Here is a 144,179-nt window from a genome sequence, read left to right as displayed (position 1 = left end):
AAAAGATTAGGAAGAACTTCCTTATAATAAGAAGTTTTCAAAAGTACATTACAAAAAAACTACAAATGCAATACAACATAGATAATTGTTATTGGTGAACTCTTTGTGGCCCCATTTGGAGTCTTCTTGGCAGAGATTTCCATTTCCTTCTCTAGTTCATTTTGCAGATGAGGAAACTGAGGTGAGAAAGTGCCTTGTGAGAAAGTGAGCACTTCATCAATTGAGATATTCAAAGACAGGCTGAATGAATAATTGTCAAGAACTATGTAGAAGCAGGAAATTGGACAAGGACAATTTAGAGCTATGTGACCTTAGGGGCCATGGAATCCAATTAACTTATTTTTTACATGAAAAAAACTGATGTGTAAGGAGGTTCAGTGACTTGCCTAATCATATACCTAATAAATGTCTCAGATGAGATTAGAACTCAGGTCTTCTTGCCAATAAGTCCAATCTATTATGCCAAAATGTTTTTAATGTAGTACTTGAAGCTCTAAGATTGCAAATACCCCATGGAGGATTTATAGAAGAGTCTCACAGAGTGAGAAAGGTTTGGAGGGGTTGCTATATGGACTACTGGAGGAATTGCCCACATCTATGACATCAAGGATGGCCTGAAATGTGAAAGCTTGAACTTTATGATTCCAAAACTTTCTAACTATAGGATGTGATGCATCTGGGCAGACCATTAAAATGTGACCTAGAATTACCTTGAGATGGGTTTCATGGGCAGAGGTAACTCTCAGTTATCCAACAGGTCTTCAGCCAAGTCAAACAAAGGGCCTGAGTAAAGCAGCCAAAACTTGAGGCTGAGTCTCCTCTGTGGACTCTGATTCTTTTCCTATGGATTATCACTGGTCCCTACCATAGCTTGGTCTCCATTTTTGCACCTGAATCTTCCTTCAGGAGTGTCCCCCACCCATTCTCCTGTCTGTGAAGCCCAACAATTGCCTAAGAGAATTGACCTACAGTCCAGCAGAGGGAAAAACCTGTAAGAATGGAAAGGACAGTTTAATCTCCTGCCAGGAGGATCTTTTAAAATATATACTATACTATATATGCTATACTTATGTACTATATTACATTGCTTATTACTATATAATATGTATGTATATAAAATATACTATATATATTATACAATATACTACCATACTTATTAAAATGTTCATTTAAAATTTTTCTTAAAACATTTATCTAAAATATATTTTATTTAAATATTTTTCATTAATAAGACTTTTTTCAAGTAAATAAATTATATTTTATTTTCCAAATACACGCAGATAGTTTTGAACATTCATCTTTGCAAAACCTTGTATTCCGAATTTTTCTCCCTCTTTCCTCCCTTCCTCCTTCCCAGACAGCAAGCAATCCAATATAAGTTAAACATGTGCAATTCTTCTAAACATATTTCCATATTTGTCATGCTGCACAAGAAAAATCAGATCAAAAGAAAGAAATTATAAAGGAAATAAAAAAAAACAACAACAAAATGGGGGGGAGGTTCTATATACTTTGATCTACATTCTATTTCCATAGTTTTCTTTCTCTCTGGATACGGATGGCTCTTTCCATTACAAGTCCATTAGAATTGTAATCAATATAAATATATATCAACCTCATTATTGAAAAGAGTCAAGTTCATCACAGTTGATGATCACATAATCTTGTTGTTGCTCTATACAATGATCTCCTGGTTCTGCTCATTTAACTTAGCATCAGTTTATGTAAGTCTTTCAAGGCTTTTCTGAAACCAGTCTGCTCATCATTTCTTATAGAAAAATAATATTCCCTAACATTCATAAACCATAACTTATTCAACCATTCTCCAACTAATGTGTATCCACTCAGTTCCCAGTTCCTTGCCACTATAAAAAAAAAATGATGCTACAAATACTTTTTGCACATGTGGGTCCCTTTCCCTCCTTTAAGCTCTCTTTGGGATTTAAGCCCAGTAGTAACACTGCTGGATCAAAGGGTATGCACAGTTTGATAATTTTTTGAGCATAAGTTCCAAATCGCTCTCCAGAATGTCTGGATGTATTCACAATTCCACCAACAATGTATCAGTGTCCCAGTTTTCCCACATCCCCTCCAATATTCATCATTATCTTTTCCTGACATCTTAGTCAATCTGACAGGTGAGTAGTGGTACCTCAGAGTTGTCTTAATTTGCATTTCTGTAATCAATAGTGATTTAGAACATTTTTTATATGATTAGAAATGGCTTTAATTTTAATCTTCATTTGAAAATTGTCTATCATTTTCTTTGGTCATTTATCAATTGGGGAATGGCTTGTATTCTTATTAATTTGAGTCATACTTCTCTATATTTTGGAAATAAAGCCTTTATCAAAAACACTGACTAAAACTTCCTTCCCAGTTTTCTGCGTCTCTTCTAATTTTAGCTGCTTTAGTTTTGTCTGTGCAAAAACTTTTAATTTAATGTAATCAAAATTATCCATTTTTTTTCCACAATGTTTTCTAGTTCTTTCACAAAAATGTTCTTCTCCACAGACCTGACAGGTAGACTATCCCTTTTTCTCCTAAATCACTTATAGTATCACCCTTTATGTCTAAATCATGAACTCATTTCAAGCTTTTCTTGGTGTAGGGTGTATGGTGTATGCCTAGTTTCTGCCATACTATTTTCCAGTATTCCCAGCAATTTTTGCCAAATAGTGAGTTCTTAGAAGCTGGAGTCTTTGAGTTTACCAAACACTAAATTACTATAGTGATTGACTATTGTGTCTTGTGAACCTAACCTATTCCACTGATCCACTACTCTATTTCTTAGCCAGTATTAAGTGGTTTTATAATATAATTTTAGGTCAGGTATAGCTAGACTACCTTCCTTTGCATTTTTCCCATTAATTCCCTTGAAATTCTTGACCTTTTGTTCTTCCAGATGAATTTTGTAATTATTTTTTCTAGCTCTATAAAATAATTATTTGACAGTTTGATTGGAACCGCAATGAATAAGTAGATTAATATAGGTGCAATTATCATATTTTTTATATCAGCTCAAGCCTACTTATAAGCACTTGACATTCTTTCAATTGTTTAGATCTATCTTTATATGTATGAATAAAACAATTATTTAAAAAATTTATTGAATTTTAGAAATTTAAATTTATTTTTAAAAAAATTAGCATTTTATTAACTTTTATTTTTAAAAAATTAATGTTTATTAAAATATATTGAAATGCCCAAATAGTTTTACTAGGGGTTTTTTTATGTTGAATGCTTATACCTACATGATATTTTATATATATATATATGTAGAAGGGCATTTCTGCATGAAAACAGAATTTTGTCCCTTTGTCTATCAAGAGTCAAGTCAACAAGCATGTATTATGGTAATCACTGTGCTAAGTACCGGGCATACAAATAGCCCTTGACCTTAAGGAGCTTGTATTCTAACAAGTGAAGACTTATAAAAGGAAGCCCAGAAAGTTGGGAGCAGAAGGTAGCTGAGGACAGAGTCGGAAGACAATTTTGGGGAGGAAGGAAGGACGACTCCTTTCAGCTTTGCTTCAGAGTGAAGGTTTCACTAATGGAGATGGGGCCCAAAGGGTAGGAAGGATTTTCCAGGGTGAGAAAACAGCTGAGATGGGGGGGGGGGGTGAAGTCCATATACTTGCTAGAGTGCTGGGCACATTTCCTGGCACATGGTAGGCGTTATATAAACGTTTGTTCTCCCCAGCTCCCCTTCTGCCTAGTTTCCTCACCCTGAAAGCTCCCCGTCCTCCTGAAGGTTTCAAAGCCCGTGTTTCAGACCACATCGGCCACTTGAGGAGTTGGGGTTAAAGCCCTGGAGGTTTGGAGTGGGGCAGCACTGAGTACCTGCCCTGCCTGGGGCCCTGATGTCCTGGCTGTGGACTTTGCACAAACCGGCTGGGAGACGTGAGAGCTAAACATTCAGGCCTCTCAGGCTCCCTTGCCAGGGCTTTCCCGAGAGGGAGAGGTCAACTGAAAGCAAACTCTTCCTATGTTATGATCCAACTCAAACCCCCCCAAAAAACCTAGTCATCAATTAAGATGTGGAGTGCAATTGCTTTTAAGGTAATTATTTAATATACATCCATAGAATCCTAGAATGTCAGAGCTGGGAGGGCCCTTAGAACCCAGGATGTCAGAGCTGGGAGGGCCTTAGAACGCAGAGTGTCCGAGCCGGGAGGGAACTTAGAACATGGAATATCAGAGCTGGGAGGGAACTTAGAACACAGAATGTCAGGGCTAGAAGGGATCTTAGAATATAAAATATCAGCTCTAGGAACCCCCTTGAACATAGAATGGTGGACAGAAAAGATCCTTAGAACACAATGTCAGAACTAGAAGAGCCCTAGCATGTAAAAACATAAAACCTTAGAAAATAAAATGTTAGAGGTGGAAGGCCTATTACACATAGACTATCTAGCCCAATCTTTTCATTCTAGAAAAAGAGTAAAGAATGGCCCAAAGAAGGAGGCTACTTCATTCAGTGAGTGGTGGAGTTTAGATGGGAGTTCAGGTTTTCTGAGCCCCACTTCTTAGGACCTTATCCTTTTACAGAGCCTTACTGGTAGGGGGTGTTTCTGTGGTGGTTTACTGTTACCAGGCACTTCTCTCTATACAAATCTCATTTGATCTTCACAAGAGTGAGATTGGAAGCATATTATTATCAGTATTTTACTGAGGAGGGAACTGAGACCCAGGGAGAGGAAACAACATGCTTCAGCCACAGACAGGCTGCTGGCAACTTCGGGCCAGCTGGGACTTAATCCTCTCCCAGTGGTATTGAGTTACCTCTTCCACAGTACTGAGTTACTTCTCATCTACTTGGTGCAAAGCCCTTTGGGGCCTTGTTTGGGGAGCACAATTAGTCAGCTTTCCAGAAGCACAGAACTAAAATTCTGCAGGAGGTGGGGCTAGGGGCCCGAGAGGGAAGGGGCCACTCTTTGGGTCAGACTTTGGAACCAGCAGCCTATTCTGCCCAGGCAAGGTCTGGCCCTGGGCTCAAACAGGAATAAGGATGTAAATGACTTTCCGAGAATTCCCTTAAGAACCTAAAACAAAAGCTCAGTGTGAAGACCCAACTGAGGAGGGGCTGAAAAAAAGGCAACTTTCCCTGTTCTGCCCCTGTTTCCCACCCCCAGCTTCTTCAGCAATATTCTAGGAACTTATAACTCTCTCAGGCTGACACAAGATAGGATCTTCCTCAAAAACACCCAGAACAGCTTCATGGGTTTACACACAGTGGTCATAGTTGGGAAGCCTAATAAATTATAGTAAGATGGTGGACATGGAGTCAGTAGTCCTGAATTTGACTCTTGGTTGTTTGATCAGGAGTGCAATATTTGTCTCTGAGCTGCATTTCCCTCACCCAGAAGTGGCTTCATCCAAAAGGGCCCAGAAAGTCCATTTCCAGAAAAGAGACTTTTGCTCTAGTGCCACAGAGAGCTAGACTTATGTGGGGTGGTGGTCTGACTCCAAAGGTGAGAATCAGGTTTTTCTCACATTTATTGGCTCATTATCCTGGACAGGAACTCTAGGGAAATCTCTAAAACAAAACTTTGGTGTAGCTCCTGTTTAAGGTCTCCCTGAAAGGCAATAATAGGTCCCTTCTAAGAGAGGTTTTTAAAGTACAAAATAGATAGCAGGGATAGACTAGCTATTTCTTTCCTCCACCATAAAAGAAATTCTTCAAATACAAAAGACTCAAACACTCCTTTAAAGAATATCTAAAAGCATAAAATCATTAATGTAAATCTCTTCTCAGAATTGTTTTTAAATGTATAAAATAAAATACAAAAAAGGAGCCAACATTATTGGATTAAAAATGTATTTTTGCTCTATCCAGGTTCATGAATCCTTTGACCCTGATGAGGTCCTGAATGGTGTATTGGACAGAGAGAAACTAAAGAAATGATCCCTGAGACAAGCAGGAAGAAGTCACTGATAGAGATCAGGGAGGTCATCCAGTCTGAAATTCAGGTTGTGTGAAATCCCTGAGACCCACCCTCTGTAGGGGTCTTGAGAAGTCTCACTTTGCCATTGATGAAGTTCAGGGTTGTGTCCCCAAATGATGAGGTTCAGCACAGGGCAGGGAGTTGTGGGAACCCCTCTGGTTGGCGCAGAGATCCTTTGTAAAGGAATTTAGGAACCTGAAAAGCTAGACTGATAAAAAGAAGTTTATTATTGGCATTGGGAAGTCAGCTTTTGCTATGCACGAAGAGAAAGACTGAATTCCTTGGTGGCAAGGCCTGACAGAGAAGTAAAGTTTCTAGCAGAGAAATCTCAACAGAGAAATATAAAGTTTTGTTAGGGAAATAGGTGAGAAAGATATTAAAGGAGGGTAATGCTGAAAGAGAATATCATTTCAGCGGGCAGAGGTTGCTGCTATGCCAGGGAGAGAGAGGTTCCTTGGCATGGCATGGCATGGAATTTAGGTTCTCTGTAAGGAGTGAGCCCCAAGTTGGCTCTTTTTATAATTGAAGCCTAGGCTAGAAGCTGGGAGCATCTCTTGATGGAGGCTGGGTGCAGTTTTCAAAACAGAAAATCTTGGAATTGAATGAGTGTTTCTGGGCTAATCTCCAATTCAATGGGGTTGGAATCTCCAGCTCTGGCTAAGTAGGAGTGGTGCTGAACTGGTCCCACCCAGATAACAGAATGAAACCACTTTATCTTGATTCCCTGGGGTGGATCTCTCAGGGGAGAGCTTCTCTAAGGGAGTTCTCAAGCTTTCCCCCCAAAGTCTGAGAGAGAGAGAGTTTCGGGGCTCCCCTCGTCACCGTGTCCTGTCAAAAATCCCAGTCATGTCCCTGAAGTTTCCCTATAAAAGCTACTTATGGGCCATCCCATGGCTGCTGCGTTCCTTTAGGTCAGTCCACCATGGCACTCTGCCCCATCATGTCTTTCCCTTTTCCCTTCCCCTTCCCCTTCCCCTTGCAGCGTGGTATCTCTCCCAACTCCACCATGCTTCCCAAGCCCACTTCTTCTCCTTACATCTGTAACTTTTGCAGGGTGCTGAGCCCTTTCAGGATTTAGCCTGCCAGCTAAGGGCATGTTCCAAGCTTATAGGGTGCTCCTTTCCACTGGGTAATTGTGAGTTTCACTGAGGAACTTGTCTTTCACAAGCTCTCCTGACTCTATTTCATATTTACCATTCCGGGTGTCTATTGCATCCCATCATTTTGTCTATAACCTCTTCCTTAAATAAATCTACCTTTTGCCAAAGAGAATGGCCATTGTGGATTTTTCACATGACCAAACCCCAACTTTTGGTGCCTACCATCATCTGGTGTCTACATCATTTTGGTGATGAACACATCAAAGCTATCCCAAGTAAAGAACCCCCACCTGAGGGAGATTGTGACCATGTGGTTATAGGAGCAGATCTTCCTTCAGAAAAGGCTGTCAGCCCCTCCAGGGAAGTGCTGAGGGAGAGGATATCGTGCATCACACTGTTAGTTCCCAGAACAGAATGGGGCTGCCTTTAAAAAGCTGGAAGGCTGGGACCAGAATGAAGGAACTGGCCAGCATCCTAGCTAGTCTTGCCAATAGTAAAAAGAGATCTGGACAAAGGGTCATAATGTTGATGTTCAAAGGAGACCCCAAAGAGACTGGCGTCCAGACTGGAGTCCCGAGGGGTCTCAAAAGAATATACAAGCTTGAACCCATTTTCAAGTCAAGGGTCAAGTTTATTATAATTGTAACGCCAACTGAAGTGAGCAATATTCCAAGAAAATTTTAGCAAAGGACCAGAAGTAAGGAGATAAATTTATAAGAAAAAGTTAGAGACAGTAGAGCTTCGTGTTACTTATTTGTTAATTTTATGGCTTATGTGAAGATTTGAGGAGTAGTCTATTCATTAATGTCTCAGGAACTTAGTTATCACTAACCAACAGATTATTTATCTGACAGGCAGCATTGTTTGTAGAACATTTTTCTATTTAGAAGTATACATGTCTAATGTAGAGATTTTAGGATTATTGACAGATTGTTAGAAGAATAGCATTCCTAAAATCAAGGGGGGGCTCAGGATCATTGCCACATTTGTCCTAGAAGCTGTGTCCCTCAGTAACACTTGGGTTTGCATCTTAATTTTGCCATTAAGTAGTTATAGGGCCCTGAGCAAGGCAATCTGCTACATATGCACATAGATAAATGTGATATAGAGAGGCAGTGAAAAGACCAAGATCAGGAAGGGGTGAGGATATAGGCAAAGTGTCATAGGGAATGTAGTCATAGGGAGATTGTTCAGCTAGGGAGATTGGGGAAGAATTTATACTCTTGATGGGGTATATCGGGTGCAGCTTCTAGGGGAAATACAACAGTAATTCTGAAGTCTCCTGGCATTAGGAATATAATAATATAGTTAGTTATATGTTTCTTCCCCTAGATTGTAGGGAAAATAGAGCAGTAATCCTGAGATCCCCCTCGATTTTAGGAATGCTATTTTTCTTTTCTTTCTTTCTTTTTTTTTTTTTTTTTTTTTATTATTTAATAGCCTTTTATTTACAGGTTATATGTATGGGTAACTTTACAGCATTAACAATTGCCAAACCTCTTGTTCCAATTTTTCACCTCTTACTCCCCACCCCCTCCCCCAGATGGCAGGATGACCAGTAGATGTTAAATATATTAAAATATAAATTGGATACACAATAAGTATACATGACCAAACCATTATTTTGCTGTACAAAAAGAATCAGACTCTGAAATATTGTACAATTAGCTTGTGAAGGAAATCAAAAATGCAGGTGTGCATAAATATAGGGATTGGGAATTCAATGTAATGGTTTTTAGTCATCTCCCAGAGTTCTTTCTCTGGGTGTAGCTGGTTCAGTTCATTACTGCTCCATTGGAAATGACTTGGTTGATCTCGTTGCTGAGGATGGCCAGGTCCATCAGAATTGATCATCATATAGTATTGTTGTTGAAGTATATAATGATCTCCTGGTCCTGCTCATTTCACTCAGCATCAGTTCGTGTAAGTCTCTCCAGGCCTTTCTGAAATCCTCCTGTTGGTCATTTCTTACAGAACAATAATATTCCATAATATTCATATGCCACAATTTATTCAGCCATTCTCCAACTGATGGGCATCCATTCAGTTTCCAGTTTCTAGCCACTACAAAAAGGGCTGCCACAAACAGGAATGCTATTTTTCTAACAATCTGTGTCAATGATTCTAAAGTCTCCTGGCCTTCGGAATACTTTAGTATAGTCCTACAAATATTGGTGTCTATCAGATAAATAATCTGTTGGTCAGTAATAACCAAGTTCCTGAGACAGTAATGAATAGATCACTTCTCAAACCTACACTGTTAGTCCTAAAATTAGCAACATGTAGTTCAAGTAACATGAAACTCTGGTCTAATTTTTGTTCTGTAAATTTATTTTCTTGCTCCTGGTTCTTTGCTAAATTCTTTTGGAACTTAACTTGCTTCAATTGGCATTAAAATTATAATAAACTTTGGCTCTTGACTTGGAGATGGGTTCAAGCCTGCAAATTCTTTTGAGACACCCCGGTCTGAAACCCCAGCCTTTTGAGACCCTTTCTGCCCTCAACACCCTCAGCAACCTTGCTGCCTGAAGTGGCACTTGAAGAGAAGAATTTTGATCTGTGGAAATGAAGAGGCAATGATTTCTAGGCATTGATCTGTTTTTTGCCCATCTCAAAAACGATCATGACTTCAGGAAGATGATGCCTTGACATGCAAGTGAATTGGATTTAACTGAGGGAGGGCTGTGCAAGGGCACCTGCCTCATTTCTTCCTCCAAAACCATCTGGATCCAGTGGCCAGATATAGATCAGGACAACTGGAGATGGCCCTGGATAGAATGGGAGGCCCTGGACTTTTAAAGCTAATGTCTTTAACAGGTCTCAGTTTGCCTGAGGCTACCACCCATGATTAAGGCTAGGTAAGAAATAAAGCAAAGAATGGCCTTTTTTTTTTTTTAAGCTTAGTAATAACAGTTTCAAAAAAAAAAAAAAAAAAAAAAAAGGAATCAAACTGAGAGGAAAAAAATCTTGGGTTTCTGACCAAAACAGTAACAACTGCTATTTACTTTCACTCCAAAACAAAGACAAAATCGACTGGACCCGAGATTTTTTATTGGCATTCAGTGAGAGCCAGAGTTTTAAGGTATGATCCTTAAGAAAGAATCTAATCTTATTTCTTGTGGTGGAATTCCTTCACAATTTAACAGTTCATTTATCTATCCTAAACATACTTTTATATTCCCAATACAATTCAATAAATATTTATTAAACACCAAAAAAAAAAGAAAGAAAGAAAGAAAGAAATCTAGCCTGTGAACTTCAAAATACTGAGATGTTGATTTGTACAAATGAATGGAAGTGGAAAGAACAAGATAAAATCAGGAAACAGCATAATTGCATGCTGTCTCCCCCATTAGATTTTGAGTTCCTTGATAACAAGGATTGTTTGCTCTTTTAAAATATTCCTAACTTTTTGCATAGTGTTTGGCCCATAGTAGGAAGAAGAAAGAGTCAAAAGTGATTGAAGTTTTGGACTTGAATGACTGAGATGATGGTACAATAAAATTCTATAGAATTAGGGGATTCAGGAGAAAAAAACAGGGAAGTTGAGGGAGCACATTAACTGATGAGATGTGGCCTGGGGACTACTGATGAGTACATCTGATTTGAGGCTGGCAGATCATGCTGTTGGCAACGCCTATCAATCAGGCTGGCTTTGTTTCAGTTTGACCAATTCAGAACCCTCACCTTGACCTTGGATATGAAACTTGTTCCCCACAGCGTGGTACATCAATATTGATCACTGACAGATGTGTTAATAAGTAATTGTTACATCATAGGTGCAGGACCCTGCTCATGTCTGGTTTCAGGATCCAAGCCAAAGGCTATCGTGATAATGGACACCAGAGTTTAGAGAGATTAAGCAATCTTTCTAAAGACACTGAACCTTGGCTGAACACTGAGGAAGAGCTTGGGGTTCCAGCTTCCTAGTCCTATCCCCTAGCTATGATGATTTCTCCATTTGAATCGGTCAACTCCAGTCACATGGGGAAAAGAAGAATACTTGAGGGGAACATTACAGTGGAACAAACTGGGATTGCAAAAGCCTGGCTTCCTATTCATATAATTAAAGGGAAAGAGAGAGATTTAGATTTTAGACCAGGCTTTTGCTCCTATGTTCTATCGTTCCATGCCTCTGTTGTCATTGCTCCCACTAATCCAACTGTTCTTTCTTTCCCTGCCCCTTCTCTTAATTTCTCCACTATCCTTAGTCACCTTGGATTCTTCAGTCTCCCTCATATCCCATATATTCAACTAACTGCCAATTCCTATGCATTCTACTTCTACAATATCTTTCATATCATTTCATTATTTTCCCTCCCACTTGTACCACCCTGAGAGATCTTTTCTCTAAACTTCTGGAATAGTCTCCTAATTGATCTCCCTGCCTATTCTCTCTCCTATACTAAATGCATTTTTTTTCCCCTGAGACAATTGGGGTTAAGTGACTTGCCCAGAGTCAGACAGCTAGGAAGTGTTAAGTGTCTGAGGTCACAATTGAACTCAGGTCCTCCTGACTTCAGGGCTAGTGTTCTATCCACTGTGCCATCTAGCTGTCCCAAATTCATTCCTTTTTAAAAATTATTTTTATTCTAGACATAAATACCAAATAATATGAGCATTCCATATACAAAATGGAGCAGAAATAAATAAAACTACAAATCTCTATCATGAACAGTTTGATTTTTCTTTTAAGCATATATCAAATTCAATATCTAAATTTCAAAACTGCCCTATTTATGTTTCCTTCTAATCTCTTTATATATCTAAAATTCTTCAATGAACCTCTTTTCTTCTGCTTTTTAAAAGGCAACTCTATGCCTACCTCTGTTCTCCCTTCAATTGTCCTGCCTCTCAAAAAATTGAAAAAAAAGAAAAATAAAACCCTTGTAAAATATGGACAGTTAAGCAAAACAAATTTCTGCATTCATCATATCTAAAAATATGTTTTAATGTGTCCTTCTCTGTGTGTGTGTGTGGGGGGGTGTATCTTGCTTAGTCATAGGACCTCAGGAGCTATGGCTATCTTGAATGTTACTACCTTAAGTGTTTCAAAGTTGTTTTTCTTTGCAAATATTGTTGTTATTCTATGAAATTTTTCTCCTGGTTCTGTTCATTTCACTCTGTATCAATACATACAAATCTTCCCAAATTTCTCTGAAATAATCTCTTATAATTCCTTTAGAGAAGAAAATGACAAACCACTCCAGTATCTTTGCCAAGAAAACCCCAAATGGAATCACAGAGTAAGATATGACTGAAAAAACTACACAGCAATTTGTTCAATCAATGAGTACCCTTTAGTTTCCATTTCTTTGTTCTAGAAAGAGTTACTACAAATATTGTTGTACACATGGGTCTCTTTTCTCTCTCTTTGATCTCTGATGGCATACATATCTTATGCCACATGGGCAAAAAATTATTACAGGATATTCTTAAACCTTTGATTCCATTCCTCTCTTTGATCTCCTTGGAAAAATGATATCACTGGGTCCAAAGATATGCACCATTTAGTGACATATTTGAATTTAATTCCAAATTGATTTCCAGAATAGTTTTATGAATTTGCAGTTCACCAACAATGAATTGGTGTGACTCTCCAACAATTGCAATCCCCCATAATGTAATGTAAAGTAATGTTTTAATTTACATTTTTCTAATTATTGGTGATATGGAGGTATTCTGCTATATCAATCCATTCTTCAAAAGCAATTTTCCCAATAAATAGTTCTGACCATGTCATTACCCAGCTCAAAAATGTTGGCTAACTTTATTGCCTTCTTAGCATGGCAGTCAAAACCCTTGCCAATCTAATTCCAACTTATTTTCAATATTAGTTCACTTCATTCTATTTCACATCTATTGACTTGTACAGAAATGTCCTAAGGAAAAGGAAAAGGTTCAAAGACAGATCTCATGATGAGTTTGTAGTCTACTAAGATTTTCAAGTCTTCTTTACATATAATGTTTCCTGGCCATGTTTCTTACATTAGTAAGAATTTATTTTTCTGGACCAATTTATCAGGACATGTGGGAAATAATGCCTAATACTAAATAAATGGCTATAATAATCTAAGCCTAATTGACTAAAATGACAGGAAAAGATAATGATAAATATTGGAGGGGATGTGGGAAAACTGGGACACTAATACATTGTTGGTGAAGTTGTGAACTGATCCAACCATTCTGGAAATCATTTTGGAACTATGTGCAAAGGACTATCAAACTGTGATCCAGCAGGATCTCTTCTTGTTCTGTATCTCAAAGAAATCATAAAAGAGGGGAAAGGAAGCACATGTGTAAAAATGTTTGTGGCAGTCTTTTTTGTAGTGGCAAGGAACTGGAAAGTGAGTGGATGTCCCTCAGCAGTTGGAGAAGGGCTGAATAAGTTGTGGTATATGAATATAATGAAATATTATTCTATAAGAAATGATCAGCAGGATGAGTTCAGAAAAACCTGGAGAGACTTATGTGAACTGGTGCCAAGTGAAATGAGCAGAAACAAGCGAACATTATACACAGCAAAAACAAAATTATGTGATAATCAATTGTGATAGATGTGGCTCTTTTCAACAATAAATTTGTGATGGAGAAAACCTTTTTGTTCTGATTTTTTTTATGCAGCATGATAAATGAAGAAATATGTTTAAAAGAATTTACACATGTTTAATTGATATTGGTACTAATTAGCTGACTTTAAGATTCATGAAACACCTTACATCTATTAATGCATTCGATATATACAAAACTTTGTGAACAAGATGCTAGATACTTTATTCCCATTTTGTAGAAAGGAAAGTGTTTGAAATTGGATAGGTGGCATAACCATAGTTACATTTCTAAGAATTAGAGTCAGAATTTGACTCCAAGATTCAGATTATTCCGAATCAATACACTTCTTATCACTATATGCAGAGGTTCAGCTAATATAGCAGTTTCTTCATAGGAAGCCTAATATCTTCAGTTGGATGTCATCGCTAATCACCTGTCCTCACTTCTGAATGAGCAACCATAAGGTGGTCCCTGGTGAGCTAAGAATGGGCTCTATAGCAATTGGGAGTCATAGTTTATATTTCTATAGCATGTTTAGGCTCAAGAAGTGGAGTTATTATTCTATACAACCTCATCTCCTTCATTTGTATAATAAGGAAACTATTGATTTCAGTGTGGCCCAGGGTCCCAGAGTTGAGTCGTTGGTCTCACAACAAACAAAAAACCTTAAGGCTTCAAAGTCCAAGACATATAGTGGTTAAGTTTTAACAATTCGATTCAGAAATAACAGATTCTGCAAGTGACCAAGAGAAAGATCTTCAATACAGAGAAGACCCAGACTTCTATTGAATAGACTAGTCCATCAAAGACATAAACTAGGTATGAATAAATCCTTGAATGTGAGAAATATTTTGATATTTAATGGAATCAAATGATATCATGTAGGAGTTATGTTGAAATTGGTTTAGAGAATTGGATACATATCTGGAAATGTAATCTGAATAACACAAGACTATTCTGCAGCCACCAAAAATATAGAAAGGAATGGAATAATGTGTACTAAAGAGCAGTGGAGCTCAGGATGCAGCCCAGAGTGACCAACCCTGAAAATGTGAGCTTAAGCATAAGTGGAAAGGGATGTACACTCTTTGAAAGAAAACTAAACCTGAAGAGATTATTTGCTGCTCAAGCATCCCAAAAAAGAGAAATGCAGGCAGGAAAGATGAATGAATGCAGCAGCCAAGGACAGCAAGAGCAACAAAATGATAACAAAGAGACCAATAATAGAGTTCTTTCTAAATGTACACAAAGAGACAGGGGTGGGGAGAAGAATTTAGGTGGAGATAACAGTAGAGATGAAACAACTATGTAGTTCTTTGGACAAAGTTTTGCTTCTGAGTTCAAATTTGGACCATATACACACTAGCTGTGTGATCCTGGGCATGCCAGTTTAACCTTAATCATTCTATTATCTTTGACAAGAAAATCCTACATAGGATCATGAACAGAGTCAATACAACTGAAGGACTGAACAATAACAACAGAAGAGAGGCAGAACTGGGGCATCATGGATAGAAACCTCATAGCACCCTGCCTGTAGGTGAATCAATGTTTGTTTGTTTTTTTTTTTTTTTTTAACGAAATTACATTACAAAATAGGAAGTAGATATAAATGGGGAGGGAAGTAGGAGCATACAGAGGAATATGTAAAGTGCTCTGATTAAATCTAGAGCTTGGCTATGAGGGCAAGGGGATCCCTATTGTCTCTAAGGAAGAAAAAGTCCTGCAGGAGAGTGTGTGAGGAGGGGAGGGAGGAAAAGGGAGGCTTTGTTTTAGTGATGAGAGGGGGCTCCACTAATGAATGCTCTTGCGGGTGAAGAGAGATGGGGACCTTGGGGTGGGTATTGTCTGGGGGATGTGAAGCTTATCTTATCTTGAGAGGAAGAAATTAAAATTTTGAGAAGCAACTGGAACATAGGGGAATATGAAGGCATGGACTCAGGGAGGACATTTTAAGGCAAATGAGAAAAGGTAACCAGGGAGGTTTTTAGATAGACAGACAGACAAGCAGATAGATAGATAGACAGACAGATAATCTTTTTTTCTTCCGTAGTGGCAAAAGTTCCAAAGAAGTTTAACATTTTTAAAATTTTTTACTATCCTTCATCCACGCCCTTTCATGAATTTATAATGCAAAAAAGATCAGGGACCCAGATTTTGGGTAGTGCCTTCTCTTACTAGTGTATTAGATACAAAACTATATGTACATTTGCAACAGACTCTATATACTTAAACTGTACATGTTCAGAAGGGATAAGAGAGGGCATTGTTTCAAAGAATAAAAATAAAATAAAGTAATTCAAAGCCAAGCTGCTCTCGGAGCAACTGAAGCCTTTTTCAGGCAATGATGACAGAGAAGAAAGGGAAAGAGAAAGCCCTAATTGCAGTACTTCTCTGACAGGTACACTCTGATTTTCTAAATTATGGAAGGAGAAAGGAGAGGTCAGTAAATAGGTATATTTGGCAGTTTTAGGGGGAAGGGATCCTACCATGAGAGCATTGTCCTCTCTTTCACCTGAAGGAATTGGCACCATTCTGGGAATGAGGTATAGTGGAAAAGGGAAATTTGTGGGGCACACTTTACAAATTATTGGCTGAAATTGCTTAGAAGGGAGAGCCTAAAATACACACTTCAGTTTTGATTCCATGAGGAATAAAGAGAATGGAAAATGAAACTATATAATAATAGTAGTCATGAATCAGAGAATGAGGGCACAGAGTAGACAGAAAGACAGGATGGATGATGAAGAAAGTGAGAGTAATCCTCTCTAGAAAGAGGTGCAAAAAATAAACTTTTAACAACTAATAAACAGCTTCTTCTTTCATAACATGACTAATATGGAAATATGTTTAATGTCATTAGATATATATGATCTATATCAGATTGCTAACTGTCTTGCAGAAGAGGGAGAAAAATTTGGAACTCAACATCTTACAAAAATGAATGTTGAAAATTATTTTTACATATAATTGGAAAAAATAATTTTTTTAGTTATTTGCTGTTTTTTGCAAATTTTTATTAATTGCAAAATAAAAAAAACAGCTAATGAACACAATTAGTTGAAGGGGAAGAGAAAACAGAAGAAAACTTGATTTAGTCTTTGATGGAAAGGAAAAATAGACAGGGAACTAAATAACCAAAAAGTAAAAAGGAATAAACAAGGTAACAACATTATACAGAAAGGAACCACAGATAAAAAGTTGACATCTATGATTAGTTTTTATACTAATTAAATTAAATCAGTTCTAGAAGCAGAGAACACTCCTATATGTACTTCTTTGCCAATTTGGTAAATCTTATGAACTCCCTCAGTTTCCACAGAATGTTTTTAAACATGTAAAATATAATACATAAGATTACAAAACTATATACTTAAATGCAGCTATTGAAATATGTATTTTTAAGTTTATGGACCCCAGGTTAAGGACTCATAAACTAAACAAAATATTTTTTAATTTTATTTTTCCATCAACAAAAATTTACCTTCTTTCTTTCTCATCTTCTCTCCCACCGCCCCAACTGAGAAAGAAAGGAAAACAAAACACTGTTACAAATATGTATAGTCAAGCAAAACAAATTTCTCAATTGTCCAGTCTAAAAAATAAAATTATGTCTCATTTTGCATTCTGAGATGCTCAGCTGTCATTCAGGCAAGAAAATAATATGTTCCACTATGGAATCAAGATTGGTTGGTTAGCTGTTGTCCTTCACTCACAAAGATGGCCAAAATGACATCATTGTGTTAGAACTGACTCACGGTGTGCTTGACTGTGGTTATGAGATCAATACGAGGTCAGAGTGCTCTGCACTGGCCGGACACAGATAGTCCCGAGGAACATTTGGGGTGGATTCTCTTCACTTTGCGTATCTCACATTTCTTCTGAGCTAATTCACTTCTGCTTTGCTCACAGAGCACAGCACCTTCTCTGATGAGGGCACGCCATGCTGGGCGGTTCCATGTCATACAGTCAATTCCAAAGTTCCTGAGAGACTTTGAGAGATTTGTGTCACTTTTTCTAACCACCTTGTGGGCGCTTGCCTGTGTAAGTTCTCCTTAAAATAGTCCTATAGGCAAGTGTACATTTGACATTCAAACAGTGCGGCCAGCCCAATGGAGTTGTGCTCTCTGCAGCAGAGTCAGAATGCTGGGCAGTTTAGTTCAAGAAAGGACCTCAGTATCCACTACCTCATCCTGCCAAGTGATCTACAGAATCTTCCTAAGACAATTCAAATGGAAGAGATTCAGTTTCCTGGCGCGGCGCTGGTTCACTGCCCCAGGTTTCACAGGCATGCAACAGGGAGTTCTGGGGTAGCTCTTTGACCCTCAGTTTCATAGTCAGTCTAATCCCTCTCCTCTCCCACACTTTCCCTCAGAGCCTCCCAAACACTGAGCCAGCTCTGACAATAAGTGTGTCAACCTCGTTATCAATGTGGACATCCCTGGAAAGTATAATGCCTAAGTAAGAGAACTTCTCCACAGCTTCCATTTGCTGTAATCCATTAGTGAGATGCTGACTGATGGAGCACCAAGCAGCAGAGAATCGATCGATCCATACCTTGCTGCATCCCAGCTTTGGAGGCTTGTTGAGTGCACAATCATCTGCAAACAAAAGCTCCCTCCACTTTAGTTTGGCCTGTAGCCTTTTCAGGTTGAAGAATTTACCATCAGTGCAGCAGCTGACTTTGATGCCATGTTTGTCCTCATTGAAGGCGTTTGACAACATGGCTGAAAACATCAAGCTAAAAAGCACGGGAGCAAGAACAGTTGTTTCACTCCATTGGTGACTGGAAAAGCTCAAGAGCATTGCTCATTGTCCAGAACCCAGGCAAGCGTGCCATCATGAAATTAATGTGCTCTACTGATGAACTTCTCAGCACAACCAAATTTTGACATAATTTTCCATAAGTCTTCATGACTGAGAGTATCAAAGACCTTGGCCAGATCTACAAATGTGGTATACAGATCTTTGTTCTGCTCCTGGCATTTCTCCTGGATTTATTAGTCAGTAAACATCATATTAAATGTTCCTCTTTTTCTTCTGAAGCTACAGGGACTCTCTGGTACATGACCCAGAGGTACTAGTTTTTCCTGAATTCATCCTACACCCCACAGATAAGAGTCTTTCAGAGTTAATTCTTTACATTATTGTTGTTATTGTATAAATTGTTCTGGTTCTGCTTTCATCACTCTATAGTAATTCAAACATGTCTTCCCAGGTTTCTCTGAAACTATTCCCTTTATCTTTTTATAGTACAAAACTATTCCAATTATATTTATTTAACATAAATTGTTTAGCCATTCCTCTATTGATGAACACTTCTGTTTTTACTGAATAAGTTTTTTCCCTTTTTTTAAAAAAATTTTTTATTGAAGCTTTTTGTTTTCAAAACATATGCAAAGATAAATTTTCATATTGACCCTTCCAAAACCTTGTGTTGCAATTTCCCCCTTCCTCCCACCCCCTCTCCTAAATGGAAAGTAATCCAATGTATGTTAAACATGGTAAAAAATATATGTAAGTCTAATATAGGCATACATATTTATATAATTATCTTGCTGCACAAGAAGAATCAGATCAAAAAGGAAAGAAAATGAGAAAGAAAATAAAATGCAAGCAAACAACAAAAAGAGTAAAAATGTTATGTTGTGATCCAACTCAGTTCCCAGTCCTCTCTCTGGGTGTAGATGGCTCTCTCCATTACAAGATCATTGCAACTGGCCTGAATCATCTCATTGTTGGAAAGAGCCATATTCATCAGAATTGATCATCACATAATCTTGTTGCCGTGTACAATGTTTTCTGAGTTCTACTCACTTCATTCAGCTTCAGTTCATGTGAATCTCTCCAGGCCTCTCTGAAATCATGCTGCTGATTGTTTCTTATAGAACAATAATATTCCATAACAAGAATAAGGTTTTTAAATGCATAAAATATGATACATAAGATGAAAAATGTTAAAATGTATTTATTAAAATATATTATTTTTAAAATTTCCAGTCTGCAGGCTCAAGACCTTAGACTAGACACAATGAAGAAAGGAAGCTTCAGGACCATATGAACCTATTGATTCTTGGCATCCAGAAGAAAGAGTGAAACACTTAAGGAGAAATGCATGAAATCTTCAGAGAGATAAAAAGGCTTCTAGTAATCAAGGGCTGTGAATGGGTCCATACAGGAATCTGTATGGATTTATAGGAAAGGGGCCAGGTTCTTGAGAGATTTTATACCAACTGTTTTTATTACACCATCTTAGTAAACATCCCTTTCTAAAAACTAATTTATTCTGGCTGTCTATTCTAGCTCATCATCAATGGGGAACACACTGGATGGGAGCTTGTGAACAACCCCAGAAGTAATCAGTGACCCTTTAGGACACCACACAAAAGATCACAAACATGAGTGGGAATTGGGGGAATTAGCACAAAAAAAACATCCTTATATAAAGGATGCTAGTCCTTTAGCTATAAAGTCAGCTAGAATGTATATTTAAATGGTGGCCTAAAGATCAGAAGAAAGGATTCATAGCCTCAGCTTTGGCAATAACTTATCCTGGGTTTCGGTTTTCTCCTTTTTCAAATGAAGAAATTGTAAGCAGTGGGGAAGATCTGGGTTCAAGGATTGTTTCTGATAAATACTAATTGTATGACCTAAGCCAGTGGGATGTGATAAGAAAGGAAATCTGCACTGGTAGAGAAAGTTCCTCACACAAAGCAGAAGGGCATCAGATAGAAACTTAAAGGTCAATCTCAGGTCTGTCTAGACTAGCACCTGTCTGTGTGGTCACCATTGCTGAGGAGGAGGGGATCAGGCTGAGAAAAAGCCTAAGTGCCTTGCCATACTTGACCAAGAGAGAGAACAATTGGACGTGTTGGCTCTCTAATTGGGGGGAAGGGGAGCTCTTCCTGGTCAGTGGCCAATCTTCTTTGAAATAGTCTCTCCTTTGGGGTCCCAGGGACCAGCCAGCAGTATTCTTCCACGCTCTTCAGCAAGAGGCTGAATACATGCATTTTACATTAAAAGTGGCCTGATGCAGGAGACATCAGTAGGAACCAGAGCTCAGGACTACATATGTAGGGTGAAAGAGTGAGTTGAATATAATACCAATATTATGAATTTAGGAAATCAGAAGAATGATATTGCCTTGAACAGAAATAGGGAAGATAGCCCTACCTTAAATGTTAGGTCTCAATACAGGAAAGATTGTGTGTGTGTTTTTTTTTTAAGGTGAATTAGATACATGGAGAAATATACCATTTATTTATATTAGCTCAGATCTCTTTGTACACACAATTCTTTGGATCCTTGCCTGACCTTAGCCTGTACTTGCCTGTTTTGGCCTTTGGAACCTGAGTCTCTTGCCATATTGGTCATGCATTCTGCTTCTTGCCCCAAGCTGCTCAGTGCCTGCTTATAATTCACCCTCCACTTGCTTGGCTCTGGCCCAGATCAGAATCTTGCTCCATGGAGGGTTCTTGGGGTCAGCCATGGGCTGGACAGTCTGGACTCATACTCAGTACTAGGAGGTACTAAGGAAGGCTCTGCCCAGAACCAACATAATTCTTGGACATCTACAATGACTTGACTCACTGCCTGGTTTGCCAACAAGAAAAAAAGGAATTGTTTGCACTGCACCACAGGAACACACAGGGGCGGGACAAGTCAGGGAAACAAACATGAAAAAAATGGATTTCAGGACTAGGGACTATTGTTTTCAATGTGCCAGTGTGCATGTACCTGGGTGGAGGACCTGGGATAACTTGCTACAAAGCCACAAGACAATCAAAATATTTGCACCAAAGTTTCTGCTTAAGTTTGCCCTCAAATGATTCAAATTAAACCTTAGTAGAGTAACTGATACCATGCAACACTTTCTCATTCAGCAAACATTTACTGATCTCCTATGTGCTCAACACTGAGCTGGGTGGGGTGTGTGTGTGTAGGGTGGACAGTAGAATACAAATACATGTGTAATGGGGATAATCAGCAGAAAGTACCATTATGCTCTGGCTAGGACACTTCCATGGAGTCAGGAGCCCTGGTTCCTTATGGGGTTCCCAACATCAGGCTACTTTTAATGTTACATGGGTCTTAGCCTCTTACTAAAGAGCCTGTAAGAATAGAGTTTGGTCCCTATAATGAAGTGTTCTGCTGAAGAGATTTGATAACAGAGCAAGAACTCCTCATTTAATCATTATTAAGAAAGATAATGTCTGCAATTGTTTTTCTGTCAGGTGTGGCAAGGCACTTCAAACTCTCCCAAACACTCATTTTAGAAGGGAGGAAAGGGAAACTTATTTTCCACTAGGACAGCAATGGTGTCTGCACTGTGTTGGTCTAGACAAGGGCTTAAACTATTTCTACTCATCATCTCTTTATACTTGATAAATTTTTATGCAACCCCAGGTATATAGGTATATAAAACAGGCATACAAATACTAATGATAAATCATAATTTCATGACACCCACATTCAGTTACACAACCCCATATGGGACTGTGACCCACAGTTTAAGAAGCTTTGGTCTATACAAGCCTGATTTGGTGTTCCAGTTTCTAAGTGCCTCTTCTGCTTTGTTTTTCTATCTCTGAACATAAGTGACTGAATAGTGATCCTGAAATGAATGTTTCTAGCCTTGGCAGGAACATTGTTGTTGGGTTTTTCTTTCATTTGTTTTCTCAATTCAACTTTATTTTCAGTTCTGAATTCTTCCCTTCCTTTCTCTCCTTCCCCTATTCACTGAGAAGGAAAATAAAATAAAAACCATTCCAAATATATGTAGTGATGCCCTGTCAGATTGGCTAAGATGACAGGAAAAAATAATGATGATTGTTGGAGGGGATGTGGGAAAACTGGGACATTGATGCATTATTGGTGGAGTTGTGAACGAATCCAACCATTGTGGAGAGTAGTTTGGAACTATGCTCAAAAAGCTATCAAACTGTGCATACCCTTTGATCCAGCAGTGTTACTATTGGGCTTATATCCCAAAGAGATTATAAAGAAGGGAAAGGGACCTGTATGTGCATGAATGTTTGTGGCAGCCCTTTTTGTAGTGGCTAGAAACTGGAAACTGAATGGATGTCCATCAGTTGGAGAATGGCTGAATAAATTGTGGTATATGAATATTATGGAATATTACTGTTCTGTATGACCAACAGGATGATTTCAGAAAGGCCTGGAGAGACTTACACGAACTGATGCTGAGTGAAATGAGCAGGACCAGGAGATCATTATATACTTCAACAACAATATTATATGATGACCAGTTCTGATGGACCTGGCCATCCTCAGCAATGAGATCAACCAAATCATTTCCAGTGGAGCAGTAATGAACTGAACCAGCTATGCCCAGAGAAAGAACTCTGGGAGATGACTAAAACCCATTACATTGAATTCCCAATCCCTATATTTATGCCCACCTGCATTTTTTATTTCCTTCACAAGCTAATCGTACAATATTTCAAAGTCTGATTCTTTTTGTACAGCAAAATAACGTTTTGGTCATGTATACTTATTGTGTATCTAATTTATATTTTAATGTATTTAACATCTACTAGTCATCCTGCCATCTAGGGGAGGGGGGGGGGGTAAGAGGTGAAAAATTGGAACAAGAGGTTTAGCAATTGTTAATGCTGTAAAGTTACCCATGCATATAACCTGTAAATAAAAGGCTATTAAATAAAAAAAATATATATGTAGTGATGCAAACAAATTCTTGTATTAGCTATGTCCCTCTCCCCAAAAAAGAAAGAAAAGAAAATATGCTAAATCTTCTTTGAGTCCATCAGGTCTCTCTGTGGAGGTATGTTTCACCTTGAGTCTTTTGGAATCATGGCTAGTCATTGTGTTGATCAGAGTTATTAAATCTTTTAGAATTGGTGGTCTTTGCAATATTGCTGGTACTGTATAAATTCTTCTGCCTCTGCTTACTTTGCATCAATTCACACAAATCTTCCCAAGTTTTTCTGGGAAAGAAAAAAAATATCTACTTCATGATTTTTTATAGCGTAAAAGTATTCCATCACATTCACATACTATAACTTATTCACATATTTCTCAATTAATCCTTTTGATTTTCTATTCTTTGATATTACAAAAAGAGCTGCTATAAATACTCTGTACATATAAGATCTTTTCTTCTTTGGTCTCTTTGCGTACAGATCTAGTTGCTATATCACTGGAACAGACGGTGTGCAGTTTAACAGTTATGGGGCATAATTCCAAGCTTCTTCCTGGAATAACTGGACTAGTTCACAGATCCAACAACAGTATATTAGAGTACCTGTTTTTCCATAGCCCCTCCAATATTTGTCATTGGCCTTTTTTGTCATCATAGTCAATTTGATGGGTGTGATGTTATACTTTAGAGTTGTTTCAATTTTCATTTTCTCTAGTTATTAGTTATTTAGGACATTTTTTAAATTTTTGGCTATTCATATCTTTGATACCTTCCTTCAAAATTTTTTCTTCATATACTTTGACTATTTATCTATTGGGAATATATTTTATTCTTATAAATTTGACTCAATACCTTATATGAAACCTTAGAAATGAAACCTTTATCAGAGAAATTTGCTGCACATATTTTTCCCTAATTTCCTTTAGCAGTAACTTTGTAGGTTGGAAAGGTTGGGAACAACTAGGTTTAGGTTCACCTCCATTAGGAAGTGATCTTTGCAACAACTTCTTAGAGATAATCCAAGCCAGGAGATTAGCATCCAGGATCTGACTACTCTTTTTATACATCTGACCCTCTTATTTTAAAGATGAAGAAACCAAGATCCAGAGATGTCAAATGATTTGCCCAGAATCATACAGATAGTAAGTAATAAAGCTAGGATCGATCCAAAAGATCTCCAGGGAGAAGAAACTGAGTTCTTCCCCAGGCAGTGCAGCCCAATTTTTTTTTTTAATAGCTCTCATTGCTAGACCTACTCAGTGGGAGCATCTGGTTATCTGCCCTGCTACATTGTCTATGCCCACATACCTCCTTCCCTGCCTCTTTTTTTTTTACTCTGCTAATACTAAACAAATCAATGATATCATTGTTATTAGAGTGTGACAATTTATTGCCCTGTAGTTCTATTTACAATTACTATATAATTGTTCATATCAAAACTTTCTTTCTTGGCCCATTGCCTATAGGTCTTCTATTTCCTTAATAACATTTTAAAACCTTGAAGATAGAAATTGGGCCACTTTTATATTTGTATTTCCAATACCAGGAACATAGTAGGTACTTAATCAATGTTTGTTCACTCATCAATTAAGAAGTTTTTCCTTTATTTTCTATTTGCTTAAAATTGTCTTGTTTTCTTGAATTTGTTGTCTTGTTGTCTTAAATTTGTCTTTACTTAAATGTCTTGTAACTTTGAATTAATTCCTTCCTCTTGGGCTATGCAAAACAAGTCTAATCTTTTTCCCTATAGTTCTCCTTAACACATTAAGAGGTTGTCTACAACAGGGTTTCTTAATTCTTTTCCACTCATTTTTTGCCCAAGAAATTTTTATATGACCCTAGGTACAGATATATAAAATAGATATACAAATCAAACATGTACTCATAATAAATTATAAATTTGTGGCCTCCATTCAGGTATAAGACCTGATTTGAGATTGAGATCCTCAGATTAAGAATCTAGAGTCTATAATATGGTTCTGCATGACTGAACATGTACAGGTAAACTATATTACTTACCATGTCATGAGGAGGGAAGTGGGGGAAGGACAGAAAAAAATTTTTTTAAAGGAATGCTAAAATTTCCTTTACATCTAACTGGAGAAAAAATAAAAAATTATTTTTTTAAAGGCGGTGGTCTAGGTCCAAGAACAAGATCAACAGGGAAAAAGGACTGCAGTGAAATATCTGCTCTCCTAGAGTAATATTTTGTATTATCTAGTAAAGGGAAACCTACTAATTACATCCTGAGAAAGCCCATTTTATTTTTGGATACTTTTGAAATGCTAGATAGTTTTTTCCTAACACCAAGTCTAAACCCTCCTCTCTGATACTTCCCACTCTTAGCTTAGTTCTGCCTCCTGAGGCTGAGCCAAATGAGTCATCCTCAATGATGGTCCTTCAAATACTTGAAGATAGCTATCTTGTTTCCTTTTTAAATCTCTTCTCTAAACTTAGTATCCCTACTTTTTTTCTTTTTTTATCTTAACTTTTTTTGTTTAATTCAATTTTATTTCATTTTCAGTTCTAAATTCCACACACCCACACCCACACATACACAATCCTACTCATTGGGAATCCCTAGTTCTTCCTACTGATCCTCATATAGCATAACTTTAAGGTCTTTAACCTTAACCTGAAATTCTCTTTACCAATAGAGAACCACATTTTATAGCCTTAGATACTACCTGGGGAACTGGGAACCCAGGAGGTATGTTTTAGAGGTGGGTCTTGAACCTAGTTAGTTATTCCTGACTTTGAGGTCAATTCACTATCCACTATCCCATGCTGCCTCTCATCTTTTTACATTTTTAAGTGCCTTTACTGATATCTTATTACATGATTAACATAAGTTCAAGTGGCTTAGAGGGCAAGAAATGGGAAGAGTAAGTCCATCTTTTGACAGAAGTCTGATTATACCCTTAGGGGGAAACTCCCATTTTCATAAGAGGAGAGGAAGGGCTCCGTAGAGGAGGAACTATGAGAAATGCTTTGTTGAGAGGAAACATTTCTGTCCCAGATTTGGCAAGACTTAGAGGAGGTGAGACAAGAAACCAGTTTTATCAAAAACTTACATTCAAAATGGTATTTCTGGAAGAGAGTTTAGGAATTATCTAGTCTAGATGTTCTTAACTTGGGCTTCAGGAGGATTTCAGAGGATCCTTGAACTTGGCTGGGAAAAAAAATCATGTCTTTATTATCATTTATCTATGGTTTTCTTTGAAATTCTACATATTTTACTTGATAAATTTAAAAACAATATTCCAAGGAGTCCATGGCACACAAAAAGGGTAGGAACCCTTGGTCCACTTCAGCTCTTTCTGTTGATAGAGGAAGACAATGATACTCAAAAAGGGACGATGGCCTGCTTTAGGCCACATAATTGTAGGTGATATGGTCAATACTAGCACTTAGGCCTTCCAACAGTAAGATGAATGAATAGTCTTTCCAGTACATCCCAATGCCTCCAAAGGAAGGCTTTCTCCCTTCAAAATATTTCTGTTGGGAGGAAGCTCACTGATTCCTCTGAAGTTGTCATTACTCAAACCAATTTTTTTCTTTTGCCATTCTTCTTTGGGATTTCCAAAATATTCTTCCCATGTGTCCCTGCTTTCCATCTCCAGTCATCGCCCTGGTTTGAATTCCCAGTTAGTTATAACTATGAAAGAAGAAACAGACCAAAAAAAAAAGCACCAAAGAAATAAAGAAAGTGAAAATAATATGCTTCAATCTGTATTTCTCTGAATACAAATAGCATTCTCCATCATGAGTCCTTTTTAATTGCCTTGGATCATTGTATTGCTGAGAAGAACTAGATAAGTTTTATTTGATTATTGTAATGTTCTTCTCTAAAAATATAATTTTCTCTGGGGGCAGGTTTTTTGGGAGGCTTCTGGAAGCAGCCTTTGTTTCAGTTCAGTGAAATCACCTCAAATGCAGCCAGGTATTAAAGTCCAGATCTTTTATTGTTTCCTTCAAAATAGCCCGGTTAGCTTTCTTAGAGGTCTATCTCTTTCCTTGGTTCCCAGAGCTCTTGCCTCTAGTCCTTTGTCTCTTCCAGCTTCTGCCTCTAACTCTGAATGTCTCCAGCCAGCACAAAGGTGGAAGATGGAATGAATCTCTCTCCTCCCCTGAGAGTGGGCTTCTGTGTCTTAGTGGGCTTCCTCCTTATATATGCTCTCTTAAAGGTGTGAATCTTGTGGAACTCTAATAAATACTAAGTACATCTAGAGAACTGTTAAGCACCTTGCTAAACAATCATTGGCTCTATCAATTCCACTGACTTAGCACCTTGTAAGAATTCTAACAGATTATTGTGCAATATTGCTGTTACTGTGTACAATATTCTGTTTCTGCTCATTTTGCTTTGCATCAGTTCATGTAAGCCTTTCTAGGTTTTTCTGAAATCTGCCTGCTCATCATTTCTTACTGCACAATAATACACTCATATACCATAGTTTGCTCAGCTATTCCCCAATTGATGGGCATTAATTTGCAATTTTTCACCACCACAAAAAGGACTGCTATAAACAATTTGTACATGTAGGTCCTTTTCCCTTTCTTATTAGAGTTAATATGTCTTAAAGTTCTATGTAAATGTGAATAATTATCATTGCAATATGTCTCTGCTTAAAAACAGACCCTGAATGACTACCTATAATATATGGTCTAACCAAATGAAATTCAAGTCCCTGAATCCAGATTCAAGGGTCCAGAATAAGATGTCATGTAATATTTCTGGCCTTTTTTCCCTGTTCTCTTAGTTTTCACATAGTCTTTAAAAAATTCTATTGATATCATTCTATAGATATGGTTTTATATAGTCTAGATTTCCCAGATACCCATTCTTCCCATTACCTATAGCCATTATTTATTTATGTATTTATTTAGTTTTTATTAAAGCTTTTTATTTTAAAAACGTATGCATGGATAATTTTTCAACAATGACTTTTGCAAAACATTGTGTTCTCCCTTCTCTCATCCCCTCCCCTAGATGGCAAATGATCCAATATATATTAAACATGTTTTAAAATATATGTTAATTCCAATGTATGTATATATATTTATACAATTATCTTGCTACACAAGAAAAAACTCAGATCAAAAAAATGAGAAAGGAAACAAAATGCAAGCAAATAATAACAAAAAGAATGAAAATGCTATGCTATAATTCACCCTCAGTTCCCACAGTCTTCTCTTTGGGTGCAGATGGCTCTCTTCATCATAAGATCATTGAAACTGGCCTGAATCATCTCATTACTGAAAAGTCAATGTCCATCAGAAATGATCTTTTTATAATCTTGTTGTTGCCATCCATACTCATTATTTATAAAAAATAATTTTTAAAAAGAGAGAAGAGAAAATCAAAACTGGCCAATAGAATCAAACAACAACAACAATAATCTAACCTATGCCATGTTCCATGGTGGCAAATCCTAACTTCTGCAAAGGAGTGGAGCAGGTGTCTTCTTATATCTCTTTTTTGGAGGTAAGCTTGTTTTTTATATTCCTATACTTTTTTAATGTTTCCTATTTTTTAGCCAGATTGGTATCCCTTAAATTTCCTAGCACAGTCCCTGCACATAGAAAGTACTCAATATTTGTTGAGTTAATGATCTTAGAGACTGTAGCACATTCTTGAATGCCCTTTTCTGTGGTGAATCTTTTTCTCTTTTGAAGATCGATTTGATTTTTTTAATATCCCAAAGTAAACTGCAGCCAAATCCAGTTAAAAACTACGGTCATGCTGGTGGCACTTTTTTGAATTTTTTAAAAGAAAAATGTGATCATAAAGCAAGGATATTGGTGTTTCCACATGGATCATGATGTGACATTCTTAAAGAGAAGCTACCAAAATATTTTGAGCAATAATAGTCTCATTGAACTAAGCATATATGTCACCCAAGGCACTGCTTTTGAAAGAACACATTTGTAGGCATGAAACCTGGTTTCCAACATTGTCTTCTCATCATATCTCATATTCCAAATTACACTGGTCACAAAATGTGAGATCTGGCAAAGAACCTAAGGATATAAAATATTAGAGATAAAAGGAATCTTAGAATATATAATATTGGAACTTTGAATGAAAGGAGCTTTAAAGATCATTTAATCATCTATCACTATCATATTATAGATGAGTAAACATTCTTAGAAACATAAAGCAACTTGCCAAAGTTATACAATAATTTACTGGAGAGCCAGGACTAGACATTAGGTCTCTTAACTCCAAATACATTGCTTTAATCATTAGATACATGGGAAGAATGGAAGCTTTCTATGTCAAAACTTAAATAATATTTCTTTCATTCAGGGTTGGCAAAAGTATTTGAAAATGTAGAACAAGAAAGCATCCTTTAAGATAGTGCAGGTGAGAGCTGTGTCCATCAAAAAAGAAAAAAAAAAAGAAAGAAAAGAAAGAAATGACTCAAATTAATATAAACAAGGAATAGGGAAATAAGTTTCTATAATTTCTACAGAAAAAAAAAAGTCTATGCTATAGGTTGACCACTCCTAGATGAGCTCAGCACTACTCATTCTCAAAGCTATAATCTCCAGCTAAGGGAATATTCTTGAAGTCTGCCCTTATCAGTAATCCAGCCAAACTATACCTTAATGGGCGGAGGCTTATGAATTGGACTAAACAATGAAGGACAAGGATAAGGAAGGATTCCAGAAGTGTTGGGCCAGAGTCAGTTATCTTGTATAGAAGAGAAGAAACTTTCATCCAGAAAGTCAAGTGAAAGATCACAAAAGATCACTTTAACATTTAAAAGGCTATTATTCCAAGCAGAACTGTTTGGACCACAAGGACAGAATTAGAAACAATGGATGGACACTGAAAAGAAAAAGCTTTAGAAAGCTTTCATAGGCTTAAAAAAAAAAAAACATTTTAGTAATACCTTTTTATTTTCAAAATATATGCAAAAATAATTTTCAACATTCACCTTTGTAAAACCTTGTGTACCAAATTTTTCTTCCTTCCTTCTTCCACCCTCTCCCCTAGATAGCAAGTAATCCAATATATGTTAAACATGTACAATTCTATATATATTTCCACATATTATGCTACACAAGAAAAATCAGATCAAAAAGGAAAAAAATGAGAAAAAAACAAAATTCAAACAAATAACAACAAAACAGGTGAAAATACTATGCTGTAATCCACCTTCAGACTCCATAGTTCTTTCTCTGAATGCAGATGATTCTCTCCATCACAAGTCTATTGGAACTGGCCTGAACTGGTTGTTGAAAAGAGCCAAGTCCATCAGCTGATCAAAACATAATCTTCTTGTTGTGTACAATGTTCTCTTGATTTTACTCACTTCACTTGTCATCAGTTCATATTAAGTCTTTCCAGGTCTCTCTGAAATCATCCTTCTGATCATTTCTTATAGCACAATAATATTCCATAACATTCATATACCATAACTTATTCATCCATTCCCCACACGATGAGCATCCACCCATTCAGTTTTCAATTCCTTGCCACCACAAAAAGGGCTGCCACAAACATTCTTGTACATGTGGATCTTTTTCCCTCCTTTATGATTTTTCCTCATCTATAGATGAGATATAGAAGTAGAAACACTGTTGGATCAAAGGATATGCACATTTTGATAACCTTTTGGGCACAGTTCCAAATTACTCTCCAGAATGACTGGACCAGCACAACTCTACCAACAATCTATCAGTGTCCCAGTTTTCCCACATTCCCTCCAATATTTATCATTATCTTTTCCTGTCATCTTAGCCAATCTGAGAGGTATGTAGTGGTACCTCAGACTTGTCTTTATTTGCATTTCTCTGATCAGAAGTGATTTAGAGCATTTTTTCATATGACTAGAAATGGAAAAACCAACTTTCTTAATAATTAGTGTCTTCAAGAAAGCAATGGGCTGTCCCTATCCTAAAGTTTCTTAAACTATAGGTCGTGATCCCTATGGAGTCTTGTAACTGAATGTGGGGGTTGTGAAATTACAAATTATTATTAGTAAATGTTTGATTTGTATACCTATTTTACATACCTTTATATCTGGGGTCACATAAAAAATTTCTCAGGCAAACAGTGGAAAGTTTGGGAAGTCTTATGTCCCATACAGCAGTCTTTGAGCAGAGACTAAATTACCATGAATAAGGTATGTGGTAGAAGGGATCCTTGAACTATGAGTTGACCTATTTGGCCTCTGCAAATTCCTGCTAACTGTGATACTCTGTGTTTCTTCTTTTCCTGCTTTTACCTAGCATTAGAGACAGAGTTGAAGAAAGAGGAGCTTTGTTGATTGTTGTGGGAATACCCAATGGCCAGGATCACAAAGATTCCTTGTGTCTGAGCTGGCCAGACCAGTCAGTAAGATTAGCTCATTGATAGGATGCTGGAGTGCTGGGTTTGCATTGTCTGGACTATGAGGGAAGGTTGCCACAGGCAACCTGTTAACAGAAAGCCAGCCTCAACAAAAGAGTCTTTCTCTCTTAACTCCAAGATGCTGTATCTTGGCAGTGACCCACTACCCTGGTTAGGAGGAGGGCGAGACGTTTCCCTATGGGAATAATATAGATCCTATTTCTATCACATTTTAAGGTTTACAAAAATGCTTTCCTCTCAATGGCCCTAGAGGATAAATAATGCAAAAAGAGTTATAATCCTTGTTTTATGCATGAGGAAAGTATGGCTTAGAGAGGATCAATGATTTTTAGGTTACTCCAGACTACAGTTCTTCAAGTATTTCATCAGTGGGCTTGCCTTCTATCAAGTCAAGCTTCCACCCCTGCAATGCAGGCCAATTCAGCAAGCACCCATTAGGCAGCTAGGTGGTGTAGCTGATAGGACAATACTGGACTTCCAAATGGGAATACCTGAATTGAAATCCTACCTCCAACTTTATTTATCTGTGTGACCCAGGACAAATTACTGACTCGTTGTCAGCCTCTATGTCCTTATGTGCAAAATGAGAATAAATAGCACCTATTTCTTAGGGTTGTTGTAAGTCTAAAATGAACTTATACTTGCAAAATACTTTGCAAAACTTAAAGCATCATACAAATGTTGTTATTATATGCTAGATGCTGGATGACAATACACAAACATAAAAATGATCAGTCCCTTGTCTTTAGAAAGCTTACATTTTATTCAGAGATATAGCATATCATCAAATAAGTAAATACAAGATGATTTAGGGAGGATCACATTATTCCTGTTTTTTCATCCTTTGTTTTTGAAGAAGACCAAAGACTTTATGGGGTGATGGCTTGATTTGTGCATGAACTGGACTTAAGTGAAGCAGAGCTGCACAAAGTTGTCAGCCTCACTCTCTCTTCCAGTCATTGAAGTTCAGAGGCAAAATAGAAGTCAAGATGTCTGGTGATGGCATGGGATACAGTGGATGACCTTGGCATCTGCAAAGTTCGACCAAGCTCTAAGCAGTCCACAGCACCTGCTTCAGCCACCTTCATGGCAACTGGAAATAATTGTTCTCATTTGTCCATTCCACTAGGGAAGCTAAGTGGCATAGTAGATAGAATAATAAATCTTTTATACAGTGACTAGCAATTCATTTTGTTGACTGGTTAGGGAACTAAAACAAAAAAAAATTAATTTTCCATCCCTCTGAAAGAGAGCTTGTATAATCCTCTCATTTTCCATATCATACATGTGTAAATATTTTTGTAATGATAGGATTTAGGATTAGAAAGAGACTTTATGGTCTATTTGTTAAACCCTCTCGTTTTATAGATGAGGAAACTGAGGTAGCAAGTAATAAAACCAGGATTTGTGTCCAAATAATAACTAGAAGAGGCTTTAGAGGCTATTAGTCAACTCCTCTCATTTTGCAAATGGGGAAACAGGACCAGAGTAGGCTTGCCCAAGATCACAAGGTAGTTAACTTTGGAGGTCCAATTTGAACCCAGGATCTGCCTCCAGATCCAGGACTCACTCACTGTATTCTACTTCCTGCTAAGAGGTCATCTAGTCTAAGCCCTGCATTTGATAAATAAGAAAACTCAGGGTTGGACTCCAAATCCATCACTTAGTCCTCACTTTTCCTAAGAAACCCCATGGAATCATTTTAAAAGTCTGAAAATGGCACTCAAATTATGGTGGGAGCCATTCAGATCTCAACATTATAAGCAACTAGCCTTTTTTCACCCTGAAGAGGAATTAGTGTGGCTTTCAGTTGGTGATTCAACCTTAGAATGTTTCATTGATGTTTAACAAACTTGGCTGAGATATAATAAGCCCTACTGTTTCTTTCTAGATCCAGTTTTTCTTGTGCAGCAAGATAACTGTATGGATATGTATACATATATTGGATTTAACATATATTTTAACAGGTATTGGAATATCTGCCATCTAAAGGAGGGGGTGGGGAAAGGAGAGGAAAATTTGGAACAGAAGGTTTTGCAAGGGTCAGTGTTGAAAAATTACCCATGCATATGTTTTGTAAATAAAAAGCTATAATAAAAATAAAATGATTATATAACCTATATCGAATTGCTTGCCATCTTCAGGAGAGAGGAGATATGAAGGGAGAAAAATCTGGAACTCAATCTTTTTTTTTTTTTTTTTTTTTTTTTTTTTATAGCAGATATTTTTTTTTTTTTTTTCTTTTTTTTTTTTTTTTTAAATTTTTTTTTTTTAATTTAATAGCCTTTAATTTACAGGATATATACATGGGTAACTTTACAGCATTAACAATTGCCAAACCTCTTGTTCCAATTTTTCACCTCTTACCCCCCCCCCACCCCCTCCCCTAGAATGGCAGGATGACCAGTAGATGTTAAATATATTAAAATATAACTTAGATACACAATAAGTATACATGACCAAAACATTATTTTGCTGTACAAAAAGAATCAGACTCTGAATTATTGTACAATTAGCTTGTGAAGGAAATCAAAGATGCAGGTGTGCATAAATATAGGGACTGGGAATTCAATGTAATAGTTTTTAGTCATCTCCCAGAGTGGAACTCAATATCTTACAAAAATGAATATTGAAAACTATCTTTATATGTAATTGGAAAAATAAAATACTATTGAGAAAAATGCTGACCTGTATTCAAATCCCAGATCTGATAAATGTACTTGCTGTATGACCTTGGACAAAGTCACTTAATCTCAGTTAATTCAGAAGTTTGTTTCCATTTTTGGAAAATCAGAGTAATACTACCACCCCTACCAACCCTATCACCCACTCAGTATAAACTTCAGTATCTCCCTATCTCTCATCTCCAGGATTAAATACAAAAGTCTATTTGGTGGAGATAGCTCTTCATAACCAGGTCCCTCTCCTTTTTTAGTCTGCTTGCCCTTCATTCCCCACCACATACTCCTTCATCCAGTAACACTGGCTTCCAGCTTCCTGTTCCAATAAGACACTCCATCTCTAAAGAATCCTCATTTTCTCCAGCTGTCTCCCATGCCTGGAATGTTCTTCATCTTATTCTCACCTCCACCTCTGGCTTCCCTGAAGTCCCAGATAAAACACTATTTTCTTCAGGAAACCTGACCTGAAAGGACTTACATATGCAAAAATGTTTCTGTCAATCTAGCAAGAAACTGGAAACTGAGTGGATGCCCCTCAGTTGGAGAATGGCTGAATAAGTTATGGTATATGAATGTTATGGAATATTATTGTTCTATAAGAAATGATCAGTGGGATCATTTCAGAGAGGCCTGGAGAGACTTACATGAACTGATACTGAGTGAAGTGAGTATAATCAAGATAACATTGTACAAAGCAACAAGATTATATAATGATTAATGCTGACAGAAGAGGCTCTTTTCAATAGTGATGGAATTCAGGCCTGTTCCAATGGATTTGTGATGGGAAGAGTCATCTGCACCAAGAGAGAGGACTGTGGGGACTGAGTGTGGATCACAGCACAATGTTTTCATTTTTGTTGTTTGCTTGCATTTTGTTTTCTTTCTCATTTTTCCCCTTTTTGATCTGATTTTTCTTGTGCAGCATGATAATTGTGAATGTGTATATAGAAGAATTATATGTTTAACATGTATTGGATTTCTTGCCAGCTGGGAGGAGTGGAGGGAGAGGGAGAAAAGAAAATTTGGAACATGGACTTTTGCAGGGATGGATATGGAGGGCTATTTATCCATATGTTTTGAAAATGGAGGGCTTTGAAAAAAAAATAAATTTCAATTAAAAATAAAGAAAGAGAAAAAAAGAAATTAGTATTTGTGGGTTTTTTTTGTGGTAATTTTGCAATAAAGTTACAAGGCTAACTTATTTATTGCAGAAAAGTTTAGTTATTTACCCATGTTCATATAATGTGACTATAGGATATTAGTCAGTACTGAAAACAGACCCCTAAAGTCATCTATTCAGCCCTCTCATTATCCAGATGAGGACCTAGTCTCCTAATTCTCAATTAAATGCTTTATCTATTATATGATGCTTCCATTATGGTATTACATAAAGAGAAGCAGATAAAACGATGGATATTTATAACATTTAAAGAAAGAACAGTAGATAACAATGGGCTTGATTTCAGGCCCAGCATTCCATCCTCTATGTCATTACTAATTCAGAAGAACATGATGAGGATTAGTAATAGCTTGACATGTGACTTCTCTCAGAAAACATTAATCAACTGTTTGCATGTTCTCCCTCCCATTAGATTGTGAGCTCCTGCCAAGGCAGGGCCTGTCTTTTGTCTTTCTTCCTATTCCCAGCGTTTAGCACAGTGTCTGGCACATGGTAGGTACTAAATAAATGTTAATTGGCGCAATCAATTGAGACCTATACTACAAACGCAAACCCAGGCTCACAGGATCATAGACTTGTAGCGGGATCACAGATTTATGTAACTGCAACTCAAGAGACTGAAATTGCTCTAACTCATACAGGAAATGTTTGACCAAGCTCAAATTCGAACCCAGAATCTCCATCTTCAAATCCAGACAGTTTTCCAGGGCACGGAACTACTTATTGTGACTGCGAACAAGTGCTCATCTCTGTATCATCAGTCTTTCCCTCATCTGTAAATGGGGATAGATAATCTGTGCACTTTACCTCATGTAGCACTTTTGTAAAGACCTGTGCGCTCTGTCTTTGGGAGGCAACAGCTATAGCTGCGATGCTTGGGTTGGAAACAGGGCAGGTCGCCACATCTCTGGGGCCATGGCTAGATAACTTTTAAAAGTTTGAACTCTAAGACGGGTATTTGAGAGGTATGCGCTTTATAAACTTTAAAGAGCAGGGGGAAAGCCAGTAGTTAAAATATCAACATTTAAAAACGTTAAGGAGGGCATAAGACGTAGCGCTGGAAGGAACTTTGGAACCTTTTCTACCAGCTCTTTTTACAGAGGATGACAGGCAGAGGACAGACATTCGTTCAAGGTCACAGAGCCAACCTCGGACGTAAAGCCTCCGGCTTCGGCGGTGCAGATGCCCGGCCCCTGGCCCCGGGCTCCCACATCTTACCTATCCTAGCTAGCCTCAGGAGCAACAGCCAAGGAGCCTTCCTCCGCCTTTACTCTCAGAGGCTCGGGACTCGAAGGGCCGGCCCTCAGAACTGCTTCCTCCTGCAGTCTCCTCCCCTACACTGCACCCCGCCTCACCTGGCCAGGCTGGGCCCCGCCCCTCTCACCTGGCCAGGCTGGGCCCCGCCCCTCTCACCTGGTCCGGCTGGGCTGGGCAGCCGCGGCCGCACCAGCAGCAGCTGGTAGAGCGTGTCCACGCAGTACAGGTGCCAAGCAGTCCGGTCCAGCCCGCGCCCAGTCCGGGGCCTTTCCAGGGAAAAGGAATGAGTCTGATGGCCGAGCCTCGAGCCCCGGGGAAGCCTGTGGTGTTACAGACGGTGAGCTCCGCTAGCGGAACGGGTCTGGGGGCTTTGCCTGGTCTCGCTCCAGCCTGTGCCCTCGTCTCCTCTTGGCCCGGGCTGCGGGACGTTCCCTCACACCTTGGCTTTTGGCCACCGCTCTGCACTCCCCCCGGTCCCCCTCACATGTGCTCCCTGCCAACCCCTCTCTCCCCCGCACCTGCACGCACGTATTCCCACGTTCCTCGCCCGCTCACAACCACAACTACTGGATTGAGCCCACTTACCGCCCTGCGCACTTACTTACACTTACTCTACCCTTCTAGCGCCCGGGCACAAACCCTCCGCGCTCCCCGCCCGTTCCCGAAATCTTTTACCAGCCTGTTCAGAATAGACCCAACCTAAGGAGGGCTGCCCTCTCCGGAAAAAGCAGATCCTGACTTCCCATCCTCTCCCCGCCGGGCTGAGAGAGGCCCGGTCAACCATTCCTTGGCTGTGGCCCTTTGAGTTCCCCAGGCTTTCTGGCTAGTTCGCACCTGAGTAAGGAAATGGCTAAAAGTACTTTAAAGTACTGTAGGAAGTCTCTCAGTGAAATGCCAAAGAGCAAATTTTCACTCTTTTGAAAAGGGGAAATAATGGCATGAGATTTGCACTGTGCATTTTGGATTTTATCACAGTGTTCCTTTATGTTTTGTAGTGAATTTTGCCAGAGTATCTACTACTTAGCAGCGTTCCCTTCTCTTACTTTGGCTAGGAAACGTTTTAAATGATCTTGATAAAATTTTTCTTGTTAATCTTGTGAAAGAGATTGGACTAAATCATAGTATTGTTAGGTATATTTGGCAGTGGTTTAATGGTGGGATCCATAAAAAAGTCATTAGAGATTTATGCCTAATTTGGAAGGTCTCCAGAGGGGTGTTTGAAGAATATGTGCCTGGCTTTATGCTTTCACATTATTTGGATAGTGAGGGGTCCTCAAACTATGGCCTGCTGGCCACATTTGGCAGCTGAGGACGTTTATTCCCCTCACCCAGGGCTATGAAGTTTCTTTATTTAAAGGCCCACAAAACAAAGTTTTTGTTTTTACTATAGTCCACCCCTCCAACAGTCTGAGGGACAGTGAACTGGCCCCCTATTTAAAAAGTTTGAGGACCTCTTTTCACCAACGACCCAAAGCTAGATGGGATGGTTAAAACACTGAATGACAAAGATTTAAAAAAAATCTCAATAGGTGAGAACATTGGGCCCATCCAACAAAATGAAACTCAATAGGGATAAATGGGAATTAAAAAAAAAAAATCAACTCCTCCAATACAAGACTGGGATGGCATGGATTAACAGCAGATTATCTAAAATAAAACAAACCAACAAACAATAACAACAACAACAAAAAAAACACACTAGGATCTATTGTGAAAGCTCATTGTGAGTCAACAGTGTGATCTAACAGAGATGTAGTGCCCAGGAATTGAAGTGATCATCCTACTGTACTCTGCCCTGATCAAGTCACTGTGGAGAATTAATTCTGGGCACCACGTTTTAGAGAGGACATTGCTAAGCTTGAAAGGTGGGTAATCATGAAAATAAAGGATTAATTAAAGGAAAAAGGGATTTTTGTCCTACAGATGAGAAGATCCAGAGAAACATGACTGTTAATTATATTTGGGTAGTTGAAGGACTATCATGTGAAAAATAATAGCTAATAAATATAATGAAAGCTAGCATTTTAAAGTGCCCACTAAGTGCCAGGCACTGGCTAAATGCTTTACAATTGATCCTTTTAACTACCCAGAGAGGTAGGTATTATCCCATTTTACAATTGAGGAAACTGAGGTGAATATGAGGCTTGCCCACATTCATACTGTTGAGTGCCTGAGGTTCTGTTTGAACTCATGTTTCCCAGGCCTCTCTGAACCCACTGCCTGGTCAGACACCAGGATCATTATGACTGTCCATTCTGGCTTTTGTCTTGCTACAGATGACTGGAAGAAAAAATGAGGCTGTATACTTTGTGTAACTGTCTCATTTAAATTTAGTTCACAAATGAGTCTAGACACCACCCTGTGATAGCATTGCTCCTCTTGGAAATGGAGAACAAGTGTGGACTGTTGGACCTGCAGTGAGAAGTACCTGAGTTTGAATCTTGCCTCAGATGCCATAGCTGTGTTTAAACAACTCCTTTAATTTCTCTAGGTCTTAGTTTCATCATCTGCAAAACGAAGGTTTGGACTGCATGATCTAAGTTTCTTTCCAGTTCAGACATTCTATGATTTTAAAATGTGACTTCAATGTGTGTTCGGTTTTCACCTATCTATTTCATATAGGGGATGTAATGAAGAATAACCCCATGACAGTGCTTTGAGCTTTGTAATTGAAGGATGTATATGAGGAGCAATGTTCTGATTCTTTTTCTTATTGCTGTTTATTGTTTAAATGTGTGGCTTGGGAGCCATACTGCCTGATCAAGCACGAAATGGCCATTCAAAGATACTACCCCCCTTTTCCTTCCCTAAGCCCTGTGCTAGTTAGAGTTGCCCATGGCAACACAGTTCTCCTGAGCAGTTGGGTTGCTTCTGATTTTTTTTAATGCTTTAAAGCATTCTTGGCTTGAGCCTGAAGCAGCTTTTCTATACTCTCCATATGTCCCTTTATGCTTTGGTTACTTGCAACTTTGAATCTTTTGGAATGGTGAAGAACATCAATTGGTATAGAGAAAATAACTGATGTTTATATAGTGCTTTAAGAAAGTATATATACACACCACTGAAATCATCTAAGAAGCCAAGTGAAATATCATTTCAGAGGAACAAATCACAGATCAAGAAAATAGGATATGAGAACAAAGCTATTGAGACTGTAGCAGAAATGTATTTCTCTGAATCCTTTCTCTGCTACTTAGCACAAGGATGAACGTACATTCTAAACTATAAGAGCCATTCATAAAACAAATTTGCAGGATTACAGCACAATACATTTTTGGTGTGGTAGTAGATAATTAGCCACATATCAATATTAAGTGGATGAACTTTATGAATGACCTGTTCTTTTGGATATAAATAGCTCTCTATCAGATGTGTGGACAAGTTGTAATTTAATATATATTTTAAGGACCTATAATTTCACTGGGATAGGCCCTCCTGCTTTTGTTACAGACTTCAAATCCTTCAGTTCTTAGGAAACATGAAGATGTATGACCAAAATTAATCCTGAAGTGAAACTTTTGATAAGCCCTTTCTGTACTTAAACCAGTCTTTGGATAATAAGCTCACAGACTAGCAGTGGATCAATTATAATTATTCACATGTATATAATATTGTACAGGATTTACAATGCCATCATCTACAAGAAACTGTTTTCCACCCCCTCTTAATTCCCGAGCTTTCATTCTGTTGATTATTTCCAATTTATCTTGTCTATATCATGTTTATGCCTGGCGCACAGTAGGAGCTTAATGATCGAAAGAAAACATTAAACATTCACTAAGGACTTACAAAGTGTCCAAGACTTCTTGTGGAAAGTGGAATTTTGATTGGAATTTAAAGGAACCATGGGGATCAATAAAGCAGAGGAGGGAGATGATTTCATGCAAAGGCGATAGCTAGAGAATATATTCAAAGCTGAGAGATGCAGGGTCATGTTTTTTGAACATCATGGAGCCAGTGTCATTGAATCAGATTGGAAAGTAAGAGGGGGCTTTGCATGCTGAACAGATTCTTATTTGCTCCTAAAGATAATAGAGAGCCACTGGAGTTTATTGAGTAGAGAGATGACAGAATCAGACCCCAGTGAAGGAAAAGCACTTCAGTGGCTGAAAAGAAGACGGACTAGAGTGAGTTGAGACTTAAGGTGAGCTGCTGTAATAATCAGGTCATAAGATGAGGAACACTGGTCCTTGAGTGATAGCAGAGAAGAGAGAAAGGCAGATAATTGCAAAGATGAAATTCACAGGCCTTGGTATATTTGGGAAGAGGTAGTGAGGATTCCCTGGTGACTCCTGTGTGGTGAGCCTGGGAGGCTGATGTTGGCTTCTACAGCGATGGGGAAGGGAGGAGGGCTTAGTTTAGAAATGACAAGTTTTGTTTGGTCTTGGAACATCTTAAATTCTGGGCTTTTCTTCTGCTTGATCCATTCCGTATGAGTGACATTGCTGGTCACCTCCTTTATGAAACCTCTGTTTTCTCTGATAGAACATTTCCCATTTTTTCTCCTCTTATGTTTTGTGTCTGGGTTTGCTGGCTTATCTCCTTCTGGCCTCAGACTGTGAACATTCCCCAAAGCTTGGTTCTTGACTCTGCACTAAGAGAAATTATTCCAAATAAAGTCCTACAACTACTAAAAGTTCCCTTTTTACTTGATTCCCAGCGACACAGGGGCCCAGTGACCCAGGAATATAAACAGAGGCACCCTCAGGCTGGGATCTGGAGGACTAGATTCTGGTTCTGGTTTCATATTGTCTTGCAATGGAGCCTTAAGTGACTCAGTTTGCCTCCGGGTATCTTTTTCCCATACTAATGATTGGTGCCTGTTCCTACTTAGCACTATCTAGGTTTATGGTTTATGTATGTATAGTGCTTAAAGGGTGGTAAAGGTCCTTTCCTCATCATATCCTTATGAAGTAAGTGATATAATTCTTGGAATCACAGAAGTTAATGGGAAAGGACCATACTTTTTCTGCTTATATTCTACATATACCATGTACTCTCTACACCATACCTCTTCCAATTTTTTATTTTAGGCTTCCAGTAAGGAAGAACCCATAAACTGTGAAGGGTGGAAAAAAGTTCTGCAGTCAAGAGAACCTGAGTTCAAATTCTATTTCTGAAACTAACCTGTGTGATCTTAAACCAATCATTTAACTCCTGCCAACTCCATTTTCCTTATCTGTACAAGAGTATACTAGATGGTCTCTGAGGTCCCTTTTAGCTCTAGATTTATGACCCTATGACCTCCCAGGGCACTTAGTTCATTTGTGATAGCTCTCTTTGTCAGGAAGCTTTTCCTGCTCAATCTGAATTTCTCTCCTTGCTACTTCCAACCATTACTTATAAATCTATTAAGACCAAGCAGAAAAAGTCTATTCCCTCTTTCATATAACAGTCCTTGAAATACTTGAAGATACCTATATAGATTCTCCTTTGAGTCTTTTCTTCTTCAGATTAAATATCCCTAATTCCTTCAACTGCTCCTTGTAAGACATTGTGAACATACTGATTATAGAGGGTTGAAACTGAAAAGGTGTGCTTGAATCAGACAACAGAGCACTTAAGGCTAATAACCTATTTGATGTGAGATAATGGCTCTATATACATATATTTAGATGAGATGATGTGATGGCTCTTCTCACCTTCGGTGCTTGCTGAATGTTTGGTGGTGAGGTAATCGTAGGCAAGGATTGGAAGGCTGAGAGAGAGAAGTCAGGGGTCACTTGGCTGCAGGAAGAGGAGGAGAGGGGCTGGATACATCCAGAATCCAGGATACATCTTTGGCAAGCTTCCTTCACTTCTCTCTCTAAAGACCAAAAACTTTGATTGATTCTGACTCTGACTGATCCTGAGACCCTCCAGGGAGCTAGCCCAGATATTAGCTTGTTGATATGTGATACCCAGAATTAAACACAATATTCCAGGTGTAGTCTGACTTGGGCAGATTTTATACGGAAGAACTACATAACTACCTGGTTTAGGACACTGTGTCTCTCTAAACAGAGCTTCAGATTGCATTAATTTCCTTGCTGCCATAATCACACTGTTGACTTTCATTGAACTTCCAGTTCACTAAAACCCCTAGATTTTTTTCAAACCATTGTCTAGCTAGCTATATCTCCCCATCTTAACATTTGTGAACTTAATTTTTTGGCTATCAAAGTGTAAGATTTTATATCAATCCCTATTATGTTTCATTTCATCCTTCCTAGCTCCTTTTTAAAAAATAAAATCCAACAAATTATGTAATTAAGAATCAGATTAGGTGATTTCCCCAGGATTTCTATACTTTATATATTTCCAGCTAAAACTTTATACTTGGAATCAATGCTTATTCTGCCACACTATAGATTTTATTTTGCAAATAAAAGTGTCATGAAATTTTTGGGTATAATCAAGGTGCTAATAATCCTTTCTGGTTATCTACAGATGTCACTTGTTGTTGAACTGAATGTGGGAGGTGAGCTGTACACTACCACTGTGGGCACCCTGAAAAAATTCCCTGGCTCCAAGCTGGCAGAAATGTTCAGCACAGCTAAGCCTCCTCGGCCTGATTCCCAAGGCAGAATCTTCATTGACCGACCAGGTACCCATTTTCGACCCATCCTAGAATATCTCCGCAGTGGACAACTGCCTACACAGAGCATCCCGGAAGTATACAGAGAAGCCCAGTTCTATGAGATCCAACCCCTGGTCAAGCTTCTAGAGGATACACCCCAGATCTTTGGGGAGCAGGTAGCCAGGAAGCAGTTCTTGCTTCGAGTCCCAGGATACAATGAGAATCTTGAGCTCATGATCCGGATTGCCAGAGCAGAGGCTGTGGCAGCTCGATGTTCTGGTGTAGTGGTGTGTGCAGTGCGGACTGAGGAGGATGCCACTCGCTGTCTGAATGCCTTACAGACTTTGGAGAGAGACAAGAGGTCAGTGGTGAAGTTTGGGCCCTGGAAGGCATCACCGGCCATCACCGACCTATTGGATTGTGTCAAAATGGACATTGAAGCTCAGGGGTACTGTGTGTCTTACCAGCCCTATGCAGCTGAGAAGGGATTTGGAATCAAGTCCTCTGATTATTTTTATAAATTCACTTTCACCTGGTGGTGACCTCCTCAGTGGTCTAAGGATTGATACATTTGGCTAGGGGTGGATGCTTATAGAAAAAGAAATTGTTAAATCATTTAAGTGAAATAAATTAAGAAAGTAAAAATTACAGCATAAACATTTTGAATGTTTTCATATCAAAGGGAAGATAATGTGGTTGGTAATCAGTACTGGACAAATAGGAAAAGTAAGTGACATCTGGACCCCTTTCTGATTTTGTCTGTTAACAATGGGCATATTATTTCAATTCTCTGTACTTTTTCATTACAAAAAATATATGTATACTCATATGTTCATACATATATGTATAAATACACACATAATTATATATATACACACACATATATATACAATATGCATTTTCAAATCATTATCTAGCTATACTTTCCCCATCTTAACATTTGTGAACTTGATTTTTTGGAAGTCAAAGTAAAAGACTTTACATCAATCCTGATTATACACACACACACACACACACACACACACACAATCCAACAGTGTCTATATACATACACACAATATGGTAGGAAAAATGAGGAAGAATTGGATTAGAGCCTCTAAGATCTTTGCCAATTCTGTTGTTTTCTTCTAAGAATATGTAATCTAAGGTGATATACTATGACTAATATTTTTTTTAATACTTTTATTTCTTCAGAGAAAGGGGCTATGTGAATGATAAATATAAAACATTGAAATTCTTATATTGCTAGCCTTTTTTAAGGCTAGTACAGTAAAAAGAGAATTTCTCTCGTTTAGCTTTATTTTTTTTTTCCTCTGTAAAAAGACTGCTGAAAGCTTTTTAATTGTGCCCCTTTTTCCTGGAGCAAAGCATGTCTCACTTTGCCAATAGTGTAGAATCAATACTACCTCTATGAATGGCCAGACAGGTTCCAGCTCAGAAATATTGTCTTTGGTTGTAAAAAATAGAAAGCTGCAAGAATATTAGACCAACACGTAATGAAAATGATGACACATTTTCCAAACCATTTATTGATCTAGGAACCATATCAGAAAAGGATTCCTTGAAAGATCATTGACTTGACTGTGAAGCAAAGCCCAAAAGTAAAGCAATATTTTTCTTATCTTAATGAAAATTCTAAAATTCTGTTTTTAAGTAATGTGTTGGTAATGTTAGTTGTGAGTCTATGATTTTTTTTTAAATTTCTGAATCCTGAAAAGTAAATAATTCTAGTTCAAAAGAACTGATTCCTTACTCATGGTACTATTAACTGTAGACTTTTAAGAAATAAAATTGATAAAGGATAGAGATTTTTCAAATTAGAATCTGCTCACAGTGATTATGCAATAGGGTTGTTTATGGTATTTTACTATTTAGTAATTGTGGCTGGTTTGGGGGGGTCATTCACAAATTTTGCTTTATTGGTTTTCTTTTGATAATTTTAAAATATAATTAAATAGTTGGATTCTTGATGATAATAATGATAACAATGGCTATTTAGTATTTAAGATTTATAAAGTTCTTTCCACAAAACCACAAGAGATAGCACAATTTGATGGATTTAAAAGAAATGGGCTCTAATCCTGGCTCTACTAAGTATTCTGTGTCACCTTAAAACAAATCACATAACCTGTCAAATCTGTTTTTTCATCTATAAAATAAGAATACCTCCCTCAAAAGATTGTTATAATAACAATAGCTCATAACTCTTTAAAGGTTTCAAAGCATTGTTCTAGCAACAATGGAAAAGCAACATGGTGTAATAAAGTGCTGGTCTTGGAATTGGGAAAACCTGAAATCAAAAAATCAAAATGGGTTCTTTTTCTATGCATCTGACTATTCCTCAATCTCTTTTATAGGTTCTTCATTCATGGCAATGTTCACTAACCCTGTGAACCTATGGCTCTTACCTTCTCTTTTTGCTCTATACTATCTCACTGAGAAGTGATATGGTATAGTCTATTCAATTTGGAGTCAAGAAAACCCAAGTTCAGATCCTTCCAGACATTTTTTATCTTTGTGGTCCTGGTCAAACCATTTAACTCTTAATAGCACCCAATTCACCGGATTGTTGTGAGGGTCAAGTAAACCTTACAGCACTATATAATTGCTAGCTTTTATGTAGTTATTTATATGTTATCTTCCCTATTAGAATATACAAACCTTGAAGGTATTGAATTTTTTTTTTGTTTTTCTTTGCATCTTCAGCAAAAATGCTTGTTTACGGATTTGATTCCATCCCTAATTAGCTGTAAATCCATAGGAAAATCACAACATTTCTAAGTCTTAGTATACCTTAAAATGGTGACAATATCTATAGTACCAAACAGGCTTACTGTGAAGTTCCATTCCTTTAAGCTAAGAAACTTTATCTCTCCTCACTTTCTTAGTCAAACTCTAGAAAATCCTACTCCACAAATTGTCTGCAACCCTTTGCGATTTAACTTCTGCCCTCATCATTCAACTAAAATAACTCTTCAAGTTATGAGTGATCTCTTAATTGCCAAATCGATGGTTTACTAACTTTCTTGACCTCTTTGCATCTTGACAATATTGACCCAATCTTCCTCCAGGAGACTCTCTCCTCGGTGTTAACCTTTGCTTTAGGAAAATTCCTCTGGTAGCTCTGTGGAGACTGGATTGGAATGGGGAAACCAATTAGAAAACTGTTGCAATAGTCTAGATGAGAGGTAATTTCTTGAATTAGGGTGGCAGCTGTGTGAAGAGGTTGTGAAAGTAAAAAATGTCAAAATTTGACATAATTGAATATGTGAGGTGAAGGTGAGGAGCTGACACAGTTTGTAGGTCTGGGTAACTGGGATAGTGGTGCCCTCAGCAACAATAAATAAGGAAGTTGAGAAAAGGAGTGGGAAATGGGAAAGATAAGTTGTTTTGGATATGTTTAGTTTTAAGAGATTTATAGGATATCCAGTTTGAAATATTCAGTGCACAGTTAACAATGTGAACCTGGAGCTCAGAATAGGGATTGTGACTGGCTCTATAAATCTGGTAATCAACTGTGTAAATACTTTAATTTATAGATGAGATTATCAAATGAGATAGTATAATGAACAAAGGAAGCCCAGGACAGAGCCTTAGTTTGCAATATACTTACTGGAAATAATTTGGATAAAAGTGTAACAAAAACTAAGAAGCTGTGATACAGATTAAGAGAACCATGGCTTTGTAGAAGTAGTTTCCCATGCCTGGAATGTATATCTTCTTCTTAACCCCTTCTGTATTACCCCTGCTTCCAGAGCAATCTGGAACTATGCTCAAAACGTTATTAAACTGTGCATACCCTTTGACCCAGCAATGCCATTACTGGGTCTGTATCCCAAGGAAATCATAAGGAAAAGGACCCCATGTGCAAAAATGTTTGTAACAACTCTTTTTGTGGTAGCAAAGAATTGGGGAATGGCTGAACAAGCAGAACCAGGAATACATTGTACAAAATAATAACAAGAATGTGCGATGATCAATACAAAAGACTTGGTACTTCTCAGTAGTTCAGTAATCCAAAGCAATTCCAAGTCTTTGGACAGAAAATGTCATTTGCATCCAGAAAAACAACTAAGGAGATCGAATATAAATCAACACATGCTATATTCACTTCTTTTTTCTGTTTTAATTTATCCTGTGGTTTTTCCCTTTTGCTCTGATTTTTCTCTCCCAACATGATTCATAAAGCAATGTGTATTAAAAAATAAACTTACCAAATTAAATTGCCAGTACCCTCTTATCACACACGTGCATACATGTTTATATTTATATATCTTTATATATGTTGTTTTCTCTGGTAGACTAATAAGTTTCTTTAGGCTAGATCCCATCCATTTTTGTGTTGTATGACTTGTGCCTAATAAGAGTGCCTGGTACATTTAAAGTGCTTAATAATCAATTCTTGTTAAATAAAGTGTGTGAAATACCTTTTGGATTGCAAAATGCTATATGTTATATCTTAATCTTTTTTTCTCATCATAGGGAGACAATTTTCAAAAGATCAAAAAAAACTAACTTTCAGGGAATTCAGAAAAGAAACTTCAGTTACCTGAAAAAATTACTTTATATTAATATGATCAAATCCCACAGTCCTGAGCCTTCTAGCAAGAGACTTTGACTAAGTCTCATAAAGAGTTAAAGGCCTGTTTCTTCTAAATTGAAAAGACTGAACTAAATATTTATAAGAATTTGTTCAACACCAACATCTTCTGATGTACATATTTGTTTTGCAGCTCTAACCAGAATCCTATTTTGTACATAAACAATAGAATAGGAAAAAATGTATTACTATATGTTGACCACTGTGTTAAAAGATGAGAATAAAAGCAAAATTAAGCTAAATCTCTCACATTTTAATAGGGTAAGAAAACACACATGGTCTATGTATTTAGTTTCTGGCAGCAAATAAGCAGGGCTGGTCCCTGACTAACAGAATGTGCCCTTTGTGGAGAAGAATTCTAATGGAAATTCTTAGGAGTAATGGTGTCCCTTTTGTAAAGTAGAACCTATGAGTAAATCTAATATCTTATCCTCTCCAACCCCAAAGTTTCCCTCTAAGTGCTAACTCAACTTCCAGTATGAACACAGATCTAGGTCTTTGTTTTATGTATGACCACTGGATGCATAACTGGACTTATGCAATTGTATTGTTTGAGAAGACAGTTTAGGAGAACAAAACTATTACCAGATAATCCTGACTGTCTCCAGTTTGGACAATTGGACTCTTGATTGGATTAAGGGAGATATCATTTATTATGCCTTCCTACTGGACACTAGGAGCTGAAAACTGGAGAGGGCTATTCTCTCCTCTTCCATCCCATCCTCAAGTTGGTTGTTCTTTGCTGTTAGAGAATGTCTGTTTCATTTACAAAACATAAGATCCTTAAAAATAGGGGCTGTTTGTATTTTATTGTTTTATCCACAGTTCTACTGCACACAAAAGCAATTAATAGATGCCTGTTGTTGCACTAAGCATAAGATGCCTTCTACATGCAAAGTAATGTGCTAGGTGAAAGGGCTACAAAGATAGATAGAAAACCAAATTCTGTTTTCAATCAACTTATGACATAATTAGGAGAATACACAAACTATATAGTAAAAGGAATAATCAGCTAAAAGTTAAAGATTCAAGCAATGTAATTATGTATATCTGGAGATATAAACCTTTGTCAATTAAGCAAAACTTTTCTAAGAATATATCTATGACTGAAAACAACCTGCCAGAATTATCTTTATACTGGAAACAGTACTAGGTACCTACAATTTATATGAGTAACTTGCTGAGAATCACATAAGGTGGAGAACTGATATTTACATCTAGGTCTCCTAACTCCAAAATTAGGGTTCTTCTCAAGATAGACATAAATTACTGATATCATATTCCATAAAAAATGTTTCTTAATAACACCAAATTTTTCCTTAAAGAAACATTCAAATGAGCAAACCAGGAACTTTTTTATAGATGGGGACATTTGTAAGGCCTCCTAAAATCTTATTGATCTTTGGGAACTAAAATTGAGAAAATCCTGTCAGGACTCATCAGAGACAAGGTAGGTAGAGAAAGGTGCTATTTTTGGCATGTAATCTATAAACCTCATTTGACTGCTAGAAATCATATAGCAATCGATTTTGCATATGTTTAAAAAGCAGTGTTTAATTATAAGGGCATTGTTTTCTTTTAATTATAAACAATCTCAGCAAATGCAAACAAAAATAATTTAAAACTAAATGAAAGCTATGGAATCAGATTATTTGCATATTGGAATACATTTTAACCAAATAACTCTGGGTCCTTTTCTATCTTAAGTTTTGAGATGATTGTTGTCTTCTCATGGTTATGGCCACCCTGAGTTATTGAGAACTGTGCTAAAAAGTGCAAGTTCTGGAATAACTTTAATATGGGTCTAGGAACTGGCTCATTTTTTAAGGATCAGCCTAGCTAAGTTTGGAAAGATTCATCATTTAGTAGGTTGGTCATGAAGTAATTATTTCTGGTCATAGCAAATCATGAAACTTTGTATTATGGAGGGAATTACAATGACAGGTGTCAATGAAAAGTACATTCACACCAATGAAATCATGAATCCTTATTCAAAACATGCTGTTTTAAATCTTTCTTTACATTCCTCTATTCTGAATATCTTTACATTCTTTATATTTTTCATTTTTAATGGTATCATTATAGATATTCTGGAATGGATTTTTTCCCCCTGAGGCAATTGGGGTTAAGTGACTTGCTCAGGGTCACACAACTAGGAAGTATTAAGTGAGAACACATCTGAACTCAGATCCTCCTGAATTCTGAGATGGTGCTTTATCCACTTTGTCACCTAGCTGCCCCCATTATATTCTGGAAAATTTTCTTCACTAATTTTTTGAAAGTAACCCAATTATGACTCTTAATGTGTTCCAGGATGCTAATAATTCTGAAGTTCCCTTTCCTTAATCAGTCCTCCAAATCGACAACCTTATTCTGCAATTCTTATATATCTTTTCACAGATGAGTTTTTTATTTTAATATTTTTCTTTAAAGTCTTGAGTTCCAAATTCTATTCTTTCTTCTCTTTCACCTTCTCTTACATGATAAACAATCAGACTTTATATATGTGCAATTGTATAAGACTTTTCCCTATTATTCAGTCTGTAGTTAGTCAAAATCATTTCCTTCACAGAAGACAGCAGGTTTCATCACTAATCTTTTGGGATTGTCTTGGATCATTGTATTGCTGAGAATAGCTAAGTCATTAATAGTTCTTTCAACAATATTCCTTTAACTGTGTACAAAGTTCTGTGCACTTGTCTATGCAACAGTTCATGTAAGTCTTTCCAGCTTTTTCTGAAATCATCTTGCTTGTCATTTCTCATAGTATAATAATATTCCATTACAGTCCTATACCACAGTTTGTTTAGCCATACCCCAATTGATGGGCTTCCCTTTAATTTCCAATTCTTAACCAATATGAAAAGAGCTGCTATAAATATTTTTATACAGACAGGTCCTTTCTCCTTTTTTTTCTGGATGTCTTTGCAAGTTTGATGTGTTGTATAGGAGATGGACATAGAGATGATTTAGTGGGTGGAGTGAGAGAGGAGAGGCACTGCTGACCGGATTCCTGTCACAACTGCTCTCACTTCATCTCCACAAAGAATAACGATCAAGGATTTTCCCTTATTCTGACTCCGGCTGATTTTAAACTCGGTCATCACAGTTTTATATCTGGTATAACTAGGCTACCTTCATTTACTTATCTCTTCATTAATTCCTTTGAAATGCTTGACCTTTTGTTCTTCCAGATGAATTTTGTTATTTTTTCTAGGTCAGGAAAATAGTTTCTTGGGAGTTTGATTGGTATAGCACTAAATACATAGATTAGTTTAGGGAATATTGTCATCTTTATTATATTTGCTCAACCTATCCAAGAACACTTGATATTTTTCCAATTGCTTAGATCTGACTTTGTGTGAAAAGTGTTTTGTAGTTTTGCTCATATAGTTCCTGACTTCCCCTTGACAGATGGATTCCCAAATATTTTACACTATCGATAGTTATTTTAAATGGAATTTCTCTTTGAATCTCTTGCTCTTGGATTTTGTTAGTGATATATTAAAATGCTGATGATTTATATGGATTTATTTTGTATCCTGCAACTTTGCTTAAGTTGTGGATTATTTCTAATAGTTTTTTAGTTGATTCTCTAGGGTTCTCTAAGTATACCATCATATCATCTGCAAAGAGGGATAATTGTTTTCCTCATGTAATGTTTTTTCTATGCTTGATTCTCTTAATTCTTTGAGTGAGTCTATGATCCATGTGAGCACATCTCTAAGGATTTTTTGGTATTATTTCAGATGTAGTTTCTGACACTGTTCCAAGGTGCCTTTTTCCTCTTTTTTTTCAAAAATGTCTTTTAAAAATTAGAATTTTCCTTAGTTTGTCTCTTTTGGTCAGTTTTTTTTTTTAATAAAATCTTTCTTTTTGGTGTTTCTATTGCTCTTTCTTAGGACCATGAAGACTCTACTCCTTATAAACTCAGTTCATAAATTTTCCTCTTAAATATATTTTAACAGCTTAATTATGATATAAACTGAACTTTAACTCCAAACTCTTTCACAAGTCGGTTTATACAGAAGTAGTTTATACAGGATCCTATTAGAACAGATTGTCTAAACTTATTGTTTAGATAAGTTAAAATGCAATTTTCATATTTTACACAATTACCTGCTAAAGTACTAATCACAAAATGTGGGAAACTTAGGGGAACTAGTAAAGCTGATGGGAACTCATAGGAATCAGAAAAAGGTCAGGTAGCTTATTCACCATGACATTCCAATGTTACAGGGATTAGCTGATGCCTAATTGCTTTCTTACTGCTTTTCCAGATGTCTCAAGGGAATGAGCATAGAAAAGATTCTCATTGAAATTCTTGGCTTCCATACACCTTTGGCCTATCCTCTCATCCTTTTTTTTGGCATTTCTTGCTCCCTACTTGAATCACTAAGATTCAATCATTACACCTCCACTCTTTTCTCAGTATATTTCTTCAAAGAACACAGGCACACTCTCAACTTTAACTACAGCTTCTACGTAGATGAAGCCCAAGACTTTGTCTTCTCTCTGTTCCAGTCTTCTCATCCTGAGCTCCCAACCTTATTGACCCTCCTGACTTGTCTCTTTTTTAATGGCATTTCCAATCCCCTTCATACTTACTCAAAATCCTTAAGAATCTAACCTGAGATTAATCGTTTTAATTTTGATCAAGTCATTTAACCCCCACATTCTGTTTTCTCACCAACAAAATAAGGTAGTTAGACTAAATGGTCCCTGATGTACCTTCAGGCTCTAGATTTACCCTCTTTTAGGTTTTGTTGATCACCATCTCTTTAAATTCTGGCAGCACTGAACTCCTACTACTTTGCTAGAAAACTGATAAATCTAGAGCGGGAAGGGACTTTAGAAGCCAAGTAGTCCAGCTTCCTTATTTTACAGATGAAGAAATCAAAGCTCCTAAAATTAAAGACTTAGCTAAGGTTACACTTAGCTAAAATATTAAGCATCAGGTGAGATGTGAACCCTAGGTTAAGCTTTTTATTACCAAGTCAAGCTGCACCGCCGTCTCCACCTTAGGTGAGTGTTTTCTTCCTTCTCTGTCACGGACTGATCTCATACCTAGCTTCTAACTAGATTCTTTTCCCCCCTCCCTCTCCTGACACATCTATTTTGCAAATACCCCAGAAATATTTTAAGATGCATCTTATGATGTGAGCACTCCTGCCAGTGATGGGGCCAGTTTGGGTTCTCAAATGGCAAAATTCATTGACAGATAACGTTTTCAAGAATCCGTGATCTAATTATCAGGGGGATTTTTATACTCTAAGGATATCTTTCCTTTCCCCTCCCAGAAATCCTTCCACCTCATAGATTCCTACATGGTGCTCTCCCGTGGATCCTTCTCCCCCATTTCCTCCACATATACTTCCACTTCCTTTTTCTCTGTGCCTCAGCCCTCATATATCCTTCTTGTCACCATACCTTTCCTCCCCTTACAAAGTCCTGCCCTCACTTTCTTTCTCCTTGCTTTTCCCTTTCCCTACTTCCCCATACATGCCCCCCATCTCCCACTCTTTCTCCCTACTTCCCCCTACATCCCTTTTCCTGTCCTCCCTCCTCCTCTCCTCCATCACCGTCCTTCACATTCCCATCCCCCTTTCCTCAATCCCCTCTCCCCTTACACTTCCCAACCCCCCGTCTCCACTCCTCTCCTCTCTACCTACCCGATTTCTGCTCCCCTTTCCCACTCACAATCCCGTCCTCTTTGTCCCCTCATCTTCATTTCCTCCCATCCCAGTTCCTCCCCATGTCCCGCTGCAGACATCCTCTCCTCCCTCCTCTCCTCCTACTTCTCCTCCTCTCCCATCCTTCATTTCCTTCCCTCTCTCAGTTTCTGCGCCACCTCCCCTCACAATCCCCTTCCACCCCCCCCCCTCACAATCCCCCCGCTTTCTACCATCCCTTCCTTCCTCCTCTTCCTCTCCATTCTCCCCCCTCCACTCATCTCCTCTCCCAGCCCCCTCTTCTCCCTCAGACATTCACCCTTTTCATGAGTTCCCTCACATCCCTCTCCCTCCTTCGCCCGCATAAAAACTCTGCCCTAATTCGTGGGTATCCTCTCTTCCCAATCACCTGGACTGACTGCCTTCAGCCAACCCGGGCCTAGCCCCCGCTCAGTCCCGCCCTCTCTCAGCAGCTGCTCTCACTCCAGCTCCAGGACCAAATCCTGCTCCGCCTTTTCCCGCTCTCTCCAAATTCAGTCCCGCCCCCAGGAGCTCTCACCCAATTACAACCGGCGCGGAGGTCTGCTCTAGTTCACTGGCTATCTGCCCGCCTGAGCTCCGCCCCCTTCCTCTAGCTGTCTCTCCACCTCTTTCCCAGTCCCTTCTCTCCCCTTGTTTTCATTCCCGCAGTCGCACGAGGCCCAAACGCCGTGGGGGGAGTCGGGGCGGGCGCGGGAAACTAAGCGCCTAGGGGGAGGAAAGCGCACGTCATCCACGCCACTCCTCCTCCTTCCCCGCTGCATTGTGGGATACTGGCGTCCCAGTTCTAACTGCAGCCTCCATCCCCTTCCCCGCCCGCAGCCAGCGGGGCTCTCGGCGGCCGCGGGGGGTGGGGTGGGAGCCCGGCTACGGCGGCCGGGAAGGGCCGGCCCGGAAGAGAAAGGCGGCTGTGGAAGTGCTGTTTGTCCCAGCCGCCGCCATGGCCGCGCACCTCAAGAAGCGGGTATACGAAGAGTTCACCAAGGTCGTGCAGGTAAACGGCTCTCAGTCTGAAGGACCGCGGCCGCGTCTGGGGAGCAGGCTCCTGGGTTGCGGGTGCCACCTCCGAGGGGGTCCCTCGAGGTCCGGCCAGCCCGCGGTAGTTCCGCGTCTCACGCGTCCTTCTTCTCGCTCTGGACCTCAGCTCCCTCTTCTGTGAAATGGGCACAGTGATGGTCGGCCGAGTTGGGGGGATTTCTGAGGCAGCCCTTCCCAGCTTGCCCCTGGGTACGAGCCCCGCCTCCGCATCTCTAATTGTCTGAAAGTTCTGGCTTCCTCCAGTCCCCTCTTCAGTCCTGGTCCCAACACGCTTGTTCGTAGCAAACATTGTGCCCCTGGGGGTGAGGTTCAGACCCGGAGAAGGTGATGATCACGCCTCCTCTTGGGGCTTCAGTCCGCTCCTCGGCGCTACAGCGCGCTGATTGGCCTAGGCGCCGGGCGTCAGTCAGACAAGCGGCCAAATGCCCCGACTCGGAGCCCTGACGAGTGTGTCTTGCGGGAGTGCGCAGCGCGTGTAAAATAAATAAAGGCTAATTTCCCCAGGCCGTGGCCTAGAGAGGGCAGCAGGCGGAGCCGGGATCAAAGGGCGCGTAGCCCTGGGCCCGAGCAGTGTGTGGAGAAGGTTACATGCCAGAGGCTTGGCCCCAGAGCCCCTGAGGCTTCCCGAGGACGGGAGGAGACGGTGGCGGTGCCAGTCGGGAAGATCTGAGCAAGGCGGAATCGTGCCCTTCTGGGCCGAGGGGGGAGGAGGGCCATTCCCTTTGGCATTAGGGAACAGAGCCCCGGTGTCAGAAGACCGAAGTTTTACTGTCGCACAGGTTGAAGCGGATTGAGATTGGAACTAGTTTTGGGAGGGGGGAGCAGGACGCAAGTGGAAGAGATGTGGAGGTAGAATCGACAAAATTTGTCAACTGATTTTTTAGACGGTGTTCTGGAAAAAAGCCTCGTTTCTAAAATATATGGGGATTGGCTTAAATTTATAGTTCCCCGATTGATGAGGGGTCGAAGGATATGACGTTTTCAGATGAAGACATTAAAACTATAATCACATAGAAAGTGCTCTGAATCACTCTTGGTTAGAAATGCAAATTAAAACAACTCTAGGTGCCACTTCACACTTCTCAGATTGGCCAAGATGACAGGGAAAAAGAAGGATAAATGTTGGAAGGGATAGGGGAAAACTGGAGTTGTGAACTGATGCAACCATTCTGGAGAGCAATTTGGAACCATGCCCGGAGGGCATAAAACTCTGCATACCCTTTGACCCAGCAGTGACACTACTGAATCCATACCTGAAAGAGATCATAAAGGGAGAAAGGGTCCATATGTGCAAAAATGTAGCAGCTCTTTTTATGGTTGAATAAGTTATGGCATATGAAAGTAATGGAATATTCTATTAAAAAAAAAATGATGAACAAGCTGATTTTAGAAAGGCCTGGAAAGATTTACATGAACTGATGCTGAGTGAAACGAGCAGAACCAAGAAAACATTTTACTATAGCACCAGCAGGGTTGTACAACGATCCATTCCAACAGACTTGGTTCTTCTCAGAGGTTTAGTGATCCAAGAAAATTCCAATAAACTTCGGCTAGAAAACACCATTAGTGCTATTTCACTTTTTTTTCTTGTGGTTTTTCCCTTTTGATTTGATTTTTCTCTCTTAATATGATTCATATAGAAGTACATAAAAATGAATGTATGTATACAACAAAATATTTTTACATATAAACAGGAAAATAAAAATACTTAAAAAAAAAGGTTTGTTAATTAATTGGATGAGGTCAGGGTGAAAGGGAGGAGTTAAGAGCAGGTCAGTAGAGGCATTTAGAAGTCACAGCCAATAGACACTTAACACTTCCTAGCTGTGTGACCCTGGACAAGTCACTTACCCCCAATTGTCTTAGCCAAAAGTGAGTCAATAACAACAATGCTAATACATATGGGTTGTGTTCTAAGTTTTAAGCAGTATATAAATATATTTTTTCAATAGTATTTGATTCTGTGACCCCAGTTGGGATTTTCTTGGCAGAGATAGTGGAATAGTTTTTGACATTTCCTTCTCCAGCTCATTTTTACAGATGAGGAAATTGAGTCAAACATGTTTAAGTGACTTGCCCAGTAAGGCTGGATTTGAACTCGGGTCTTCCTGATTGCTTGCATAACGCTCTACTTCAACACTTTGCTGCTACATATGTATAATAGAGAAATATAAAGCAAAGTTCCATGTGAGGTCTGTGGTGGGGAGGTCAGTCCCATGGAATTGGTCACTTAACAAACTCTTATTGGGTGCATCCCTAATGTACCAGGCACTGCTAATCATTATAGAAATTGACAATTCATCAATAATTTAGTTTTTAGAGAATTGCTTGGGTGTACTCTTTATTTTCATATTTTCCTTCACCAAAATAATCTGTTTTAATCCATTGCAGCAACAGCATGAAGAGATTGCAAGCAAGAAGCTCCGGCTGACTAAGCCGAGTAAGTCAGCAGCACTCCATATAGATCTCTGCAAAGCCACTTCACCGGCAGATGCCTTGCAGTACCTCCTTCAGTTTGCTCGGAAACCAGTGGAGGCAGAGAGTGTAGAGGGAGTTGTCAGAATTCTCTTGGAACATTATTACAAGGTGAGAAGATGACCACTGAAGTCATCCTGGGCAGCCTTGTTGTGGGGTGTAGGGGTGGGTCCTTAAAGTCTGGCTCAGAAGACTGGTAAGTCTCGGAAGAGCCTGGCCATTTAGACTGGTTTAAGACAGTGGACCGAATTGTAGATTGGGTGCTAGAGAGAACTAGAGGAAATGTTGATATAAAAGAGATAATTAATAGAGAATTCTTGAGTGCTTCTACTGTGTTCAAGGCTATTTGGCTTAGGTGCTGGGGAGATAAGTAAAGAAACATCCCTTATCAAGGAGTTTACAGACTACAGGTAAATCTCATTTTATTGCACATTTGCTTTATTACACTTCACAATAGTGAAGATATGGCTTTTTTTTTTTTTTTTTTTTAAACAAATTTAAGGTTTATGACAACTTTGCAGGTGGGCAAGACTATCTGCACCATTTTTCCAACAGCATGTACTCACATCATGTCTGTCACATTTTAGTAATTCTCACAGTATTTCAAACTTTTTCATTATTATCATATCTATTATGGTGATCTGTGAACAGTGATCTTTGATGTTACTGTTACTGTTGTTGTTATTGTTGGGGGCGGGGGAGACACACTCCACAGACCGTGCTCATAGAAGATAGTAAACTTAATAAATGTTGTGTATTTTGACTACTCTATCAACCAGCAATCTCTCCCCATTCTTGAATCTTCCTATTTCCTGAGACACAATAATGTTTAAATTAGGCCAATTAATAAACCTGCAGTGGCCCCTAAGTGTTCAGGTGAAAAAAAGAGTCCATCAATGTGGCAAGCTTCATTGTTGCCTCATTTTAAGAAATTGCCACAGCCACTCCAACTTTCAACCCTGATCAGTCAGCAGCCAACAACATCGGGGCAAGATTTTCCACCAGCATAAAGACTATGATTCGTTGACGACTCAGAGGATGGTTCAGACCTATTTTAACAATAAAATATTCTTTAATTAAGGTATGTGCATTGTTTTTTGAGACATAATACTGTTGCACAATTAATAGACTATGATGTAGTGTAAACATAACTTTGATATGTACTGGGAAATCAAAAAATTCACATGACTTGCTTTATTGTGATATTTGCTTTATTACAGTGGTCTGGAACTGACCCTTCAACATCTCTGAGATACACTTGTAGTGGGAAAAGCAAGACAGATCAGTATCCAAAATACAAGGTAGATTGCATAAGTACAATAATTCAGGCTAATACTGGTGTTATGGGCGTTCAGATGGCTGGGATGTGTATGTGAGAAACACCAGCTCTCCAAAATGAGTTAAAATAGGCTAAGTGGATGAAAGGTGAAATTGTTTCTTCAGGCTTTGTACTGCAAAGTGCTTTGAGTCACTTGTAAAGTTTACTTGTTCATTCTATGAGTATTCATTGAGTACTTCAGTCTTCATAGCTTTATCCCAGATACCATTGGAGAGATTATAATCTAGATGAGAACTGAGACTTTCTAATCATAATAGATATGATGATAATTAAAAAGTTTGAAATATTGTGAGAATTGGGGCAGTTAGAAGGCGCAGTGGATAGAGTACTGACTCTGGAATCAGGAGGACCTGAGTACAAATCCAGTTTTGGAATCTTCAGAAGATAATCTGAAAATCTATAGAGTAAAAATATATCAAAGCATTTAATCTATTTAAATACTAGGCAAGTCACTTTATCCCAAATGTCTCTCCAATAAAAAGAAATAGTGTCAAGAATTACCAAAATGTGACAGAGTTGTCACAAATTTTCAATTTTTTTTTTTTTTTAAGAAGATGAACAAATTCATGATATAATTGTATATTTAAGTATGAAATGTCTTTTGGTCTTTCTGCTGAAGACCTATTCATTCTTATGCCTTTCAAAGCTAGATGGCACAACTATTAGAGTGGTGGGTCCAATCCTGCCACAGACCCTCAATAGCTGTATGACTATGGGCAAGTCATTTAACCTGTCTGTCTCAGTTTCTTCAGAAACTTGTGATCCTTTTTTGGCATTTTCTTGCCAAAGATATGGAATGGTTTACCATTTCCTTTTCCAACTCAGAAAGAAACAGGGATAAGTGATTTGTCTGGCTAACGTGTTTAAGACCATATTGAAATTCTGGAAGTTGTATATTTCTGACTTCAAGCCCAGCCCTCTAGTCATTACTGTCCTGTAGCATATAGTAGTCACTTAATAAATATTTGTTTCCTCTTTCTTTTGCCCCTTACCTAGCAGGAGGTGAGTGCATGTTTCATATTCAGTCTTATGCACTTGTCCTCTTTATACAGATGAGAAAACTGAGGCTGAGAGAGGTTAAGTTAGTTCACAAGCATTTAAATATCTGGTATGTTCCAGGCAGTGTTATGATGAATTGTCCAGGGTCACAAGCTAATTAGCAACTGGGGCAGGATTTGAATTTATGTCTTCCTGCCTACAAATCCCACACTCTATCTGCTATACCGCTTTGTTTTAATAAAAATTTATTAAGTGCCTATTATGTATCAGGGAGTTAGAACAAAGAGAATAGAGCTAGTCTGTTCCCTCAGGCTCATATTCTATTAGTTAAAGGAGAGCTGAGAATTGGAAATCCCCATTATTATTGCCTGGGAGATGATAAATGTTTCATCTACAGCCTTGTTTTTTTTTTTTTTTTTTTTTTTTAACTAAAGCTTTTTATTTTTCAAAACATATGCTTGGACAATTCTTCAACATTAGCCCTTGCAAAATCCACAGCTGCTCTTTAAAGATGTACCAACTTAGAGTAACATTGTGATTTTCAAATGTAGTAACCATGTTAACACAATTCCACCCTGACAAATTGGACATAGCATTGTGAAGGCCAGGGCTCTGACCTTTTTTTTTTTTTTTTTTTGGATTGTACACTGGCAGCTGGGTGGTAGAGTAGATAGAAAGCCCCAGAAAAAAAAAAAAAAAAAAAAAACTTCCAAAATAGCCATAGTTCTGAACCAAAGCTCTGGCCCAGATAGTCTTCTGAGGCTCTTCCCAGATTTTGCTTCCTTTAGTCGGCAGGTTTATGATTAGTTGAAAGAATAGTGTGAAGATAATGACAGTCACTTCTTTTGTTCTAGGAAAATGACGCATCTGTGAGGTTGAAAATAGCTTCATTGTTGGGTTTGTTATCAAAGACAGCAGGATTTTCACCAGACTGTATCATGGATGATGCCATTAACACCCTTCAGAATGAAAGTAAGTTATAGTTTTTAAAAGTAATATATAGAGCTTGGCAATTTTCTGAAATAAAGCAAATAAGAGGTCTTACCTCTTCAGAAGATATTCTGAAAATCTATAGAGTAAAAATATATCAAAGCACTTAATCTATTTAAAGAATAAAAAAAAAAAAGAGTATCTAAATTTCAAATCATTAAGTTAACATAATTTACAAATGTTAAGACTTTAATCTATTGTGATTTTAAATGTGTTTTACTGCAGTTTGTTTCATTCTTCGACTATAAGGCTGTATATAATAAAATTTATTTCTGTGAATAAAAAGAAAAAAAGCTCTATACAGGGGAAAGATCTTTGATTCTTTTTATATGAAATTTTGTATGATGACAAGTAAGATGAGGAAAGAAAGCATCTCAAGCATGGAAAAGAGTAAGAGGTGGAATGTCATGTCTGAAAAATTGCTGGTAGACCAATGTAGTCAGATTGTAGAATTTATGGAAAGATGTAAAGTCTGAGGACTGGAAAAGTAGGAAGGAGCAGGCAGTTAATATGCAAAGGACTTTATAATTAACACTGGAGTTAATAGGGAACTACTGTAGTTCATTGACTAGAAGAAGGGCAGGAGAGCATAATGGGAGGGAGGTGACATGGTTAGAACTCTCTTTTAAGAAAATCACTTTGGTAGCTCTATGGAGGTCAGGTTGGCATAGGGAGAAACTTGAGGTAGGGGGATCAATTAGAAGATTATTTCAGTAATCCAGATGAGTAGTGGTAAGGGCCTGAACTAAGGTGGTAGAATTGGTGAGGGGGCAATATAGATTAGAGATGGGAAGTCCTGTGGATATGATAACTAGTGTGAAGGCAAGGTGATGAGGACCTAATTCAATGAAAGAATGGTGTTCAATTGTAGAGAGTTCAGTGCTTATATTCTTAAGTGCTTATTGGAATTTTTTTCTTATGCTAAAGTTATACTATAATAATATTTGTACTCAGTTGTGATTTATAGCTTCTGTGGAACTATTTAGTAAAGACTGAAGAAAATTTTTATTTAAATAGTGAAAGTTATTTTATTGCCCAAGTATAGGAAATGTCTTTTTCACATAGAAAAATGTGATGGTTGCTATTGAGTGAATTTCACATATGGAGATTGGGAAGAATGTGATTATACAGTTCTTAAACGAAATGAATTCAGTTCATCTAACCTTTTTGGATGAGGAATCTGAAAACTGAAAGATGTAATAGCTGAGCTATGACTAAAATCCAATCAAGGACTCTTTACACTTAACTGTGTTTTAAATTAAATGTTTTTTCCTAAAAATATATTAAAAAAAAAAAATCAACGTGGTCCAGGCCCCATCTTCCTCTTAAAGAGTACAAGAATTTTAGATTTTTTGTAGCAGGAACAGTTGATTCTCCTTGAATTACTTAGTATTTCCATTCTAGCACTTCACTTTATGGTTTCATTTCTTTTCTGCTAATATTGTCCTTGCACTGGATTCATAAAGTGATAGAATTTGAGTGAGAAGGGAAGTCAACAGTGGACTCATAAAGCTGCAAGGAAACAGACAACATGTAATCCAGTCTGTGAATATTTTCTCTCATATATAATGAGGTATTCCTGTGCAGTGGCACTACCAAATTTGCAGTAAAGCTAGAAAGGCATCCACAATCTTCTGACTCTGCTTTTTGCATTGAAGGTATGCAACATCCTATGAAGTGGTTTTGGCATCCAGAGAATCTGGCATATTCTAGTAGAAGCATTCTTAGTTGTAGCATAGGGACTGGACCTGTGATTTCATTGACTTAGGGAACTTTGAGGAGAGGAAGCTCCATTTGCCAATTGAGAACATTTACCAATTCAGACTATTCTGCTCTCTATCATTTAAGTTCATAGAGAGCAGCCCAGGACAGAGTTGCCCAGAATTTGATTGGCATGTGTCAGAAGTAGGACTTAATTGTGCCAGGCCTTCCTGGCCTTAAGTCTCAGTTCTAGACACTAAATATGCTGCCTTTCCCAGAATGCTTCATTTGTTAAAATCAATCAGTTTAAAAGTATTTATGGAATACCTGCTGTGTATTTAGCATAATGATAGGTGCAAAGAAAAATGTAGAATAACTTGACACAGTCTCTGCCCACATGATGCTTACATTTTATTTGGAAAGATGAGACTTAAATTCCCAAATTCTCATGACCAAATAGACAATGTGCTGCAGTCTCATTTTCATATTCTGTGATTCCAACTTGCTTCTAGAATCTCATCAAGTCCTTGCTCAGCTCCTGGACACACTGTTAGCTATTGGTACTAAACTTCCAGAGAATCCAGCTGTTCAAGCACGACTGATTGATGTTGCCTGCAAGGTAAAAGAGTATAATTTTAAAAATTATTCTTTAATATATATTATTTTGCATTTTCTCCTATGGTGGTATATGTTATATCTCTGATAAAAATAAAGTCTGTCTTTGTATCTTATATTTCCATGTGTGAAGTTAAAAAAATCCATTTTTTATGATCTCTAAAACAGTACTATATTCTCGCTTTGTATTCCGTTGAGGAAGATGATAGCTAGCTTTTTACATAGGGAGATAACCAAATTCTCTAGGAAAAGCAAAAAAAAAAAAAAAAGTTTAGAAAACCTTGACTTGGAAAATTAGAGGTCCCTGGATTTTTTGTAGGTATTCCCCCTAATCAACTCACATTCTTAAAATGTTTTAAGGTTTGCTTTCCTCACAACACCCTTACGAAGTAGATAGTGCTTGTAGTTTACATATAAAGAAACTGAGACAGAGAGAGGTACCTGTCTTCGTACAATTAGTGTCAGATTTTTTTTTCTAAATGTTTTCTCATGTCTTTTTTTCTTTGAAATTATAGTTTGATAGTTCTCTCAATAATGAAATAATTAAACTAACTTTGAAAGGAAAAACAGGTAGTATACATTCTTTGAGTACAATATAAGAATATTAGTCAAGGAATCAGAAGTCTTTTTTTTTTTTTAAATAACCTTTTATTTATAGGCTATATGTATGGGTAACTTTACAGCATTGACAATTGCCAAACCTCTTGTTCCAATTTTTCCCCTCCTTCCCTTCCCCCCTCCCCCAGATGGCAGGATGACCAGTAGATGTTAAATATATTAAAATATAAATTAGATACACAATAAGTATACATGACCAAACCGTTATTTTGCTGTATAAAAAAAATCGGACTCTGAAATATTGTACAATTAGCCTGTGAAGGAAATTTAAAATGCAGGTGGGCAAAAATATAGGGATTGGGAATTCAATGTAATGGTTCTTAGTCATCTCCCAGAGTTCTTTCGCTGGTTCAGTTCATTACTGCTCCATTGGAACTGATTTGATTCATCTCCTTGCTGAGGATGGCCAGGTCCATCAGAATTGATCATCATATAGTATTGTTGTTGAAGTATATAATGATCTCCTGGTCCTGCTCATTTCACTCAGCATCAGTTCGTGTAAGTCTCTCCAGGCCTTTCTGAAATCAACCTGTTGGTCATTTCTTACAGAACAAGAATATTCCATTTTATTCATGTATCACAATTTATTCAGCCATTCTCCAGTTGATGGGCATTTACTCAGTTTCCAGTTTCTGGCCACTACAAAGAGACCTGCCACAAACATTTTGGTACATACAGGTCCCTTTCCCTTCTTTAGTATCTCCTTGGGGTATAAGCCCAGTAAGACTTCTGATTCTTTTTCAAACTGTGCATACTCTTTGATCCGGCAGTGCTACTACTGGGTTATATCCCAAAGAGATCATAAAGAAAGGAAAAGGACATGAAATGAACAGAACCAAGAGATCATATACTTCAACAACGATACTGTATGAAGATGTATTTTGATGGAAGTGGATTTCTTTGACAAAGAGACCTAATTCAGTTTCAGTTGATCAATGATGGACAGAAGCAGCTACACCCAAAGAAAAAACACTGGAAAATGAATGTAAACTGTTTGCATTTTTGTTTTTCTTCCTGGGTTATTTTTACCTTCTGAATCCAATTCTCCCTGTGCAACAAGAAAACTGTTTGGTTCTGCACACATATATCGTATCTAGGATATACTACGACACATCCAACATATATAGGACTGCTTGCCATCTAGGGGAGGGGGTGGAGGGTGGGAGGGAAAAATCGGAACAGAAGTGAGTGCAAGGGATAATTACCCTGGCATGGGTTCTGTCAATAAAAAGTTATTATAATATAAAAAAAATAATAATACAAAAAAAGAATCAGAAGTCTTAATTTCGTTTGTGTTAATACCCTTTATTGTCCCTTGAGATCCCATGAGATTTGTAAGTATGAGTGTTAACATTAGATGAACTATTCAAGGTCACATGGCCAGGATGGAATATGGTCAGGACTTGACCCTAAAGCTTATGATTTAATCTGAGCCCAACTTCCTCACTTTGAAAAAGAAGATAATGACTTGTGTATTAGTTAACCCATTCTATAGAGCTAGTGGAAAGAGAATGTTTTGGAAACCATAAGATGTTTTACAAATAGGAACTCATTCTTCAAGTTTAATCTTGGTTTCTAATCAATATTCTTTTATGCATGGCATTTATATAACATGTCCATGTACTGAGTGCTTCATAAATACTTTTTCAAAAGACTGTTTTGAGATTCTGAGAAGAAAAAGAATCAAAATAGTTGTGAAATTAGATAGCAATTTTTGATTTCTGAGAACTGATTGATTCATTCCTTTTTAAATACTTTGGAAGATAAGCACAATAATAAATATTGTGACTTCATTCTATAAAATCATTTTAAAGCTAGGGATTTGGTCCTTTCAGGCTGTGGTTTTATTCCAGTTTGAGTTATGTAGGTGGTATGTGTCTTATCAAATGATGCTGGTCAGTAGTGATGGGAACTCATTATGCAGGTTTTGTTGAAAAGATGTCTTCTGTTCTATGTACAAATATTCTTTAAGTTGTAACTTCTCAGTTTTTTTCCCCCAACTATCTTTAATATAGATTTTAGTTTTGTCTCTTTGCTATATAGAAGACTTAAGATCTTTGTTTCTAAAGTGATTTTTAAAAGTACAAGGTCATCCTTTCACTATAGTAGAAGGTTCGCAGGGACATCTGATTTTCCAGTTAACAGTCATAGAATGTATATTATTTGTTTGGAGAATTATTTGTCATTTTTAAGGAGTGCTTTTTAGTTAGAATCAAAATAATAGATTTTGTTTCAACCCATTATTTTGTCAGTCTTTGTTTTAAGTATGTTTCTTATTGTTATTAAATAGCATATTGTTAGTTTTGCTTTCTAATCCATTCTGCTCACCTCTTCCATTTTATGAGTTCATCTCATTCAGATTCAGAATTATGATAGTTAATTGTTTATTTAATCTCTTACGCTTTTTCTTCTCTATATTCCTCAGTTCCTGTTTATTTCCAGTGATAACTTTCAGGATTTTTCAGTGGTATGTGAAGAGGACTTGTCTTAGCATAGTTGTTTTTTGTTTTGTTTTGCTACTGTCATTTTTTTCTAGTTTGGAATTTTATGTTTTTGTCAGCACAGTTAACTATTTAGAAATTCCTTTAAGATTTAAATTGATCAGTAACTTACCTGTACCTTATACTCCCAGAGAATTGTCTGGAATATTGAGAGGTCAATGCCTTGTTTGTAGTTACCCAGCTACTTATTGTGTCAGAAGTAGAATTTAAGTCCAGATCTTACTATAAAATGCAGCCTTTCTGTTCATTGATAAAGATGTATCTGTGGGAACATTAGATCTTTTTAGTTAAGTTTTTTCATCGTTAACATTTCATAACTTAATATTCATCAAATTCATCATTCTTTTTGGTGCAATAATATTTCGTTAAATTAACACGCCACAATATATTCAGCCATTGTCCAATTATTAGACACATAGTTAATTTTCTATTTTTTCTTTTTAAAAAAAAATCCTGCAACATTTTTATGCTGGGGCATTTTCAATTTAACAACTTCCTTAGGGTATAAACCTGTAAAAGTAAAATTGCTACCTCAGAGGGTATGAATGTTTTTTGCAATTTTTGTATAACTTCAGATTGCTTCCCAGAATAGTTGAAGCAATTCATATTCCCACTAGTAGCAAATTAGTGAACCTATTTTCCCACATTCCTGCCAATATTGAATATTTTGCTTTTACCATTTTTGTCAATTTAGATATATGATGGTAACCCAGAATTTTAATTTTATTAGTGATTTTGGGGTGCATTTTCAAGTGGCTATCAAAGGTTTACATTTCTATTTTTGAGAACAGTTTTTTGAATATCCTTTGACCACTTACTTATTAGAAAATTATTCGAAGTCAACCATCTGAATCAACAAATATCTTATTATGTGACAGACACTATGCAAGGTATTGGTGATAGAAATACAAAGAAAGAAACATTCCCTATTCTCTAAGAGTTTTATAATGTATAAATTCCCTATAGATTTGAAATAACAAATTTTGATGAGAAATATTAATATTTTTCCTTATTTTAGTTATTCATTTTTATCATTGAAATTCTTTTTTAAAAATATCTTCTGATTATGACTTAAGATTCCCTGCTCCCTTTATCCAGTTATAAAATTATATAACTTATTCTCTAATTTTAATCATATAACTTTTAAAATTTTTAGGTATTTGACCCTTTTGGAATTTTTTTGTGGAATTATAAAGATAATGGTGTAATTCTATTTTCTACCGAATTTGTTTCATCTTTGTCATATTCAGGTTTGAAAAACTTAGTATTTATTCCTTTTCTACCAGATCATTGAACAAAAATTTGAAATGGCATAAGGCCCAGTCTAAATCTGGGATGTGGAAGAGTTTTCATTAGATACCCATTCTCAGTTGACTTTGATTCATTATTGCCTGTTCACATCTCATACTTGGAAGGAACTCATCTGACCACTAGTACGATCTAAATAAGAATAAGGTTTCATTCTATAGCATGTCCAAAAAATGATCATTGGACTTTTGGCTCAAAGCCTCTGGGGAAGGGATAGCTCCAGAGGCAGAGCATCCACTTCTGGATGGCTTTGATTGTTTGACTTTTTTCATTTCATCAAGCTTAAATCTGGCTCCCTGCAGTTTCTACCCATTGATATAACATATACCTCCAAGCTTTGTCTTTATCCACAAATTTGGTAAGAAAGAATTCAATCTTTATCTTAGTTATTGCCAAGCACTGGATTTTGAATCAGAGGACCTGGTTTCAAATCCTCATTTTGGCCATTCCTATTTATATGACCTTGGGCCAAGTCCATAATGTCTCTAGACTTTAGTTCCCTTTTCTACAAAATGAAGAGTTTATACTGGATGAACTTTAAGGTCTTTCTTAGCTCTAAATATGTGGTCTTGAATCCTTGGGAGTATTCCACTAGAAACCTCTTTCTAATTTGACATCAAACGAGGAATGGATTACTTTTTGGGTTTAGCCATTTGAGTTTTTTCACATACACTTAACTATCCTATTGTTGACCCTAATAATGTCTAAACTTTTGAACATACCCCAAAACAAATAATTTTGAGCATGCAATCCCAGTAATATATATTTATAATTATAATACTAATATGGACAGTGTAAAACATTCACAAAATAGAAATTTAAAAAGGTGAAATAGAATTAAACTTTTTTAAAAATTAATTTTCATTTTATTGATAGTATAAGAAATTTTTTTACTTGATCCAGAGGTCTCCAAAAGTTTGTGCTTCTGCAGTAAGAGCAGAAGAAGGCGATAAGAGATAAATTAGGGCCAGAGGCTAAATGGTGAGTAACACATTGCCTTTCTGAGAGAGAAGCACTTGAGTAGGAGGCTATGGATAGGGAAGGCATCAGAGGAAGGAAGTGGCTGTACACCCATGCTGTTCAGTTGCACTACTTTCTCAATTATATTAATTTCTTTATCCCCTCCAGTCGATTTTCTTGTGCATCCACTTTAGGGGCCACTGCTCTAACATGTTTATATGAACAAATCATTCAAATTGTCAAAGGTAGAATTGGAAGTCAGATCTTCCTAACTTCCAAAAACTATACTCCTTTTTACAGAGCTGCTGCCTTTCATGAGCTTATCTACTAAAATAACAATTAAGGAAATTAGATTAGTTTCTCATGACTTATCTTTCCTCCCCACCCCCTTTTTTGGTTAATTTTTTTTTATTTTATTTTTCAGTTCCAAGTTCTTTTCTTCCTTCTGTACTTTCTCCCTACTTATTGAGAAGGCAAGACACATGATACCCATTGCACATAAAAAGTCATGCAAGACATGTTTCCACATGTTCTGGGGGGAGACAAAAACCTAAGAAAAATGCTTCCATCTGCATTCAGAGTTCATCAGTTCTCTCTCTGGAGTTATAACATTTTTCATTATGAGGTCTTTAGAATTGAGGAGAGGAACTAATTCTGTCGCCATTGATCATTGTTATAATAATTGCTGTTACTGTGTACAATGTTCTTGTTCTGCTATTCCATTTTGTATCAGTTCATATAAGTCTCCCTAGTTATTTCTGAAACTACCCATTTCATTTCTTACAGCACAGTAGTATTCTATCACTTTCATATACCATAACTTGTCAGTAATTCCCCAACTGATAGACATTTTCTCAGTTTCTAATTCTTTGCTAGTACAAAAAAAGATGCTGTACATGATTTTGTACATATGGATCCTTTTCTTTTTTTCCTTTTTCTTTCTGAGATCCAGACTTGTATTAGAGGATATGCACAGTTTTATATTCTTTAGGGTATAGTTACAAATTTTTTTTCCAGGGTGGTTGAGCAGTTTGGTTGTACAAACAGTACATTATTGTCCCTTTGTTTTTTTTTTAAATTCTACATTCCCTTCCAGCTTTTGTCATTTTCCTTTTCTGTCATATTAGTTAATCTGATGGATGTAAGGTAATTCCTCAGAATTTTTTAAAGATGCATTTTTCTAATTAGAGACTTAGAGCATTTTTTTCATATGATTATCAATAGCTTTGAAAACTTTGTCTTCATATCCTTTGACCACTTATCAATTGGGAAATGACCCTTATTTTTATAAATTGCTTTAGTTCCCTATATACACAAGAAATGATACCTTTATCAAAAAAATTTTCTATAGAGATTTTTTCCCATTTTCTTTCTTTTCTTTTAATCTTAACTGCATTGCTTTTATTTGTGTAAAATTTTTAAATTTAATTTCATCAAAATTATCCATTTTACTTCCTATGAACCTGTCTTATTTGGTTGTGTTATGATCTGTCTTTTGAGAAACTAGGCTTGTTTTTGATGATCACTAATGTTCCTTTTATATAATACATTTTAAATTTTGCCAGGAACTGTAGTTAAACTTAACGGACTGGTGTCTAGTTGTTGGATTCTGATGATCTGAATTCATCAAAGACAAATAGGTACCATTCCTTCCATTGACAGAGGAGAAGGAGATATTTTTTCCCCACCTCTCACTTTCTCTTTGGAGGTGGGAGGATTTCCCTACCCTCACTTACTATTATTCTTATCTTAGCTAGAGTTTCCATTCCTGTCATTGATTCTTATTTCCTTTTTGAGACAAAGATGATTCTTCTTGGTACAGAAAACAGAAGCAAAATGAGAACTGATTTCATTCTCTCCACTAGTGATTAGTGATTCATTATCTTAGCTTCTTCTGACTGTGCTACTGTTCACTTGGTCCTTTCCTTTCCCCCTCCTCCCACAAGAGAGCTTAAAAAGTAAAACAGAATCTTTTTTGTTCTTCTTAGTCTGAACCTTAGTAATCCTGATGAAATTGTTAAAGATCTGGCCATACATTACTTTTCATATTATCATAATGATACTTTGGTCTAACAAATACTTGCATCTGGGGCCAACTGCAGGTGTCTAGATCTATATCTTGTCAGGTAACTCCAGAGAAGAAAATGAGATTGGCCATTTTGCACAGCCCTTCTTTGTTTAAATCCAATTCGTTTATATGTCATGGCATCATCTCCCTGATTTCATGGTCCTCTTTGAGAATGAGGGACAAACAACAATGGTGTGTGTGTGTTTGTGTGTGTGTATACACTTAAAAAAATTCTAGGTTGGTTACTGCATTCTCTGAGACTCCTTTGATTTCTTCAGGTTACTCCCTCCTTTTGTTCTTTTAGAAATAGTTTTTCTTTGTGCATTCAGAATTCATTTTTGAGAGCTTCCCATCCATCCTTGGCTGACTTCTATATAATTTTAAACCAGAGTATTCTCACCAATTCTTTGAAACTTGTTCTCACAAAAATCTGTGATACGTGCTATGCTTAGCTTTATCTGCCTTATTTTTTGGATTTAATTATTCAACCAATCACCAGACTACCTAATCAAAGACTCTTTCAGGCCATATTTCTCTATGTTGTGTAAATGAATATCATGAGAAACTGTTGAATATTTTGCTGAACTTCAGGCTTGTGATAGCCCTCTAATCTATTCTAGTCTAGCCTTATCATAAAAAGAAATGAGGTCAGTATGTCAGACTAACAGGCTAATGGTCTGTTCTTTTATTAATCTTTAAATTTAATTTTATTGATTCAGATTTATAGGAATAAAACCCATTCCTCAGTTAACATTTAGTCAACACATGTAAATAGGTTGTTTTCAAAGGAGAAAATCCAAACTATCCATAGCCTTATGAAAAAAATGTTCTAAATCAGGAATGTAAATTAAAACAACTCTGAGGTGCTGCCTCATATTTATCATACGTTGTAAAGGTTATGGAATTTTTTTTAAAAATTAATCAACCTCAGTAATATCTTTTGGTTTCTTTTTTCTATTATAGCATCTAACAGACACCTCTCATGGTGTAAGAAACAAGTGTCTGCAGTTACTTGGCAATCTGGGCTCTTTGGAAAAAAATGTTGCCAAGGATACTGAAGGGCTGGCTACCAAAGATGTCCAGAAGATTATAGGGGATTATTTTGTGGATCAGGATCCTCGTGTCCGGACAGCAGCTATAAAAGCAATGGTAAATAAAATTGGAAAATGAAGTACAGACCGTTTTAATTTGTTTTTGTTTTAAATTTGGGTCAAATTTGTTAACGTATCGCATGCTCTTATATATATATATATCTTTTCTTCTTAACAAGGCCTTCGGATTTGAGTTTAAAACCTAAGATTTTCTAGAAGTGAAAAACTTGGATTCTTATATAATGTGATTAGACTTAGGTTTGTTTTTGTTTTTTATTTTTATGCCCCTTATAATGCCCATGTAATGAGTATTTAGTAAATATTTATTAGAATACATGGGGTCTTATGGTGTGTTTTAAGATGTACATGTGTATATGTGTTCCAGACTTGTCTTTACATGTAAGTATGATATGTATGTAAAAGTGTATGTTCATGCATGTGATTCTAAATGTGTTAGCATGTATACACCTTTGAGCAAATCTAAGACTGCACAATCAGGTGTGTGTCTTGTAAATGTACTTCTGAGAAGGGGTCATGTGTATGTGCTTTGTTGAATGTGATTAGAAAAAGAAATTATCACTAAAAGTTAGCATATCTTCCTATCAGACTAAACTCATGTTCTCATTTGACAGAATAACCAGGTTGGCTGATAGGGAGATTGCCATCCAGATTTTAAATTTGGGTTTCAATAAAATTAGTGACAGGTTGACTTATGTTCTGGTTGAAATAAGATGGTTGAGGTGGAGCAAGACCCGCTGAGTAAAAAGATAAGGAAACAGGACTAGAAACTGGTTCATCATAGGGCCAATAGGAAGAAAGGCTTGGTGAGGGGTAAAGGCAGCTTAGACAACTGAGTGGAGAGCATATGTGATGGGGAGGGGTCAGGGCTTACCTTCCTCTGACACACCCTACCTGTGTGACCTTGGGCAGGTCACTAAACTTGGCTGGGTCTTTCATTTTTCTGGAGCAGATGGCCTCTGGGGTTCCTTTTAGCTCTCACTCTGATCTGATGATGGAGCATTTGGAAAAGAGGATTTGACTTGTGCTTAGGTGCAGAGGTAGACATTACACGGAAATATTGAAGGTTGATGTAAGAGAAACCTTTCTAAACTAGCTCTAAGTGCCGTATGCTGCCTCAGAAGGCAGAGTTCCCTTCATTGGAGAAAAGGCTGGACCATTGCTTGTTGGGAAAGCAGTTTTTATTTAGTTACAGTTTTAACAGATGCCTTCTATGCTCAGTTGATTCATTCTTTCAGGATTTTGAATATATATATATATATATTTGTGTGTGTGTGTGTGTATGAGCATGTGATTGAGTGTGTTTGTAGTGGAATGTTTCTATTTGTGTGCTTTGTTATGTGTTTGTTCATAGTACCTGGGACTGATTCAAACATTAACTGGCTTTTAATGTCTTGGAGGCTACAGGCCTAACACTTAATAGGTGTTTAGTTTTTTTTTCCTATTTTTTGAAATGTGGGTGAAGTAAATTTTTTTCTTTAGCTCTTCCTTCCTCAGATAGCCTTTTTGTTTTTATTGCTGCCTTTTGCACTTGCATCCCATTCGTTTTTGAATATACTCCTCTTCTTCCTTTTAGGAAAAAAGAAAAGAGATCAAAAGTAATCAGCACAGTGACCACCTTTTTTTTTGTTGTTGTTTTTAAGTTTTTTTTTCTGGTTATACATGTGTATTAACTTTTTAATACACATTTCTTTATGAATCATTTTGGGAGAGAAAAATCAGAATACAAGGGGAAAACCATGAGAGAAGAAAAAAAAAAAACAGAAGAAAAAGGGAAAAAATGAACATAGCATGTGTTGATTTATATTCAATTTCCATAGTTCTCTTTCTGGATGCATTTTCTATCCAAAGTTTATCAGGATTACCTTGTAGCACTGAACTGATAAGAACCAAGTCTTAAACAGTTGATCATCACACAGTCTTGCTGTTACTGTGGAAAATGTATTGTTGATTCTGCTTATTTCACTCAACATCAGTTTGTGTAAATCTTTCCAGGCCTTTCTAATGTCAGTCTGTTCAACATTTTTTGTAGAACAAAAATATTCCATCACTTTCATATAACATAACTGTTCAGCCATTCCCCATGGAATTGATGGGCATCTACTAATTTTCCAATTCTTTGCTACCACAAAAAGAGCTGCCACAAACATTTTTGTACATGTGGGTCCTTTTCCCTCTTTTATGATTTTTTTGGGATACAGATCCAGTAACAGTGTCCACTTTCTAACAGCATGTGTGCTATGCCACACCTGTAGTCTCTTACCTTTCCAAGAAAAGTATAGAGATATGGTTGTTTATTTCTCCTCTAGGGCCAGACCCCATTTTTAATAATTGTAGTGTTCAGTTTTATTTTTTTCTTCCAGTTTTGTTGTGCTGGTATAGATTTTTTCACTCTGCATGGATTTATATGTCTTTCCATATTTCCTCTTAGGCTGTTTGTTATATATTAACCAAATTTTTCTCACATCCGTATCTGAGCACTGAGACAGTGACACCCCTAGGCATTCCCTGAATTTGCTTTTTTTTTGTTTAATATATTCAATGAAGGGTTCTCATAAAATATTTGGTCAAATTCTTTAATTGTGTTGCTCTGAGGCTGAGGTAAAGAGTACCTGGCTTTATGTCTTGATTCTGTCTTTGTGACCTTGATCAAGTTAGTTTTACTCTTAGTTTTATTTTCCTTATCTGTTTAGTGGAAATGACATATCCATTAACTCCTCCCCAGAGTTGTTAGAAGGAAAGCCCTATGCAAATTGTGAAGTCCTTTGAAAATGTTAAATGTTATATTAATATCAGATAAACATGTCCAAATGTTGAAGTTGCCATTTCTTTCTTCTTTAGTTGCAGCTCCATGAAAGAGGACTGAAATTACATCAAACAATTTATAACCAGGTAACAATTACTTTTGTCATGGGAATGGGGCAGTCTTTTTTTTTCCTGAGGCCAAAACAAGTGAAAGTTGTTGGCTTCAGGTGATAGGAAGTTTTGTATCAGAGTTTCACAGAACAGATGGGTTTTAGGAGAAAAACAAAACAACCAGTTATTCCAGTTCTTTTATGACTGGAACTATGAAAATAATCCCTCTTGCTTAAGTTTTAGAATTTTTCCATATACTATCATTAAGTCAGAAAGCTATACTTTGTTGTCACAGGATTAATATGGAAATAAAAGGCATTTTTAGTAGGAGGACAATATTCTGAGCCCTCACCAGTCTCTTTTTTAGGACTCATGTCAGGCAATGCAATAATTTCTGTATGCTATCTCTGGTACATTGTATCTATAGCCCATTCAGGTTTTACCTCATGCTGCTTTCCTCATAAACACTGCGTTCTAGCCATATAACATGATTTTCTGTGCCTAATTATGTCCTGAACTCTTCTGTCTTATCACTGCTTCTTATAAATGTTCCTAATCTTGGAGTGTTCCTTCCCTTATTTTCCACCTCTTCCTTCTACCTTTCAAGGCCCATATTTCAAATACCATTTCTTAGAAGAAGCCCTTTTTGATCTTATGACACAGATGATTTTTCCCAGTCTGATTTCATACACATTATATTTCCCTTTTTATTGATTGTATTCTAATTATCTTCCCCATTTTATTCTAAGCTCCCAGAAGATAGTGACATAGTTTTTGTTATTTTCCTCAGTACCTAACAAAGTGTATTGCATGTACATTGATGAATTTGTGATCTTATTATTTTGAGTATTTCTTCTACTGATACAAATTGCAATCTACCCATATTCCTTATTATATGAAATATTTTGTCCATATTCTATAATCCTAAATTTTCTAATAAATCCAGAGATCTACTCATTGCACTTGAGAGACCTTATTCTTGTTCTGTTAAGGTCTTAGAAGTACTGGGCCATCTGTTGATATTCATTCTCAATACATTCGGCCCTCTTCCTTTTCTCCATAATGCCTTTCGCCATTATTTTGTTTACATGATTAATAATTATTTTTCTAAAGTTAAACTATTCTTGTATCCCTAGTATGGATCCAACTTGGTTATAATGAATTATTTTCAAGTTATGTACACACTTGCATGAATACATATAAAGAATCCTAATAAGGATTTTATTTAAATTTTTGGCAACAGTATTTATTAATGAAATTGATATTTCTCTTTATCTTGACTTTTCTTGATTTGACTATCAGGATGGATGATATTTGTTTCATAAGGGGCTTTCTGTTTCTACATTTTTGAGAATAGCTTTTACCGTAATTGCTCTTTAAATGTTTGATAGATTTCCCTCATAAATATATTTGAACCATGTTCCTTTTGGTTAGCCATTTATTTCTGGCATTCTTGGTTTCTTTTTGTAGGAGTGGATTAGGATTAATATTTCTTGTTGTTGTTGTTTTTAATTGGAATAATTTATATTTTTCTAAGTATTCATAAATTAACTTTGAATTCTGTTTTGTTAGCATATAATTATGTATAGTAATTTTTGATAATTCTTTTCCTTTGCATTATTAACTTACCTTGTTTGTTTTCTTTTTCTTGATTATGTTGGCTATGTTTTGTTGATTTTGTTAGTTTTTTAAAAATCATCTCTTTATCTGTTCAGTGGGATTTTTTGCTTTTGAATTTATTTCTCCTGTAAAGATTTCTCCTTTTATACTGTTTTAGGGTTGCTAATTTTTCCCCCTAGCCTGTTTAATTGTATATTCAGTTCATTGTCATTTTTGCTGCTTTTCTGTCAAACACATTGGTGGTAGCATTCTACAGCCATTTATGTTTAGTTGTCCTTTGAGTCATTTGCAATAACTCTTTTGTGGTCATGATGTTCCGTGATTTACAGTCATATCACATCTTCAGCACAGTGTGTGGCGAGTTGTGATCATTGAAAATATTACAAAATTTTCCAAATGCATTTTAGGCTAATCGTTTCCTTTCTGATTTTGGCCTCAGCTCATTATCGATCTTTAAGATTTGTTGACTAGAAATAGCTAGCTGGCACAAAACTTGAAGTCCAAAAGGACCCGGCTTAGATTCCTGCTTCATCCCCTTACTAGCTATGTGACCCACAGGATATCACTTAAACTTTCTCAGTTTGAATTTCCTTGTCTGTAGAATGGGGATAATAACAATATCTACTTCATAGATCAGTTATTGGATAAAATGAGATACCATGTAAAAGACTTTGTAAATCTTAAAGCGCTTTATAAATGCTAGCTATCATTGTTATTATTACTGAAGTTATGCATGTTAGTAAACTAACTGGATGTCTTGCCTGGCTGCATAGTGCCATATGGCAATAAATATGTTTTCTTCCAACATTATCCTACCATTCATTCCCCTCCTCCTCTTCCCCCACTCCACATCCCCATTGCCATGTGCAAATAGTAATATAGCGCAGTGGATGGAGTAGATTAGAGTCAAAAAGACTTGAATTCAAGTTTAGCTTCAGATACATACTAGCTGTGGGACCCTGGGCAACAAATGAGTACAATAATAGTATCTAGCTCCAGAATTGTTGTGAAACTCAAATGAAATACTTATAAAGCACTTGGCACAGTACCAAATAGGAATATATAATTAGTCTTATTGGAAACTTTCTTTACAGGCCTGTAGACTGCTCTCTGATGATTATGAACAAGTACGGAGTGCCGCTGTTCAGTTAATTTGGGTCCTTAGTCAGCTCTATCCTGAAAGGTCTGTATGAGGGGTAAAAAGATACTTCTGTTTATCATCAAACAATTTTTTTCTTTCCACTCATAAAACCCCAGCAGAACTCACTGGGAACGTCCAAAGTTCACATAATGGAAGTATGTGAAAGTACTATATTATTATTATTGAACCAAATAATTATAAATGACTGCCTTTTTCAGAACACTTAAGTCCTTATGTTTCCCATTGTCTTAATTGCATTGATTTTATGTTGCTTCCTATTCTAAAAGTAAAAGTATTTAATCTGATCAATTTACTGTAGGACTAGGCTTGTTTATTGTTGTATTTTTTAATGTTCCCATCTACATTATAATAATTTTTATTCTGTTGATTCCAAACCTAAGATTTCATGTTTGAAGTAAGTTTTTTTTTAAATTATTTATTATTTAGCATTGTGCCTATTCCTTCTTCTAATGAGGAAATTCGCTTAGTTGATGATGCTTTTGGAAAAATTTGTCACATGGTCAGTGATGGTTCTTGGGTGGTTCGAGTCCAAGCAGCAAAGCTTTTGGTAAGTTACTTTTGTTTTGTTTTGTTTTTTCTCCCTGCCAGTATTAGATATAGGGTTTGGTTTGGCAGGGAAATAGTTTGTCAAAAACTCTGAACATTTTTTTGGGGGGAGGTAATTAATGTAATGTTAGAATTTACCCTTTAAATAGTAAGCTTCCCTAGTTTATTTCATTCTGATTTCATTTATGTATAACTTTTCAGGATTGCAATAATTCCTGTAAACCAAAGCATTGAGTAAAAGCATTCTAATACTTGCTTTCTCAATAACCAATGATGTGATCTTGAAAACAATTACCTAACCCTTCTTATGTATTATATCTTATATAATATAAGGTAATAACAGTAAACTATATTTAAAGGCCCATAGCTGCATGATTTATTGCTTAGGGCTCCTGTCCTGTGAATTGAATTTTGAATTGAGCTTTTAGTAAAGCTCTTTCTTTACTAATGTAAGTTGGCATTGCTCTACAACTAATAAATAACTTACCCAAGGTCACACAACCATTATGTGTCAGAAGTAGGATTTGAATCCACAAGTTCATCTTAGAAATTAACCTTTTATTCAGGGTACCATACTGCCTCTTTGGAAATTGGAAAACCCAAAGTAGTTATCGTATTTGATCCTCCCTTAGCGAGGACATTGGCAGCTCTGGTTCTTCTGTTGCCCTACCAAACCTAGGTAAATTTTATGGGACAGGTTTTTTCTTACAATCTCTCTAGAGAGTGTAAAAGATTGTAATTGTTTCTAATGTAGAAACAGTCCTAGTTATAAAACAGATGTCTATGAGACTTCCTATAAAGTCCTGCACTATTATCAGCATTATCATTGTTGTTATATGATGGTGGTGGTGATGATGACAGCAAAGAAGTACTTTACATTTATAATGGACTTTTTAATTTGTGCTCTGAGTAGGTAGTGTATTACTCCTATTTTACAAGATTAATGAAACTGATATGTGATGAGATTGTCTTATTTTTTCTACTTTATTTGCTATACTATAATAAAATATAAATCACTTTTCAAAATTTAATGTACATATTGTTCTAGAAAATAACACTTATCCCATGTATAATTGCTTCACTTGGGCAGGTTATACCAAAAAAGTGCCCTCTAAAACTATGTAACCCTGAAACATAGTAGCAGAAACTCTTTTAGTTAGGTAGGCATAGGCCCTCCCTAGAATGCTGGAAATTATGTCAAATGTATAATAGAACTCAATGGGAATGTAATGTACAAGGATGTGGATCTTTGTGGAAGGATGTCAAAGTACCATGTTGTTACTATTATTGAACCAAAGATGCCAGTATCATCCACTGCATCCTGGACCATCTGTAGTTTTCCTGATTTTTGTCCTGCCACTGTACTTTGATGACTGGAAGAGAAAGTGAGGCTGAAGATTTTGCACAACTCTGTGTCATTTAACTCCATTTCACACATGAGTCAAGACTTGATTCTGGTGTAACTAGTCCTGTTTAAAAATAGAGGATAAACAACAACTAGTTAGCCTTCTCTTTCTCCCTTTAGATTGTAAGCTCCTTGAAGGTAGGGACTGTCTTTTGCCTCTTTTTATATACCTAATATTTGACATGATACCTGGCACATAGTGGGCACTTACTAAATATTGTTTGATCGATTGAGCTTTCCCCTCTTTCTTTTTTCCTCTCTTAACTACCGGTTTCCCTTTACTGTCACAGGGACACTCCAAGAAACAGAGCAATACATTGACATGTAATGTGATTTTCCTTCAACTTTCTCTGTAACTGAAACCAGAACTATTGCTATATTTAGTGATTTGAGCATTTTAAGGATTTTTTGAGATCCTTTTATGTACTTTTTTGAGTTTATTACTTTTCTCCAAAAGGACTTTACATATATGCTTGTAAATTTCCCAGCATTCAAAAATAAAGATGTTACTATCATATGATGGGGGGAAGGGAGAAACATTCACCTGGGATTCAGGTTACCTTAGTTGTAGCCCTGGTTTTTGTATTCTCTATGTACATGATATTGGGCATTGGACAAGGCCTTAGTTTGGCTTTAATGATAATAATTCTCATTTCTGAAGTGCTTTACCATTTTTATATCTTACCATGGGGTAAATAGAGCATTAGTATCTTTCTCTTCTTTTATTTTTCTTTTTAAAGTATCTATTTTTGACAGTTGAGGAACCAAGCTCCAGAAGCTTAAGTGAATGCTACTCTGCTACTTTTATCTACAAAATGAAGGAATTAGGACTAGGTTATACTAGGTTATCTTTAAGGTAACTTCCAATTCTGAACCTTCTTTGCTTTTGTGGAAGTTGTCAGTCAAGTAGCATATATTTGTTAAGCATCTGCTATCGTGTGCCAGGTATTGTGCTTTGTGTTGGGTCAGAACAACAAAAATGAAAATCACTTCAGAAACTTGTTCACTGAGAGAAACTGTGTACGTCGGTAAGTGGATATAGATCATTGCTCTAGAGGACAACAGATGTAAATCAGGAGAGGCTTCCTCTTCTCTCTCTCCCAGGTGTCAGTGTCTCTGGAAGTTAATTATTCTTTGTTTATTTTCTAGTTACTAAAATATATATAAAAATTAAGAGATTTTTTTTTTTTTAATGAGCTTCTCATTAAATTACCAAATAGATACTTTAAAACCAGTGGGGAAATAGCTCTTAGACTTCTGGATGTATTAAAAAAGAAAAAAAAGGGGAAAAAAAATTCACATATTTATCAAGTATCTTTTTTGTGTCAAAATCCTGACTCTGGTGCTTGCAGAGAAAAAAACAAAAACTAATCTCAAACATGTTCTGTTCTTCATGTAGTTTGTACTCTGCTTGGGGATGTGTAACACACACATCTTCCCCTTTCAGATTCCTTATTCTTCAAAAATCAGTTCAGGTTCTAATTTCCCATCCTCCTTTCTACCTTCTAACCCTAACCCCCATTGCCATAACAGATGTTGATTTCATCCTTCTTGGATATTCCTATAAGAGTCAGTCAGTTAACATTTAGTAAGTACCTTCTAGGTGCTAGGCACCAGGCTAAGTGCTGGGGATACAAAGAAAGGCACAAGACTTTGTGCCCTCAAGGAATTACAGTCTAATGAGAGAGATAACACCTTTTTTACAAAGCTAAAAAAACGTAAGGATGGGAGGAGCATGGTGAAGTCATAAACCTGGGGAGTAAAATGATCTGAAGAGGGGTGATTTTGAAATCAACTGAAACCAGACCATGGAGGTGTAAGATAACTGCAAAGATGGCAGTGGGGGAGATGGTGAAGGACTTTCCAAGCCAAAGAAAGATTTGATATTTGATCCTGAAGGTAACTGGGAAGCACTAGAGATTATTGAACAAGGGAGGATGTGATTAGACTTGTAGTATAGGAAGATCAATTTGAAAGCTGGCTAAAAGATAGTTTGGAGTGGTGAGAATGAGGCAGGGAGAAGAACCAGCAGACTCTTAAAATAACCTGAGTTTGAGAGTTTGAAGGTTTGTATAAGAATAATTGCAGCATCCTAGGAGAGAAGGTGCATAGATGAGAGATGTTGTGACAACTGAAACTCTTACAGCACCTGGGTTGTGACCCTCAAGAAGAAAAAAGAGTTAGAAAAAGGGGAGGATCTAGGAAAAGATAATGAGTTTCATTTTAGGAATTTCAAGTTTTAAAATTCAATGGGGCATCCAATCTGAGATGTCCATTAGCAGTTTTGATGCTGAGACTGGAGGTTGGAAGAAATGTTAGAGCTGGAGAGGTTGAACTGAGATTCATCTGCAAAGAGGTGATCATTAAAAGCTTAGGAGTTGGTGACTTCACCAAATGAAATAGTATAGAAAGAAATGAAAAGAGGGTTCAGGAGAGAGTTGGGAGGACTCCCAACCAAGGTTAACAAGTATGATGTGGATGAAAATCCAACAAATGAGACAAAGCAGAAGGGTCAAGAAGGTAAGAGGAGAACTTGGAGAGAGCATTGTCAGGAAAATAGAGGAATATCAAAGGAAAGATGGTGTCAAAAGATTAACAATGTGTCAAAGACTACAGAGAGGTCAAGCAGAGGGAGGATTGAGAAGGGCATTCGATTTGACAATTAAGAGATGACTAGTTACTTTGGTTTATCTGTGTATATTGTGTGACCTTTCCACTCAGTAGACTTCCTAAGGACAGGGATTATTTTTGTCATATTCACTGTTGCTTTGAGAAAGAAATCAGATTTTTGTACATAACAGTATCAGTATTTGTGCACAAACTAATAAAACATATTTGGTAAGTTTAATCAGCTATATGAGTTGTCCATTATACAGTTACAAAGCAAAGAAATATGTGAAGTCCGAGAGGAAGAAATTGTTATCCTGACAGGAAAGAGATAGGGAAAACTTATATAGGAGTAATTTCATTTGAATTGGCCTCTAATAGGTTGAAAGAAATTGAACGGGTGAAGAGGGAGAGAATATTCCAGACATTAAGAAATAGCCTCTGCTGAGACAGAAGGATGATAATCATGTTCTTCATTCTGACATCAAGAAATAAGTACTTTTTAAATAAAAGACTTTTCAGAATTACAGGAATGGATGTCTGTATGTGGACTCACTGCTAAATGCTTTTCTTTAGTGCTGGTAAATTTAGAATGAGTCTAAGCTCATTCTAAAATGTGATAAATAATGGTGTTTGAAGGGAAAATCTAAATTGTGACTGTTAAAAGAGTAAGAATTCACTTGGGTTTCTTTCTTCCTTCCTTTTTTTTTTTATATATTTTTTTAAGGCTGGGATAAGTAAATGTAAGAGAGAGGAAAAAGGGGTGGGGGGAGAAGGTATGGGGGTAATATGATGTGGTATGTGTGTTGTTTTTAGGGACTTGACTGAATGAAGTAATTGTTGCTTTTTGTGATATGATGAGAAGAACACACAAGACTTAAAATGACGAGATATGTAAAGTCTCATCTGGTTGATCCTGTTTGAACCTTAGTTCCATCTGTAAAAAAGGAATAAGCTAGACTTTATCCATTCTTGGATAGTCAGTGAAAATAGTGAGGGGACTAGAAACCATGCTATAGAAAGATGGAATAAATACAGTATTTCAGATGGAGTCTTACAATGCTCTATCCTGCTGAGAACACATCTGGGATATTATGTTTATTTCGAGGTATTCCATTTTAGACTAGACATTGATAAACTTTAACAGGTCTAGAAAAGGACTGACAGGTTTGGAGATCATGAAGTTAGGAGGGTTGATTGAAGAAACTGGGGAAGTTTCATTTGGAGAAAAGAATTCTTACATGGTGGGTGGGAATGATAGTGGTCCAACATCTGGAGAACAATATTTTTTTCTTTATCTCAGCTCCTCACATAAACATAAATACATCCATGCTTAACTGTAGCCTGTTTGGGGGAAGTGATAGGGGAGAAAGGGAGAAAAAGTACATAACAGAACAAAAGAAAACCTACAAAGAATCAAAGGATGGGTAGTTTTGAATACAGCGTTTTATTATTATATATATTTTATTGAAATGGAAATTTGTTGATACATATTTTGAATCCTCATATTCTGCTATGCACATGACACTTTTTTCTTTTTGTTTTTCTATTTCCCATTTAAGCTATAAATTAAAAAAAAAAAATTATTAGATCAGTTCCGATGTAGGATGGACCGTCTCAGGAGAGAGCAAGATCCCTATCACTAAGAGTTTTCTTGCGTACTGGATGATCTGTTACTTGTTAGAAATGTTGGAGAGGAGATTCCTATTCAGGCATTGTTTATCATGTTTTAGAGAGACTGAAAGATTGGAAGTTAATGCAACTCTTAAGATTAAATACTTACTTTATTTTTTATCACAGAACTATTGTGATAAAAACCCTTTTAAATTATAGAGAATCACAGATATTTGAGATACGATAGGTTTTGTTAATAAATTATAATATGTGAATTGCAAGACAGTATTCAAAACATACAAGTTATTTTATGTGCTTAATTGATTTTATCATTTTACAGGGTTCTATGGGACAAGTCAGTTCTCATTTCTTGGAGCAGACCCTTGATAAGAAGCTCATGTCGGATCTCAGGGTAAACTGGTATTTGTTCATATATCCTAGACTTTTGTAACTAATGTTCCTTACCTGAGCATATCCTGAGTCAGTCTTACACACTTTTCAGGTTTATCCCTCCCTAAAGACATTTGTTGAGTGGTTAATTGAACTTTTTGGAACATTTTGGAACAGAAAAAAATGACAAATTACTTTGTTAATGTTCATTGTAGTAGGAGTCATCTAAAAATTAGTGTGGATAATGAGTTTTACTTTAAAAAGGAAGATTTCCTGAGTTCAAATCTGTCCTCAGAACACTTAACACTTCCTAGATGTGACCCTGGGCAAGTCACTTAGCCCCAATTGCCTCAGCAAAAAACAAACAAGCAAAAAAAAGGACAGCTAGGTGGTGCGATGAATGGAACATCAGCTCTGAAGTCAGGAGGACCTGAGTTCAAATGTGGCCTCAGACACTTAACACTTCCCGGCTTGTGTGACCCTGGGCAGGTCACTTAACCCCAATTGCCTCAGTAAAAAAACCACAAATAAACAAAAAAGAGGAAGATTAACATAAAAAGTCTCCTGGCTTTACTAAGTCTCATTTGATTGAGGCAGAATGATTCAGTTCTTATTTTTGGCGTGCTATTCTATGTGGCATCTTGCAACCCGTTTTCAGCAGCAGATCCTACTTGATGGCAATGGAAGCTTCACTTTCTTCAAAATTTTTCACAAAATTCTTTTGTGTTAGGGTTAAGTTGTAGTTAGAAAAATCTTCTGATTGTTCTGTTACTTGGGTAGCAGCTAGGAAAAAAATTCATTTTAACTTTCTTGTAAATAGACTTTTATGAATGTTTTTTATGAATATTAATTTCAGTGTTTGTCTTTGCAGCGGAAGCGCACGGCGCATGAGCGTGCCAAAGAACTGTACAGCTCAGGGGAATTTTCTAGTGGCAGAAAATGGGGTGATGATGCCCCCAAAGAGGAAATAGACACAGGCGCTGTGAATTTGATTGAATCTGGAGCTTGTGGAGCCTTTGTCCATGGTTTGGAAGATGAAATGTATGGTAAGTTCTACTTCAAAGCCTTCTTGGACAGGAGAGCAGAGCAAGCTGCTCTTAGAAATAATCTTAATAGCAATGCTTCAGCTAGAATAAAGATAGGAATTCACACATAGATCAGGCTTTTAAGAATTCTAAAATGCTGTCATCTTCTTAACAGTCCCATAAGCTAGGTGGAATCACACTTAATACCCTCATTGCTGAAAAGCATTCTCCTAAAGTAGGAAGTGCTACATTTGGAGCAGGTAGCTATTGGGTCAGTTACTTAACTTGTACTGACCAACAGTTTCTGTAAGTATAATTCGGGTTTTAGAAAACTTATAATATGCTTCTTGTACAATGACCTTGTGCTGAGCACATACTTGGGCCTGTTCTCGATGGGCAATAGCCCTATGCGACTAATCCCGTGGTCTGCAGCACCTGCTCAGTGCCAGATGAGTTGGGATGAGGAACTTAAGGTGACAAGCACCATTTCTGAGTATCAGTTATCATTGAGATGTAACTGGGTGACCTTTATTTCTAGCCCAGTAGTGCTGCTTCCCTGCAGACTTGGGGCTTGGCTTAATTAGAAAAGATTCTAATTAAGTCTGAGTGCGACTGGTTCAATTCTGACCTGGGGTTTTGTTAAATCAAGGTGAGGGAGTGCTATGCTGGTACATTGTAAGCCATGGGCAGAGAATGTCATCTTCTGGTTTCTTTCCTTTTGGTTTCCAGTTGAGACCTACTTTGGGGTGCTTGGTTTGCCAAATGAGATGTATGGCAGCCAGCAGCTCACAGGCTTAGGATCCGCATCCCTTTCCCCCCTCCCCTCCATCCCTCTACCCTATTTGGAAAATTCATGAACATGCTTTTGATCTTGTGCTCAGTTTCATTGCCTCAGAATCCAAAGTGTCTAGCACACAGTGGGAAGAATTAATTTAAAAAAACATGTATTTTAATAGAGAGAATGGACTCTGAGTGTTCAGGCTTAGCTTTAAATCCCAGTTTTGGTACTCCTGGATGCGTGACCATTGGTAGGGCACTTCCCCTGCTTGAGACTCAGCGTCTTCATCTGTTACATGTTATGTAATTGTACATGTACAAATACCTAAGAGTACTTGGAAAAAAGGTGTTTGGTAAGTTTTTTTTTTTTTTTTTTTTAATTTAATAGCCTTTTATTTACAGGTTATATGTATGGGTAACTTTACAGCATTAACAATTGCCAAACTTCTTGTTCCAATTTTTCACCTCTTACCCCCTCACCCCCTCCCCCAGATAGCAGGATGGTTTGGTAAGTCTTAAAGTACCATGTAAAATTTTAGTAAGTCATTATTAAGCCATCTAAATTCTATAATTACAAGAATTGATTCATAAACCATGTCTCCAGAGCCCTGCTTATAAGAGAATAAAACAAATGACTACTTCTACTTACTATTACCCATGCATCTTTAGACAAATCCCTTTCTTTTTTAAGTCTTAAGATTTAGAATGGAAAATGAGATGTTTGCATGTAAAAGACCATTCTATTAGTATGTGTATTAAGTGTCAAGGAAGATCTTCCTCCCCAATTCTATGAATTTTTTATCATAAGGAAGAGAGACATACCTTTTTGCATCTCCCCATCACCCTGACTCATCTTTTAACCAGAGAAGTATCTGGTATTTAGAGGGATAGGTAGGCCTGACTTCTAATTTGAGAGTTACTTGCCCAACTTTCTTAAATCTACAAAGCAGAAAAGGTTCTCAGGGTTCAGGCCTGCCACTTTATTCCCAAACCATATAGTTCAAGTTAATCCTCGTTAATGTCACCAGCATTTATTAACAACTTACTCTTGGCTAAGTTCTCAAAATTAATAGCTATGAACTGACATAAATATAAGCATGAAAAATAAGGAATAAATTTTTACTTAAAATTTTTAAGTAAAATCAGATAAGAAGTAGGTTTATTCTGTGTTCCTTTTCAAGCCCATCTAAAGTTCTGTTGCTTTTGACTTTGTTTTTTCTTTCTGAATTAAAAATCAATGTGAATGCAGTTCTGGCTCTACAGGCTTCACTTTGGAACTTGTATATTTTAAGCACTTGGCCTGATAGTTTTATGTTCTGAGAAACTATTCCCTCTGTCGAGCAGCAGCCCAGAATCCCTCACTCCAGCACCCCAGGACTGGCATAACTTAGATTAAAAATTATTAAATGTTTTTATGGTGATAAAATGCTTTTTAGTTATTTGAGATTTTTGCTTATAAGATCCAAACTGTAAATGTATAGGAAAGACTCTTTACCATTTTCCCCTTAAACACATTAGTCAGGTATTACTGACACATACACATTTCTTAAAAGATTTTCCTGCTTACAGAGTACTTTTCTCACAATAGAGCTACCAGATGAATAGTGCGATGTCTTTATTCCCATTTTGCAGGAAAGCCAACTGGCAAAGAGAGGGCAGGTGCCATGCTCAGAGCTGCCTGGTGGAGTCAGGCCTGAAGCCTAGGTGTGTTTGTACAGATCTGGGCTCTTTCCATAATGCTATGTTCTGTACTTATTTGGCAGAGCACTGGTGAGTGAGACTTTGAGACACTCAGACAGCATCCCTTAGGCTGCTATTGTTTTCTCTTTCTTCTCTCCACAGAGGTCCGGATTGCTGCAGTGGAGGCTCTCTGCATGCTGGCCCAGTCTTCACCATCTTTTGCAGAGAAGTGCCTTGATTTTTTGGTGGATATGTTCAATGATGAAATTGAAGAGGTGCGCCTCCAGTCAATACACACCATGAGAAAGATCTCTAATAATATTACTCTTCGAGAGGATCAGCTTGATACTGTGCTGGCTGTCTTGGAGGTGAGTATGGTACTTTCTCCACAGCAGAGATCATCTCTTCCAGGGTTTAACTTCAACCAGCAGTAACTGTGCTTCCTTCCATTGGTCTCATTGGGCTTCCAAAGTAGGGACTTTGGATTTTTCAATTATTTATTAATTAATCCACATTTTTATTGTTGTGGTGCTTGTGTCTGTGCACATGCTGGCCATCTTAGAAGAAACAGAAATAAATAAGAGACTTGCTGTCCAGAAATATGTGGTTTAATAGGAGATAGAAGGCATAATTAGAAAAATCTTTATTTCAAGGTAAATAAAAGTGTAGTTAGTGAGAGAGCTATAAACAAACACTTCCCCCCATTTGATCTTTTTAACAAAATATTTATCTCCACTAAAATCTGTCTTTAGCACAAAGGTCTTCACTTCAATTCCACAGGACTCAAGAGGGATATGAACTTGGATGGGAGAAAAAAATCACACTTTTATTTCACTACAGTTTGTTTCTTTTTGTAACCCTATACATTTTATTTTATGCCTTTTAAAAAACATGATTCTGAGAGAGGGTCCCTAGGCTTCTTCACACTGATTGCCTAAGGGGTCCATACCCAGAAGAGAGAAAGAGCCTCTGTTCTCGTGATGACTCTGGACCACAGCCTTTCCCCATCACAAAGGTCTCCAGCTTAGGCATTGGAGAGGTAGATCTGTGTTCCACTGTTGTTTGTGACCAAATTGGCAACTATTTTCTGACCATAAGAACTCATAAAATTGGCTCTTGAGGGTAGCAGGGCTCTGGGGATACATACCCGAGTGCTATCCTAGAATGTGGTCTGGCCCCTCTCCTAAGGAGAATCTCTGCTTTTAGTTCTTTCCTGTAGAGCCAAGCAGAGTGCGCCTAATGTCCCTCATCCCTGCACCCCCAATGCGGTAGTCCTTCAGACACTTGAAGGCAAGTCTCACTAATCCTCAGTCTACCCCTTTCTGCATCTTGGACTCTTCAGCTCGAGATCCTTTTTGATTGTTTTAAGGGAACATAGTCCTCCAGACATGCTATAATTAGGTCCAGGGAGAGTAGGATCATCCCCTCCCTATCCTTGGTTGCTCATCTGCTCTATACATGAGCTTACTTCACTGCCATTTCACGCTGTTGTGTCATTTAATTTGTAGTTCATAAAGACCCTGTTGTTATTGGGTCTTTTTTTCAAATAGACTACTATCTGGCTTTGTCTTTTCTGTCTTAAACCTGATTTCCTAAATTTCATTGTAAAACTTTAATCTCTATTCACCCCAGCCTGCCATTTGGCTATTATAAATTTCCATCATAATAATCATAATGATACAATCTTAGTCATAGCATCACTTAGAGAATTATATTTCTATTATTTCGCAAATACATTTCCTTCTAGTTTATAATGAGCAAGGGGTCTGGTAATGGCTTAGAAGATTCATGACACTGATTTATCTTAATTCAAGAAATGTTTTTTAAATGTCGGTTTTGTATAAGGCACTGTTTAGTTGCAGTAATACAAAAATAAACTACAAATGCACAGCAGAGTTTCAGCTAGAGAAATAAGTAAATTGGGGAGAGGTTTCACTTTTTGCTTGGGGGAACCCAGGAAGGCTTCTTGGAAGAGGTGGCATCTCAATTGGTCTTTGAAGTAAGAAATTTCAGAAGCAGATGGGCAGGGAGTTTCTACCAGATTTAGGGAATAGTCTTCATAAATGAATGGAGATGATAAATGTGGAAACATATTTAGAAGAATTTCACGTTTAACCCATATTGGATTACTTGCAGTCTAGGTGAGGGGCGAAATGGGGAGGGAGGGAGAAAAAATATGGACACAAAGTTTTGCAAGGGTGGATATTGAGAACTACTTTTGCACGTGTTTTGAAAAATAAAAAGCTAGGAAGCAATAAATTGGAAAACATAGAATGTTTCATTGTTAGTCCACTGGAATCATGGTTAATTATTATATTTATCAGATTTCTTAAGTCTTTGAAAGTTGTTATGATTATAGTTTTAAGCCAACATTATGTATATGAGAATATGATGGTTTTTAATTAAATTTTTGAGTCATTATCAGATAATAGCTCTCGTTTTTATAGCATTTTGTCTTTAAAAATTTTTTTTTCCTCATAGTAGTTGTGTGAATTAGATATTGGAAGTATTGCTTCATTATTAATATTGGTATTCCTATGTTACAGATTAGGAAACTGGGATGTAGGTGGGTGTTAAATGATTTGTACATGATCACATAGCTATTAAGAGGAAAAGAGCTAGCATTTGAACCCAGATCTATATCAAGGATGATAATTCTTTTCTACTACAAAGTGTTGCTTTTGTAAGCATTTGTTAGTCAAGACTTTGGGGGTTCACTTCTAAAGTAGCATAAGATTTTACTAATATTTCTGCTAGTGTTTTTAACAAAGAATCATATCATATCAGTGTCAGAAACAAAGAGGAAAAGATCTATATGTACAAAATATATCTTGCTGTTCCAAAAAACTGAAAACAAAGGAGAGAGGGAATATCTATCAATTGGAGAAAAACAACAAAAATGGTATATGGATGTAATGGAATATTATTCTGAAGAATTCAGAAAAAATTGGGCAGACTCTTACAAAGTGATAACAGTCTTGGAAACAAAACTGGAAGAATATCTTAAATGATGAACATAATTCTATAAAGAATATCAACTTTGAAAGACTTCAGAGTTTTAAAATTACAGGTCAATCTCTGATCTATGTAATAAATTATCATGACTTCAGAATACTGATAATCAAACCTACCTCTAGCCTTTAAGCAGACAGTTGATAGATAATGAAAATGAAAAGTCACACACACAATATACACATGCACATAAGATGAAGAAAAGAATGAGAAAATACACAGCAAAAAAGCAAAAAAAATTAGAAGTCAAAACAATTTTATTAATTTATCATTGAATTTAATATATACTTTTTAAAAAATTTACATACCAAAATTTCAGTTATGTGTGTATTTTATGTGTATATACATAAAACATTTTGTTTATTGGAATGTTTGTGTTTATTGATGATTAAATTCAATTTTAAAAATTAGAGAGGTAACATTTATAATGAGTAAAGCAATTTTACTTTTTTATACTTTTCATTGTTTAAAAAAAAAACAGGAAAAATAGACTATAGAACAAGAAACATGTATGGAATGGGAGCTAAGAGTAATTTTGTGAATGGGAAGTTGCAGGATTGCATCTCAAATATGTTTTTATTGGGTATGTTACCGCTACATTGTCAATCCCTTTGTCTTGTTTGTTTTTGTTTTATGACAACATCTCACAGTACTTTTGCATGTAATAGATGATATATTTTTTGGATTGAATTGATTTACATTTGACCTTTGGAACCAGGAAAGTTTTAGTTCCTAATTGCTCCATTTTATTATTGATAGTATATTCATTCAGGTATTTCTGAAGGATTTTTCAGGAGAAGGAGGTGGGGTGGACAAAATCCCTAGCCTAAAAAATCTGTCTAGTTGAATTCTAATCTCAGCTAACTACCACCATTACTATGTAATTATTGAAAAAGTCACTTCCCCTTAACTGACATCAGTTTTGTTTTAAATGAGATTGGCCTCTCAGATAATTTCTAAGGTTTCTCCCAATTCTAGCATTGTTATTTTTTTTTTTTTTTTTAAAGAATGGGGCACCCTATTTTGCCTAATCTGTAAATAGAAGGGGAGCTACTCATGTGTTTGCTCCACTGCTAACCTGGTTTAGCTTCCCCCTACTTAGACAGCCTGGTTGGGCTCCCTGTTCCCAAAGGTTTGCCATACTGATGCTGTATTAAGTGCTCATTCATCATAGCCCACTGTAGCAAAAACTCCCAAGCTGGAGCAATCCTTAGCCTCCTCAAGCCGTAAGAATTAATAGTCTGAGCCCTCATGTGTGGTCCACTATATTTTTTTAAGTCCCTTCCATCTCTAACTCTGTTTTAGCCTTGACATTTTGTAAGTCTCTAAAGCAGAGGTCCTCAAACTTTTTAAATAGGGGACCAGTTCATTGTCCCTCAGACTGTTGGAGGGCTGGACTATAGAAAAAAACAAAAACTTTGTTTTGTGGGCCTTTAAATAAAGAAACTTCATAGCCCTAGGTGAGGTAGATAATCGTCCTCAGCTGCCACATCTGGCCCGTGGCCGTAGTTTGAGGACCTCTGCTCTAAAGCATAGTCATATTAATAAAACCAAATCCTTGTATTAAATCATCATGGTTTATTTATTCTAGATGTTCTATTTCACTGTTTTCTGGGTTTTAAAGCCTCTTTCAGCTCTGAAACTTTGCGATTGTTGGACCTTTCACACTTCTGGTATAAGTTGGATCAAATGATTTCTGAGGTCCCTCTTCAGTGACTATAGGATCATAGATTTAGAGCTGGAAGGGACATGAGAGATACTTGTAAACTTAACACATTGAGAAGTTGGATATCCTTTTAGTCTCCTAGCTTAAGAAATATAGCTTGGTACAGTTGGAATTATGCTGGATTTGGAGTAAGAGGACCCGAGTTCAGATTCCACTGCTGTCACTTAACTGCCTTGTGACCTTGGGAAAGTAACTTAATCTTTGCAAGTAACAATTTTTTCATCTGTAAAATGAGGAGATTGGACTAGAAGCTTCCAAGGTCACTTTCAGCACTAAATAAATGATCTAATAATACTATTTGGGCATCTTGTTTAACATGAGTATCTTTAACATCCATCTTTTAAAAAGGATTCCTCACGAGATATTCGAGAGGCTCTTCATGAACTGCTGTGTTATACAAATGTGTCAACCAAAGAAGGGATCCATCTTGCACTGGTTGAACTCCTGAAGAATTTAGCTAAGTACCCAACAGATAGAGAATCTATATGGAAGTAAGTCCTTTCTTTTCTTTTCTTTCTTTTTTTTTTTTTTATTTGTTCACTTAAGATAAAATAATCTGTAGTTTGCCATGTTTATCCAAATAGAAGGTTTTGACTTTTCATACCAAATCTTAAGTGAAATCTGAATATAACCTAAAATAGGCATTGTATTTGTTTCCCTTCTGTGACTTTTTAAGGTTTGCAAAACACTTTTTTTTTCTTCCCCACAGCAGCTTTTTGATCTGGTTTGCAAATATTGTAGTCATTTTACAAGTGATAAAACTGATATACACTAAATAGTAAATTAGGTCTAGGTAATATAGTAAGCAGTTCTACAAATATGAAATAAAAGAGGCATCACTTGGGGATAAGTAAGGAGAGCTTCAAGGAAGAACTATAATCTGAATTGATCCTTGAAAGAAGGGAATGATTTGAACAGGCATAGATGGAATGAAATCCATATAAAAAATTTATAAGTGTAACATAAAGATTGATTGAAATGACTAAAGAAACAAAGATTTGAGTTTCTGAACATATTGACTTAGTAAGCGATGCATGCCAATTGCATAACAAATCAGGATTAGATGCTGGCACTGGATTCCGAGTACAGGAGGAGATAGATTTTTGTGCATTGAAAGAAAACAACAAAATATGAACCAGGATACAAGATTAGATAATCTGACTCATAATTGAAGAAAAGATTATTTGGACAGATGTGGTTCCCTGAAATCAGAGAAAGAGGTGTCATTCCGCTTAGTGTTCAATCAAAGTAATTGTCCAGTGTTATATCAGTTTTCAGATAAGATATGTCAATTGCTTGAGAAGTATAATTATGAAAAAATTCCTTGCATCAGTCTTAGGATCTGGCTGGGTTTCTAGTCAAAACCTAGGTCCTTAGATGTTAAGGATAGAGACAGTCTAATTTCCCAGCCACATAAGATTAAGTTTAAACAATGTAATAAAGTATTCTCACAATTCTCCCAGTTGAATAAAGTTTTCTCACAAGACAGAAATTGGACTAGACTCATAAACTAATAGAAAGATAACTTCACTAAATCCAGAATTGAGTTAAAGATGGAGTCAGTTCCCAAATGGAGAATTCCCAAAATTCTGAGAAATCCCAAAAATACAGTCTAGGAAGCTGGACAGGGCAGAATGAGAAATAGTAAGAAGCTTCTTTTGTCTTGAATAAAAAGTTGTTAAAGGGAGTAATTGAAGTGAAGTTGTGTTCAGCTGTGGAGTTATTATTATGTATAGTAAGGAGTTAATAAAGGTTTTTAAGTAGAGAAGTGACTTGGTCAGTCCCTTGGGCATTGGGAAGATTGTTTTATCAGCTGAATGAAGGCTAGAATGGAGAGAGTTTAGAATCACAGAGACCAGGAAGAGGCTATTGCTATAGATAATACAGGTAAGAGATAATGAGGGCCTCAGTTTGAATAGTGGTAATAAGAGAAGAGAGGAAAGGACAGATTTGAGAAGTTTTGTTTCCACCAGGCATGACGAAGGTTCACAATTTTAGGATTTCATGCTTCAGATCCTTTCAAATATAAAATATATGGTTTTCCACCTCAAATACTTAAGAGTTTTCTATAAAAGATCACAAAGGCATTATTTTTTTAATATAAAGACATGGTGCTAAAAATTGAAGGAGTATTGTATAAAATGTAAATTGGAAGGTTGAAACCTAAAAATACCAAGAGAAAATGAGTCAGTGACTTTGAAGTAAGATTTTGGTATCTGGCTTCTGGCTATTTTGCCTGTATTCTGGTTTCTGTCTAAGCACAGACTATAACTTATGTAGGCATTTGATCTGAGTATTTTGGTGAAAATAGTCATGAAACTAATCTATCACCATAGAAAACATTTAAGCATACTACCACCAAAGAATACATTCAATAATTTCTCTTATTTAATTTTCATCTTTTCTTATGAATAATAACATTTTGTATGAAATATGATAATAAGGAAGATAATAATAAGTTACATATGGAATATGAGAGTTAGTTCTAAGTTTCATATTTTATGAGCAATGCTGCTAGAGCAATCAGAATCAGGAAAGAATCTTGAAACAGTGACATTTGATGATCAGTTGAAGGAATTCCTCAGATGAAACATAATTATGATAATATTTAAACTGTTTTCATTTGGCAGGATGAGGGCTAGGCTTATTCTGCTTGATCCTAGAGGAATTAAGTAGATTAAGTAGGGATAAGTTACAAGAGTGTGATATGTGACTTATTATGAGGAAGAACTTAAGAGAGTTATACATCAACAAAATGAGCTACTTCAAGAAGTATAGTGGATGCTCCATCTTTACAAAAAGTTGAATGACCACCTGTTAGGATTCTTACAAGGTGCTAAGTAAGTGGAATTGAGGAGACAGTGATTAAATCTAGTTTAGCATTGATTTAATCCTACAACAAATAATGGTTTCCTAGTGATATAATGATCAGTGTGTACTCGATGTACAGCATATAAGCAAGGAGCTCTCAGGACCAGACACAGAAGCCCACTAGAAGCTCATTCAGAGGGAGCTAGAGGCTGAAGCTGGCAGAGGCAAAGGACTAGTGGCAGGAGCTCTCAGAACCAAGGAGAGAGATAGGCCTCTATTAAAGCTAACCTGGTCCCAGCAAAAGAGACAAGACTTTGAAGGAAACAATAAAGGATTTGTACTTTAATCCCTGGCTGCATTTGGGGTGATTACTCTGAACTGAAACTAAGGCTGCCTCCAGAAGTCCCCCAAGAAACTTGGTCCCAGAGAACATTATATTTTAGAGAAGAATATTACAACCACCTATCAAGGATACTGCTTTAGGAAGGATTTAGGTTTGGGTTAATTTTAGTGATTTCTATCTCTGATAGCCTAAAGTGGGTAAGAGAGATTGAACCATGGTAATCATTTCAGATTGATTAAAAATAGAATTTAAAGTTCTTATGAATAGGAACAGTATTTTATCCATGATAGCTACCATTATTTCTATGATAGTTCTTTTTTAAAAATATTATTATTGTTATTATTATTTATTAAAGCTTTTAATTTTCAAAACATATGCACAGATAATTTTCAACATTCGCCCTTGCAAAAGCATGTATTTCAAAATTTTTTTTCCTCCCTACTCCTTAGCCCTATAGATGGCAAGTAATCCAACATGTTAAACATGTGCAGTTCTTCTATACATATATGTACAATTATCATGCTGCACAAGAAAAATCAGATCAAAAAGGAAAAAAATGAGAAGGAAAACAAAAAGCAAGCAAGCAACAAAAAGTGAAAATACTTTTGTGGCCCACATATAGTCCCCACGATTCTCATTCTGGGTGCAGATGGCTCTCTTCATCACAAGACCATTGGAACTAGGACAGTTCTTAATACTAGTAGTAGCCTAATGAATGTTTGTTGATTATAATGGATCATTATACATGTATTTTTCAGATGTTTGAAGTTTCTGGGAGGTAGACATCCAACATTGGTACTTCCCCTCGTCCCAGACCTCCTGAGTACACATCCATTCTTTGATACTGCTGAACCTGATATGGATGACCCAGCCTGTATCCTTTGTGCTTAAGGCAGGCACTGCTAATTTTCTTTATATTTCCTCAAATGAAAAAATATTTTTCATCTTCATTCTTGTGGGTTACATAGTTTAACAAAAAGCATAATTTGTTTTTAATAATAATGATAGCATGCTTATTACTTTACCATTTTCTTACAATTCTGTGAAGCAGATGGTGCAAATATTAATCCTCTTTACAAATGAGTAAACTGAGGATCCAAAAAGATTTATACTTGCCTATGGTCATATACCTAGTAAGTTGTTAGAGCTGGGATTTGAACTTGTGTCTTGACATGGGTTTAATGTTTTAGTGTTTTTTGTTTTATTCTACTATATTACTTTATTAAGAGTGGTCTTGGGGTAAATGTCAAGCATCCACTTATGTTAAACAAGAGCTGTAGTGGTAATATGCCATCAGTAGAGCAGTGAAAATGGGCTTGCCTTGATGCATCCATAGTATCTGAGTTGGTTTCCCTATGGCTTCAAGAATGAGTTTATAAGAAGGTTGACTAGGGTGAAGGGTGCAGAAAAGAAAGTGCTAATGAGCTACCACCATCCTGATTCTACTACTTAGTGTATGTGGGATCTAGGAAGTCACTTCACTTAACAAGGCTTCAGGTTCTTCATGTGAAGAATGAAGATGTTAGATCTAAACACCAGTGTGGACCTGAAATTCTAGAACTGACTGCCCTCATACTGTGTGGGTGTAACTCGGGGAATTTTACATGGTGGGATCACAAGGAATATGATGGCCACTTGGGCCTCGATTGTCCTTTGGCTACAGCCCTGAGATGATTTTGGCCTTCCTTCAGATGATACTAGAACTTGAGTTTTCTAAAAGTGCTGTCAGAGAAGCCTGGGGGTATTCAAGCAAAGACTGGATGGTAATTCTCTCAGGTAGAAAATTGGATCAAAAGACTTCTGCTGTCCTCAGCAGCCTTAGTGCTCTGTCATACTAACTATAGTGCTTGGATGCAGCATGATGTGACGAGAGGTGAGATCACTGGATTTAGAGATGGGGGACTTGGGCACAGCTGGGACTCTGCCATTTAACCAACTGTGTAATTTTTGGCAAATTATTTAACTTTTTTGAATTTTGGCTTCCTTGTACTACTTGTACTCTAGATTGCTTTGAAAAAAGAACTTTTTTAAAGTGTTCAAACAATATTAGAATAAGTTTCAGTTTCCTTAGGGGGCTGGATGACTTGATCTGAAGGACTCTTTTAAATATATATATATATATATATATATATATATATATATATATATATATATATCTGATTTAATTACTAATGATATTACTTTGAGGATAATTTAATTTACTTTGTATGCTATAATAAAGAACTAAGAAATCTCTGGTCCCTGGTCTCATTTTAAAATGTACTCATTTGATAATTAATGGGGAGTGTTTCTTTCAAAGATTATGTAAATCAGATGAAGTTTTTATTATGTCCTTTTATGTAGAATGCCCACCAAGCTTGTCTCACTTTTCTCTTTTGACACTGAAGGATTTTCACTTAACAATACATGTCAGATATTGCTGTGTTGGTTCTTATCTTCAATGCTGCTGAAACCTGTCCCACCATGCCTGCACTATTTTCAGATCATACCTTCAGACACTATGCTTACCTCCGTGACAGTCTTTCTCACCTTGTTCCTGCTTTGAGAGTATGCCAATTTTGGGTTCTTTGTTTTTTCTTTTAAGTAAATAGGAAAAAATAAAATCATACTTAGTTTGATATTTAAACCAGTTGGTTTTTAAAAAAAAAAATCTTTCCCTTCTACTTTTCTTTAGTTGATGTTATAGAGGGTGAGAAAAAAGATCTGTGTGTATTGATGGTATTTTAAGCTCTGAATTACATCATGGCTTATTACAGCAAGGACTTCTGATTGACCTCCTCTGACACTGTTCTTTATATTTGTTTCATATTCAAAGTTTAGAAATAAATCAGATAAAGTGAAAAATCAAATAAGATATAAGAGATGATGATAGGGAGAGGAAATAGACCTATGAAGATGTGAAGGTAATTAGTAATATTTATTTATCTGCATGAAATCGATTTTGTAAGCGCAGGGAATTCCCAGTATAGAGACTCTTCTACCCAAGAAGTAAGAGCTTCCACAGTTACTGGCTTAGACAGTTGTCTGGGTCATTGGGTAGAAAAGTCAATCACTTTCTCAGGGTCTCATGGCCTGGCTTTAAGGCCAGCTATCCCTCACACCTTGTGATACATTGTTATTCTTTATAAACATCATAATATTAAATGAAAGTCTCCCTAAATCTCTTTTTTGCTTCCTTGTATTATGGAGGTATCTCAGAAGTTCATCCAGAAACCACAAACTCTTGCTGGTCTCATGTAGCTGGAAAAGCTTGAAAGCTGATCCTAGCAATAGACTGTGTCATGCAAAGACTAAATGAGCTAAATTCAGAGAAGCTTGATTGCTAGGTGATGTTTTTTAAGCAACAATTCCTTAAACTATCTCCTAAGATATGGAAAAGCTATTGATGTGAATCACTACCAAGTCTATAATCCATTTGGGTATTTAGACCTTTTTTTTTAAAAGCATGTCAGTTACTGTAGGAAAAGGTGATCGTAATTTTCAGGGCATTTCTTTAAAGGACAAGCCAGATTCTGGGTTTTTTGTTTGTTTGTTTGGTTTTTTAATAATACTTAACCCTTCCCCTGCTTTGTTTGGTAAAAGAGAATAGTTCCCAGAACTACCCAGAAGCAATAGAATATAGTGGAATAAAGAGCAAATTTGGACTTGGCCGACCTGGGTTTGTATCCTAGCTCTGCTATTTGGTACCTCTTATCCATTGGCAACTAAATTCATCTCTCTGAGCCAGGATAATTACCTATAATTATCAGATAATCTCTGAGGTCCTTTCTAGCTTGATCCATGATTTTGTGGATGTTTGTTTGCTTAGTTGCCAGGTAGAAAACTACTATCATCACCTGTTTCCCCAAGCATCACACCACATGAAGACCCTTCCCAGCAATTTCTACAGCAAAGCCTAGAAAGGGTATATAATCTTCAGCATCTTGATCCTCAGGGCACTCAGGAGCTGCTTCAGTTTACAATCCGGTAAGGTGATTTTCTTGGAAATTGTGACCTTGTACTTTTAACTGAATAATACATATGGGCTTTTTAAATTTACTGTGTAGTCCAGCCAAATGAGAATAGTCAATATTTTTGTTTAAATTCTATTTTAAGTTTTCAAAGTGCAATTCAAATAGATATTCTTTATGAAGGTTTTCCTGATTTCATCCAAATCAAAAGTGATCTTTTGTTTCCTGGAGTTTTCTTGGCACTTCATTTGGTTATCTTTGGTGTTCCTATTCCATTCATTCTCTCTTTCCTTTTTACATTATCATTTCCTTTCTCTTTTTGTCCCTTTTTCCATCTCTCTCTTTCTCTCTTTCTCTTCCCTGTATTTTTTTCACTTTCCCTCTCCCTTTTTCTAGAACTTTCCCCCAACATTTGCCTTCTCCCCCATTCCTACCTGTATGTTTTATGCTTAAGATAGACACAGCCAGTCTGGCTATAATACTTGGGTAACTTTCCATTCAATGTAAATCAGATGTTTTAGTTTATATATTTTTCCTTTGTAAATTTCTTGAAAATGAAAGAGTTCATTCTAATAGTTATTTATATTTTAACCAAAATAACATATTTTATTGTTAATAATATTGATATTATATTATTTATAGTTTACAAAGTATTTTTGTTTCAGCAATCCTAAGAGGTAAGTAGTACACTTGAGGATTCAGAAAACTTGTCCCTTTTCTCCCCTTTCTCCTCTTCTTCCCTGCCTTCCTTACTGTGGTGATCTAGGAAGCTGTGGTTAGCATTGGGGTTAGCATTGTCCTCATGGAGAATGATAGAGGACCCAGCTATGGTTCCTTTGGAGCAAGACGGGTATAAGAAGTTTTGAGATGCCTTGTGGACCTTTTTTTAAATCTTCTTGTGGCATTTGTTTATTTTTCTTCTCTGAATTCCTTCTTGAACTACCTTGGAAAATACTTCTTTCTGAAGGCATTGGGATACAGTTTTAATAAAAGGAGTATTTATTTAAACCCTTTTGCTCTCCATGGTCCATTATTCCAGATGCAGGAGAAGAACCCCAATAGAAAAGGAGGGAATGAGTAGTGATTACAAGAAAATATTTGGAATGATAGAGGAAAAATGAGTTCCTTAGGCTTATTAAAAAGACAGCTCAAGAAAGCAGTGAGTTGTAGTATTCATTTTCTTAGGTCCTCTGGAATAAAGATGATGGGTTTTGTTCATCCTCTGAGTGGAGGCAGCATGACATGGTAGGTGGAGAGAGGCCTGGTCTGAATCAAGAAAACATGGGCTCACAATTCCCCTGAGACAGATCCTGGCTGTCTTACCTTTAACTAATCAGGCATTCCTTGAAACACCAGTGAAATTCTAGATCCAGACCTAAAGTGGAGGGCAAGATAAACATGAGTGGTAGTGCTTTTAAAAGAGACAGAAACCTAATGTGCTTTGAGGCTACATGAAGTATTTTGTTAGGATCACTAAATGGACTGACTGGCATTTCAGTATTATAACTCCTCTTGAGGGTACTGTGTGTGTACATTATTACCATTTAATAGCCACAGAACCTGAGATTCAGAGTAGTTAGATGTTTTTCCCAAATTCCCACAGTCAGAAAGTGTCAGAGCCCCACTGTCACATTAGTCAGTTGATTCTGTGTATTTTGTTCAGCTCTCGGTAAAGTATTATAATATGAAAAACATTAATAATGAAAAAATGCCAATGAAGGTAACCTAGCTGTGGCGGACCTAAAACTATATTATAAAGCAGCAATCAACAAAACCATTTAGTACTGGCTAAGAAATAGACTAGTCTATCAACGGAATAGGTTAGTTTCACAGAACAAAATAGGCAATTAACTATAGCAATCTAGTGTTTGACAAACCCAAAGACCCCAGCTTTTGGGATAAGAACTCACTATTTGACAAAAACTGCTGGGAAAATTGGAAACTAGTACGATAGAAACTAGGCATTGACCTACACGTAACATTATAGTAAGATAAGGTCAAAATGGGTTCATGATCTAGACATAAAGAGTGATATAAGCAAATTGGAAGAACAAAGGATAGTTTACCACTCAGATCTGTGGAGGAGGAAGAGATTTGTGACCAAAGAAGAACTGGAGATCATTATTGATCACAAAATAGACAATTTTGATTATATTAAGTTTAAAAGTATTTGTACAAACAAAACTAATGCAGACAAGATTTTTATATTCAAGGGTTCAACATATTTATATTTCATATTAAACAAAAATATTTAAATATTTATGTTTATGTTATATTTATATATAAAGGCCTCATTTCTAAAATATTTAGAGAACTGACTCAAATTTATAAGAATTCAAGCCATTCTCCAGTTGATAAATGGTCAAAGGATGTGAACAGACAATTTTCAGATGAAGAAATTGAAACCATTTCTAGTAATATGAAAAGGTGCTCTAAATCACTATTGGTCAGAGAAATGCAAATTAAGACAACTCTAAGGTATAGTACTACACACCTGTCAGATTAGCTAAGATGACAGGAAAAAACATTGATGAATATTGGAGGGGATGTGGGAAAACTGGGACATTAATACATTGTTGGTAGAATTGTGAAGTGCTACCATTCTGGAGAACAATTTGGAACTATGCCCAAAGGACTATCAAACTGTGCACACCCTTTGATCCAGCAATGTTCCTACTGGGGTTACATCCCAAAGAAATCTTACAGGAGGGAAAGGGACCCACATATTTATAACAGCCCTTTTTGTAGTGGCAAGAAACTGGAAACTGAATGGATGCCCATCATTGGGGAATGACTGAATAAGTTATGGTATATGAATGTTATAGAATATTATTGTTCTGTAAGAAATGATTAGCAAGATGATTTCAGAGATTGATGCTGAGTGAAATGAGTAGAACCAGGAGATCATTGTACACAGCAACAATAAGATTATATGAAGATCAATTCTGATGGGTGTAGTTCTTTTCAACAATGAAATGATTTGGGCCAGTACCAATGATCTTGTGAAGAGAACCATCTACAACCAGAGAGAGAACTATGGGAACTGAGTATGGATCACAACATAGTATTTTCACTTCTTTTATTGTTGTTTACTTGAATTTTTTTCTCATTTTTCTTCCTTTTTGATCTGATTCTTCTTGTGCAGCAAGATAACTGTATAAATATGTATGCCTATATTGGATTTGCATATATTTTTACCATTTTTAACATGAAAGCAATATTTATTAAGCATTTACTCTGCCTAAGTACTATAGATTATTAAAGAAGCAAGCAGGATCGGCCCTCCTTCAAAGAAATTTACCTTCAAAACAGAAAGACAGCAAATATAGAGGTACAATAATTGTAAAGCAGAGATTATGAGGAAAGGTTTAGAAGACAGTATGCATGTGGTAGCCTAACGAAGATGGCTAAGAAATGAGATAGTGGTCCACAACCAAATGGAAGTTCATCTTTCAGAGCTTGGTTCCAGGAGAGAGAGACTTGGTGGGAAGAGAAGAAGGAAGCAGGCCTATAGACAGTATGGTTTTAAAATGGCCTCAAAGTGGCAAATTTGAAAGCATCCTAGAAGAGTTAACTAAGATAATATGCATTCAACAAATCACTTCAGACCAGGATTTCTGAACAAGTTTAGCCCTGAGAAGGAAAGGCTAAAGAGTGGTAATGCTGTTTTCAAATATTTAGACTGTTTTGTGAAAGAAAGCGTGACATTCTGTGATTTGTCAGTAATCAGAACTAAAACTAAAGGAGTGGTAACAACAAGAACACAGGAAATTTCTCTTAGCCAAGATTGAGACTCCTTTTTTATTTAATAGCCTTTAATTTACAGGATATATACATGGGTAACTTTACAGCATTAACAATTGCCAAACCTCTTGTTCCAATTTTTCACCTCTTACCCCCCCCACCCCCTCCCCTAAATGGCAGGATGACCAGTAGATGTTAAATATATTAAAATATAACTTAGATACACAATAAGTATACATGACCAAAACATTATTTTGCTGTACAAAAAGAATCAGACTCTGAATTATTGTACAATTAGCTTGTGAAGGAAGGGATTGAGACTCCTTATAATTGTTCACTTGGTTTCTAGGTGATTGTCTCTCAGATAAAGTGTAAGAGGAATTACTAAATTGTTAGTATTTTGGAATAGATCTTTCTGTCCACATGAAAATTCTTTTCTTACTCTTTAGACTTCTTTGTTGGTTATATTTTGTTGCCTCTGCCTGTGCCGTGTGTCGCTTTCTTTTGGAACATATTGGGTCCCAAATAATTTACTTTTAAGAAACCCCCAGTGAGCATTTCTTCAATGCAAAGTCTAGTATGAGATGCTAAGAGAAGCCAGCTCCTATCCTCAAGGAACTTGAAATATTCCTTATGTCTTAGAGGATATCCAAATATCCAGAATGAAATAGAGTATATGTTTGTGAAGAGAGGTCTAGCTGAGATTCCACAATTCTTATTGTAAACCCCAAATTAAGCTAAACCAAAATATATCCTCCCAAATAAAAACCTAATAACGTATTCTTATATATACCTTCTCTCTTCATGTTAGTAGCAACAGCTATGTATTGTAAGCTAGAATCTGCTACAAGGCCTCACCTTAGTGAATAAATACATAAAGCCTGTTTGGAAATTTGTGCCCTCTGCAATGACCTCAGAATAAAGGAAGCAGTGAATTGGAAACTTGAAAATCTGAGGTTAAGTCCTAGCTTTGCCAGGAGTTATGTGTGATGCCCAGCAAGCTACTTAACCTTTCTCCTCTAAAGCAGGGAAGATAATGTTGGTTCTCTGCTCCGTAGTGTTGTTGTAAGCCTTTTGTAAATTGTGCATCTCTTTTCTTTATCAAAAGTCATAAGTTTGAATGATAAACTGGACTGCTTAAAGTAAGCTGTCTATTCCAGAGTGATTAGACATACGTAGATGCACCTGTGATTAGTGTTATTGCAGTAGAATTGTATTCCTTTTATAGAATCCTTGAGAATCCTGAAAAAGGACCAAAGAAATTCTAGAAGCCATCATAATTTACCTTGGTGAACATTTTAAGTGTCTATTATATTCAGAACACTGTTTTAGGTACTGAGGAGGATCAAAAAATAGATGGTCCCTGCTCCCATGGACTTTGGATACTGGCAGGGGTTCATTTCAATTAACGTTTATTAAGTACTTTATTATGTGTTCCAAGCATTGTGTTACTTGTTAGAGATACAGAGACATAATGAAACAGTCTCTACCCTCAAGGAGTTAACCTTCTTTTGGGAGCATGGAAGGAACAGAAACAAATACAATATATGTATAAAGTCATTTTGGGGTTTAATGTAAAGGTCAGTTTGTTGTTAATAAAACGGGTTGTAGAGAGCAAAATGAAAAGCTAGGGAGAGAGATAGAGATGTTGAAAGGATGGACATAGCTTGGATAGGTGTGAGAAAGCAAGAAATAGTGGTCAGGGCTTCAACTTTGGCAGCCTGTTATTCAGATTCAGAGGTAGCCATAGGGCAGCAAATTGTCATTTTTCACAATAGCAAATATGAGTAAAATGCCTATAACAGTCATATATGAATATCTAATAAATGAGCAAATTTTAAAGGCCCCAAAATACCAATATTCATTCTACATTTCTTTGTACTAGGTGGTGAAAATATGCTTGTGTACATATAGAGAGATCAACATATTTGAGAAAAAAACCAGCCCTCTAGGAATTTAGGATTAAAATGGGAGAGAAAGATGTGTATAAAAAATGAGCAGGAGGAGAGTGAGATACCTGCAAAAGTGAGATCCAGGCAAAATTCTGTAATTATTATTCCTCCAGAAGTGGTGGTCAGGAAACCTTTATGGGAGAGGTGACACCTGAAATAGGACAAGGAGATCTGAAGCCACATATTCTATTCCATACAGGATGAACAAAGAAAGACGTGGGAGGGGGCAGAATGAAAATGAGGAACTAAGGAAGGATTAAATATAGAGGATGTGAAAGAAAATAGTATGAGGTAAGGCTGGAAAGGCATATTGGAGCAAGGTTGTAGAGGAATTTGAATGCCACAATGAGGACTAGGCAATAGGAAGCAATGCTAAAGATTTTTTAATATAGAAGCAGATAGGTCGTGTTGTGGATAGAGTTCTTGTCCTAGAGACAAGAAGACCTGAGTTCAAATGTGGCCTCAGATATTTATTAGCTATGTGACTCTGGGCAAGTTACTCTGCTTCCATTTCCTTAGAATTAGTGTTGTAAAATAAGAGTAACAGTAGCATCTACTCCCTAAAATGGTTGTGAGTATCAAATAAGATAATATTTGTAAAGGGCTTTTTTTGCAAACTGAGGAGCACTCTATAATTGTAGTGTTTTTTTTCCCCTAGTAAATTTATTTATTTTTAATACACATTGCTTTATGAATCATTGGGAAAGAAAAATCAGAGCAAAAGGGGAAAACCACAGGAGACATAAAAAAGCAGAAAAAAGAAGTAAACATATCATTGTTGATTTACATTCAGTCTCCATAGTTTTTTTTCTGGATGCAGGTATCATTTTCTGTCTTTTGGGATTGCTTTGGATCACTGAACTGCTGAGAAGAATCAAGCCTTTCATAGTTGATCATCATATATTCTTGCTTGTGTACAATGGATTTCTGGTTCTGCTTGTTTTGCTCAGCATCAGTTCGTGTAAATCTTTCCAGGCCTTTCTAAAATCAGCTTATTCATTATTTTTATAGAACAATAATGTTCCATTATCTTCATAATGTTCAACCATTCCCCAATTGATGGGCATCCACTCCTTTTCTAATTCTTTGCTACCATAAAAAGAACTACTACAAACTTTTTTGCACATGTGGGTCCTTTTCCCTCCTTTATGATTTCCTTTGTATACAGATACTATAATGGCACTGCTGGGTCAAAGGATATACACAAATTATAGCCCTTTGGGCATAGTTCCACTCTCCAGAATGGTTAGATCATTTCACAACTCCACCCAACAATGTATTTGTGTCCCACATCCCTTCCAACATTTGTCATTATCTTTTCCTGTCATCTTAGCCAAATGGTAGTTCTTGTTATATAGGAGTGACAGAGCACCCAGTAAGAAAACTGTTTGGCTGTGTTCTGAAGGAATCTGAAGGAATTCTGAAGGAATGGATTAGAAAGGAAGTAAGAAAGGAAGGTCTGTTTAAGAGACTAGTACAGGCGTCTAGTTAAAGAGAGAGAAGACCTGAACCCAAATACTTGAAGGGCTATCTTGTGTTATTTTTCACTTTTACAGCTTCTTCCCTTTGAAGTTTCATAAGTGGAGTTTCAATATATGTGCAGTTCTAGGGTGGAGTGTGAAACAGATGGTATGTTTCATTTGCTTAGAAGTGATAATAATTTGTATAAAGTGCATCTTGTGTTTTCTCTTAGGAATGTTTTACATATCAGCTTCTGTCTATGTGTGGTGTGGTTGTGTTCTTTGAAATAATTTGCCTGCCACCCAGCTTTGGAAGTCTCACTAGAGCTGTGCACATTTTCTAAGCTGGGAACTATTTCAGAAAATAGTGAGGTGGAAAGGAAATGTTTATAATCTGCAGTCATCTGGGAGCAGAGTTGAAAATAGTTTTTGAAAAATCACCAAAACTGTTCTTATTTTGATCTTTCTAACATACCTTGTTACTATATAAGCCTCTAAGTGGAATTAATAGTGAATGCAGTGTTGGGAATTCTCAGGGACAGAAAGAGAAATATTTGCCATAAATAACATTTGGTTTAAGAATTTAATCGGCTTTTAATTTTGGGGTTGGCTTTATCCATGAATTTTAACAAACAAGGATGATTTTTTTCAAATTAATATATTTAATCTGTTATATTGTTTGTGCAACTCATCAAATATAGCAAATGTGTCTTAAAATGTTTCAAAAATATTTATACCTTCATATGGGCTCAGTTCTGCTGAAGTGTCTCCTATTTGGAGTAGAGATGGGAATGGGAAGGATGATTTTTCTCTGCCAGATTTCACTATATTTTCTTGTGGTTCTTTGTGTCTGTCTTAAAATTATTATTTTTTTCCATTTCTACTCTTGTTTTCATAAATACTTAATTAGTAAAATAATAAATATTATTCTGAGTCAAATACCACTTGATTAATTATTGAACTCAAGGAGAGAGGGTACAGGATTATTGCTTTCAGAGAACTTCCAATCTGATTATAGAAACAAAAGACCAGTTAAATTATAGAACACATTGTGTTCTTCTGAGTGCTTAAGAGTTGGTTTAAGATTTGCCTTCATGATTATAGTATTTTGAATCTATTTTTTAACTAACAAAAATATATATGCTAAGCCTCGTATCCACCAAAATTGAGTGTGGGGAAAAAGCAAAACAAAATCTTTATAACAGATATGCATATTCAAATAAAATGAATTCCAACATTGGTCAAACATTGGCCAAAAAATGTTTTGTTGGGTATGCTGAGTCTGTGACCTCTATCACTAATTAAGATTGTTCATTTTTTTCTTCTGTGATCCATACTATCTCTTGATCACGAAGTCTTTACCATCCACAGATCTAAAAGATAGCTTTTTCCTTGTTTTAAATTGTGGGTGACTTTTTATGTCTGAGTCTTAAAGAACTTTCTATAAGACAGAAGGTATTGTATTTGTATGTAGTTTCTGCCAGATTTCTTCCCAGGTTATCCAACAATTTTTGTTTAAGTGAATTCTTGCTTAGAGAGCTTTGAGTTACTCAAAAACTGCTGTTTTTATTTGCTTCTCTAGTTTGTTTAATTAGTCTGCTTCACTGGTCAGGCACTCTATTTCAGACCAGTATCAAATTGTTTTGATGATTATTGCTTTGTTGTAAAATTTGAGAGCTAGCTCTGCCAATCCTTCTTCCCATTTTTTATCACTATTTTCCTTGAGATTCTTGACTTCTTATTTTTTCGAATTAATTTTGTTATTTTTCCCTGTTCTCTAATAAACTCTCTAAACTTAATATTTCTTTGGTGGTTTCATTGGGATGGCAGAGTTAATTTTTATCATTTTTATTATAGAGACATGTTAATATTTCTCTTTCTCTCTCTCTCTTTTTTTTAAAGGTCTGCCTTTATTACTGTAAGGTATTTTGTAGTTATAGTCTCTCAGTTCCTTTCCCTGTCTCGACAGGTAGACTCTCCATGTGTCTTATACATATTTTAAAATTGAATTTCTCTTTTCTAGCTCTTCCTCTTGCTGGATCTTCTTGGTAACACAGAAATATTAGTGATATAAGTATATTTTTTGTGTGTCCTATACCTAAAACTTTGCTGAAGTTATTAATTTATTTTTTAGTTGACTCTAGTTTATTTTTAAAATATTCTGTCATTTTAAAAAAATTGATAATTTTGTTTCTTCTTTGTCTAGTCTTTTTATTCCCTCATTTTTTTTCTTTTCTTTTTGCCAAGCTTGGCATTTCTAGGATTAAATAAAATGGTACTCATGAGAATAGCTATCTTTGCTTTACCCTGATGTTATTGGAAAGAACTCTAGTTTGTTTCCATTCTATATAATGTACAGCCTCTGGTTGGGATCTGTACATGTAAATGCCTGTGTTTTCTTTTGCAGAACTTTCATTAGGTTTGGTCTACATTGGGCCATTATGATATGGGGTAAATCCAAGTCTTGAACACTCAACTTCACCAAGTTCAGGCTTTCTCTCTGTCATAGTGCCTTTCTATGTGAATCTCTTATATTGTTCCCCAAACCAGCCCTGCCACCTTTAACTGAGACCTCTCCTTGCCCCCTTCCTATTTTTGTAAACTCTGCTGTATAGCATTTCCCTCAGTTGAATGAAAATGTATTGCTTGTTATTCCATCCAAATTAAAGGTGGTTGCATTCATTGTAGAGGCTGTGACATCACTAGGTTTCCCAGCAGTCTGCAGAGTCATGTACCATAATAATGACTAGCCCCAGGGCCTGTTGTGCTGACCAACCAACAAAGAGTAAAATGATTTTGGCAGGTGCCCAAGTCTAGTCAGCTACACAGCTGGTTTGGCATTTCTCACATAGTGAAAAATCTACCCAGAGAACATGGGAGAGGTGGGTCAAGGAAACATATATGAAGAACAGGGGCCATACGTGAGATAGTTAGGGTTGTTTAGGTAAAATCTAGATGATCACTTGTAGGGAATGTTGTCAAAAAGGATTCTTTCTTCTTTTTTTTATTATAACTTTTTATTGACAGAGCCCATGCCTGGGTAATTTTTTACAACATTATCCCTTGCACTCACTTCTGTTCCGACTTTTCCCTTCCCTCCTTCTACCCCCTCCCCTAGATGACAAGCAGTTTTATACATGTTAAATATGTCACAGTATATCCTAGGTACAATATATGTGTTCAGAACCAAACAGTTCTCTTGTTGCACGGGGAGAATTGGATTCAGAAGGTAAAAATAACCTGGGAAGAAAAACCAAAATGCAAACAGTTTACATTCATTTCCCAGTGTTCTTTCTTTGGGTGTAGCCGCTTCTGTCCATCCTTGATCAATTGGAACTGAGTTAGATCTTCTCTTTGTCGAAGAAATCCACTTCCATCAGAATACATCCTCATACAGTATCGTTGTTGAAGTATATAATGATCTCCTGGTACTGCTCATTTCACATAGCATCAGTTCATGTAAGTCTCGCCAATCCTCTCTGTATTCATCCTGCTGGTCGTTTCTTACAGAACAGTGATATTCCATAACATTCATGTACCATAATTTATCCAACCATTCTCCAATTGATGGGTATCCATTCATTTTCCAGTTTCTAGCCACTACAAACGGGGCTGCCACAAACATTTTGGTATATACAGGTCCCTTTCCCTTCTTTAGTATCTCTTTGGGGTATAAGCCCAGTAGTAACACTGTTGGATCAAAGGATATGCACAGTTTGATAACTTTTTGGGCATAGTTCCAAATTGCTCTCCAGAATGATTGGATTCGTTCACAACTCCACCAACAATGCATCAGTCTCCCAGTTTTCCTACATCCCCTCCAACATTCATCATTATTTTTTCCTGGCATCTTAGCCAATCTGAGAGGTGTGTAGTGGTATCTCAGAGTTGTCTTAATTTGCATTTCTCTGATCAGTAGTGATTTGGAACACTCTTTCATATAAGTGGAAATAGTTTCAATTTCATCAACTGGAAATTGTCTGTTCATATCCCAAAAGGGATTCTTTCTTCATAGAGTTGTTAGTTTAATGCCTGGCTCACAAAAGCAGTGTTTGGGGGCAGCTAGGTGGCATTATTAATGAAACGTCAGACCTAGAGTCAGGAAGACCCATCTCAGTTCAAATCTAGCCTCATAGACTTACTAGTTGTGTAACTCTGGCCAAGTCACATAACCCTGCTTACCTCAATTTCCTGATCTATAAAATGAGCTGGAGAGAGAAATGGCAAACCACTCTATTATCTCTGCCAAGAAAACTCCTAATTTTGAGACTGTTTTGGTTTCATTAGGTGCTTTTTTTTTTTTTTTCTTTTTTTTAGTTTATTTTTAATATACATTGTTTTATTATGTTAGGAGAGAGAAATCAGCGAGAGAAAAATCATGAGAGATTTAAAAAAAAAACAGAAAAAAAAAGTGAACATAACGTGTTGATTTACATTTAGTCTCTTTAGTTCTTTTTCTAGTTGCAGATGGCATTTTCCATCTAAAGTCTATTGGGGTTGCTTTGGATCACTGAACTACTAAGAAGAACCAAGACTTTCATAGTTGATCATCGCACATTCTTGCTGTTATTGTGTACAATGTATTCTTGGTTCTGCTTATTTCACTCAGATGCTTTTTATTTCTGTGTTATTCCCAATCTACATTTGCTTCTGGGTTTTATGTCTTTCAGTGACCTGCAGAGACTTGGAGAACTTCAGTCTGACCTGGCAGGAGTAGCAGACTTTTCTGCCACTTATCTTCGGTGTCAGCTGCTTCTCATCAAGGTTTGGCCCTGGCTTGTGGTTGTGGCAGTTATGATGTAATGACATTTTTAAGCCCTGGGGAGCAAGGCTTAAAGACCACATAGTATGGTGTGAGCAGTTAGTTCTAAAGTCAGAATAAGAGGGGTTTGGATGGGAACTCAATTGACTTTGTGACCCAAGGACACATGGGGAACTCCTTTATTTGTACTTAGTACTTTCATTGTAAAATGGGAATAATAATGCCTATTGCCTGTCTCATGTAGTTTCAGAGCAAAGGCATTGTGAACCTCAAAGCCCCATATAAATGGGAGAAGTAACACTTATTTGTTGTTGAGAGAAACTCATCCTCTGAAATACCACATGCTTACCAGTATAATTATATTTGCCCTTTAATTAAAGAAATAATAATTTCCAGGAAATAGATTGTTTTTCTAGTCCTTTGAGGTAGTTGCTAAAGACTCAAAGAGTTTTGTGAATGTGGGATGTCAGCACACCATGCAGCCAGGGAAATGTGTTTATGTGTTCAAGATGTCTTGCCAAAGGATGTGTTTATATCAGGATTCTGAATAAAACATTCTTTTGATGGAAGTATAAAATTTGAATGACAAAAACTTAAGTTTTCTTGGTATTCTTGTGGAGGCACAAGTCATTTCATTTAAAGTTTTTTTTTTTGTTTTGTTTTTTTTTTTGTTTTTTTAACAACCCTAATTTTCTTTGCTTTTCAAAGCAATCCCTTATTGACATTTCATTTTGGCTAGCCAATAAATTTTTGTATACAGGATTATGTCCAAGAAGTTATTTTAGGTCAGCAGAGTTAGACTATTTGGCTAGTTGAATGCTTGGTATCTTCAGTAGTTATCTATTCAAAAAACCAGTGCAGAGGATTTAGGGAACACTTTAAAAAACTATTCCCAGTTGGTAAATTTGCAGCAGTTATAGTCTGCTTTTAGACTGAATCCTTTTAGTATCAAAAAGGTATTGATGATGTTTTGGCTAAATTTAGAATAAATGAGATGGGTCAAGAGAGACCAAGACAATTATTAGAGGTTATTTTCTTCCTTAGCATGCTAATGTATTATAAAAGAACACTGGGCTTGAGTCCCAGTTCTGCCACTTAATTCATTTTCTTATTTTCTCTCACCTTCAGTTTCTTTATTTGCAAAATGTGGGTAATAATGCCTTGTCCTTCCTAACATTGAAAATAGGTTTTATTTACATGTCTACAAAATGCATAGTGTTAGTAACATTAGCCTGAGAGTTGGGAGACTGAATTAATAGTTCTGCTATTAATTTACTGTTTATCCCTGGAAAATATCACTTTGTCTGAAGTTGTTTCCACCTCTGTAAGAGACAACGTAGTTGGACTACATAATAGTATCGGTCCCTTCCAGAGCTATCATTTGATGCTTTAAATGTTCTACATTGCATTTACTAACATTATATGGTCACTTCTACTGTTACTCTGTATCTTAATTCCTTTCCAACTTTACCATTTTCCATGCTAAAATCCCTTAGCTCTGAAATCCTGTGTGTGAATTAAATTTAAATGGCAGTGAAAAAAGTTGCCAGAAACTGGCACAGAAATCCAGCCGCCTCCTCTGCCCCTCTCCTAATGAAAGTCAGCCTGTCTTGCCTCATTTCCAACAATAGGCAGAGGGCCTCCAGTGCCACCAACATTTTGAACATCTGCTCTGTATTTTCTGTGTTAAATACTGACCTTAACAATAAATTTGATTGAATTGAGACCTGAGCATGGAAGATTTTAATTTTTGCTCTTAAACTTATCAAAATGGATCGTAAAGTTTAGAGCCAGAAAACACTTTTGAGCTCATCGAATCCATTTCTCTCATTCTACCATTACACCCCAGCTAAGACCTGACAAGCCTAGAAACTGAAGTCTCTTCTGAATCTTTCCCAGCCTTTGCCTCTTGGCAGCCTGCTCATCCTTCAAGAGCCAGTTCAGGTGTTCTCTCTTCCATAAATTAGGCCTTTCCTAAGTCTCTTTATTTTTCCACCTGACCTCATCGAGCTTTGTATTTTTTTTTAATATACCTATATTCTAGTATATATATATGTATTATCCTTCTATTCAAATCTAAACTCCTTGAGGAGGACAGAAACTATGTATTTTATGTCTGTTTTCCACAACATCTAGTACTTAATATGGTGTTATAATAATGTAATGACATTAATTTTAAAAGTATTTATCACCATCTACAATGCCCTACTACCTAGTCTTCTGGGAACTTTTCATTACACAAATAACTTAATATCCTCTCCCTGCCCTAGACTCAGTATTTCTAAACCTTGTGAAACTATGCAGTAACAAAAAAATATTTGTTAAGCACCGACTTTGTGCCAGGCACTGGCTGAGTGCCATGAAGTCTTTTAGATGTTATTTCATTGATGAGCTGCAGCATCATGGTTCTTTTCTTGGCAGGCATTGCAGGAAAAGCTGTGGAACATGGCTGCCCCACTCTATCTGAAGCAGAGTGATATGGCATCTGCTGCTGCTAAACAGGTGAGTTTGGAACAATGGCCTCTCAGATACAACCTGGCTAGAACCAAAGACTAGCTGACTGAGTCAGATGTGTAGATCTATTCATGAAAAAATTAAGATCATATATATTGATATATATTAAAGTTCTTCACACAGAGCACTGTCATTCCTGATCCACATTTATTTGGCATCAAGGTAATATATGGAAAAGAATGAGGGGCTTGGAGGTATTAGAAAGATCTGAGTTCAAATCCTATCTCATACTTAATAGCTCTGTAACTCCTGGGAAAATCACTTAACCTGACAGTTTTCTTATCTGTAAAGTGAAGCTAATAAATGCACTTTCTTCACAGAATTGTTTGAAATTTAAATGATAACATTTTTATAAAGTGTTTTGTAAACCTTAAAGCTATATCTAAATGTTTACTATATTAATAATATATTTGACAAATAATATCTGTATACCTATTAGCTAGCATTTATATAGTATTTAATATGTGCCAAGAACTATTCTTATTGTTTTGCAAATACTGTTTCTTTTGATCCTCACAACAACCTGGGGAAGTCGATGCTATTATTCCCATTTTACATTTAAGGAAATAGGTTAAATTACCTGTCCAACTTCACCCAGCCAATAAAAGGCCAGATTTGAACTCAGTTGTCCATGACTCCAGGCCCACCACTGTCTCTACTGCTGGGTGTGTGTATATGTGTGTGTGTACAGATATATGTCAAGGTTGTGATTTTTCAAGTAGCAGTTTATGACTATGAGAATTGAACTGTAAGGAAAACTGAATGTCACAGACTCAAAACTTTTGAATTGTGGTACTGCAGAAAGCATTTGAGAGTCCATTGGAAGACAAGGATATCAAATCACTCTCAGTACTTAAAATTTTTAATTCAGAGTATTCATTGGAAGGTCAAATACTGATGTTGAAGCTTAAATACTTTGGCCAAATAATGAGAAGGCAGGATTCTTTGAAAGGGACCTTGATGCTGGGAAAGACTGAAGGCAAAAGGAAAAGGGAATGGCAGAGAATGAAATGGATAGTGTTGGGGAAGCAGCAAACATAAGGTTGGACAAACTTTGAGAGGTAGTGGAGGGTAGAAAGGCCTAAACATGCTATGGTCCATAGGGTAACAGAACCAGACACAACTGACTATATCTAACACTTCTCTCAATAGTTCATTATTTATTTACTCTTTCTATGGATCATTCAAAGGTAAGGATATTTGGGCATTACCTGATATTTTATGATATGCTTAGAAGTAGTATTCAGATTTTAAACAATAGAGATAACAGTAAAGAACTCTCATTTCCAATTTAAATGAACTGATGCTAAATGAAGTGAGTAGAACCAAGAAAACATATGCAGTAAGAGCAAGATTATTTAATGGTCAGCTATGATTGACTTAACTCTTCTTAGCAATACAGTGATTCAAGACAGTTCTAATAGACTTAAGATGAAAATGTCATCTGTATCCAGAGGGAAAACTATGGAGACTAAAAATGAAACATACTATTTTTACCTTTTTTTGTTTGTTTGCTGTTTCTTTCTCTTGGGTTTTTTTTTTCCTTTTGTTCTGGTTTTTCTTTCACCATGTGACAAATACAGAAATATGTTTAAAATGATTGTACATGTATATATAACCTATATCAGATTGTTTGCTTAGTTGGGGGAAATTAAGAAAAAAAATTTGGAACTCAAAATGTCAAAAAAAAATGAATGTTGAAATGAGGAGATTCAGGCCAATTCCAATAAACTTGTGATGGAGAGAGCCATCTGCAACTGCTGTGGGAAAGATTCCTTTCTAGATTCCCACCCTCTTCTAGTGAATGTAATTACCCTTTAACTCATAAATCCTGGTCCCTTTGAATTCCAATAGAAGATCTGGACCTGTCCCAGCCCCACCAGGATCTGAGCCGTCTTTAGGACTATACCCAAAAGCCCCGCGAGCTAAATCTCCCATTATAAAAGGGACACACTGGGACCCCCTCTTTGCACTAGCCATGTGAGGACCCTCTGTCCGGTGCCCTCCTTATCTCTACCTTCACCTATCTCCTTACTTCCAAACCCAGTAATAAACCTCTTTTATCAATCTTGCTCTTGGGTCAATAAATATCTTTATTGGGGACTTGCGCTGCTACTAGACCTCATTTACAGCCATATCCTTGCACCAAATCCAGGGGAATTGCAGGGGAGCTCTGTTTGACTCCCTGTATCCCACACCTGCCACTAGACCTCCACTAAACCCTAATTGCATTTAAGTATCCCAAATCTGAACCTCAACACAACCAGAAAGTATACTATGGGGATTGAATGTAGATCACAATATGGTATTTTCACCTTTTGTTGTTGTTCACTTGCTTTTTTCTCTCCTCATTTTTTTCCTTTTTTGATCTGATTTTTCTTGTGCTGCATGATAAATGTGGAAATATATATAGAGAAAAATTGCACATATGTAACCTGTATTGGATTATTTGCTATCTAGGAGAATGGGGATGAGAGGAAGGGAGGGAAAAAATTTTGAAACACAAGGCTTTTTAAGGGTGAATGTTGAAAATTATCTTTGCATGTATTTTGAAAATAATTAAACTGATAAAAAATGAATGTTGAAAGCTATCTTTATTTGTAATTGGAAAATGAAATATTATTTTAAAAATATTAACTACTAACTACTTGTAAAAAAAAAAAACAAAAAACAACAACACTCTAATTTCTTTAGTGCTTTAATATTTACAAAGTTCTATCTCCACCATACCATATTCTGTCTCTTAAAGCGCCCCTACTAAAGAGTCTTAATTGTGCATGGAATCATTATTGTCATCAATAGACAATGCCATTTTCTTTCTAGATCTTGGAAGAGACATACAAGATGGAATTCATGTATAGTGGAGTGGAAAGCAGACAAGTAGTGATCATTCATCATATGAGGTTGCAAGCCAAAGCATTGCAACTTATAGTAACAGCACGGACTACCAGAGGGTGAGTGATTCCTTGAATGTAGGAGAAATTGCATTTTCACATCTTTAAGTGACAGAAAGGGAGAAGATAATCTTTATTTGAATTTCTCTTAAGTATATTCCACAAGAATGTACTGGAGTCAAAGTTAGGAAATCTCAGTTCTGAATTTGACTCCTATCAGCTTGCTGCATCAACTTCACAAAGTCACTTTTCCATGGCTGGATTTCACCTTCCCATTCTTCCCATTAAAATGAGAAGGTTAGATTGCATGGTTCCTAGATGAATCCATTCAATCAAAGAATTCTAGATTTAGAGATAGGAGGAATCTTTGAGGTCAGTCCAGCTCCTTCATTTGCATATGAAGAAACTGAGGTCTAGAGAAGTGAAATGAGGATGATTAGGTGCAAAATAGAGAGAAAGAGATCTTCTAACAGCTATGGGATCTCCTTGGCCAGTGGCATTTGCAAACCCCAGTGAATACAGGCAAGAGGTTTGTGTCAGAGAATGGGATTTAATTACACTAAGAAGCCAGCTTTCTTGGAAGACAGACTTCTTAGTGGGCAAGGAATATAGCCAAGGTGGGTTAGATGGAGAAGAGAATATCTTCTGCAGTGGGAAAGGTCCTGTTAGAAGGTCTGTGAAAATTCGGGGTTCAGAGTTGTCTTTTATTAGCTCTCTAGGGCTCGGGGCTTCAATTCAATTCAAAATTGAATGAGATTACTTAACTGGGAGTTTGAGCCACTCAATGTTCACAATGCCCCAGGCCTAGATTTCCAGTTGAAAAGAGATTACTTATCTTGGGAGTTTCCCTTATGAACAGAAGGGTGTGGCCCCTCCCTAGAGGCTGGGAAAGTTTGAAGCTCAGGAATTCTCCCCCCAAAAGTGGGGGAAAATTTCAGGGCCCCCCCCCCAAAAGGTTAAAGGGCACACAATTTATATCCAGGGGAGATTTGAGTCTTCTTGACTACAGTCCCAGTACTTTGACATTCTAGCATTCTGTTGTTATAAAAATCTAAGCATATAAACGTGAGAAATAGCTCCATTGTATTTGTGAGAGTGAAGTTGTCTTTAATTGCACTGATGAGGTTCAGAACAGGTTAGAGAATTGTGGAAACCCCCCTCTGGCCGGTGCAGGTCCTTTGTAAATGAATTTACAAACCCAAAAAGTTAGACTGGCAAAAGAGGTTTATTGATACTGGGAAGTCAGCTTTTGCAGGTTGACTTCCTTAGTGGCAAGGTCCCGACAGAAGTAAAGGTCTAGCAGAGAAGAAGCAGATAAAGTTCCTAGGAGAGAAATTCCAACAGAAAGGTAAAAAGGGATATAGTCCTTTTAGGGAAATGTGTGAGACAAAGAGAGTTTAACGCTGAAAAGAGAATGTATTTTCAGCGAGCAGAGAGAACCTCGCAGGCAGCCATGCCAAGGGAAGTCCCTTGGCCTGCCATGATTCCTGTTTTGGCCTCTGCAAGGAATTGAACCCAGTTGCCTCTTTTTATAATTGAAACTTTGGGGAGAGGCTGGGGGGGGGGGGCAGTTAGAGTTGAAATCAAAATAGAGAATCATCCAATTGAATGAGTAGGCCTAGCATAATCTTCAACTCAATTGATGGCATGTAATCACCCCCATGGGGGTGTGCTGATCTAACAGAATGAAGCTACTAGTATATCCTGATTCCCTGGGGCAGGTTTTTTGGAGAGACAATTTTCAAGGAGTTTCTATCCCATGCCCCCTCTTCCCCCCTCCCCCCAAGTCAGAGAGAGAAAGAGTTTCCGGGCTCCCCTCATAAGTACAACTACAGAAGTGGGTATCTTATAGAATAGGAATGCTTAGAATCAATAAACTTGTCTTTTTTTTTTTTATACCTGAAATGTAATCCCTCCCCATACCCTATTAACTGAGAACCACAGATTTTACAGTTTATCCAGAGCTCATAATCCCCCCCACTTGAGTGTGAATCTCCACCCCTTATTATATCATCACTTCTCCCTTGGAGATCATCTTATTTGGATGTAATCCAAATAAGTTCAGTCCTTCCTTTGATTTCTCTATTGTCTGAGTAATATAAAAGTTATAGCCTGTCTGAAAAGTCTGACTCCCCCACAAGAATCTTAAGTGGTTCTTTGATCATCATACCTTCCTTCCAAATCCCTACCTCTAATTTAATTATATTTTACAGTGTATTTTTTATTTTAAATATCCACCTCTAATTTTTTCTCTCTGGTTTCAAGTCTGATTCCCCCACCTCGATTACATTTTCCTTTTATTAATTTTGTTTTCTTATTCTGAGTCCCAGCCTCCATTTCCTAGGTTTTAGCCTCACATTTCTATTCTCTCTGCACCTCTCCAATTTAATTTTTGTAACTGTGGAAACCAAACTCCCATCTAATTTGCACATAAGCAAGGGCTTAAAAGTAATCAAAGTGAATATTCACAAAGACAGCCTTACTCCCACATAACTCCTAACAAAACCCTAAAAATTCCCCCAGATTAAATGATGAATGAGAAGCTACAGTTGGTAATTCTTCTGCCTCAGAATACAGTCATCTCCAAGTCCACACAATAGGAAATGGAGCCACTAACAAAGCCAGCACAGAGATAGTAACATTGAGATACTAACATTGTCACAGAGGACAAACCAAAGACATTTATCTAGAAGATACCTCCGCCTAAACTCATTCCCCAGCAGGTTAGAATAATCTAGCCACCTTAGCCCTATGGAGGGACAGTGACTGTAGCTGCCTAATAGTATTCAAATCAGAATAGCCCAAGCCCAAATGCCTATAGATCTACCTAGAACTCTGTCCTGAGATGCCACAGAAGATCCTGAACATCAAAAGATCCAGGGGGACCTAATCTTGGGAAGAAAAGATCAGTGCAGGACCAAGGACTAGTAGTGAATAAAGTCTGGCCTGAGTATATAAAACTCCAATTCTGGAACTAAAGAGAAAGAGAAAGATAGATTAAACAAGACATCAACTATTAATGAAAAATTATTGTAGATGTAGGGATTTTCCCAAAAGAAGCAAGTGACTGTGTAACAACTGCAAACAAGAGACTCAAGGGGGAAAGTGAGTTTTTCACAAAGATTACATAAATAGCTAGGAAAAAAAAAGAAGTTAAAATTAAGTAATCCTTTTGCGGAAAGAATTGAAAGAGTAAATAACTTAAAAGAGAAAATGGTAAAACCTTACAAAATGGACTCTCCAAAATGTAGAATAGACCAAAAAGAAATCAGTTGGCTTCATCAGACAGCAAGTCATATTAGAGAAAAAAAATCAAGAGATTGAAAAAGTAAAAGAAAATTAAAATATCTGACATATAAAACAAATAACCTCAAAAAGAGGTCAAGGAGAGAAAATTTAAGAATCACTGGACTCACTGAAAACCATGATTTAAAAGAAAATAAACTCATGTACATTATATTTCATATGTCACATGTGAAAGCTTTCCAGGTGTATTAGAACTAGAAAAATCCCAGGAATGTCATAGCCTAAATCCAGAGCTTCTACTTCACAGAAAAACTACTGCAAGCAAGCAGAAAGAAGCCATTCAGATACCAAAGGACTAACAGACAGTATACCAGATCTGCTAGTTTCTTCTTTAAATAGGAGGTGTAGCCATGCAGTAAGCAGGAGATACAGGTGTCTGGCCATGAATGCCTTATTTGCAGAGCTCAGGGTATCATCCTTTGCAAGAAGGCTCTTAAACTCAAGGTTTAACTGAATACAGTACCTTTACCTCAAAATCTCTGACTTTCCTTTTTCTTTCAAGTGCAAGACTATCTTCCTTGTCCCTCAGGTTCATACCACCTTTCACCCATCCTTCTAATCTCTTGCCAAGGCCTACTGCAACATCGTTTGAGGGCACCTCCAACACTGCTACCATTGTGGTGCATCAGTAAATGTCTAGACTATTCCTACCGCCTGCTGGTGGGTCTGCCTGTGTCCAAATCTCTCCCTACTCCAGCTCACTCTCCATTCAGCCACCGAAGTGATTTTCCTAAAACACAAGTCAGACCACATCACTTCTCCATCCCCAGGATCAAATAGAAAATTTTCTGTTTGATGATCAAAGTTCTTTATAACCTGACCTCATCCTATCTTTCTAGTCTCCCTGTCAGATATTTTTCAATCCAGTACCACTGGCCTCTTTGCTGTTCCATGAACAGGACATTCCATCTCTTAACTCTGGGCATTTTTTCTGCTTGTTACCCTGTGCTTGTAATGCCTCTTGTTTTGAGTGCTGTTTTCCTTGGCTTCCTTTAAGTCCTAACTAAAATCACATCTTCTTCAGGAAACTTTCCCTAAGCCATAATACTTTCCATTTGTTACGTAGTTCCTATTTATTCTTCATATAACTTTTGTCCATGTTTGTTTGCTTTTGTTTCCCTTATTAAGATTGAGACCCTTAAAATCATTTAGTCTTTCATCTCCTTTTTGTATCCCCTGTGCTTACTTAGCACATTGCCTAGCACATAGTAGGCACTTAAACATATATTGATTGACAAGTTGTTGATGCAGACATGTTACTTCATGTAGGAAGTGATCCTAGCTTTGTGTTGAAGGAAGAAAGGGATTTTGTGAGGCAGAAGTGAGGAGAAAGTGGTTTCCAGGCATAGGGAATAAAGCCTGGCCTAGAAGTTTTGTGCCTTTCTAGCCAGAAGGCACAAAATAGAGTGGGAGCTTCCTGTGTGAGAAATAAAAGGTGGTGCTTATGGAAATGGACAGAATGTTGTGGAGGCAGAAATGGTGAAATTTGGCAACTGATTGGATATATGAAATGAGAGTTAGGGGATATTTCAAAGTAATGCCCTATTTAGGATGGGATCAGAATGGTGATAACTTTTGCAAAAATAAGGAAGTTTGAAATTGGGGATGGAGGGTGTGAGAGAAGGACAAAATGTTTTAGAAATACTGAGTTTGAGGTATTTTCAGGACAGCCAGTTGTAACTGGACTAATTGGTGATACAGCATCACAGTTTGGTAGAGACTGGCAGTGAATATATAGATGTGTTGTTCACATAGACATGATAGTGGAACCCTTGTGGGTTAATTAAGTTGCCAAGAGAAGCAATATAGAAAGAGAAGAGTGGGGGATGTAGCATGGAACCTTGAGGAACATGCAGAAGTGGGGTGCAGGGGCAGAAGCATAATCTGAAAGATGATACATAAGCAAAAGAGTCTGTGAAGAAGTGATCAGATGGAATGAGTAGAGGAGAATAGGATCACTAAAGCCCAGCAGGGAGAGAGTCTCTAGGAAAGGGAGAATTATCACTAGTGTTAAGTGCAATAAAGGGGGTTAAAAGGATGAGAACTGCAAAGACCATCAAATTTGGCATCCTACAGGAACTTTTGGAAGTGCAATTTGAATCAAGTGAAGAATTAGGAATCTAGGCTGCTAGGAAATGAGAAATGAGTGAGCGTGGAAGGAGTGATAGCAATGAGTTTAGATAGCATTAGATATTTGATGGGACTGCAAGGGACAGTGGAGCTTAGTAAAAGTTTTTTAAGGGTAAGAGATTTGGGGAATATGTTTAAAGACAAAACTGAAGAAACTAAAAAAGTCACCTCATCTCTGTTTTTTGGAATCTTTCTACTATACCAAATCTTGACAACATTTACAAGTGTCCTATAGGATAAAAAATAAATTTGAGATAGAAAGAGAAAAGGTGTTGATTACAAATGTTTCACGTAAGAAATAGCAGCTAGTAGAGATGAGTACATCATTTTTGTAGAACAACAAAGATCAATAAATAGGAGAACTGGACATCTGGAAAGATATAAATATAAATAATGAAAATATGCCCTGTGGTCATATGAGTAAAAGTAAATGCGAATGAATATAAACAGATTCTATTGGGGACTTAAAAAGTATTGGCTGAAACAGTATTGTTAATATTTTATACATTAAACTTTAATAATAAGTAGTTTTTTTTTTTTTTTAACAAGTTTAGTTTATTGAGTGAAATGATTCTGGCCAATCCCAATAGATTTGTGATTGAGAGAGTAATCTGCATCCAGAGAAAAGACTGTGGGACCTGAATGTGAATCACAACATAGTATTTTCATCTTTTTTTTTTAATTTATTATTTTTTGTTATTATGGTTGTTTGGTTGGTTGGTTGCTTTTTTCTTTATCATTTTTTTCTCCTTTTTGATCTGATTTTTCCTTGTATAGCAGGAAAAATGTGGAAATATGTTTAGAAGACGTTCGCATGCTTAACCCCTATTGGATTACTTGCTGTCTAGGGGAGAAGGGGAAAGGGAGAAAGTTTTGGAACATAAGGTTTTGGAAGGATGAATGTTGAAAACTATCCTTGCATGTATTTTGAAAAATAAAAAGCTATTATAAAAAAGAAATCTAAAAATATATGTTTAATAAAAAACTAGTTATTTTTATTGTTTATTATTTTTAATACTCACTTGATAATAGTTTTTAATTGGTAATGGACTAGTTAGACACATACCTTATATGTAAATTTAACTGAGAAACCCAGATATACATTCATTATTTAAGGATTCTCCTGAGTCTCTTTATTAGAAATTATTTTTGTAGTGTAAATATGTTCATTACTGTACAGTTTGGCTCTTGAGTCTTCTCACTTTGCAGATTTCACATAGAAAAGACAGATTTTGCTTTTTTAGATTTGAAAGCAAACTCTTGCCACCAAACTCTGTAACATGTCAAATAGGTTAACATCAGAAATTGGTATCATTTCATAGGGGAAAATAATATTAACAAAGATGCATTGCCATCTGTTTTGTTACTGTACCCTAAGGACTTTGGAACCTTTTTGTCTTTCTTAAAGCCAAAACCTTCCATGTATGTTGTCTCCTCCAAGAGAACATGAGCCCCTTAGGTTTGTATCTGATACGGTATTAGCATAGAGAAAAGCTTTATTAATTCATTTGTATTGTCATCTTGTTTTTCTCCCTTATAGAATGGAGCCCCTTTTTGGAATGTGTGAAAAATTTTTGCAAGAAGTGGATTTATTTCAGAGGTAAGCACTTCATATTTTGTTTCCTAAGTATACTGCGGTCACCTCTTATTTTACAGATAGTATACTAAAATTAACTGAAGTGACTTGATCACATAGTTAGGAGGGATGGAGGGGAGATTTGAATCAAAGTGCTATCAGTAATGATTTCTGCACAATCACCTGCTTGGGTTCTAAGGTTATCCATTACAATCCAGCCATTGTGGAAGGGCTCATGACCACAGTCTATGATTTCTACCCAGAAAATAAAAATAATTATAGTAATAGCTAACATGTATGTGGTGCTTAAGATTTGCAAAGTACTTCATATTTTATTTCATTTGATCCTTATAGTAATTCTAGGAAGTAGTTACTATTATTCTTTCCATTTTACAGATGCTGAGACAGACATAGGTTAAGTGACTTGCAGGTCAAACAGCTAGTAAATGTCTGAAGCAGGGTTTGAAACACATATCTTCTTGACTGCAGGCCTACCACTTTCCCCCCTGGGCTAGCTAACCATCCCAAGTTAGTAGACGACTCTTTTGGCAAGTTGTGGCATTATGGGCATGGTGCTACTCAAAATATTTTCCCATCAGAATTGTAATGCATTGTTGGTGGAGTTGTGAACTGATCCAACCATTCTGGAGAGCAATTTAGAACTATGCCCAAAAGACTGTCCAATTGTACATATCCTTTGATCCAAAAATGGCATCACTGAGTCCGTATCCCAAAGAGATCATTAAAAGAGGAACCCACATGTATAAAAATATTTATAGCAGCCTATTTTATAAGAATTGGAAATTGAGGGATTGCCAATCAATCAATTGGGGAATGGCTGAACAAATTGTAATATGTAAATACCATTGGTAATAATACTATGAATAATTATTGAGTAATAAATATTGAATAATATGAATATCATGTGATAATGGATACCATTTTGCTATGAGAAATGATGAGCTGATGGATTTCAGAAAAACTTGGAAAGAAAATATGAACTGATACTGAATGAAGAGAGCAGACTCAGGAGAATATTGCACATATGATTCAGTATGATGTGATGATCAACTATGGTAGACTTATTTCTTCTCAATAAAACAGTGATTCAAAACGAATCTAAAAGACTCATGATGGAAAATGTTGACTATATCCAAAGAATAATGGAGTTGAATGCAAATTGAAGCATACTATTTTCACTTGTTTTTTCTCTCTTGTTTTTTCTTTTTGTTCTGATTCTTCTTTCACAAAAGAATAATGTGGGAATATGTTTAACATGATTGTACAAATATAACCTATATCAAATTGCTTGATGTCTTGGAGGGTGGGGGAGAAAATTTGGAACTCAAAATCTTACAAAACGGATGTTGAAAACTATCTTTACATGTAATTGGAAAAGATAAATTACTATTAAGATGGTGGGGGCAGGGGAACATTTTCCCCACTTCCACTAGCATGTTGGTCTCCACAGAAGGAACAAGTTGAATCTTGTAATTTTAACTCTTCCACCTAGAATGCTAGTGCTTTGTCAAGCTTATTTCCTGCTATAAAAGGAAGTATGGTTTTAGCATATGTGCAGTAGACATTGGGGATTACAGAATTCCCAAGAAGTAAAGTAGAAAATGTATGTCTTCTTCCTCAGCCAGAAGAGGAACCATGCTCCTAAGAAGCCCACATCTCAAAACTAGGTATCTCATATCTTTCCCTATACACAGTCTCTACCCCAAGGCACCCCAAATGTAAAGTACAGGCTCATCTGCAGAAGGTTACAGAAAAAGATTATAAAAGAGTATGAGCAGTATTACCCCAAAACAGCAGAGGCTCATTGAAGAAGTGATCTTGTAGGTAGCTCAGTATGAAATCCAACTAAGCCAGCTAAGAGAAGGAAACTGGGACAGGCCTTCCTGTGTTGTTATTACTGACCTATTTTTATTAGCTATGCTAAAACCTTTACATTTGGATCCTACCCCTGAGGTATTCAGTATATTGAATGAGGAAGGTAGTCCCTAAGATATGGTCAAGAAAGAGCAGCTGATCCTGACCAGAAGGGCCTAGAAGAAAACCCAAGCTGGAGACCCAGTTTAAAGCATCATTTGGATGGTTGTCAGCATAACTCAAAGAGCTCTACTCCAGGGAATTCAAAAGAAGACGAAGATCACAGATGGATACTTCTACAAGAGGAAGACCAACATTTACTCCTGAGTCACACTTGATCTCTCATTTGTATAAAATTATTGAGAATGATCTCTGCATCCTTGATGAAAAGCTTGGAAAGGAACAGCAGAACACATCTTCAAAGTCACACTGCTGATGATTTTATAGACACTGCCAGTATTGCTTACATTTGACTATAGAATAGAGCTTAGTATTTATAATTTCTTAAGATATCTCTCAATTATTTATCTGTTAAAGTTGGATGAGCCTTCACAGATGGCAATAGACAGGACAATGAGAATTGCCATAAATTCAGGTTATGACCCAAGCATTTGCTGGTGCTCTATCATGCCACTGACTACCTATGATCTTCCAGGGTCATGTTTCCTTGGTCTCTAAATGATGATATCTGAAACCTGTCTTCTGATATTATGCTATTATATTCGGTGCAGGATCCAAACAATAAGATTTTCTATTGAAACCAATTTTCTCTAAATATCCCATCCATAAATAACTTTCTGCTGATTATATTGAACGTTACAGATTTCCTCAGGGAAAACAGCAGAGAATCTAAGTACATAGGAAGAGCAAAGTGAATGAAAAATGCATATTTCCTATACATGATGCACAGATAGATAATAGGCATCCTGTTTGATTAGTCTTTTAATAATTTGTGGCTGTCAGATAAATGGGTAGACAGAGATGAATTCATTTTGGACAAATAGGATAGATCTATAGATGGACAGTAAGGTGGACCTAAAATTGAATTGCAAACATCAGGGTGAATTTTATTTGTGAAATTATGAAGTATTAAAGTGGTGCCAAAATGTTCATTTTTCCCAAAGCCTTTCTTACAGTATGATCTCTTTTTGATGCTATAGGGCAGCAAATCAAAAAAACACTATAATGTCTTAAAAATAAAAATGACTGTTTTCTCCAAGATCAGTATAAAGGTACATGGTAGACATAAGGTTGCCACATATTACCAGCAATATTTTTTAATGCCTAGGAAATGTGCTTTGAACCATCAGCAAGAATATGTCTTACCATGAAAAGCTGATGAAGAAACAGGGCATCAAGACACTTGATTGGTTGCAGACCAATTGGATTCCATTAGTATTCTGGAAATGCTCAAAGACTTAGAGGCAGCTTTCCACATGCTGCAAGTTTCCTTTATTGAGGATTTACAGGAAGAAGTGACTAGCAATCCCACAGAATCAGTAGGTGATATGGGAAGATTAGGATCCTGAATCCTAATTATTCCATATTCCATATTCCACAAAGCCTTTCCTAATTCCTCCAGCCCACAATGAGCTCTTTCACTCAAGGTTTTTTGATTTTTTATTTATTTTTTGCTGAGGCAGTTGGGGTTAAGTGACTTGCCCAGGGTCATACAACTAGGAAGTGTTGTGTCTGAGACCAAAAAGGAAGACCCCTTGTCAAATAGAAATGGGGGACTCACAGTGTCTCAGAGGGCCTAAGCAAGGACATCCAGGTTAAGTGCCTGCTCTCTGCAAAACCCTGCATCAAGGCCTGCCCACACAGTCTTCACAATCCCAGCTCTGACCTTCTGTCACATATATGCTGTTGTCCTGGGACTCTTGTAAGTTCCTTCAGAGTACCATGGTTTCCATTCCTTCCCTTGATGCTTGTCACCATCTCCAAGTTTAGTAATATCTTAAATTATCTGATGCTTGGAAAGGCATCATATAGGTAGCACTTGAAGAGCTGGCCTTGGGGTCAGGGAGACCTGAATTCAAATCCTACTTCCACCATTGGCTGTAACTCTGGGAGCATCATTTCTTTGTGCTCTGAGGATCTCCTCAAGACTAAATGCTACCCTTTGATCCATCAGTGTTTCTACTGGGCTTATATCCCAGAGAGATCTTACAGAAAGGGAAGGGATCCACATGTGCAAAAATGTTTGTGGCAACCTTTTTTGTAGTGGCAAGAAACTGGAAGCTGAATGGATGCCCATCAGTTGGAGAATGGCTGAACAAGTTATGGTATATGAATGTTATGGAATATTATTGTTCTGGAAGAAACAACCAGCAGGATGATTTCAGAGAGGCCTGGAGAGACTTACATGAACTGATGTTGAATGAAGTGCACAGAAACAACAGATCATTGTTCATAGCAACAGGAATATTATACACCATGATCAATTCTGATGAACATGACTCTTTCCAACAATGAGATGATTGAGGCCAGTTCCAATGATCTTGTGATGGAGAGAACCATCAATACCTGAGAGAGTACTATGGGAACTGAATGTGGATCACAACATAACATTGTCACTCTTTTTATTGTTATTAGCTTGCATTTTGTTTTCTTTCTCATTTACTATTTTGATCTGATTTCTCTTGTGCAGCAAGAGAATTGTATAAATATGTTTATACATGTTAGATTTAATATATTTTAACATGTTTAATATGCATTGAATTGCTTGCCATCTAGGGGAGGGGGTAGGGAGGAAGAGAAAATCTGAAATACAAGGCTATGCAAGAGTCAATGTTATCAAATTATCTGTGCATATATTTTGGAAATAAAAAGCTTTAAAAAATGATTGAACAACAACTTCATACCACAATGAAGTTATTAAAACAACAACAACAAAAAAAAAGACTAAATGCTAACCTGATTCATAGGTGGAAGAATTTCTTCACTGGGAGTTTCCTTTGCCAGTTACATTAAAGATCTATCCTAAATATTAAATGCAACACTAACATACATTATCTCCTTAATGCCTTACAATAAGTTAGTGAAGTTGGCAACATAAATATTATACCCACTACAAGAAACTGTGATTTAATCAAGTAGATTTGGTTAGGGCAGGGCCAAGAGTCAAAGTCTTTATGTTCGAAATTTGATATTTACAATATGCCACAGCTGACTTCTTCCTGTCTGACACAAGTTTCCAGAACTCATTCTTTGTCTCCATTTTAGTGAATGATTGCAACTTCTAATAATGCTATGCCATGCTGTATTTCAGTTCAAAAATTCCTAGAAACTCATTTATTTGGACCAATTATGGAATTAATGCCTTTTTTTCCTCAATAATATTTTTCCAAATACTACTTGTAAAGATAATTTTCAGCATTTATTTTTGTAAGATTTTGTGTTTAAATTATTACGTCCTCCCTTTCTTCCCTCCTTCCCAAGATAGCAAGCAAGCAAAATGTTATACATGTACAATCCTTGTAAATATAGTCCCATATTTGTTCTGTTGTGCAAGAAAAATAAGATCAAAAGGGAATAACCATGAGAAAAGGCAGACAAACCAAAAAATAATAATAAAATACTGTTTCGATCCACATTTAGTCTCCATAGGTCTCTCTCTGGACGCAGATGGCATTTTCTATCCCATGTCTTTTGAAATTATCTTAGTTCACTGTAATACTTATTTTTTGCATATAGAAATCTGTAAGTTTGGAATTTCTATATTTCTGTGACAATTTTAAATAGTTTTTAGAGTACTCAGAATAAACAACTGGGTTTAGGTGATCTAATTAGTAGTATGATGTAGTAGCAAAAACACAGAGAATTAGAATTGAAGCTATTACTTTAGTTACTTTTCTGAGGCTGGTTTCAGCCCCTGTAATATAAGTAAAATAACATTTGTATCATCTTTCTTACAATATTGTTGTAAGAATCAAACAAGGTTGACAGGGACTGTGTTAGTACTTATCTTTTGCATAGAAAGAAGTAGTTACTATCCTAACATTAAGAAGATATAGGTGATTCTATGAATATTGTGTTAATTATTTTCATGTGTAACTTCCCAATCAGATGTTTCATCACTGAGTTGCCTCACTTGCAAGACAGCTTTGTGGACAAACTTCTAGACCTCATGCCTCGACTGATGACATCCAAGCCTTCAGAAGTAGTAAAAATTCTGCAGGCTACACTTCGACAGAGTACTTTTCTACACCTCCCTCTGCCAGAACAGGTCAGTTTCCATGTGCATGGTCAAGAATTTGGTGGATATGAGCTGCATATCTGTGTGTAAGGCTTGTGCTTGGGAGGAGGAAGATAGAGACAGACAGGCAGTCATAGTCCCGCCCATGAGGAGCTCTCAGCTTATATGAGGGAGAGAAAACATGAGCATGAATAACCACAGCACAAACTATAATATTGACATGCCTTTAAAAGAAGTATATCCTCTATTCTGTAGCCTATTTAACATGTATAGGATTGCTTGCCATCTGGGGGAGGGGGTGGAGGGAGGGAGAGGAAAAATCAGAACAGAAGTGAGTGCAAGGGATAATGTTGTAAAAATTACCCTGGCATGGGTTCTGTCAATAAAAAGTTATTTTAAAAAAAAAGTACATCCTCAAATCTGATGTCAGACGCTTAACACTTCCTAGTTGTGTGACCCTGGGCAAGTCACTTAATCCCAATTGCCTCAGCAAAAAATAAAAAAAAGAGCAGTATAGACAAAAAACCATGAATGAAAGAGCTCATTATGGGCTGGGGGAATTAGGAAAGGCTTTGTGGAATATGGAGCATTGGATTTGGGCTTAAAGAATAAGCATAAACTGGGTAAGGAGAAATGGGATGGTGGTAAAGGAAACATTAGGAACAAGAGAGAGAGCATAGATGTCAGTGGAGATATCTACCCCTGAGCCTGGTATACATGGTGCATTGTAGTAGGAGGGATGTCAGGCTGGGCCAGCTCCCTGAATTCTCAGCTCACAACTTTGAATTCATCCTGTAAGTCTTGAGGAAGCACCAAAAGTTTGGAGGAGGAGAGCGACATGATCAGAATGGGGCTTTAGAAAGTAGTGTCTTGTGTTATGAGTTAGTAGGATTTGGGAGACGGGAACTAGAAGGGGGGGGGGGGGGGGGGGGAGGAGGGTAAGTGCATACAGATGAAATGTTTGATAATAATAGGAACTAGTGAGCCAGAGATTTCCAGACATTTCAGTGCTGCCCACATTGACCTAAAACTCACAACAACATGGAAGAATAGTAAAAGGACTGGACTTTGAGGCACAAGAACTGTTTCAAATCTCGATTTTGTCATATAGTATCTAAGACCATAAGACTTGCCTCTGGGTCACAACTTCCTTATTTATAAAATGGTAGGAAAATATGACTCAAATGCTACTTGGCTCCCAAAACTCTCTAGTGGAGTCTTATTGTGTTGAGTTAGGCTTTGCCTATAAACTGTTTGTAAGAGTTGGAATGGAATATTTCATTAAACTAGGCAGACAGGCCCCAAATACAGACCCTTGTTCTTGTGTCTCCTCTGCCATCTTTTACTAACCAAGGTCAATCTGTGCCCTCCATCACCATGTGCTGCTTTGCCCTGCAGATCCACAGAGCAACCGCCACAATTATTGAGCCAGCTGGCGAGTCAGACAACCCTTTGAGATTCACCTCTGGGTTGGTAGTGGCGCTGGATGTTGATGCGACTCTAGAGCATGTGCAGGATCCTCAGACAATTGTCAAAGTACAGGTCTGTCCATGTGAAGTGTTTGCAAAACTAATAATCTGGGTGTGTTTGGGGTAACTCAGTTTTAGTCAAAATGCTACTTGGGACATGAATGATTTAGTCTTGTAATGAGTCTGTTCATAGAGAAAAGGATAAGTATGATTCAGAATGCATTATTACCTGTCTGAAAACTAGAGTTTATAGAACCAATTTTGTATATTCATAATTCTTTAGAAATTTTTTAGTTAGGTATATTCCATTCTAGGAAACAAATTCTGAGATGATTTTAAGTCTCTATACTTAATATTTTAAAGACATTTATACTGATAAAAAATTTTTTTTAAAAAAATATAGCTATTCAATTCATGAAATCTTTTTTGAGCATCTACTATATGCTGAGCACTATAGATGCCAAGACAAAAATGAAATAGTCCCTTTTCTCAGAGAACTTAACATCCTACAGTGGAAAGCAGTGTGTATACAGAGAAATACATGGAAAATATCCATGGTATACGGACATAGTAATTTCAGGGAGAGAGAAAACATTCACAATTTTCCAACAATCATGAAATTTCTTCTATATGAGTATTCCAATTAACTAAACATGAATATATCACGAAGGAAACATGGTGAGAAGGAAGTCTGGGCAGATGAATGCAAGCCTTGCCTTGGTTAATTTTCATGCATAATTTTTGGAGATGATTCTAAATGGTTGTTCACATATTTAATAAAGTAATAGCAAAGGTAGTTAGAAAAGACAGGTGATGAATGTGAATGTGGCCAGGAGGCATTCTGGGATGGGGTGAAACCTTTGCAGCACAGTTTTTATATTTGCTGTTCAAAATATGTATCCCCTGTTTTTTGAGGATTGCTAAGGTCTAAGTAGATGATTAGTGCAGAAGTATATATATGAGTAAGTCAAAGAGTTACTGTTTTAGAAGCCTCTGGAAATTCACAAATGAACATAGTAAGAAGAAAAAACTCACTGTGGATGCTTCCCAAAAACCTTATATAAGGTTAAAAAATGTTTATCCCTTTTGAAAAAACACTTTTGTCGCAAAGAAAAAAATACCACTTCTGCTGCTTTTTCTTTTTAATAATGTTTTTATTTTATCTTTTTTCTCAATTATATGTAAAAGCAATTTTTAATATTTTTGAAGTAATTTTTGAGTTCTAAATTCCTTTCTTCCCTTCTTTCTATCCTTCTTAAGAAGGTAAGCACTTTGATATAGATTTTATATATATGCAGTTGTGCAAAACGTATTTCCTTATTAGCTATGTTGCTAAAGAGAACATAGACCAAATACAGACACACAAAAAAATAAAGTTTAAAAAGTATGCTTTGATCTGTCTTCAAACTCTGTCAACTCTCTCTGGAGGTGATTAGCGTTTTTTGTCATGCATCTTTCAGAATTGTCTTTGATCATTGCATTGCTGAGAATAGCCAAATCATTCACAGTTGATCATTGTACAAGAACACTATTACTATGTACAATGTTGTCCTGGTTCCACTCGATTCACTTTGAATTGGTTCATATAAGTCTTCCTAGTTTTTCTGAGAGCATTCTGTTCTTTATTTCTTATACCACAATAACATTCTATCACAATCATATGCCACAATTTATGCAGCCATTTCCTAATTTCTGCTGAAGCAATTAAAAAAATGGTTGTAAAAGACAAATGCTGAGGCAGCACAACAGAGTGGAATGAGCACTGGCCTGGGAGGCAGGATATCTGGGTTTGGATTCTGTCTCAGATACCTCATATAATCTTAGAACATCAGTTTGCTTTTCTGCTCTATTGGAACTGATTTGGTTCATCTCATTGTTGAAGATGGCCATGTCCATCTGAATTGATCGTCCTATAGTATTATTGTTAAAGTATATAACGATCTCCTGGTCCTGCTCATTTCACTCAACATCAGTTCATGTAAATCTCTCCAGGCCTCTCTGTATTCATCCTGCTGGTCATTTCTTACAGAACAATAATATTCCATAATATTCATATACCACAGTTTATTCAGCCATTCTCCAATTGATGGGCATCCACTCAGTTTCCAGTTTCTGGCCACTACAAAAAGACCTTCCACAAACATTCTTGCACATACAGGTCCCTTCTCTTTGGAAATATAAGCCTATTAGTAACATTTCTGGATCAAAGGGTATGCACATACCCTTGCAAAAGTTTGATAACTTTTTGAACATAGTTCCAAATTGCTCTCCAGAATGGCTGGGTGTATTCACGATTCTGCCAACAATGTTTTAGTGTCCAGTTTTCCCACATCCCCTCCAACATTTCGCATTATCTTTCCCTGTCATTCTAGCTAATCTGACAGGTGTGTAGTGGTATCTCAGAGTTTGATCCATTCATTCTTTAGGATTAGATAGATTATTTAGTTTCCAATTAATTTTTAATCTATCTTTCCACAGCCCCTTATCACATATAATTTTTGTTGTATTGTGATTTGAAAAGGATGCATTTGATATTTCTGCCTTTCTGCATTTGATTGTGAGGTTTTTGTGTAAGTTCATGTTCTGCTGATAAAAAGATATTTTCCTTTCTATCCCCATTTAGTTTTCTCCAGAGATCTATCATATGTAACTTTTCTAAAATTCTATTTATCTCCTTAACCTCTTTCTTTATTTTATGATTAGGTTTATCTAGTTCTACATAAGATTGTGTGATGAAAGACTATGATAGACTTAGTATGATAGACTCAACTTAGTAATAGAGTGAATCAAGGCAATTTCAATAGACTTGAGATGGAAGATACCCTTCACATCCAGAGAGAGAACTATGGAGACTGAATATGGATCAAAGCATATATTTTCACCAATTTATCATGGTTTTTCCCTTTTGTTCTGATTTTTCTTTCACAGCATGACTGATATGGAAATATGTTTAAAATGATTGTGCATGTATAACATATATTTCTTGCTGTTTTGGAGAGGGGAAAAGGTAAAGAAGGGAAGAGCAAAAAATTACAAAAATGAATGTTGAAAATATTTTAAAAATAAAATCCTATTGAGAAGTAGTTCTCAAAGGAAAAACAGTCTGAGCTATCCAAAAACATATCCAAAAAAGTGCCAATTCACAAATAATTAAATACAAATTAAAGCAAAAAAAAAAAGATTTATTTGCTTTTGCTTTGTTTGCTTTGTCTGAGATCAGCATTGCTACCCCTTGTTTTTTTGTTGTTTGTTTTTTATTTCAGCTGAAACTTTTTATCTTTATTCTTCATGTGTTTCTCTGCTTCAGATTTGTTTTTTGTAAACATATTGTAGAATTCATTTCTTAATTCACTCTGCTATTTACTTCTGTTTTCATCCTTTTTACAGTTATGATTACTGCATATTTCCCTCTGTCCTATTTTTCCTATATATACTTTTCTGTTTCTCTTGTTTCACCCTGTCCCTTTTGCTTTTGACTGCCACCTCTCTCAATCAACCCCTCCCCCCCCTTTTCTTTTTCCTTTTCTCTCCCTACTTCCTTATAGGTTAAGATAAATTTCTTTACCCAGTTGAGTTGTGTATATTATTCCCTCTTTGAGCCAAATGAGAATGAGTTTCAAACAATGGTCACCCAATCCCTTCTTTCTCTGTACTGTAATAAATCTTTCTTGCTTGTTCCTATGATATAATTTACCCCATTCTGCCTCTCCCTTTCCTCTTCTCCCAATACAATCTTTTTTTTTTTTTTTAAAAAATCATCACATCAAAGTCAATTTATACCCACACCCTCTGGATATATTGCTTCCTACTGCCTTAGTAGAGATAGAGTTCTTAAGTTACAAATATCATCTGCCTATGTAGAGATGTAAAGAGTTTAACCTTATTAAATATTAGTTTTTTTTTTCTTTTCTGTTCACTTTTTTATGCTTTTCTTGTGTCTTATATATTTGAAGATCTGATTTTCTGTTCAGCTCCCATCTTTTTATCAGGAAATTTTTTAAGTCATCTATTTCAGTGAATGTCCATCTTTTTCCCCAGAAAGATTATGCTTGATTTTGCTGGGTAATTGATTCTTGGTTATAATACAAACTCCTTTGCATCCCATAATATCAAATTCCGAGCCCTATAATCATTTGATATAGAAGTTGCTAAGTTCTGTGTAATTCTGACTGTGCCTCACTGATATTTGAATTGTTCCTTTCTGGCTACTTAGTTTTTTCTCCTTGACTGATAATTCTGAAATTTGATTATAATGTTCTTTGGAGTTTTCATTTGGGGATTTTCTTCCAGGAGATGGTCAGTAGATTCTTTAAATGACTATTTTATTCTCTGGTCTTATATATCAATTTTGATAATTTTGAGAAAGGTGCTGTCCAGGCTCATTTTTGATCATGACTTTCAGTTAGTCTATCTCTCCTAGGTCTAGTTTCTAGGTCACTCGTTTTTTAAATGAGGTATTTTACATTTTCTTCTATTATTTTTCATTCTTTAGGTTTCATAGAGTCATTAGCTTCTTTAATTAGTTTTTGTACTTCCTTTTTCATTTGGCCAATTCTGTTCTTAAAATTGTTTTCTTCAGTCCATTTTTGTGCTTCCTTTTCCAAGATGTTGACTCTTTCGTCAAAATTTTCTTACATAACTCATTACTTTTCTCAATTTTTTTTCTCCTTCCTCTTTTACTTGATTTTGAAAATACCTTTTGAGCTCTTGCAAGAGAACTTTTTCACATTCTCCTTTGAGGCTTCACATGTAAGCATTTTGACAGTATTGTCCTTAGTCCCCTGTCACTGTAGTAACTTCTATGTCAGGGCTCTTTTTTGTTTTTTGCTCATTTTTCAAAGTTGAGCTCTGCTTCCTGGGATATGAGGGGGGTCTGGTCACTGATTTTCTACACCAGGGCTTTTGGAGCTGATGCTTGCCTGCAGCACTTGACTACTGACCTAGGTACCCCTAATCTGCTCTGGGTTCCAGGGCTGGCCGTTTGCTTGCTGCACTGGGATCTCTGGAGCACTGAGCCAGGTCTCGGAGTGTTGAGTGCTGGGGGACCTCCTGCTTGCTTGCCTGGACACCACTTATGCTGTGCTGTGCTCCTTTCTTACCCAAGCGAGACAGACCTTTCCTGAAGTCCTTCCTAAATTAACTTGGGCTGGAAAATTGTTTTTCCCCCTCTTTTTGTGGATTCTGTCATTCCAGAATTCTTTTAGAGGTTTGATTTAATGTTTCTGAGAGAAACTGGGAGCAGCACAGACAACTTTCTGACTTCTCTTCACCAGTTTGGATCTGTCTGTTTTTACCTTGTCATAGTTTTGAAGCATAAAAATTTCTTCTGGCCCAGGCCAGTGATTTCATTGATTTGGGAAACTCCCTCTACCAATGCAGATTAGCAACTCTTCTGCAAATTCAAATTTTGAAAGAGTTCCCTGAAAGATGAAGGGACTTGATCAGGCGTCACTTAGCCCAATATATGCCTGAGGTGAAGCTTAAGCCTGGGGCTTCTTGACTCCGTGGCTGGACCTCCATGCCCTGGGCTGCACTGCTTCTCATCAACATCATAACAATAATAATGGCATTTCACTTTTATGGCGGGTGACAGAGAACCTTTCTCACAGCAAAACCAAGGAAGGTGATGCAGATATATTATGCCCATTTTACAAATGAGAAACCTAAAAGACATGTAGAGAACTTAGCTGGTTTGCCCAAAGTCCTGCAGTAAGTTAGTTGCAAAGCTGGAAAAATTGTCTTAACCCCACATCCAGTTTCTTCCTTTTCTTCATCTGTCTCATCTTTTTTGTTTAATTCCATGTCATTTCCTTTGTGCTGTTCACACTGCCTCTAATGAATCAAAACATAAATTGTGTTTGTCTGATTCTTCCTGAATATCTGGTTTCTCAAAGTCCATCTCAGTAGCAGAGTCATGACTATTTGAGTAAAGGCCTGGTCATGCATACAGTGGTATATCCCTCATCTCAGGGACCAGCCTGATAGAGTGCAAACCTCATTAGCAAAAGGTTGGGATATTAGCAGGTTAATTTTTTTTTTTTTTTAATTACTACCACTCCTAAAGTACCCATGTGGATGGTATCATTAAGCCTTGAAAATGAAATTAGAATATCCTAAACAGGTACATCCATGGCAAAAGTGGTATTTGTTTCCTTATATTCTTGATTTGTTACTCTACTTAGGTATTATATCCTGATGGTCAGGCCCAGATAATCCATCCCAAACCTTCGGACTTCCGAAATCCTGGGCCTGGAAGACATAGGCTGATAACTCAAGTTTACCTCTCCCATGGTGCCTGGACAGGTAAGAAACAATAAGTATGACTTCCTGTGCATTCTTGGGCCCCTAAACTCTTGAGTGGGGGGATGATAAGCAAGGGAAAATAGGGGAGCCCCAGAATAAGAAAATCTTCTGATGGAGCTAATTCATCCTCTTTCCTACCTCTCCCAGGATTTGCCTTTTTTGCTCAGTAGGGAAATTGAGGGTTGAATTTCCCAGTCTCAGAACTGGAAGTGACAGCACAGACCCCCTCAGAGTCTCACCTCTCCCCAAGGCAGGGTTGTCATCTACCACATTCCTGACAAATGACCATCTAGACACTGCTTGAGTAATAGTGACAAGGAACTCTCTACTGCCAAGGTGTAGCCCATTCAGTTTTAGAGAGCTCTTATTGTTCACAGTCCTTCCTTCTCTTAAGTCCAAATCAGAGGACCATAAGATTTAGTGGTAGAAGGAACCTTAAATAAGGATGAAGTCCCAGCCTCCTTTAGAGATTAATTGAGGTCCAGGGGGAAAAAAGGGGCTTTGCTCAGGATAAAAGCTAATAAGTGATTGGGTCTCATCAGTTCAGATCCAGAGCTTTGTGCCTGTCCCTCACTTGCAGTGATACAGTCCTCCTGTCCAGCTACTCTTTGTCTTCACTCCCCTGTGGGGCCAGCTGGAAGAACTACAGGCCCTCCTTCTCAGAACTGCCTGTTAGAAAGAGATTGTGAGATATGTTCCTTCTCATTTTCTCTTCTCCAGGCTTAGCATTCTATGCCAGAGCCTGAATTTCATGTTCTCAAAATAGCCAGTAGATATTTGTATTGTCTCCAATACAAGTCTGCCACCATAAGGGATCATTTTGTTTGTAATAATAGAAGGAAAGTTTAATAGTAGAAAGAAAATAAAAACAAATATTTATCTGCAGAGACGCAGCATGGGATAGTGGGTGTGAGCTGATCTTAAACCAGGCCTATCTGGGTTCAAGCTTGCCTTCTTGCAACTTCGTGACCATATAACCCTGAGCAAGTCACTTCTCAGTGTTCTGTACTCTTAATTGCTAGAGGGAATTTATTCACTTGGGAGTTTGCTATACCAGTGCCTTTAGCAGCACAAGTCAGTACTAATCCAAGTACTTTTTTCCTTCATTTCTCCTGTGAGCCTTAAAATAACCTTCCTAAATAAAATACTGAGACTCAACATTGTGTAAAAGATCCTTTCTTATCCCATACTCTTCCTGTCGCTCTGTACCTACCTGGAAGACGCTTTTTTTGCCTCCTATATCTATTGCCTTTGGGAATCATCTGCCTTATAACTGTGGTGATAAGATCAGCCAGAAGAACCAGAGAGCATTAAAGGCAGCAAAGCAGCCTCTCACTGACTTCACAAGGACAGTTCCTCAAGGTTGGGAAGTGAGCCATGATGGGCAGAGTTGAGGGCAGGAAGGATGAAAATTCCTTGGGAAAAGAGACTAGGGGAGATTCTTTTGGGGAAAGTTGCCTTGGTGAATGGAGTGGGTGATGCAATTTTCACAAAGATCAGAACCCATTTTCCCCTTAATTTGCCCTGAGTTGATGACTCAACTATTATATTTGGCAAGGTTAAGTGAATTGTTCTCCAAGAGATTTGTGCATTTCTCAAGTAAAGGATTCAAAGAACTCAGATGAGTTATTATCCTCTCAGAAGGCTTTGGAAGGCCTAGATGTTTTGTTCTCCTATCCGTGTGTGTGTGTGTGTGTGTGTGTGCGCATGCGCGTGCTTGTGCACACTTACACACACAATGGTAGGCATACTAAAGATTGATGAACGTGCAGGAGAGTAAAACATATAAAGCTTCCAGGGTCATTAGTATGCCGAGGATGGGTGGCCTATAGATTTCTTTTCCTCAGTGCCAGATTGGGTCCCTTCCCTTTTCCCAAAACCTCCCTGAGGTGTAGGATGTCTGGTTAAAAAGCAGCTAGTACCTCCTCAGTCCTGTAGAAACAACTTCTTCTGGTGGTTGAGGAAAAGAAGCATGAGGAGGAGTGGAAAGCAGAGGGAGTATTGTGGCTTTTATTGAAACAATAATTGTACTGGGCCTTCAATCTGATCTCCTGAGTTTGGAGCTTTGAAGCTATTGCCCGCTTCCTAGTAGGTTACATTCGACATAACGACTACTTTTCAAGGAGCCTCTAATTGCCACAAGTATTTTTGGTGGAAGAGACATTTAAAGCATAGAGAGCAGTATGTAGTATAATAGAAAGTTAAGAGGCCTTAGTTCTACTCTGTTTTTCCACTAATCTTGACAAAGTCACTGTCTCTCTTTTATGTCTTATTTTTTGACCTTTATATTGAGACCTTGAAGCTCTACAAGGACTGCTCAACACTACTATTCTACATATTTAATAAATAAATCTGGGGACCTAAGGGTCATACTACACAGAATGATGTAGCTGCCTTTGAAAAATACTCACAGAGCAGGGATACATGAAAAATCATCAGTGTGACTTGTACCTCTAGCTTAAAGATAAAAGATAATTTTAAAAAGAGTTTTGTATTTGTTTTTTGGGGGCTTATTCTTTGTTCTCTTTATCAGTTAACATGTCTTCCGACCACTGAAGTGCACAAACCCAAAGTTAACATGGGACACAATGCCATCTGTGAGATTAGCTTCTAGACTTGGGCTATTAAGCCGTGAGGATCCAGGATCTGTACTAATATCACAGAAAACCCACCACTTAAAGCGAAGTGAAGGTTCTTAAGCTGGGGGTCTGTGGACTTTTTAAAAATAGCTTGATGTCTATAAATCAATATAGTTGGTTTTTTATAATTCTATGTATTTTGTTACATGCATTTGACAATAATATTCTGATGAGGAGCCCATAGGCTTTCTCAAACTGTCCGAGGGCAGCATGGCTTAAAGAAGGTAAAATACCCCAGATTCCAAGGGAGCATAGCGCGAAGAAAGGAGCCCTTGCCCAAGAGAGTCTCTGGACCTAGATTGAAATTCCAGCTTTGACTGGAATTTAAATCATTTAAGTTCTCTGAAGCCTCTGAAAAAAACTGGGATAATGATATCTAGACTGCTTTCCTCATTGAGTGGTACTAAAGAAAGCATTATATCAGGGATTCTCAAACTTTTTAAATAGGGAGTCAGTTCACTGTCCCTCAGACTGTTGGAGGGCCAGACTATAGTAAAAACAAAAACTTTGTTTTGTGGGCCTTTAAAGAAAGAGACTTCATAGCCCTGGGTGAGGGGGATAATTGTCCTCAGCTGCCGCATCTGGCCCGCAGGCCGTAGTTTGAGGACCCCTGCATTACATAAATTACTTGTTTATACATATTCATTTGTTTTTTGTCTCTTTACATTGTGAGTTCCTGGAGAACATAGACAGTCCTTTGCCTCTTTTTGAATTTAGCATTGCACCTAGAACATAGAAGGCACTTAATAAATGTTGATTGACTAGAAGCTAGGTGGTAGCTAGAACTGGCTGTGGACTGAGTGAGCCCTGGGGCTGCAAGCAGGGAGTTCAGGTCAGGCCTCAGACCTTCCTAGCTGTATCATCCTGGGCAAGTCACTTTCCCCCATTTGCCTCAGATTGCTTATCTGTAAAATGAGCTGGAGAAAACAGCGGCTGAGCTCTCCAGTTTCTGTCCAGAAAGCTCTGACTTGGTCATGCAAGGTCGGGTGACACTCTGGCCCACAAAGAGTTAAACACCCCAGCCACCGCCATGCTGCAGAAAGGAGATTTGTTCCTGAAGTTGGTCTGAGGCTGTTTGTTTTGGCTTCTCATTCAAGGTTCCCAAAGCTGCCCAGTTAAGGATTGTGGTGTGGAGGGCCTTAAATTCACCAAGAACACCTCTCTCTCTCTCTTCTCCTTTTCAGAACCATGTCAGATTGAGGTGCGGCTGCTGCTGGCCTATGACTCGTCCACCCGGATCTCCAGAGCCGCTTGTTTGGATGGCGCAGAAGCTCTGCCGCTGGTAGAGAACAGTATTGAAGGGACTATTCCCTTTAGCAAACCTGTCAAGGTTTACATCATGCCTAAGCCAGCTCGTCGCTGACTGCTGCCCTATGTGAGGGCTTCCTGGGGAGCACAGCATCCTGGGAACAGTGGTGACCATGTCCTGATTCTGTCATTGAGGAGCAGCCACTTGGATTGCTTTTTGCTCAGTATAGGGTGACTCTGGGGCCACATCACAACAGTGAATGGACAAGGGATGCCATGGGACTCAAAAGGATTAGCAACAGCCAAAAGTTGCTGCATTGTCATAGCTTTCCCCAACAGCTGGTACACTAAGATCTTTGTTTTTCCCAGTTCAAAGCACAGGGTAAATAATTTTACATTAAAAGAACCAAAAAGTTTCAAGGCTTCTTTTTTTATTATTATTACAATAAATGTTGAGAAAATTTCATCTCTTTTTGTCTTAAAAGCAAAATTTTATATTTGTTACGAATTTGCATTCACATTAGAAAATGTTTATTTTCCTCAAATATTTAACACAAACCCCTTCCCTACCCTTTTTTAAATCTTCATGCCAAACTCCTCCCCCAATAAGAAGTGGTTATTCTGCTGTCTTGCTTCTGAAACTTTGAGTTTTTTCACTCAGTAACTGAATTTTTGCCACCTAGAGTTTCTGGGTGAGCATCTGGAGGAACAACTACCCTGTGTGCAGAAAGCTGTTAAAGAACAAATTGTGTCTATATCTTCAGTCCAGTTAGGGTAAACATCAAAAATTAACCATATCCAAGGTGTTATTTAAAGTGCTTTCAATAACTGTTCAGTAATACAAATTCAGGGGGTAGATGCCTTCCTGGGACCTGCCCCAACTCTGTGCTAGGCACTGGGGAACTTGGATTCCTCTACATAGGTGCTCTGTCTGACAAAATAGATATACCAGCAGCGGTAGTTAGGAAAGCTTTCGTGCAGAGGATTGTATATGAAGGATGCTGAGTTGGAAGTGAGGACTTACATTCTGTTGGGGGATCAGCCAAAGGCATGAAGTCAAAAAACGAGGGATTGTTTATGAGGAACAGCAAAAAGGCCTTGAATGTTAGCACCAGAATATAAGAGATTGACTGTGGCAATAATCTAGACTTGAGATTTAGCAATAGAACTATGAGTGAATGAAATAGCATTTAGGTGCATACAGTGTGTAAGGGTATGTTGTACTGGAGGTAAAAATAGAAAAGATAGCAAACTCTGCCATCAAAAAGCTCCACTAATATCTAGAGATGTCCATAGGAGGGCTCAATTACAGGGAGAGTGCCAGTTCCAGAAGGCCTTAGAGTTTATCCAGGTAGCTGCCCCACAGTGGGGCAAGGTTTATTTACATCATGCCTAATCCAGCTCATGGGGAACCTGGAAAGGATGAGCTACTTTTATTGGGAGGGGAGAGAAGGGGCCTAAGAATCAGAGTGAAAAAAGATTGAGTTCCCTTAGAGCTGGGATGAAGGAAGTCCATCCAGAAGGGGAGAATTCACAAGAAGAGGTGGGATCTGCCAGCACAGGATTTCAGGGAAGAAGATGGTATGGAATTGAGCTGGTTAGCTAAGGAGATGAGGTTGGAAAGAGCAGAAAGTGAAGCCTGGGTAGTGACATCATGGTAAAATACTGAAGGGTGGAGAAATTGCAGGTTAATGAGACTGAACGATAGGTTTAGAAGGAATAAGAAAGAGGAAAGAGTGAAAAAGCCTTTATTTAGTATTTCCTATCAGCCTTGCACTGAGCAAAGCATTGGGGATTAAATACAAAAACAATAATAGTCTCTATTCTCAGGGAGCTTAATTATCATGAGAGATAACCTACCTTAGAAGAGAGGGCCACTTTGATCTTGCAAGTTACAAAAATGGTGACTGTTAGGGTCATAGGGAAATAAACTGTTGCACTCCTTTCAGGAGCAATGGCAAAATTCAGTTGACCATAATTTCAGAATTATGGGGGTGGGTGAGATGTCCAAGGAGAGGAAGAATCATGGATGGGGCCTGGCCGTCAAGATTGGGGCCTCAGGGCATTAGTTCTGGGACTGAAAGGGCTAGAATGACAGGAGGTTATGATCAAAGGAAAACTTGTATTCCAAATTTTCCTCCTTACTTCCCACCCTCCCCAAGGCAGCAGCAATCTGTAGGTTAAATATGTACAATTCTTTTAAACATTTCTATATTTGTCATGTTGTATAAAAAAAAAAAATCGGACTAAAAGAGAAAAAAAACACAAGAAAGGAAAAAAACTGTCATAATTGGTCATTATATAATCTTGCTATTTCAGTGATACGTTCTCCTAGTTGTACTCACTCCACATCAGTTCATGTAAGTCTTTCCAGGCTTTTCTGAAGTCATCCTGCTGATCGTTTCTTATAGAACAATAATATTCCATAAAATTCATGTACCATAACTTATTCAGCCATTCTCCAACTGATGGGCATCCACTCAGTTTCCATTTCCTTGCAACACCAAAAGGAACTGCTACAAGCACATTTGCACATGTGGGTCCTTTTCCTCCTTATGATCTCTTTGGGATATAAGCCACTGCTGGATCAAAGGGTATGCTCATTGTTAGATAGCCCTTTGGGCATAATTCCAAATTCCCCTCCAGAAAGGTTGGATCATTTCACAACTCCACCTCTTTAGTTCCACTAATACACAAGTATTGGTGTCCCTGTTTTCCCACATCTCCTTCAATATTTATCATTATCTTTTCCTGTCATCTTAGCCAATCTGAGAGATATGAAGTGCTACCTTAGAATTGTCTTAATTTGCATTTCTCTAATCAATAGGAATTTAGAGCATTTTTTCATGACTAGAAAGGATTTTAATTTTTTTCCTCTGAAAATTGTCTGTTCATACTCTTTGATAATTCATCAGTTGGGGAATGGCATGAATTCTTATAAATTTTAGTTCTCTATATTTTAGAAATGAGGTATTTATCAGAAACACTGGCTGTAATTTTTTTCCCCCAGTTTACTCCTTACCTTCTAATCTTGGCTGCTTTGGTTTTGTTTGTGCCAAAACTTTGTCGTCAAAATTATCTACTTTGCACTTCATAATGTCCTCTAGTTCTTCTTTGGCCATAAATTCCCTTCTCCACAGTTCTGAGAAGTAAACTATACCTTATTCTCCTAATTTGCTTATATTATCACCCTTTATGTCTAAATCATGAACCTATTAGGCCTTGTCTT

General features: G+C 37.0%; 2 protein-coding genes across 3 annotated transcripts; both read left to right on the top strand.

Moving 5' to 3' along the window:
* Positions 1-36,906: 36,906 nt before the first annotated feature.
* On the top strand, positions 36,907-43,972 carry KCTD14 (potassium channel tetramerization domain containing 14). The gene is made up of 2 exons (XM_003764688.4): positions 36,907-37,102; positions 43,195-43,972. Exons 1-2 carry the CDS (start codon positions 37,049-37,051, stop codon positions 43,864-43,866), a joined length of 726 nt encoding a protein of 241 aa, XP_003764736.4. The 5' UTR covers positions 36,907-37,048; the 3' UTR covers positions 43,867-43,972.
* A 10,298-nt stretch (positions 43,973-54,270) lies between these two features.
* On the top strand, positions 54,271-141,366 carry INTS4 (integrator complex subunit 4). 2 transcript variants are annotated; one of them, XM_031961516.1, is made up of 24 exons: positions 54,271-54,629; positions 57,065-57,259; positions 58,369-58,449; positions 60,341-60,458; positions 62,690-62,796; positions 71,211-71,396; positions 74,198-74,248; positions 76,927-77,015; positions 77,421-77,541; positions 83,507-83,578; positions 84,428-84,602; positions 87,201-87,406; positions 92,125-92,267; positions 95,689-95,804; positions 97,344-97,477; positions 98,739-98,896; positions 110,707-110,800; positions 113,220-113,300; positions 116,136-116,266; positions 123,183-123,242; positions 129,162-129,321; positions 130,690-130,833; positions 136,943-137,063; positions 140,887-141,366. In XM_031961516.1, exons 1-24 carry the CDS (start codon positions 54,576-54,578, stop codon positions 141,063-141,065), a joined length of 2,976 nt encoding a protein of 991 aa, XP_031817376.1. In that variant the 5' UTR covers positions 54,271-54,575; the 3' UTR covers positions 141,066-141,366. The 2 variants fall into 2 exon arrangements, with proteins under 2 accessions (XP_031817376.1, XP_031817377.1); XM_031961517.1 differs by lacking the exon at positions 58,369-58,449 and having other exon boundaries at positions 54,273-54,629.
* Positions 141,367-144,179: the final 2,813 nt, after the last annotated feature.

This window comes from Sarcophilus harrisii, chromosome 3 (genome assembly GCF_902635505.1).
Source record: "Sarcophilus harrisii chromosome 3, mSarHar1.11, whole genome shotgun sequence".
In the NCBI taxonomy this organism is placed as follows: domain Eukaryota; kingdom Metazoa; phylum Chordata; class Mammalia; order Dasyuromorphia; family Dasyuridae; genus Sarcophilus; species Sarcophilus harrisii.
Note: the sequence above shows the minus strand (reverse complement) of the source record. Positions and strands in the feature narration are given on the sequence as shown.

Coding starts and splice junctions, on each gene's coding strand:
- KCTD14 (XM_003764688.4), top strand. CDS start 37,049: ATGAGTCTGATGGCCGAGCCTCGAGCCCCGGGGAAGCCTGTGGTGTTA. Junction 37,103..43,194: donor AGCCTGTGGTGTTACAGACG/GTGAGCTCCGCT, acceptor GGTTATCTACAG/ATGTCACTTGTTGTTGAACT.
- INTS4 (XM_031961516.1), top strand. CDS start 54,576: ATGGCCGCGCACCTCAAGAAGCGGGTATACGAAGAGTTCACCAAGGTC. Junction 54,630..57,064: donor AGTTCACCAAGGTCGTGCAG/GTAAACGGCTCT, acceptor AATCCATTGCAG/CAACAGCATGAAGAGATTGC. Junction 116,267..123,182: donor ACAGCACGGACTACCAGAGG/GTGAGTGATTCC, acceptor TCTCCCTTATAG/AATGGAGCCCCTTTTTGGAA.